Source organism: Carettochelys insculpta, chromosome 2 (assembly GCF_033958435.1).
Source record: "Carettochelys insculpta isolate YL-2023 chromosome 2, ASM3395843v1, whole genome shotgun sequence".
In the NCBI taxonomy this organism is placed as follows: Eukaryota; Metazoa; Chordata; order Testudines; family Carettochelyidae; genus Carettochelys; species Carettochelys insculpta.
In genome coordinates this window covers 23,002,209-23,146,387 of record NC_134138.1, presented here as the reverse complement: position 1 = coordinate 23,146,387, position 144,179 = coordinate 23,002,209, and the positions used below count along the sequence as shown (strand labels likewise).

Here is a 144,179-nt window from a genome sequence, read left to right as displayed (position 1 = left end):
TGGCCATGCTTCCAAACTTTTCCAGTGAGACTACTAGACCTCTTTCAGGAGTCTGATGTGTCTTGTTCACCCCAAGCTTCATGTCATTAAAAACTCGAGGTTTGGCTTCAGCCCCACATGGCAGGGATCAGATTTTGGCTCTCTGCCCTAGTCCTCTGCCTCTGGTCCCAGCCCTAGTGAACTCAGTAAAATAATTGGCCCAGAGTTTGAGAACCCCAACATAGCATACAGAACAGTATCAACAAGGCACTGTACGAAACTTTAGCTTGAAAAGACGTCACCAGTGCTTTTCACGTCACTGTTATAAAACCAGGCGTATCTCTGGGTGAGCTCACCTAGCCCCTGGAAGATTGCAATACACCACCAGGGGTACAGGCAGCCCTCATGGAGAACTGCTGCCCTATGGCACATGAGCGCTAACTGCATGGATGCTCTGGGCAGGGCTGTTTCAAGAAGCTGTGGGCCTGGGGCAATGTCCCCTCCCCCCCGGTGGCCCAGGTGTGGGGTCTGGGACAACTCCCCAGCTCTGCCTCACGCTAGCCTCTTACCCCCTCCCTGACCAACTGAGGCTGGGATGACCCGGGACAATGTGCAGCGGTGGCAGAAGGCAGCAGCAGGGGGTCTTCCCTTCCCTCACCACAGGGGCAGTGTTAGTGGCTGCCTGCTGTGCTCCACTGCATCATGCCCTCTGAGACCCAAAGACCCACTTCCCCAGGAACTGCAGAATTTGTTCACGTTAGTCTAACTGCATAGGGTTCAGCAGGCAAAGAAAGTTGTAACAACTCTAAAAAAGCTATTTCTACATGCCCCAGTGACTCTAACACCTGATATCCTGGGACTGTACAGAACCAGGAGTGAGCTCTGTGAGAATCTCTCCTTTCCTCTCGCATCAAGTTGCTATTTCTAGCTCCACAGGGTCAAGACACATCAGATCTCGCACTTCTGACAGATCCAGGACTGAATATAGCCTGTCCTGGACCTACAACCAATCACATTTGTGTTGAGGGCAGCAGGAGGGCACATCCAAACTTTAGGGAAAGAGGGAATTATAGACTCCAACCACTCTAATAGGCTGATCTTGAACAATGACATTTCTTGGAAGCTGATCAAGGAGTCAGGTTGTAGAACTGGTCCCAGGAGAAGTGGACAGGTCTTATCTGCACAAAAAGATTTCAGTTGTGCATTGATTATTGTTGTTGATTTGCAATAATGTAGCACTTAGGATCTCAGCCATGGGCCACTGTGCTAGGTGCTGTACAAACACAGAAGGAAAAGACACTGTCTGCAATCTAAGAAACAACAGATACATATATCAAAACAAAAAGCAGTCAAGTAGCACTTTAAAGAAAGGTTCCAGGACAAAGCCCACTGCCAGCTTTGTCTACATATCTTCTCTGGAAATACCATCACTGGACCTAATCAGGTTACTCACAGAATCACAGGCACTTTCTCATGCTCCTCTACTAACATCATATATGCCATCATGTGCCATCAATGCCCAGATGCTTTGTATAGTGGACAGACTTCTAACTTCCTTAGACAAAGGGTCAACGGGCACAAAACAGACATCAAAACACTCCAGATCCACAAACCAGTTAGTCAACATTTTAATGGAACGGGGCATTCTGTCAATGACCTCAAGGTATGTGTGTTACTGAACAGAAATTATTGCTCCGTTTTAGGAAGAGAAGTGGACGAACTGACATTTTTATTCAAATTTTGAACATTAACACATGGTTTAAATCGTGATGGGAACTTTCTGAGTCACTATAGGGGCTCGTCTGCATACTTGACTCAATCTAATTCTTGATCTTCCCCCCCCACCCTTCCACTCTCTGATTTGCTCACCTTGATTATCTTTTTCTGATTTGTCCTCCTTGCTTACTGTTTTTGGTTCTCTGTGTCTTAAATATTGAGTCTGTTCTGGTCTGGATATGGTCTGAAGAAGTGGGTCTGTCCCACGAAAGCTCACCTAATAAACTATTTTGCTAGTCTTTAAAGTGCTACTTGACTGCTTTTTGTTTTGATAGTGTATAGACTAGCACAGCTTCCTCTCTGTTACTATTCAACAGATACATATAGAGATTGATGGAGGGTGGGGGGAACAAGGAAACAGTGTTGCTCAACAGTGTGGGGGGGGTGGCCAACCAGGTAGAGACTAAAAGCCAAAATAGCTGTGGATAAAGTGCGAAGAGCCATTTATTATATATTTATTTTATATATCTATCTAATTGTGGCAGGGTGGGGCGAGGAGAGGAGAGGCAGGAGTAAAAACAGAGCGGAGACCGAGCTGACGATCAAAGTGGGAGCAGTTGAGGAATAGGCTGCCCATAATCAGTTAGGGCCAGCTCATCCTACTCAGGGCTACCTTTATAAGCCCTTCTCCACAGAGCGCAAGGTGAAGGTGGTTAAGGAGTGTTTGGGAGGTGAATGAGGAGAAGTAAGGAGATAGAGGAACACCAGAGACCACAAAAGAGAAAAGGAAAGGAAAGGAGCCTCAGCAACCTGGGGGTCTGGACTGCCCCAATCCAGTGGGGGTCTGAAGTTCAACCAGACACTGTGAGGAACTGGTCAGCCAGAGGAGCCAAGCAAAGGACGGGACTTGCTGCCACGGCTACCACTAGTGGAAGGAGGTACTGGAGGAATTGTCTGGGGGAAGTGGCCCAGGGAGAGGAGCTGCAAGGGTGAAGGGAGTCAGCCCTCACTGGTAAGGGCTATCCAGGGTCCCTGAGCTGGAACCTGGAATGAGTGGGTGGGGACTGGGTTCCCCCCAGACCACCCTGTGCCCCAGCAAGGGTAAGGGGGTTCATATGGTGGGGCCAGCAGACTGAACAGAGGACCTGGGGCCCAGGAATGAGACTGACTCAGGCACACTAGTCTATATGTAGACCTATTATATAATATGTGGCTCAGTGCCCTCCCCTCCCCAGAGTCAGCCTTTCTCCTCGTACACACACTCTAACTCAATGCCTGGGTCTCACCAGAGCTGCCACCATGCACTTCTCCCTCCAGGCGCTGGGGCGTGTGTGCAGAGCAGTGGCGAACAGTCTGGGATCACAGCTCCGAGGAGGAGCCACACGTCATTGAGCAAAGAGCCGCATGCAGCTCAAGAGCCACAGGTTGGCCACCCCGGTGTAGGTCATGGGCTCTGTACACCAATGACCCACAGCAATTCAAAGCAGCCTGGAGCTTCAGGCTGGTTTGAAGCATGACTGGGCCCAGGGACAGTTACCTGCTTGGCTCCCCCTTGGTGGTGGCCTGACCAGAACCACAAGATTACTCACAACTTCACTCCCAAGGAGATACTATGATACAGCAGAGGAACCAAGGTAGACAGGAAAAGACTAAATTATCTAGTTCCTGCTCTTGTGTAATTGGTTAAGAATCAAACTTCAGCAGAACTCCTGTGCCTAGTGGAAAATCTTCCCCTTGTAAGAATTGACCTGCACAGTGATATGAAGAGCCAGAGAAGGAGCTCTAAATGTCCTTACTGCATCCATATACAATGTGCACCACTAGCACTGATCTCTGTGGTGATGTCTGGCTTTACGACCACACTCTCTCGCAGGGTTTGGCATTTCTTAGGTGACAGACTACAGAGGCTTGAAAATGGGAAGGAAGCAAGCAAAAAGAGTATTTTTTTTTTTAAATGGGCCAAAGGAAAGCTCTACAACTCTTCTTGGAGGAGCGTGCTAGAGAATGTCCTCACAAAACTGCCAAAGAATAAAGAGAAGAGCTGGATGTGATTTGTACATTACACAAGAGAAATGGTACCCATGAATCACAAAATATTCTACCCTCAGTGCTCAGTGGGTGGCTATGTACTCTGTAAACTTCTTTAAGCACCCTGTGTTATGTGCCATCCAACAAATTGATCCAGCCTTGCAGTGAAGGGAAAGAGGAAGCAGAACTTAAGGGCTTTTAGTCAGTGTGGGGTTTTTTGTTTTTGTTTTGTTTTGTTTTTTTACTGGAAATATAAGTTGGACTGGGTGTGGTTTTTGTACCACATTAGTAAGTGCTTCTGCCAATGTTCCTGCATTCAAATCTCCTTTTGATCTCCTCAGAACTGCTCAGATAACAGCACTCTAGAGCAAGAACAGGCTGCACTGTCTTCCGCTCAAATATGACTAGTATGCCCTGATTAAGTCTGATTTTATGTCCCAAACCTTTAGGTGAGAAGCTCCTCATCTCCCACTGATGCTGCTTAGAATCCGGATTTTCTATTTCGCACTGCACTTTAACCTGAGACAGGTGATTTTTATATATATAACCATTCATTACTGAAGTCTTCCAATTACCTGCTAAGGCAGGTAATGTTTGTTATCCTCTGTTTTCCTATTAGAAAACTGAGGCACAGAGCAGTTATGAGCCATGGTCATAATAAGGCAGCCATGGAGCAAATGACAGAACCCAAAACTGTCATCTCTGAACCCTCTGCTCTACCTGAAATCCTTGGAAAGGCACCAGTTGGAAGCATGGAATGATATCAACATATAGAGCAAGTCATGGTAGAATTTTATATCATCCTGGCACAAGGGTAAATGACTGCGGGGTGCATAATGCACTTCGGGGAAAAATGTGGGTCTTTGTCTCTCTCTCGTGGTTGGTCCTCTTAACAAATAAGGGTCTCCTACATCCGCTTGCTGAAGAAATTACTCCTTTAGCTTGGGCAGCAGCCACCTGTGCGTATCATTAAAGGCCACTGTGCTTCAAATCCCTTTTATGACTCAGGCAGGGTCAGTTACTGAAGACACGTGCCCAGAAAGCAAGCAAACATCCATAGGACATTCCCAGGAGGCTGAGTCCCATGCCCACTGTGGCCATGTGCCCCATCAATGACCCAAGGGACAAGCAAGCCCGCACAGTGAGGGAAGATTTTTCCCTACCCTGTGGCCTGTGGTGGGGACAGTGGTGGCTGTGGCAAGTTCCATCAGGCCCCTACCCAGAGACATGGCGGGGGGGAGGGCGCGCTTGGTGCATCTTCCCCCCTACCAGGTTCCCTGGCACATGCAAGTGGCTAGCAAGTGCTGCCCAGCGAGGCAGGTGATAGGTGCCATCTGCAGGTGCTCCCGCTGGCCATGGGCACGTCGTGGGGTCAGCCATTCAGGGTTAGGCCATCATCTGTGTGGCCGGGGTTGGCCCCACTCCCCAGGGGGTACAATGCACTGTGCACCTACTGGAGGGCCCTGGAACAGGTTGGGGAATGTCCGGCCCCAGATAGTCCAGCTGGAGGAGGCAGAGGGGACCTCGAGGAACAGGGACCCTCTCGGATGATTTATCCCAGATGGGACCTCTGACTCTGGGTGTTGGTCCAGTTGGAGGATCCAGCCTAGTCTTCACCGGGCCCTGTCTCTCCCTCCATGGCAGATGGGGCCTCTGGGCTGCCATGTCCATGGGGCAGCTGGGCGGGGAGCTGTCCTCAGTTGTGAAGAGCTCCTGCAGCTCCCAGTAACAGGGCCAACTGGCTGGGCCATGCCTTGGCTGCCAGGCACTGTCCTGGGCCCACATGTACCCCAGCCTGAGCTCCTTGCCTTTACAGTGGACCTGTTTGGCAGTCTGGGCAGGGTGGCCTCAGGCAGCAAGTCAGGTGGCCAGGCGGGTGTTCCAGCAGTGGCCTGTGGTGTCCTGTAGGACCTCCTCCTCCTGTCAAAGCCCCAGGAGGTCCTGGAGCTCTGGATCTGTCCAGGCTGCCCTCTGCCGGTTTTAGCCAGTGTAGACGCGGCCTGAGAGACAAAGTTAAGTGCAAACACGTACACAAATAAGTCAAATGCAGCTTACAATCAGCCTAACTTTTTAGTGTAGAAAAGGCCTAAGTCACTGGATGTCACAAGCTTTACTAATTTCCACAGCCATCTGGCAATAGCCCTGAGACTGTGGAGCTCCAACAGGAAAGTTCTCCCCAGTTCTGCCTTTCAGCAGTCAAGGAACATATGGGAGTTCACCACAGCTGCGAGCTACAGTACTGGAGCTCTGGTCCTACAACCATAGTGTTTTTTGCCTCTTACTGCAGTAAATCCACCCTTTTGACTCAGGATCCCAAGGAATAGCGGGAGGGAGTCGGCTCCCCAGCTACGCAATTGATTTTTTTTTTGTTCCATGCATGAATAAAAAAAAAATGGGGGGGGAATTGTTTTGGATTGAACTCAACCAAATAAAAATTCCAGGTTTTTAACAAGCTGGAAAAAATAGCTTGAGATTTAACGAAATCTTTAGTTCAACATGAAACTAAACATTTAATTTAGTTTTTGGCATTATTTTACCCTTTTTAAAACAAAACTGAACAAAAATTCTAAACAAAGTCATTTTGAATTAAAAAATCTTTGTCTTTAACAAAAGCAATTTGGCAAATTCAGCATAAGTTGATGGAATATTTTGGTCTACCCAAATTTTCATTTTTCATTGAAAAATGCTTATCCAAAAATCTTCACTTGGCTCTGCACCCAGCACTCTTTCCCTTCATACTCATGCTCCAATTGGCAGGTAGATACGTTGATCATTACTGTTATCTTTATAGGTTTCTCTCCACAGCTAACAGTAAGTATGCAAGTTTGCAGTTGCATGAATCTTCTTTCTTTTGCACTGGAACAAGTCAGTGCACACTTAGGTTAACTATCATTACGTATTTTACTGCGCCCCACAGAACAGTATGAGATTCACAGACAAGTACCTCCTCAAAGGTCATCGTCTGACGTTGTTGATGTCATTGTCGGAAACAACGGACTACCAGCTACCTGCTCAAACAGCATATAATCAGATGTGGGAGGTGCTGGACAAAAGAGCTGATATCTGGCACATCTTCTTAGCAACATACCATAGAAAAATGGGAAGTCAAGCCCGTTTTGAACTGCAGGCACAAAGTCCGTACTTCGCTAGAGTTTGTCTCTGGGTAAATGTTAGCCAAGTTTAACTGAAACAAGAATGAAAATTAGAGGGTGGATTTTTTTATTGCATCCTAGGGTACTCAAGGGGCTGATAGAGGGGATATCTGAGCCTTTATCTATCATCTTTGGAAAATCATGGGAGACAGGAGAGATTCCAGAAGACTGGAAAAGGGCAAATATAGTGCCCATCTATAAAAAAGGGGAATAAGAATAACCCAGGAAACTACAGGTGAGTCAGCTTAACTTCTATGCCAGGAAAGATAATGGAGCAGGTAATTAAAGAAATCATCTGCAAGAACTTGGAAGGTGGTAAGGTGTTAGGGAACAGCCAGCATGGATTTGTAAAGAACAAATCATGTCAAACCAGTCTGATAGCTTTTTTTGATAGGATAATGAGCCCTGTGGATAGGGGAAAAGCGGTAGATGTGGTATACCTAGACTTTAGTAGAGCATTTGATATTGTCTCTCATGCTATTCTTATCAAAAAACTAGGCAAATACAATTTAGATTAGGCTACTATAAGGTGGGTGCATAACTGGCTGGATAACTGTACTCAAAGTAGTTTTTAATGGCTCTCAATCCTGCTGGAAAAGTATAAGTGGGGTTCCGCATGGGTCTGTGTTAGGACCGGTTCTGTTCAATATCTTCATCAACAATTTAGATATTGGCATAGAAAGTACGCTTATTAAGTTTGCAGATGATACCAAGTTGGGAGGGGTTGCAACTGCTTTGGAGGATAGGGTCATAATTCAAAATGATCTGGACAAATTGAAGAAATGGTCTGAGGTAAACAGGATGAAGTTTAATTACAACTAATGCAAAGTGCTCCACTTGGGAAGGAACAATCAGTTTCACACATACGGAATGGGGAGAGACTGTCTGGGAATGACTGCAGCAGAAAGGGATCTAGGGGTTATAGTGGACCACAAGCTAAATATGAGTCAACAGTGTGATGCTGTTGCAAAAAAAGCAAACATGATTCTGGGGTGCATTAACAGGTGTGTTGTGAACAAGACACGAGAAGTCATTCTTCCGCTCTACTCTGAACTGGTTAGCCCTTAGCTGGAGTATTGTGTCCAGTTCTGGGCACTGCAGTTCAAGAAAGATGTGGAGAAATTAGAGAGGGTCCAGAAAAGAGCGACAAGAATGATTAAAGGTCTAGAGAATGTGACCTATGAAGAAAGGCTGAGAGAACTGGGCTTGTTTAGTTTGGAAAAGAGAAGATTGAGGGGGGACATGATAGCAGTTTTCAGGTATCTAAAAGGGTGTCATAAGGAGGAGGGAGAAAACTTGTTCTTTTTGGACTCTGAGGATAGAACAAGAGGCAATGGACTTAAATTGCAGCAAGGGAGGTTTAGGTTGCACATTACGAAAAAGTTCCTAACTGTCAGGGTGTCAAACAGTGGGATAAATTGCCAAGGAAGGCTGTGGAATCTCCATCGCTGATGATATTTAAGAACAGGTTAGATAGATGTCTATCAGGGATGGTTTAGACAGTACTGGGTCCTGCCATTGGGGCAGGGGGCTGGACTCGATGGCCTCTTGAGGTCCCTTCCAGTCCTAGTATTCTATGATTCTAAGAGAGGACAGTTCTGTTCTGATCACATGCGCAGAAGTGACATGATTTTCAGACACATTTTTCCTTAGTATTTCCCTTCAGAAATCCAGGATAATTCATCTATGCCAGATAATGTAGTCAGTATCTGAAGGATATCTTGGTTGACTGGAACTATTTATTCCAATCCATACAGGATCAGTTCAGCCCTTATACTTCCAAATTAGACACACAAATATTCTGTGCAGTTTAGTCTGTATGTGGATCTTTGCGACGTGACTTTAGAAATGATGCTAAAAAACCCATAACACTTTGCTTAAGAGCAATGACTTGCCATGTGTCCTGGGACATATTTAACCTCTCCCTGTTGTTCACCAGTGCTCTGTGCTCCTCCTCAGAGATGGCCGCATTTAGTGGGGCTGGCTTGAGAGATGTACTTGATCTTTTGGAATAAAAGGTGTGATAGAAATGCAAATACTATGAAAGCTTCCAGTGAAACCCTTTTACTTTCCCACTGGTATGTTAATTCCATTTCTCTTGTGTTTCTGCTTTTGCTGTGAATATTGAACTGAGGAATTTCCGAGTATGGTTACTACATTTGAACTTTCAAAAAAGTATATAGTGGTGCGTGTGTGTGTGTGTGTAGTACATGAATAAAATGTGAGTTGGCAGATACTGATTCAGATACACTCCCTCTAGGGGTGTCCTCTTTCTTGAAAGTTAACCCCACAGACCGCAAGAAGAGCTATTTGAAATCTGAACCCAGATCCAAATTTCCCCAAAAGCCCCTTCCTGAATAATGGTCTGCACCAAGCCCCAAGATCTGGACAAACCTGAATACAGAGGAGAACAAGTTCTATGCAAGCTACTCCTCACTAACAATAACTACCTCTATCACTAACTTTCCACTCTCATTCCTCAGTAGTTTATAGTCAATTATGTCTGAGTGTTACTAAACACTACTTTTAAAAATGCCTTCCCAAACCAAACTGAATCCACATTTGCAGCTCTCTGCCTTTTGCAAATATTGCCTGAGTTTGTTGATGACATCTCACTCCCTGGGAATACTAACCAAATACCTGCCACCTCCAAATAAATCACTCAGAGCTCAGTCAGAAGTTAGCCAAAAGACAGTGCGGTAACATTTCAGCATTAAATAAAATACAGACAACGCTCCTGTTTAAAAAGGAGCTACTGCTTTTAAAAGCAGTACCGAGCGACTGAAACAGCCTACCCTGAGAGAGTTCTGTCACTGTGTCAGGAACTGATACAACCTCAGAATGCCACTCCAAGTCATTTCTATTACTCTGTACATATGTGCATGCACTGCCACTTCTGGTCAAAATACCTCATTTAGCTGCCCTCAGACCAGAATAAATGCCCCCAAAAAACTCTGATGTTCTGCCTGCAATTCTTCTGTGTGTGAACTTCATTTTCAACAGGGTTTGTGTTCCATCTCAAACTGTTTTGGCACATAATGAGCTTTAATTGCTACCAGCCACAGCTGCTCTTAGACTATCATTGTATTGTCTGCAACTTTGCAGTTAAAACACGTATGTTATCATAGTCATTTTCTCATTCTGTTCCATTGCAATAGGCAAGGATGGGGACAGGCAGCTCCTTGCTCTGACCTGTGGGGTTTTTTTTAAGTTCTGCATGCGAGCTATATTTAGTTTCAGTTCACTTGCAGTGTCAGGCTTCCCTGCCGTGGTCCTCTGCCTTTACCTTGGCAGTGTTACAAGAGCCAATTATGGCTTAAAAATCTGGCTGTGGAGAAGCAAAACTGCTGGATTCATTACTAAACAAGGACCTTCTGTTGTCCACCACACGTGCCCAAAAGAAGCCATTTAGGAGGCCCTTGCAGAAGCACTTTTGCTGCTCTCCTGACTGCATTATCCCCTGAAGTTCTCAAAGATCTTGGGCTTTGATTCTGCCATGGAAGCCAAGGGGACTTTTGATAACAGAGCAGAACCAAGCTCCTTCTGCATCTGTAGCCCATCAAAAAGAAATCCTGCTGTGTTAAAGGAAACAAGTGAGGAAGAATTTGTTCAAAACACAGGATGAACCTCTCTAATCTGGCACCCTCAGGACCTGACAGCTGCTGGATGAGAATTTGCCAGACCACAAGAGGCCAACATTGTCTAGCAGCATTACCAACACTTCCACTGCTTACTGGGCTCTGAGAAGACATTTAGGGGTAAATTAGAGCTATCTACTATCACAGAATACTGAGAGCCAGGACTGGTGGCTGGAAATAAACTTTGAGACCACAGGAAACTTGGACACACCCACAATATATCGTCATCCAGGTAACTAAAATCATGCCGGATTATGGATGTTGCCAGATGATGGAATTCTACCTGTATAATATGCTGAAAACACTTCCCTGCTTTCTATTATCTAAATCACACTGCACTGTCTTGGAGAGGAACTCCAGAGTCATGCATTTCAAAGCCAGGGACCTTTCTGATCATCTAGTCTGACTTCCAGTATGACAAAGGCCATAGAGCTTCCCCAAAATAACATAGGGGTATTGTATCTCTATTTCTATGTGAATGTGAGGGGCTTTTTTTCTTGGGTCTTCCATATGGGTTTATGGTAGATTTTGTGTTATATCGGTTAGCATTCAGCTTCCGGCAAATGCAGATCAGCTGACCTCTGCAAAGCAAAACATTTTCTTTTCTGACAGTGGATCTGAAGAATGTTTGTTTAAAGTCAACTATCCCGTGAATATGTTTAATTGAATTATGCATCATGTAAAGAAATATTGTCTTATTAGCAGAATATACCAAAGCAATATCCAAGAAAAACTCCTGGAGGAAATAATACAGTAAAAAGCAAACTGTCTGTGCTCTGTCTTTTTTTCTTTTTAAATAATGCGTTATGTTTCCAAGAACATAAAGGAGATATTGTCAGAGTACCAAACTTTTAGGAGGGGATTTGTAGCACTGTTTCTTCCAATAAAGTATTTTAATTTAATTTTTTTTAAAAGCTGTGCCTGTATTGGTGTAATTGCTACCTAACAGCTATTGCTTGTAATAAAAGGTTTGCTGTTCACTTGACACACAGCTTGTGTAAATGCAACTCACGTGCGAAACTCCTCCACCACTGAGCTACAGCTTAGAGCACAGAACCAAGGAGCTCTGTTCTGTAAGAGCAAAAAGTGCATCAAAGCTGCCTAACGTCAGCCTCATCGTGTTGACATTTCACTCAGTCATTTCCAGAGAGCAGAAAAATGAGAGGAGGAACAATACCTCTATCTTAGAGGTTTACACTGCTTCCCATTACCACAGACTATGTCTACATTTGCACGCGTCTTTTGAAAGAGGAATGCAAATGGGGGAAATCAAAAACGCAAATGAGGCACTGATTTACGTATCCTGTGCTTCATTTGCATAATGTCTTTTTTGGAAGTGATTCTTTTGAAAGAAAAAAACAGTGTAGACAGGGCTCTTTTGAAAATAGATGCCATCTTCAAAAGAACCCTTCTACCTATTTTGCTTCAGGAAAAGGGTTTTTTTTCGAAGATGGGGTTAATTTTCAAAAGAACCCTGTCTACACTGTTTTTTTCCTTTCAAAAGACTCTCTTCCAGAAAAGAGATTATGCAAATGAAGCATGTGATATGTAAATCAGTGCCTCATTTCCATTTTTATTTCCCTCATTTGCATTCGTCTTTTGAAAGAAAAATGAAAGTGTGGATGTAGCCATACTGTTTAGGCATCTTTAATATATTGAAGGGAGAAAGGGAGTTGGGCACCTAAATAACTTTGAAGACCCCCTCTTCTCAGGCAAGGCCTGGTCAATACGCACAGATTGCATGGATTTAACCCATCTAGTTTCTAAAATGGTGCAGTCCCCTTGGCTGGATGCATTTAAATTAGATGAGGAGTATCTTATACCAATACATCTTAATTTTGGCAACAAACTCAATAAAGCTAAATGGAGACTGGCCACGAACAAACTTGCACTGATTTAACTACATGAATTTGGAAACCAATTCAGTTAAGTTGGATTAATTTGGGTGTGAAGATAAGCTTCCCTTAGGCTTGTGCTGCCTCATTAAGTACTCCTTCCAAAATGTCCTTTATTGCCAGGGTCAGCAAACCCCGGCATAGGCTCCAAGAGTGGCACATGAGCCTATTTTCACCAGCACCGAGGGCAGGAGCTCAGCCCTGCTGTCTGTGGATTAACGAAAGACCAGCTAATGCTACAACCCACCACCTAAACAGTAAAGCTCTGCATCTTTATTTATTTATTAATGAACCTGTTGTAAGTAGGACTATTAGTGACTTTAAAAAGTATCTCCAGCGCTCAGACTGTACATAGAGGTCAAAAGGTCAAATTTCAACACTCCACCTTGGAAAGGTTGCAGATCCCTGCTTTGATGCTTCAGTCACAACAGTTGCCTGTATCTTTAAGAAAAATAGTGGTTAGGGAGTGGGATGTATATATTATTTTTCTTATACACCCTTCACTCCCTCAGTTTCCCCACTTCTGTCATTATAGACACAAGAAGTGACTACACCTATTATTGGGCGGGGGAGAACTTTTGTTTAAAATCAAAGTTTGAACATATTGGCTGTGGTTCAGTCATGGATTGGCAGGCTTTCATTGAGTAATCATCTCTTATTACTGGGACTCCTGTTCTCCCCCCCCGCCCCCACGGTTTGATTGTCTCTCAGTTTTATTGTATAAGGGACTAGCTCCAAGTTCTGCAATTGGATCCGCAGCTGTGTACTCCTGTTCACAGAATTCAGCTGAACTCTGCGCTGGTGCAGGGGCTGATGCAGCCAGCTGCTGGTAATATTGTATTTAACAACACCCGCAGTAATTTTTCCCCTATCTCTCCAGCTTCAGTTTGCCAAAGGATTAAAGGGGCTGCTCTAAAGGAATCGCGGTACATTTCACAATGCCGAGGTTTGTCAAAGGTATAACCTTCCTTTGTTGTGCCAAGTTATGACAGGAAATAGCATTGGGTCAGATTGATAAGCTTTTGTATCCACCTGTTGCACATCAACTGTTTGGGAAGGGTGTGTACCGAGCACAATAAACCAGCTTTTCCCCCCCACAGTTTTTTGTAGCAGAAATACAGGCTGAACCTCTTTAGCCTAGTACTCTCTTGTCCAGCAACATCTGTAATCCAGCGTGATTTTAGTTAGCTGGACGACCACTTATGTGTGTGGCCAAGTTTCCCGTGGTCCCATAAAGTTTGTTTCCAGCTACCAGTCCTGGCTCTGTGTTCTGTGCTGTTAATTAGCTGTAATTTACTCTTACATGTTTCCTAAGAGCCCCGTAAGCAGTAGAAGTGTTGGCAATGTGCTAGACGATATTGACCTCCCCGTGGTGCAGCAAACTCTCTCGTTCAGCACCAGTCAGGTCCCAAGGGTGCCAGACTAGAGCGATTCAACCTATATATGGCTCCTGTATAAGTGTATACAAACCATATCTCATCTATAGAAAAAGGGTCAAAAAACATGTTGAATGGACTTATGTAATATTGCTTCATTTAAAACCACCTGCTTCCCCACTGAAGAAGCTCCACACCAAAACATGGGGCACAAACTTTTTTATTTTTACGTCACAGCTGAATTGTCTCCACACACTCCCATGCCACTATACATATACAGCAGAATCAGATCATGCCAGCCAGTCAGAATGAATGTTTGCCAACCATCCTTTGGTACCTACGTACATAAAATTAGCTCCTGCTGTATCTCACTTGGGATTACATTTAATCAAAATTTGCATTACTTTTTGCAAGCTGGCATCAGAGGACTGCATGTGTATTTCAGTTTATTAATTAACAGCAGAATGGATGTGTTAACATCCACCTCCTGAGAGTTAGGTTAATAACCCACTGAGGGGTCATCCTTGCAAATGGTTTTATGGTCAGAGAGAGCTCCAGATTACTACAGGGAGTGTTTTCTTTTTTGGTGCTGAGAAAGTGGAGGTGGGAAGAGGTTACTCTACATTTCCTACATAGATTTTGAGGGTTCCCACAACCCCTCAGACATTGTACCCCTACTCCTTTGCTAAGACTATTAAGTCAGACTTGACAATCACATTAATCTTGTCCGGTCCTGGAATCTACACAATCATTGTTTGAAGAAACAAGTCTCTTTTCCACTAGTCCTGAGCGCTAACAAACCATTAACCTTTATAAACAAACATTTCTGCAATGCTTTCCAACTAAAGGGATTTTAAATCCATTTATAAGCACTGACTAAATTTCATGTCATCTCTGTCCAATGCATAAGTATTACTAGTAAGTCCATTTTAAAGCTAACTCACATAACTAAGTGGCAGAACTGAGACTAGAACCCCTAAGCCATGACTCCTTGTCATGCATCCCAGGATAGCTGGGAAAAGTAAACACCACTTTTATTTACCATCAGCTACTCACAAATGTTACAGAGCCACAGCCAAAAATCTGGGCCTATGGACATCCACTGGTGTCAAACTATTGTAAGGTCAGAATCGGACCTAACAGCACTTTCTCTTTAGTATCCCCAGTATAAAGTAGCAGTATCAAGCCATGTCTTTACACACGTAATAAGGATCTGGCACATACCTATTAACAGATCCTAAGGGTAGAATTGCAAACATATTATAAGGGACTATTAGCATCCATACATGCAACGTGCAAAACCAGGGAACTGGTTCTGTTTCTGTCTGATTTCTTTGGGGCTCTATGCCAGAATTTGTTTTCTGTAAAAGACATAGCCCCTCTCCAAATACAGAGCAAGAGAGAGCAAGATGGCTCTTAGAGGTGGCTTCAGGCCCTTATTGGGAAATTTGGTTCAGCAATAATCTTTAAGAGAGGGGACAGCTAGAGATTAGAAGCAGCAGAAAATTTTGGAATTTAATCACTTTGCTGCTAGGTTGTGCGGTTTTGGACTTTCCCCAAATAATAAGTTAGACATGAGCCTGAACCAGAAACCCAGATCTGTCCCTTCCATGTCACATGGGAGTTTGGGATATCAACCTAGATCCCATATGGCACTCTTTGTCCCTATACTAGGGCTGCCAGAGCCTTACAAAATATAAGGGTTTAGGAGATAAACTAGGACTTGAATTGGCAATGCCTGTGTCTATATATGAGCTGACTCAAAACCTGGAATACAAATACCCACTGCTGTTGGAGGATCTGGGATATGAACTTGGATCATTTCAGCAGTCCCTATATAATGGGGCTGAGACAAAACCAGAGCTACAAACAATTCTATGCTGTAAAAGGAATTTGGGATACAAAACTGAATCCATAATGGCAGGCCATTGTCCCAGTGTAATGGAGCCAACACAATGCCATGAACTGCAACAGCTCCATGTTTTTGGAGGGTAGAGATCAAATTTCATGAACTGTTTCCTATATTAAAATGGGCCAACCCGGAGTCCCAGCTCCAAACAGTCCCTAAGGTGTGAGGGAGCTGCAAATCAACAGGGTAGCTTGGACCAACTTTTATAATAGATAATGTACCAGAAGGAGAGTAGACTGGGCCAGGAGAACCTCTTATAAGGCCTGGAGTTCCAACATAGAGGCTGAAGTGTTAATTTCAGTTAGGGCTAAGGTACATTATTACTCCTCAGATATTTTACAACCCCGGTAGCTCTCAGTTCACCCATCACCAGCAGCTCTATGGGGCTGGAGTTAAAAGTCTGACTCAGGCTACGTCTACACGTGCACGCTACATCAAAATAGCTTATTTCGATGAATAACGTCTACATGTCCTCCAGGGCTGGCAACGTCGACGTTCAACTTCGACGTTGGGCAGCACCACATCAAAATAGGTGCTGTGAAGGAACGTCTACACGCCAAAGTAGCACACATCGAAATAAGGGTGCCAGGAACAGGTGCAGACAGGGTCACAGGGCGGACTCAACAGCAAGCCGCTCCCTTAAAGGGCCCCTCCCAGACACAGTTGCACTAAACAACACAAGATCCACAGAGCCGACAACTGGTTGCAGACCCTGTGCATGCAGCATGGATCCCCAGCTGCAGCAGCAGCAGCCAGAAGTCCTGGGCTAAGGGCTGCTGCACACGGTGACCATAGAGCCCCCCAGGGGCTGGAGAGAGAGCATCTCTCAACCCCTCAGCTGATGGCCGCCATGGCGGACCCCACTACTTCGATGTTGCAGGACGCGGATCGTCTACCCGTGCCCTACTTCGACGTTCAACTTTGAAGTAGGGCGCTATTCCCATCCCCTCATGGGATTAGCGACTTCGACATCTCACTGCCTCACATCGATTTCAACTTCGAAATAGCACCCAACACGTGTAGCCGTGACGAGCGCTATTTCGAAGTTGGCGCCGCTACTTCGAAGTAGCGTGCACATGTAGACGCGGCCTCAAGGAGCTGGTGGAAATACACAAATGTACTCATCAGTGAGGCTCCAGGCGTCAGAGTTTATGAGATACCAGCAAGCTCCTGTTTACAGAATTTGCCCTCAGTAAGTATAGCAAATCTTCACTACTGCACATAATTCCAGCAAGGCGTTGGAGCTCTGATGTTGATCACGGCATTTGCAATTTGTAATACAAGTAAACCTCTCTGTTCCAGCACACTAGGAACCTGACCGGTGCTGGACAAAAGAATTGCCAGATTACAAGAAGTCAATATTGTCTAGCAGCATTACCAACACTTCCATTGCTTACTGGGCCCTTAGAAGACATTTGGGGTAAATTACAACTGAATAACAGCACAGCTAAATATCAACACAACACTGAGAGCCAGGACTGGTGGCTGTAAACAAACTTCATGGGCTACGGGAAACTAGGCCACATACATGATAAGTGATGGTCTGGCTAACTAAAAACATGCCAGATTATGGATGTTGCCAGACAAGTGAGTTGCGCACTACAGAGGTTCAACCTGTACCTGCAATGTAAAGTGCAAATAGAGGGCTTCCTGAAAATCTGTCTCACAAGGTGTGTTTGCCTGTGCAACAGGCAACTGCTTCACACACACACATTCTCAACAGGCGTCAAGTGAAATACAGAAATCTCACCAAACCTCCATTTGGCCTAGCGCAGAGGAATGGGCAACCCTGGGGACACGCCACCTTCTTCAAACAGAGAACTGCAAATTGCTGTTGCCAAATATGTAAGTGATTTGCTTCATTAAGGGAAGGGAGCATCTTAAAACACTCAGCCGCATGTCCAAAGGACCTGATCCTGCACGGCTCTGAGTGTTTGTCCTGCAGCACCTTGCAGGAGCAAGTCTTAAGTGTGCAAACAGGGACTTAAGTACCCTCCATTGCTCACTCACACGCATCAACTGTGATGCACAATTTCACTAGGTCCTTCCCTTGTACATCTCAAAAAACATTCTAGTTGTGTTGCACACATGGCTGTGCGTGCACACGGTCTGAGATGCAAACTGTGCTTAGCATGCATACTGAAAAACTAGCACATTGCATCTAATTAGAGGCAATCACCTGCCAAATGCAGTCATGTGCTAGGTTACAGCTAAAACCACACGATCAGGCTATTATAGTTACAGATACACTGTGGCAAAAGGTCCTGACATGACAAGATGACAGAGAGAGAGAGAGAGAGAAAGGGAGAGGATAAAGAGGTACATATTTGTATATGCACACTGTCAATAGTTTTTACTATTGAAAGCATTATTGGGTGCGTCTACACTAGCCAGTTACTTTGAAGTAGCTGGCACAACGTCGAAATAGTATGTGTCGTGTCTACACGCACTGTGTGCTATTTTGATGTTGAAATCGACGTTAGATGGTGAGACGTCAAAATCGCTATTCCTATCTGAAGATGGGAATAGCACCCTACTTCGACGTTCAGCGTTGAAGTAGAGCGTATGTAGACGATCCGCATCCCGCAACATCAAAATAGCGGCATCCTCCATGGTGGCCATCAGCTGAGAGGTTGAGAGATGCTCTGTCCAGCCCCTGCGGGGCTCTATGGTCACCGCGTGCAGCAGCCCTTAGCCCAGGGCTTCTGGCTGCTGCTGCTGCTGCCGCTGCTGCAGCTGGGGCTCCATGCTGTGTGCACGGGGTCTGCAACCAGCTGTCGGCTCTGTGGCTCTCGTGCTGTGCAGGGCAAGTGTGTCTGGGAGGGGCCCTTTAAGGGAGCGTCTTCGGGATTTGCTGGCCCTTTATTTCAACAGGGAGCACTTGTGTGTGTGGATGTTCCACATTTCCTTCCAGGGCGTCTCCTTTCAATGTTCCCCATCGCTACTTTGACGATGAACGTTGATGGCACCAGCCCTGGAGGACGTGTAGATGATACGCATTGAAGTATCCTATTTCGATGTCCTTACTTCGAAATAGGCTACTTCGACATAGTGTGCTAGTGTAGACATAGCCATTCTGTTGAATCCCTGTGTGAGAGCCCAAGGCTTTGCAAACAGTTCACATCCTTTTACATAAACCTGCTGTAATTTCAGTTTGGCATAGTAAATAAATTAACCTTTTTAGCTGATCCCCAGTACACTGTACACGTTAACTAGACAGGGGTCAATAATGGAAACACGCTCCCAGCCAATTAAACTCAGGCGGGGGAATCTGTCCCTAGCCAATCCGGCTGTCATTTCAGTAGTGTACATTCCCCCTGCCCAACCTCCTGGTTTCTCTCTGATTTGGCTCCCAAACAGCTGTATCAAAATGACTGGCCTAGATTACATACAGAGAATGACACTGAATGTACATGGTCATTTGATAGCACTCTCAACAACAGAACAGCTGTCCATATGGTTCTAGTGAAGGTATATAATGGAAGGGTCTGAATCCCTGGCCGTTGGGATGCTGAAGTAAAGGTATTTAGAATTAAGGAAACCTTATACCTATTTTCTAGCAGGCTCTAAAAAGTGAACACTGTTCTAATGGAGAGCCTGACTTTTGGGGTAAGAGGTCATGATCACATGTGCCTTTAAGGATGCCCAAGACTTTTAGGGAAAGTAGGCCTGTGCCTTGTTGTCAGTATCTTGGCTAAATTCCAGGCACATCAATTACATCTGCCTACCTACAATTCTTCTGGTGCCATCAGCTGTATAAAGGATTTTTTACATTGTCTTACAATGCAGGAGTACTTATTTTAAAGGCTGCTTCTTTCCACCCCAAAGATGGCAATATTTTAGTGACTCATTCTTGTACGTGCATGTGTATATATAGACAGAGATGATACATGCTACTATCTTGCATTCAAATCCATGTGGATATACTCCCTGTGCCTACATGAACTCACACTGTGGTGAGTGGAATTCCATGCCTTCCTGCACGGAACAGATTCCAGGATAGGAGCTCATCTCAAGCATGCAAGCTATGTAGATGCTTCACAAACTGTGCGCAGTGTATTTTGGGGAGCTTTGGCTAAAAGTCAATCCATTAATATCAGTGATTGGTCCCGAGTCTCATCTTCTTTGCACTTGGCTTAATCAGGAGTGACTTCACTGAAGTCAATGGAGTTAAAAATCAAATGTAAATAAGATCAGGATAAAGTCCGATATTAGCTGACTTATTTGCCATTATTGCATATTTAGTACTACTGTAATATCTCTGTATACTCAATATATCTCTCTATTCAGTATGCATTTTACTGCAGACTTGCAAATCGGTGCTGGCAGTCACATTATTAATAATCACTTTGGCAGCACCTAGTCATGGGTCAGAGTCCCTCAATGCTAGGCCCCATACAAACATAAGGAAAGGAAACAGCCTCTTCTCTGAAGAACTGCTACAATCTAAGCACGAGAAGAGGGACAACAGGGAGATGCAATGGATAGGGGAAATGCCAGGGAAAAGAGAGACAATATTGGTCAGCATATGCAACAATCACAACCAGGCCCAGCCATAGGAAAAGGCAAGCAAGACAGTTGCCTTGGGTCCTGCACTTTCAAAGCCCTCTGCTCCAGCTGACAATAGTATCCACCACTCAGCAGCTGGGCCCAGCTGTCAGCATGCCACCTTGGGCCCCCCAAACTCTTTGGCTTGCCTGGTCACAACCCAGCAGCTCCCTTCCTGCAGCACACTTGCAAATCCTAATTTCTAGCATTCTTTATCCAGCTCTCTGCAAGATTTGCCCATCCATGCCCGAAACAGGAGCAACATACGCCTGGGTGCTGGTATCACCTACTAGGTCCTGAAACAAAAATCAGACTCTGTGGGCCCAGCTATGCCACTGTCTTCAGTGACAGCTATGCAACAGGACATGTGATGCCTGCCTGGTGGTGTTTTTTAAACACAGCAAGATTACACCATTGTCTTAAGAATGTTATGGAAAAACTATTGGTACTTTTGTTCACTCAGCAGGGGCAAGGTATGTAGAGCTCTACCTATCGCTTGCAAAAGGCGATAAGGACAAGGAACAGCGGTATAGATAAAGCATTTCTCTTTTTCCCGCTCTCTCACTTCCTCCTGCACAAGCTTTAAAGCCACAAAAAGTAGGTTACATGGGCTCCTCTTATCTACTTAACACAAGGTGAGAGAATGTATAATTAGTTTATTGCTTCCTGCAGCTGTACCACCTTAGGCTCTGATCTCCATCATCAAATATCATAATCTGCTGTAAGGTCAGTCAGACCTGGGCAGCCTTTGGCTGAGAGAGTTCCAAGGAAAAGTGGCACAGTGCAGGAGACAGCGCTTGGGATTTCAGAAAAGGTACTTTTCACTCAGTCAGGGGCATTCTGCTGTTGGAAGTCCCATTTCGCAGAGCTGCAAGACTGATTAGAGCTGGGCTCATAGTTCATAACAATCTGAGAAATCTAGCCCTTTTCTTGTTGGCGAAGTTGCCTGTGCACGGTCACAGGAATATGGTCATGGGTCAGAATTATTCAAGAGATGTTTTTGTGCAAATCTCTGTCAGACTGTCTGTTGCTCCCAAAGTCTTGTTTGGGAGCTGTGCTTCGCAGGCTTGCTATTCCAGCTGCCTGGATTGGGCGCCTACCTCTCTCCATGCACTGGAAGAATAAACTTGGAAAATATTAGATTTCTAGTACAAATATTTATGAATATGAATAGAAATTTGCTGTCTGCAGCCATTCCATCATATTGGCTTCAAATTCAATGTTCCAGGAGTGTTCCTGTTAGAAATATGTTAAACGTACCTGGAAAGGGAACACTACAGCAAGAGGCAACCAGTCAGAGCAAACTGGTTTAAGAGGTAACAGGTGCATTTGTGCACTATTTGTTCAAAGTCCAACTTTGACAATTACCTTCAGCCTAGAACAATTAAAATTCCCCGTAGAAATTCAAATAGAGAAATTAACCTTCAGCTTCCCCCCCACAAACTCTAGGGTAACATTGACAGTTTGGAGGCAGCCTTGTCCATTGGATATGGTAGTGGACTAGGAGTTGAGACCTGTATTCTAATCTCATGTATCCTTGAGCAAGTTACTGCACCTCAGTTTTCCTCTCCCACTCAGGTCTTGCCTATTTAGATGGTGAACGCAGGAGCAAGAAGCTGTCTCTCACTGTGCGCTTCTATGGTATCAAGCATAGGGTGGCTCCTGTGACCATAACACAAAGAACGTCTGCTACATTCCACCACAGAGGTGACTGCTTTATTGGGGGGCGGGCGGGGGGGGGGGGGTAAAGTGATTCCTTTACATAGAACCCCAAATTCTGCCCACAGTTACGTCTGAGTGTCCCCCTTAGAGTCCACAACATTGCCACAGGTGTTGTCGTCATTGCAGAGTATTAGTAATGAAAGGTGTGATTGTGTTTCTGATTGCCTTTTTTTAATGAAACTGACTTTCAAAAGCTTCAGACAAAATCATTTTCACAAAAACACCACTCTTCTCTCATAAGCACCACTTTGTTTATAAGTGATTTGCTTCATTTCCCAGCCCCCGCCCCCGCCTCCAGATCTCTGTTTGAAGGTGTTTCATGAGCATGTACCATATAAACCTTTGAGGATATTTACTAGGAGAGTCTGGTAACAATCAAGTGCCCTGTTTCTCATTATTAACTCTTCTAAACTTCTATAGACATTATTAGAACCTATTTAATGGCTCATTGCATTCTGAAGCCATTCAATTTTCCTTTTAGCCACTTCCATCTGAATATTTATCGTCACCGCTCATACAGTAAGTAACAGGAGATGAAAGCACATCCAATGAGTAGACTACCCTGTCTCCTTCCCTCTTCATAACTTCTTTTTACACCTGTTGAGCTACTTCAAGGTAAAACCAATGATGGTTGAGAGCAGAATCTGGCCATGTTTAAAGGGGTCAGTGTACATTTGGATTATCTTCTCTTTACCATGATGAAAGAGAAGATTCACAGCCATTCATTTCCTTTTCGGGAGTCTGGTTAGTAGGCTTGGAGCAGGTCTGCTGATGGGGAAGGGGGCAAAAGCGAGTAATTGTCCCAGGGCGCAGCATTTTAAAGGGGCCTGGAACTCCAACCCCCTTTAAAGTGCCAATGTGCAGAGCCAAACCCCCGTCCCACCTTGCCCGAGACCCCACGTTGGCTGTCGGCTTAACTGGCTTGGAAATTTGGAGTCACATCACTGATCTGACATGGAAAGATGATTTTCTTAAGTAGACAAATAGGCCAGCCAAGTTTTCCATTCCCTGAGGTGCACTGCTTGCAGAGATGGAAAAGTGGTTGCAACTTCCCTTCAAGCTGGGTGTTGGTAGGGGGCCAGTGCAGCCACACCACTGGGCTGGTGAAGAGGCATGATCAGGACATCTGGGAGAGGAACTGACTCATCACCCAAGCTACTATGATGCCTAAGTCATAAGTTAAAGCTGAAACCCCAAAGGCAGCAGATGGGGTGACTATGTTAGAATGGGAAGTTGGTTCTATAGATACAGCCCTGGTCCACACACGCATGTTCAGTTTCATGGTCTACTACAGCCTTCTGTGCAATTCATTCTCTTTGTGCTTCTTTCATCACTCTGTAGCTAGGGCATAATTCCTTACCTCACGGGAGCATATGAGGATATGGAGGTTGAAATGTGTGAGGTGCTGTGGTAAACCAGGGGCCTTACAGACATCTGACAGACTCTGAGATGAAACTCAGCAGTGAGCCAGGTAGAGCAACTAGGGCACAAAGATACAAACCATCCACTCCTGACATCAGCTTGAGGGAATGTGGCTCAATGTTATTTGAGTGGGAGATGGGACATTTCTAAGGGGGAAATATGTTCTATAACAGGCTTAATTTTTAAATTATGCAGAGAAGCTATTTTGTATGTGTTAGCCACTCCTGTCAGAAGCATAAAGGAGCCACTTTCGGGCTCCTCCTTCAGCTCAATCGTGGAAGACTCACGTTGCCAATATGGGCTGTAATTCCACCCAAATTCTCTTCCGAAAACTTGTGCGGGACAGGACAGGGGCAGTCATAACTGTATCTAAGTCTGACTGCACAGACACGCAGGTAAATATGTTATTAGTCCACGAATACCTCAATCATGAACACAAAGCTGGTGGGAAGGAAGGTGGAACTCAAGGTGTATATGGAGAAGTCAGAGGCTGGTACATACTAAGAAGCTGAGCGAATAGAACTGATGACCTCTGTCCCTTTTTCTCTTCATACAACACACACACACACACAAGGTGACTGCACTGCAAGAAGGTTAATGCTGCAAAGTTAAGGCTTCAAAAGATAGAAAATGACAGAATTCAGGAAGCTCCTGAGTTCAGGGCAGTGTGATGTCAGTACACACAAATAGCAAGGGACAGTCGTGGGCCCAGAATGCTTACAGTCTAGGTACATAAGCCAGACAAGGAAGTATCAGCAGCACCACTTTTATAGAGGCAAACCTGAGACACAGAGCAATAAAATTACAACCCTTCAGTGTCTCATATGGAGTCCACAGCAGAGTCAGGAAGCAAAGCTGGATCCATCTCTCACTCACGACCATTTAAATGCCACAGAAGCCAAGGGAGTTGCACCACACTGTAACTGATGAAACTATGCATCTCCAGAAACTCAAAGTTCAGTGCCATAACCACAGGATCACAGCTTTTCTCAATCTGATCAACATTAGTTAAAGCACCACCTTCTCTTTTCCTCATTCCGTTAGATTTATAGCTCCACCTTTTACTAAGGCAAAACTAACAAGAAGTCCTGCGGCAACTTATAGGCTAACAGATATTTTGGAGCGTAAGCTTTTATGGACAAAGACCCATGAAAGCTTACGCTCCAAAATATCTGTTAGTCTGTCAGGTGCCTTAGGACTTCTTGCTGTTTTCCAAGATATAGACGTACCTCTACTCTCCCTCTGATACAAAGCAAAACTGTGAGTATTCTATTTTTGTCTCAGACAAACAACTGGACGGAAGCCTAACTAGAGTACAAACGGAGGTGGGGGGCAGAGGGAAAAATCATAGGCCGAACAACTGGAAGAAATTATTGCTTTTCAGGCTGTCCCTTCGGTTAATAAACTAGATATAAAATAATGTAGCTGACAGATAAGGTTTATACAGATTATCAGTCAATCTTGATAAGAATATCATTGACTTCATTGTCTGCTGTTAAAATAGTCTTTGCTCGTTAAACCCTCCACTCTTTGTTGTGTCTATTTCTGTAGACCATGGAGTGGAACTGGACTTTTCAAGTCTCCGCTCTCCATAATGCATTTTGAAAACCGGAAAGTACAAGGCAGACAGTGTTTTTCAGAGTATGCCAGCCTTAGAGAATGTAGAGTCAGAAAACATCTCTTTTCTTTACAGCATTGATATTATTTGGGCCTAAAGGCCCCAGAAGGCCTGGCCTTAGGGAAAGGCAGTTGCCTTGGGGACCATGCCTTCAGGGTCTCGCTTTCCAATTGACTGTACCATCCACCACCCACTGGACGGGTCTTGCTGGGTTGGCTCTGCCCCCACCCAGTGCTAACGGCTGCACATACAGACAGCAAACGTCAGTCTCCCGCCTCAAAGAGCTTTCAGTCTAAAGTAAGAGAGATGAAAGTTTAGCAGGGAAGTGACTTACACAAGGTCACAGGCAAAGTTGGGAAGAGAATGCAGGCTTTCTAACTAACAGGCTGGTGTCCTGTCCACCAGACCACTGCCTCTCTGAACAGCCTCTTTTAGGGTCGCCTTGGGCAGCAGTTGCTACGTATAAGACACACCAGGCTGCCCATCATCCTCTGTATGTGTCTGTCTCATTGTGAAGGTGTCATGAAGCAATGAATCCTTATCTTGTACTCCTCAAAGAGCCTCACTCTTCCACCCTTACTCAAACAGAGTAGTACCTTGCTTTGAGTAGTCCCAGTAAAATGTAGCAAAGGAGGATATAACAAAATCCAATAGTTGGAAGTTGAAGCTAGACGAATTTGGGGAGGAAATGAGGTGTAAATTCTTAATGAGAATAATGAACTTTTGGAAAAATTTATCATGTGTTGCAGTCAGTGTTCCCCGTGAGCTGAGTGCTTGGGTAGCCACCCAGCAGAGATTCAGGTGCCACCCTGCTGATTAGCAGAGCACCAACAACATCCACAGCCAGTGGCATGTGTTTCTGCTGGTGGTACACATCCCCATTTGCTTTGGTGCACATAAAATTTATTCTGCACATGGATGAAAGAAAATAGAGGGAACCCTGGTTGCAATGGATTTTCCATCACTGACAATTTTTGAATCATGATGGGATGTTTTTCTAAAAGATCTGCTCTAGGTAATGTTTGGGGGAAGTTCTATGGCCTCTGTTAGGCAGGAATTCAGACTAGATTATCACAGTGTTTCCTTCTGGCCTTGAATCTATGGATCCATGTAAGTTAAAAAACTAAAAAAAAAAAAAGGAACAGAATTGGGCCCGATGGTAGTTGCAGATATGTATCTGCAGGCCAAACTGGTACCATACACAAATTGTTACCCTACATCCAGGTCTACATAGTAGCATCTATTCCCTTATGTGACTAAGCTCATCTACCACCTTCCATTTTTAAAGGAAACATCATACTTAAGGAAGGAAAGAGATGGACATCTGCCATCCACTCATGTTGCTCTGCTTTAAGCAGCCCGTGGCATAGAGAATTCAACCTTCACATAGCATAGGCCAGATCCTAAACATGGCCCTGACTTTGAAACACAGCAGTTCTAGACTAACAAAATAATTTATTAGGTGAGCTTTCGTGTGACAGACCCACTTCTTCAGATCATAGCCATACTAGAACAGACTCAATATTTAAGGCACAGAGAACCAAAAATAGTAATTAAGGTTGACAAATCAGAGAAATATTATCAAGGTGAGCAAATCGAGGGGCAGAAGGGGGGAAGTTTGTTTTTTTTATTTCTCCTGGTGGGTAATTCAGGTTTATGACTATTTGGTAAAGATCTTGTAGTTTTCAGTCTCTGTCAGTAGGATCAGAGGAAATGCAATTGTACCTAAGGGCTTGACTGTAAACAATGGATCTAGTTGCGTGTGCAGGATGGAAGCTAGAAGTGTGTAGGTAGGTACAGCGACCAGTGGGTTTCTGGTAGAGCATGGTGCTGATAAAGTCATCCTTGATTTGTACTATGGTGTCCAGGAAATGTCTCTCTCATATGGAGTAGGCAAGGCATAAATTGATGGTGGGGTGCAGGTTGTTGAACTCTCTGTGGAATTCTTCTAGAGTCTCCATACCATGGGTCAAAATCATAAAGATGTCATCAATGTATCCTATTGTTCTGATAGCATATAGATGAGCACGGCTATTTCTCTGCTACTATTCAACAGTTCTAGACTTTCTTAGACATCCATTGCCCCCTCCAGCAATGTTTACTTACTGAATATAGTGGATAGGGGAGGATTAAAAAAAGGGCTTTTGAACAAATTGTTTCTATTCCCTCTCCACGTTATTGCTCCAATGAGAAGTGTGCAATTGTACAAAGTCTTTCTTTCCCTCCAGTTCTCTTCAATGGCCTAAATCTACCACATCTGTGGAGAAAGCCATTGATAAGATATGGGAGAAGAACCTGATCATGCTTTAGGCAGGGGGGCTGGACTCGATGACCCCCTGAGGTCCCTTTCAGCCTTAAGTCTATGATAGAAAATAGACAAGGAACAGGTTCAAGTGAAGTAAACGACAAAACTCTCCTTGACTTAGAGGGACCATGATTTCACAGAGATTCTGTGGTGAGGCCTCTTCACGGCAAGCTCTCATGGAGGAAAGGATGGCTGCATCACAAGGGGACAGGATCTGCAGGAGCAATAACTTAACATTTCAATCCTATTGCTTTTCTTCATGACACCAAAGCACTTTGACGAGGAAGGAGTTTAAAGAAAACATGGGCTCTGATGTACATTACATCAGCTCATTAAATGCTAAATTATTGGTACATCAACTAGGTTTAGCAGTGGCTCTCTTAGCATTCGCATGAGCCCAGGTGAACTGAAACTGTACGAACCTTGTCCCTGGGAAGAGGACCATTTTTTCATTGCACTGCATTGTTTTGGGTTAGTGATGGATCTAAATTGAAATCTGGATCCTAATCTGAATACTGCAACTCTAACCCCTGACTTTCAGGCCTTTGATTCTAGCCAACTTCAACTGTACTGTTGTGTTCACTTTTGTGTACATCTTAACTGCACTATGAAAGTAGCTGATATAGAAGGCATTGTGGTCTTTAATGTTTGAGAAGGTACTGACCTGAGAAATTTGGGTGCAAAAACACGATTTTCCCCACAGTTCAAAGAAGGCTCAAGTCCAGTGTAACATTCTATGCCTATCTCTAACACACACTGCTTCTGTAATACTCAGCTGATAAGATCTCCTCCAATGCATTAACTATGAGTGTATTTTTATTGGTCCCATATAAATTAAGCCCAAGACATGAATTGATTGAAAGGTTAACTCTGTCCTGTGGGCGAAGACAGCCTGCGGGTAACATTTTTACCTAATCTCAGTGCTATTCCTAGGGGTCAGACCTCTCAGCTCATTGATAAAAATATGTCTCCAAGGCAAGTTTAAAAGAAAAGCTCTTACAGAGATAAGAAATTTTACTCACTCTAAAACATTAATTCACCCACCCAAAATTTTGGTAGATTTTTAATTTTGGGGAGTAAAAGGCACTTCAAAGTGCCTGCGCCTACCCAGCATGCCGTCACTTCGAAGTTGCTGCAGGGGAGAATTACCCTAATGAAGTGCTACATATTCATTGCAGCACTTTATTAGTAATCTCCCATAAGCCTGATTACCATGCCCCCTTCTAAATTCCAGGCAAGTGTAGACATAGCCAAGGTGTGCAGAAGTTTGTTTAATTAGCAACCATTGTCTTTAGTAAGTACCTACTATTTAAGGATGACTAAATCCAAACATCATGGCAGTCACTGAAATCAATGCAGCTTGGAAGCATGAAATATCTTTGAAAAGCAGATTACTTATTAAAATGCCTAAGTGTGTATTTAGCAGTCTAGGCACTCACACAGCTACATTTCTATATTCTCTCTTTCATGGGGAAGTCTCGTCCCTGTGACAAGATACAAATTGTGCATCATTCCTCCCACCCCATAACCTATTTTGTCATTCCATATAGCTCTTGTGCGTGTGTTTTGGAATTGTGTGAACTGTGAGGTCTAAGTCTGAATTTCCAATTATGAACCAGATCAGTTAGAATTAAAGGGTGAACCCTGGTAATTCTCCATCAGCATCACTTAATTGAAAGGACAAAATAAAAGGAAGGACTGAAGGGAGGGAAATTTTAGTCACTGAATTCCATCATTGATTCAAGAACCAAATGGAATCCTGGTTTACAATCACATTGCTCCTCCTGTAAATATCAGAACAATGGTATCAGGTATTCTCTTGAAGATCATGAAACCTGTATCCATTTATACCCTTGCTAGCCCTTTGGCATATTCTAGGAATTGCGAGGTGGGCCCCCAATAAGACTTGGAGCCAACAAAATTGGTTGGTTGCCATGATCTACTAAAACTAAATGGAATTGTCAAATGGAGAGAACAAAACTCAGAGCCTCTGCAAGTGCTTTGAGATCTACCACGTAAAAGCACCACAGGAGAGCAAGTTTTTTATTGCGAGTATCTATGACAGTGCTCAGCAACCTTTAAGCACCTTGTGGCACACTTCAGCACTTGTTATAATTTCACAGCACACCCAATATATATTACCCAATACCACCCCACCCCAAGCCAGAGACCCTCAGCCTTCCCTGCAACTCAATTCTGATGACTCACCAGAATTGCCACCACTATTATTGCCACCCACAGCCGCTGACGCCACCAACACTGCTGCCACTATGCACTTCTCCCACCAAGCAGTACGGTGCGTGCACAGAGCAGTGGACAACACTCCCCTCTCACAGCTCTGAGGCACACTAAGCACCACTTCATGGCACACCAGAGTGCCATGGCACACCTATTGAGGTGCACTGATCTGATAACACTGAAAACAAGCAGCCCAGCACAGAAGAGGTTTAATTTTTTTGTAGGGAAGTCTATTACATTGCCAAAAGGGTACTCCATCATCTATAGTAAATATTCATCTGCAAGTCTCACGCATGTGAGCTGCATAAATGATGAGAGTAGACTACAGAAATTAATGGGAAATTCAGTATGAAAAACGTCACTCCCCCAGGCTGGCATAGCTATAGCCTGTTGTCAGCATAACTGCCTTCATCTGGGGAAGTGGGGTAGCAATGCTGACAGAAATCCGTTTGCTGGGCTGTCTCCCTTTGGGTGTGTCTTCACTAGCCAGCTACTTTGAAGTAGCTGGCACAACGTCAAAATACCACGCATCGCGTCTACACGCGCTGTGTGCTATTTCGATGTTGAAATCGACGCTAGGCAGCGAGACGTCAAAATCGCTATTGCCATCCAAAGATGGGAATAGCGCCCTACTTCAACGTTCAACGTTGAAGTAGGGTGTGTGTAGACGATCCGCGTCCTGCTACACCAAAATAGCAGGGTCCTCCATAGCGGCCATCAGCTGAGGGGTTGAGAGATGCTCTGTCCAGCCCCTGCAGGGCTCTATTGCCACCACGTGCAGCAGCCCTTAGCCCAGGGCTTCTGGCTGCTGCAGCTGGGGGTCCATGCTGCGTTCACAGGGTCTGCAACTGGTTGTCAGCTCTGTGGATCTCGTGCTGTGCAGGGCAAGTGTGTCTGGGAGGGGCCCTTTAAGGGAGCAGCTTGGGGCTTTGCTGGCCCCTTATTTCGATGGGGAGCGCTTGTGTGTGTGGAAGCTCCGTATTTCCTTCCGGCGCGGCTCCTTTTGATGTTCTCCGTTGCTACTTCGACGTGGAACGTCGACGGCACCAGCCCTGAAGGACGTGTAGACGATACACGTCAAAGTAGCCTATTTCAATGTCCTTACTTCGAAATAGGCTACTTCGATGTAGTGTGCTAGTGTAGAGGTAGCCTTTGTGTTTTTGCTAATACAGCTATACCAGCAAAGGCTCTGTGGTACACATATTGACTATTTATCAACATAACCATAATCAGTTGTGGAATCAAGTCAGCACTGGACCTTGTATTACAGCTGTGGTAAAAAGCAATACTTACAATAACAAAAGGAAACATTTAAGTTTTCCCTAGCAAGACAAAAAAGAAAAGTTACAATGGACTATAAAGTCTTCATAATTCTCCTGTATATATTACCTAAAAAGTTATTGTTATGTAAAAAAGTCAGTTATTTAAAAACATTTGTGTTTGAACTGTTACTGTTTTTTTCGGAGGGCGGGGGAAACCAATGATCTTCATTTAGGAAGGATTCTTTAAAACAAGAAAATTTTGAAACAATCAATTGTAAAACAGTGTAGCTATGACCACACCACAGTGCTCTTTCAAAAGACGAGCTTCTGGAAGATATCCCCTGGAAGATCGTCTTTCGAAAGAGCATGTCTAGACACAGAAAGCAGGTCGAGCCTTCGCTCTACTCTTTCAAAAGAGCGTCCACACCCCTACAGGTGCTCTTTTTAAAGAGCAAAGCAGGAAATGCTGCAGGTGGGGGTCACATGGCTGACAAGACTTTCTGGGGGCCGCAGCCAGCCATTCCCTTAAACCCCCCCGCCAAACACCCCCTCTCTGGACATGCTGTGGCCTTCTGAGCTCCCCCTAGCAATGCAGAACCTGTGCAGGGAAGAGACAACCAGCACACCTCCTGATGGATCCCCATCAGCAACTCATGGTACAAGAGCTGCCCATCTTGGGTGCTGTGGTCAGACAGCGGTCCACAGTGGTTGCAGCTGCCCTCCACCTCCTACTGGGGACAAGCCCCCACACCAGGGCCATAGAGTCCCTCTGCCCAAGATACCACCAGCACTCACATGACACCCTTGTCCCGCGGTTGCTGACCCCGATTTAATGCTTCCTTCTTTCCTCCACCTCTGATCTTTCTGTCTCTCTCATGGACAGTTATTAACAGTGGTTATTAACAGGAGTTATTAACAGTGGTTTGTAACCTATCCTTTAAATCCACTTTGGTACCAAATGACTGGAAGACGGCCAATATAACGCCAATATTTAAAAAAGGCTCTAGAGGAGACCCTGGCAATTATAGACCGATAAGTTTAACATCAGTACCAGGCAAATTAGTAGAAACACTAGTAAAAAATAAAATTGCAAGGCACGTAGAAGAGCACGAATTGTTGGGCAAAAGTCAGCATGGTTTCTGCAGAGGGAAGTCGTGTCTAACTAATCTATTAGAATTCTTTGAAGGGGTTAATAAACATGCGGACAAGGGGCACCCAGTGGACATAATATACCTAGATTTCCAGAAAGCCTTTGACACGGTCCCACACCAAAGGCTTTTATGTAAATTAGGCGGTCATGGGATAGGAGGAAAGATCCTTTCATGGATCGGGAATTGGTTAAAAGACAGAAAACAAAGGGTGGGAATAAATGGTAAATTTTCACAATGGAGGAGGGTAACTAGTGGTGTTCCCCAGGGGTCAGTCCTGGGACCAATCCTGTTCAACTTGTTCATCAATGATCTAGAAAATGAGGTAAGCAGTGAGGTGGCAAAGTTTGCAGATGACACCAAGTTGTTCAGGACAGTCAAAACCAAAAGGGATTGTGAAGAACTACAAAAAGATCTCAGCAAACTGAGTGATTGGGCAGCAAAATGGCAAATGAAGTTTAATGTGGGTAAGTGTAAGGTAATGCATGTTGGAAAAAATAACCCAAATTACACGTACTACATGATGGGGTCAAATTTAGCTACGACAGATCAGGAAAGGGATCTTGGAGTTATAGTGGATAGTTCTCTGAAGACATCCACGCAGTGTGCAGCGGCAGTTAGTAAGGCAAATAGGATGTTAGGAATTATTAAAAAAGATATCGATAATAAGACAAAAGATATCATACTTCCCCTATATAAAACTATGGTACGCCCACATCTTGAGTACTGCGTGCAGATGTGGTCTCCTCACCTCAAAAAAGATATATTGGCGTTAGAAAAGGTTCAGAAAAGGGCGACTAAGATGATTAGGGGTTTGGAACGGGTCCCATATGGGGAGAGGCTAGAGAGACTGGGACTTTTCAGTTTGGAAAAGAGGCGATTGAGGGGCGATATGATAGAGGTATATAAAATCATGAATGGTGTGGAGAAAGTGAATATAGAAAAATTATTTACCTTTTCCCATAATACAAGAACTAGGGGACACCAAATGAAATTGATGGGTAGTAGGTTCAAAACTAATAAAAGGAAATTTTTCTTCACACAGCGCACAGTCAACCTGTGGAACTCCTTGCCCGAGGAGGCTGTGAAGGCCAGGACTCTATTAGGGTTTAAAAAAGAGCTTGATAAATTTTTGCAGGTTAGGTCCATAAATGGCTATTAGCCAGGGATAAAGTATGGTGCCCTAGCCTTCAGAACAAGGGCAGGAGATGGATGGCAGGAGATAAATCACTTGATCATTGTCTTCTGTTCTCCTTCTCTGGGGCACCTGGCATTGGCCATCGTCGGCAGATGGGATGCTGGGCTGGATGGACCTTTGGTCTGACCCAGTATGGCCATTCTTATGTTCTTATGTTCTTATGACAGAAAATTATAGCCAGTCAAACTCCACTGCCCACATGCGCTTTAGTTCAGGTAGTGACACATGCCTCTATTTCAGGAGAAATATATTGTTTCAGCAATGTGGTTCCCTAGAGGACCTTAACTATTTCTTATATTTATGCTGAATGAAAGTCAGCTGTTCTAGCTGCCAGTTTCAACCCATCCCATTGACATACTTGTAACCAAGTGCCTGGGATGCGCCACACTAAGAATACCACTCTCAGGCAATCTTCAAGAAATAGGGTCAACAACACCCCCACTCCAAATTGGTGGTTTATTCCATAATTAGATTCACCATACCAGTAACAAGCTACTGTATCACCACACCACACCGCAAAAAAGTCAAACAGCCCCTTGAGATATTTCAGCTTTTGGCTCCCATAAAGGCAACCCAATCTAATATATTGACAGGTTGCTGAAAACGTAGTTCCCTGTGTGTGAAATTCTTTCTGATTCTAAAGGATCAAATACTTAATCTAGGTCAATACATATTGCGGATCTTAACTGAATATCATGTCAATCCTTAGTAAACTAAAGATTTCTTAAGAAGACTTATAAAGGGTTATCAGGTGTTATACCATTGAACCTCAGAGATATGAACACCAGAATTATGAACTGATCAGTCAACCACATAACTCATCTGAAACTGAGTGTATGCAATCAGGAAACAGCAGAGACAGGGGAAAAAATAGCAAATACAGTACCACATTGTGTTAAATGTAAACTACTACAAATAAAGGAAAAGTGACATTTTTCTTCTATATAGTAAAATTTCAAAGCTGTATGTAGTCAATGTACAGTTGTAAGCCTTTGAAATAAAGAGATTTAAGAACATTTCATAGTTACCAACAGCCTTCATTCCTGAGAATTTCATAAATGAGGTTCTATCGCACATACAAATGATTGCAAAGTCCTTATATCAGCTTTTGTAGCATGGATGGAATAGACTGTTGCCTTGCAAGAGTCGCTCTTGTGACTTCCAAAAGACTGGAAGGTCCTTCATTCATAGTTTACAAAGCTCCTTTTAGTTGTAAATCCACATTCCATAATTAGAACAAGAAAGAAGCAAAATGGACGTTTCTGGGGCCTTTTATATCTCCTGTCGCGTGCCTGTAAATTCATTGTCCCAAACAAAGCCCACAGCCCAGATGCATGGAAAATTACTGGCCCAAAATGGAGTCCAGGGCCACATGTGCTTATCACATGCCCCCACACGTTACTGACTCACAGAGGGTGACCACTGGCTCCTTGCCATTAGAGGTATCCTCAGGAAGAGCCATCTCAACTGCATGAATTTCTTCAGTGACCCATTTTGAGATCGGAGTGTCCTTCATGGTTCTTCAACACAACCCTAGAAGTGCAAATATATGGCAATAGTCATAACTTTAAACACATAGATGATATATGGATTTAATCAAGATAATCATACTTTGCAAATCATAAGTTCTCCATTGACACCTTGCATGACATATTTCATGCAAACTTTGCTGAAATTGTATAACAATGGGAGTATCAATTATGACACTACTGATAATGGGCCATTTTCACCCTAACTGAATAAGACTTTGTCAGCTGTGGCCCTCCCTTATATTGGGACCCCCCTCTTTAAATACTCCTCTGAACTGCCCCCCCACTCATACATCAGATGAAGCGGGTCTTTACCCACGAAAGCTTATGCTCCAAAATATCTGTTAGTCTATAAGATGCCACAGGACTTTTTGTCGTTCTCAATTATAACACTGTGACTAACAATTATATGATCACGTTTGATCACATAGCACCACAGTCCTAATAGCAGCTACTTCAAAACAGTAGCAACAAGAAGGGTGGAAATGGCCCATCATCGGCAGTTAATGTGGAGTCATGAACATCAACAGAGGAGAGAACAAATCAGTTCATCAGTGGGATGTGGCCCATTGTCGGATGCTAATGTGGAGGTGTGAACATCAAGAGCAGAGAAACTGCTTTTGTAATGGGCCAACCACTCCCATTCTGAGTGGGAAGGGAGTCCAGAGGAGGATTTAAAGCACGGGTCCTAGTAAAGGGGAGGGCCAGACCTGACAAGATCTATTCAGTCAGGGTGGAAATGGTCCATTCCACACTAACTGCTGATAATGGGCCATTTCCACCCTGACTAAATAGATCTTGTGAGCTCTGGCCCTCCCCTGTACTGGGAACCCCTCTTTAAATCCTCCTCTGGAACCCCACCACCACCTCCACACTCATGCATCTGATGATGTGGGCCTTTACCCATGAAAGCTTATGCTCCAAGATATCTGTTAGTTTATAAGGTGTCACAGGACTTCTTGTTGTTTTTGAAGATACAGAATAATATGGCTACCTCTCGGACACTTCCCAACAATAGACTATCTGTCCCAAGATCTGTCTAGGTCACCTGTATTTTTATTTTATCTTAGATTAATGAAACAAAACACACAGATTTCCTTGAAAACCACTACTGTTGAAATTTGGCAAACTCTATAAGATTATGCTACTAAACACAGGATCAGAGTACTTTTAGGAACTAAAAACAGTCACATGACAAAAATGTCAGGAGCAAAAGGTAAGTAACAGTTAATAAACATTGCAGATTGCATTTTGAGATGCTGCACCTGTGTTTTCCATTATTTCATAATTTGTTACCCAAAATCCATTGACCTTTGGGCTTTCTTTTGTGCGTGTGAGAAGCAAGAGTGTTAATTATGCTTTATCTTCCTTTATTACATAACATTAGCATACAAATAGGCCATCAATAACCAATTACATTTACAATCTTCATCTCTGGAAGCAGATAACTAAGTGTGGTTACACGCGTGCACACAAACCCTTTTCAGTGGTTGAAGCATTTACATTTGAGTACAGTGTGGAAGATATAAAGCAAATGGATAAATATGGGCATAAGAAGATTGCAGAGCATTCAGGCAGGGAATTCAAAGAGGTTACTATTGTTAATCAGTGAAATTTAGTTCTAGATAAATAACTTAGTCTTCCTTATACTGCCTTGGCAATGATTGTAGAGATTTACAAAATCATTCAAAACTCACATCTATAACAATTCTGAATCGTATTTAAGTTATGTCAAATGGTCCTGACATATCTTAGCAAATCTCAGCTGGTTGCCAATGAAATAATGAATCTGCTTGCTGGCTCTGTGTGTCTGTGTATGTGGAAGAGTGTGGATGAGGAACGCTATTTCTTACAATTATCGTTGAACAATGAGATTTGTTCAGAAGATTAATAAAATAATGGAACTAATATTATTGTAAGTACAATGTGTTGCAATGGTGTCATTCTTCTGAGGCCTGGTTCAATTAGTTATGCAAAAATGTGTATTTTAGACAGTGCAATTTTATGTGCGGACACTAACTGCATAGATTTTGCAGGCATATATTTTAAACAGCATATATTTTACAGGCACAAGCTAAACCACTATAAGATCATCCACACAGGGGTCTGCACCAAATTGCCTGAATCAGTGTTTAAAACAAGTTAGACCTATGCCACTTGTGAGAGAGACAAGCTCTTAAATACTTGATATACAATCATACCCAAGCACTTGCCTACACTTGAAATGCTATCATTGCTGCACTTCAAAGCAGATACTGCCGATGATGACGGGAAGCGTTAGGCTATCACTGTACATAATCCAAGTTCAAGAGGCAATAGCTAGTTTGATGGAGAAGAAAATCAATTAACAAAATTCTGTATACGCTGGGTTGTCAGCTTAACTACATGGTTCACACCCTTGGACAATGAAGTTAAGATTTTATTTTCTAGTGTGACCAGGCTGAGGATTATATCTTCACCAGGAAACAAGCGGTGGCCTTAACTCATGTCAGCAAGGCACAATCCTAAAAGAAAACAAAAGGGTAGCCTATAATTTTTCACAAGTTAGCCCAGGCTGCCCAGGTCTTTATCTTGATCTACTAAAAACTACAAATCGCTTTGTCTTCAAAAGGATTTTACTTTGGTTTAGGTCTGAAAATTTATGTTGCAAAACAAAATCCACAGACCTGACCAAAGTAGTTACTCTAACCTGTAATATTCAGTGAAGCACTGGAATGTGTTACCTAGGGATGTGGTAGAATCTCTATCCCTAAAGGTTTTTTTAAGTCTGGCTTGACAAAGGCCTGGCTGTGATGATTTAGTTAGGGTTCATCCTGCTTTGGGCAGGTGGCTGGACTAGATGACCTCCTGAGGTCTCTTCCAGCCCTAGGAATCTATGGCTTTGTGATTCACTAGGCAAATGAAATTCTTCCATCAACTTAACTATTGCCTCTCAGGAAGGTGGATTAATTACAGAGATGGATTAACTTTCCTTCTGCCACTGTAGCAAGTCTACACTGAGGCACTATGCTTCAGCTGTGCCATTATACATTATGGCTGTGTCTACATGTGCCCCTTCGTCCAGAAGAAGCATGGTAATGAGCATGGTAATCCGGAAGATGCTAATGAGGCACGGATGTAAATATCCCACACCTCATCAGCATATGGGCATGTGATTCAGAGTCCAGAAGAAGCTCTTTCAGACTCCAAAACACACATGCAGATGCACAGCCCACGGGGATCTTCTGGAAGGAAACCCTCCTTCCAGAAGCCCCTTCTTCCCCAAAGTTTTGAGGGAAGGAGAGAAGAGGGGAGTGGTTGATGACCCTCTATTGTCTTAACAAAACGAAGTATAGGTACATTTCCCCCTTCCACTTCCTTCACTCTTATGGAAAATTCTTATAAAAAGTAATAGGAATAAAAACAGTGGGGTTCCAAACCACGTCACAATTGTAAGATGGTATCATTTTTCTTCAGACTGGTTTAAAGGTTACTCTATTCTACCAGGATTTTCTAGACAGGCAGGAGAAGGGGCAATTTTGCACTCATTTTTGTTGGTTAGGCGGCTTGAAAATGTTGACCTGACATATTTTGACATTTTTCATTGAAATAAGATGACATGAGGTGGAAGGGACCTAAGCCATCTCTCACAGCTGTTTGGAAATATTTCATTTCAAAATGGCGGCATTTTAAATTTTTTGTAAGCAGTGTTGGTCACAGGATATGACAGAGACAAGGCAAATAAGGTAACATCTTTAACTGGACCAATTCCTGTTGGTGAACAGTCGCTTGTTAGTCTGTAGCTTCACAAATAACAAGCAGTTCTGTGGTACCCCAGATACTAATAAAGGTATTAGGTCATGAGCTTTCACTGCAGGTTTTATCCACAACAGCGTATGACCTTAGCTTTAAGGTGCCGCATTACAACTTACTTCTGTTGGTGAATGGAACAAGCTTCAAAGCTACACAGAGCTCTCTTTCAGGTCTGGGAAGGGTTCTTTCAGTATCACAGCTAAATACAAGGTGGAAAAAGATTGTTAAGCATAAAGAGTTAAGCTTGCTGCAAGAGCACATGCAAGATGGAGCAGGCAATTAACCCCTCTGCTGGATGGTTTGGTGACTTATGGATTGTTGTAGGGAGACAAACCCAGCATTTACTGAGGATTTTAAAAGTCCCCCTAAGTCTCATCTTTCAGCAGTGGTCAGGTTTTCCTTTGAGAATGAGGTCTGAGAGGTCAGATATGGAATGATCATTTTGTGGAAAAAGGTCACCGTGGGCCACAGAGTCTTATTTTGAAATTGCAGTTTGAAAATATGTATTTTGTTTCAGCTATCCCCTTTGAAAAGATTGAAATTTCAGTAACACACCATCACAATATTTTTGTCTATTTAGCAGATGTTACTTCTTCTTTATCCAAAAAATCTGAACACCTCTAATTTTCCATCATCCAGTTCATATTAGCCAGACTGTTTACAATGCTGAGACTCAGAACAGTGCAAGCATATGCAAGGACAAAGCTTTAGAAGCGAATTATATTCCAAACCACTAGAGTAGCCCAAACACATTAATTACAATTGTTCTCTATTTTTAGAATTGGTGAGTGGTCTCATTTAATCATAAACTCAGACTGTAAAAGTGCAGCTGTTATTAAACTGGAGATAAGATAAGTGGTCAATTAACTAGTTGTACATTTGTAAACAAATAACTAATCATAATTCCTCTGAATTTCAAGGAACAGCAACTTCATATCAGCATGAAGAGTAATTATCCTATTGGTTTCAAACTATAGCAATATATAGCTTCAAAGTCTGCCCTATACAAAACACAGCAAGTTTCTGAAGAATGAATATTTTTAGCTTCTCTGTAAAGTCTCTCTCCATGATTTAAATTGGAAATGAAGTCTGAATCCCCGTTTTTATGCTTTGCTGTATTTCTAACATTTGATGGTCTCCCTTAACACAGTCTATGGGACTAATCAATCCATCTCTGGTTTAAGTGCATTGACTTCTCCAATACAATGGTTTGATATTGTGGATAAAAGAATTAAGAATGGAACCATGTAGATGTCAGATGAAATTTGAGACCATGGTTTTAATGCCATCCTGGCCTTATTGACAGACATTTTCAGACCTCTTCAACCGACAGTTTGCAACTGTGTTCGGGGCATTCTGAAGTGATCTTTATCACAGGAATTGAAAGACACCTGAACATTCTGGGCACACTCCCTTAGTCCTCATCTGTATATAAAACTAAGTGATCCTGACAGGATATTTTAGTTTGAGGGTTCTTTCAACACGTATTTTGTCTAGGTACTGTGAACCATATGGGGGAAGCCATCTTTGGAGTAACTGTTTGTGACAACTGCTAAACTGACAACCGTTGGAAATGCAGTTGTTTATTCACCTACTTGCAGCATAAGCAGCTGCTGTACAAAGCTTCCCTCACTATACCCCTATCAGTGCAATCTGGAGAGACCTTCACCACGAGAACCATTCAATATCCAGGCCCAGTCATGGGTTGGTGTGCTCACTGAGTTGGCCAATAAGAATGCCAACATAATTCTATGACAGTCTGTTAGCAACTGTTCTGAACTAATCAACACATTTTACAGAAGCCATCAAAAATCTACAAGTAGTTTCAATTTTGGATCAGCATTGCCCTGGACTTCACTCAGCTGATGATCTAGGGCTTGTCTTTACTAAGCAGAAGATAGACCTCGATCTTCCCCAGTTCGATGTGCTGTGCCTTCACCAGATGCATAAAAATCGATCTTTCTGAGGTCAACAGTTGACCCCTGTACTCCACACTATTGCATAGGGTATGGGAAGTTGACGCAAAAGTACAGAAGCCAGGTCTTCACTGGGGAAATAAGCTGATTCCGATACATCGATTCCAGCTTTGCAAATGCCATAGCTAGAAGTGCATATCTGAAACTGACTTATTTCCCCAGTGTAGACTTACACCTAGAAGTTAACACCAGTTACTATCCTCTAAGCTGTCCAGGCCCCACAGGTAAAGCATTTTAATAACCTCCAGAAGTATCCAATATTTTGTGTTGGTTTCCTAGTCACATGGAATTAAAGGCTAGGGCAAGATTCTCAGCTAGTGTGCATCAGGGAACTACAATGCAATTTAAACCAGTTGAGAATGTGGTTCTATTTTCTCCATGCATCTGTTATGGGCCTGATCCTGCCAACCATTACTCAAGTGCAGCCAGAACTACCTACCTGTACTGCTGAATTCAATGAGACTTCCTGTCTGACTGGAAGTTTCCATCGTAAGAATTAGGCACAGTCTAGATCTGGAGAGGGCAATTTTTGATGGGGGGGACCATTCCAAAAAGGGTCCTACTCTTCCATGGTATTAATGGAGAAGGTACAGGGTTTGAGAAAGAGGATGGGTGCAGAAGGGAGCTTGGGTTAAGGAACTGGGGTGCAGGAGGAAGTGTGGGATCAGGGAGGGACTTTGGCTGAAGGAGGGGGCTGTGATCTGGGGCAGAGAACTGGGATGCAGGAGATTTAGATTGTGATCTAAGGCAGCAGGGGTTGTGACCTGGAGCACGGGGTTGGGGTGCAAGGTCTGGGAGGCGATATGGGTGCTAGGGAGGAGGGGATAGAGGGTTTGGTTTATGTGGGTGAGGGAGGCAGGAATGGGGGGACAGAAAACTGTAGGGAGGGAGAGGCTGGCGTGCCAGAGGCAGGCTTTGGCTGGGAGATACTTACCTGGGTAACTCCCAGCCACCAGCTCAGACTGTTCTCTGCCCTTTATCCACTCAGAACAGCTTGCTGCAAGCCCAGGGAGGAGTGGGGAAAGGAGGGCAAAGGGAAGGGGAGAGAGTACTTCAAGCCCCACCTGTTCCTCAAACAGGCAAATCCCATTGGCCAGTTTCTAGCCAATAAGAGCTGAAAGACTGAGCTGGGAGTGGGAGCAACATATGAAGGCTCTCTCCCCCAGGCTTTCAGCTGATCACAGACAAACAGGGTCCCACAGCCAGCTTTTCTGAGTGGAATACAGGCTGGGAGCAGGCAGGGAGACTGAGGCACCCACTGTGCCAGCGGGCCAGATCCATCTGCTTGGCAGGCAGAATCTAGCCTGTGGGCTGTATTTCGCCCAGCCCTGGTCTAGATCAAATTGTTTATTTCAAATACAGGCAAAAATCTGCCCGTTTCCAATATGCTAGAGTTTGGGCTCATCTAAAAAACCTTTTTCCTTTTAATGAAGCTCATCAAAATCTGGTGGAGTTTTTTATATATAAAAGGGGCATTTTAACTAAATTAAGAGTGTCCCTGAGAAGTTTCCATGAGCAATATTTTTGGTTAGGGAAAGAAAATGGAATGAAAAACAAAAATGTTCCTAGTTTAGGGTTTAAAATAAAACAATTTTAAGTTTTTTGGATGTTTCCACTAGAAATGACTTTTTTTTTTTTTGCTTTCAGAAATAAAAAATTCAGGGAAATATTTCTTACTGGCTTTATCCTTTTACTCAGCTACATTACATTTAAAAGTTTGGCAAATCTATGCATTGTGTGTTATTTTTTCTTATTCAGGATCATATCAGATATGCACTGTGATAGACCACAGCCTGGAACAGGCTACAGCACCCTCCTGGAGGGTAAATGTAGCCAGCTGAGTGTGTGCATTTATGTTTCCTAGAGACTGAGGCTTATCCAGGATCAGCCAGCAGCATCAGGCTAAACCTGCACCTGCAGCCAATTCAGCACCTGTGGCTAATTTAGGCCTTTGGAACCCTTCAGAAAGGTTTTCCTTCAAGTGAGCATGGGGAAGGAGATATGGGAGAGATGAGGAAACAAGGAGCATGGAAGGAGAACTCTCAAGAAGGGAGGGCCGCTGTAACCACCTGAGGAAGGTACTGGGGAAGTGACTGGTGGAACTGACCCAGTGAAGCAGTTGCTGCATCAGGAGAGAGCAGGGAGGGAAGCCCCTCTAGCTGCAGCTGCAAAGGGTCCCTAGGCTGGAACCTGATGTGTGTGGGAGGGGTCTGGGTTCTCCCCAGACCACCCCACACCCAGGGCAGCCCTAGCGGGTAGGGAGAGACTGAGCATACCTAAGGGGTCTCCTCCACTAATGAGTGTTTTGGACTGTGCCAACAACGAGAATGGTTCAATGATGCCATGACCCAGGCCTCTGAGAAGAGAAGGCAGAGCAGGGGCATGGCGAGTCTCTGAGGCCACACCTAAAGTGCCACAAAGTCAGGATCCAAGGCGGACAAGCTTGGGCCTTTGTCACACCACACACCTAGCTCTGCTGAAGATGACAATATTGACTAAATGCTCTTTTAAAATCTTGAGTAAACATTTGAAGACGGGATATTCAGAATTCTTGAGACCTGGTGTTTTGTTCATCCAATGGTCATTTCAAACAAGTTGTTTTGTTTTGTTTTTTTTTTGCAAAACAGGAGAGAGAGTGAGATGGATAATTTTGGCTTCAATTTGCTGTTTGTTGTGTGTTTAAAAAAAATGGAATGCTGCCTACCTTCTGATGGGCATGTGGTAGCAGTGTTTTCCTTTATTATATTCATAAGAACTACCTTTTACACACAGGAATTAGAAATTTCCTAAGAAACAAAAACGAGAATAGTTATAGTAAGTGATACTATACCGTGAAGAAAACAATGTATTAAATAGGAACATATTGCTGCTGAGAAATCAGCCACCTGTATTTATTTTATAAACATATATAGCCAAATTTATTTTTGGAGTTATTCTGATAAAGTTAATGAAATTATGCCAGAGATAAAGCTGGTCTACTTGGTTATTTAAAAGGAAAAAAAAAATAAGAAAGCAACCCAATCAGGACCTTTAACTTTTTTCAGTCTACTAGCAAAGCAGCTGCTGGTAACAAATCGGGGGTGCAGGGAATCCTAAGTTGATACTCAAGAATAGATAGCATCTTACAAGGAAGGTGGAATTAAGTAAAGACCACTAATTATACAATCCTGTTATGATAAAAATGCACAGTGGTTAATTTCTCTCACTGTTAAAAATACTCCTCTTATTTCCATTTAGAATTTGTCTAGCTCTGACATCCAGCAATCGGATTCTGTTATTCCTTTCTCTGCTAGACTGAAGAACTTATTTTTATGAATTTGTACTGCACAGAGGTACAGTACAGTACTTACAGGTTAAACAAGTCAACCCCTTAACTTTCTTTTTATGAGCTAAATAGATTGAGTTCTTTGTATCCATTGCTATCAGGCAAGTTTTCTATTCCTTTAACCATTCTCATAGCTCTTCTCCAAGGCCTCTGCAATTTACCAACATCCTTCTTGACTGGTAGGCACTAGGCCCACCCACTACATCCCAGCAGTGATCACAGTGGCAGTTACAGAGTATAATAACCGCTCTGCTCCAGACCAAGATTCTCGTTTACGCATCCCAGGATCGCATTAGCACTTTTGCCCACACAGCACTCTGTGAGGTCACGTTAGCAGACTATCCACCATCATCTCCAAATTCTTCTCACAGTTATGGTTTCCCAAGATAGAGTCCAGTGTTCCCTGTAAGCTCAGCGCTTGGGCAGCTGCCTAGCAGAGATTCAGATACCACTCAGTTGATTAGCATAGCACCACAGTGGGCAGCATGTATTTCTATTGGTAGAACACATCTGCACATGCCTTGGTGCACATAAAGTTTATTCTGCCCATGGATGGAAGAAATTAGACCATTGATGGAGTCCCCCGTTTTTGTGAGTATGACCCATTTTGTTTATTAGCAGGAATATACTTTAACATGTTTTGTTTGTACCCGGCTTACAAATTTTGCGCTGAATCATGGACCAGTCTTCTTCTTCCAATTTAGGTGGAATATGCAAACTCTAGTGATTTTTTTTTTTCTTTTAGGTCATTGCTAAAAATATTAAATAACGTAGGGCCAAGAACTGATCCCTGCAGGATCCTACTAGAAAAACATCCATTTAATGACAACTCCCCTTTTACTACTATATTCTGAGAACAATCAGTTAATTTTCATCCATTTAATGTAGGTCCTCTTATTTTATATCTTTCTAGGTTTTCAACCAAAATGTTCCCTAGTGCCAAGTCAGATGCCTTACAGAGGTCTATAAATATTATATCAGCACTATCATCTCATCAAATTAACTTGTAATCTCACTAAAAAAAAATCAAGTTAGTCTGACAGTATCTAGTTTCTATAAATCCAGGTTGATTGACATTAATTACATTACCATCCTTTTAATTCTTCATTAATTGAGTTCTATATCAGCTGCTTATTATCTTGCCTACGATTTATATCAGGCTGACAAGATCTATAAATTATCCAGGTTGTCCTGTTTATGCTTTTTAGGTATTGGCACAACATTAGCTTTCTTCCAGTCTTCTGGAAATCTCCCATTGTGCCAAGACTTACTGAAAATTAGCATTAACAGTACAGCTAGCTCCTCAACCAGGTCTCTTAAAACTCTTGGATGAAAGTTGTTTCAATCAGCTTATTTGAAAAGGTCTATTGTAGCAGCTCTGGAACCCTTAGATCAGCAGGATTTGTGGCCCAACCCCGACACCTGTCCCCTAACTTGAACCTGCTGTGGCTTTCTATACCAAACTATACAGAGCAAATTTCCTTCTCATAGTGGTTCCTGCACATCTCTTTTATGTGCTATGAGGTCATTCCCCACAGCAGACCTTCAGAACACCTCCTTCACTGCACCTGCCTAACATGGACTTCTTTGTGCTGCCTGTCCACACCTCAGGAAAGTTTCACCCTGAAGGAACAATGACTGTCTCCATCTCTGCACTGACCACTCACAAACAAACCATCAGCTACCATTGCCATTGGGAATCTTTTCAGCTCCACCAGCCTCTTAGCAATGGTGGCTGCTGCACCTCACAGCAATCCTCTCAGGAATGAACAGTACAGCCCACATTAAAAAAAAAAAAAAAAAAAAAAGCAAGCAAGGAACTCCCCTTACCTTACAGCTGGGCATGGAGTATCTCTCTGAGAAGCAGCAAATCTTCCACTGTGATTGGAAAGAATCACACAGGCTCATTCTCTCTCCTGGCCACCTGAACATCTACTGTGAAGGAGGTCTCAGAATTTTCCCACTTCGTGCAAATGGCTTAAAATTAACTCTATGCTCTTTTAATTAGTCCTTATTGCCCAGTAATGGAGAGCACACACCCATGTAAGACCCAGAAGCCTTTAGAATAGTGCAATGCCTGTGTCACAGAATCAGAGGGCTGGAAGGGACCTCGGGGTCACCTAGTCCAGACTCCAGCTTCAAGCAGGATCAATCCCAACTAAGTCGTCCCAGCCAGGACCTTGTCAAGTTAGGACTTAAAAACCTCTAGGGATGGAGAATCCACCATCTCTCTAGGCAATGCATTCCAGTGCTTCACCAGTGCCTCCTGGTGAAGTAGTTTTCCCTTATATCCAACCTACTCCTCTTCTGTAACTTCAGACCACTGCTCCATGTTCTGCCATCTGACACCGCTGAGAACAGTTTCTCACCATCCTCTTTAGAGCTCCCCTTCAGGAAGCTGAAGGCTGCTATTAAATCACCCCTCATTGTTCTCTTCTGCAAACTAAATAAGCCCAGATCCCTTGGCCTCTCCTCACAGGTCATGTACTCCAGCTCCTTAATCATTTTTGTTGCCCTCTGCTGAATCTGCTCTAGAACATCCACATCCTTTTTATACTGGGGGGCCCAAAACTGTACGCAATATTCCAGATGTGGCCTCATCAGTGTTGAACAGAGAGGAACAACTTCTCTAGATCTGCTTGCAATGCTCCACCTAATGCACCCTGGTATGCCGTTAGCCTTCTTGGCTACAAGGGCACACTGTTTACTCATATCCAGCCTTTCATCCACCATAACCCCTTAGGTCCCTTTCTGCCATACTACTGCTCAGCCACTCGGTCTCCAGCTTATAACAATGCTTGGGATTCTTCCATCCCAAGTGCAGGACTCTACACTTCTCTTTGTTGAACCGCATCAGATTTCTTTTGGCCCAATCCTCCAATTTATCCAGGTCACACTGGATCCTATCTGTACCCTCCGATGTATCTATCTCTCCCCGCAGCTTTGTGTCATCTACAAACTTAATGAGGGTGCAATCCAGTCCCCCATCCTTTCTTAGTTTCACCACCACCAGTGACCAGCTAGATACAAATTTATAGGGGTTCTCTCCACTCCCAGTCACCACCTAGGAGGGTTCCATCTCTGAATAACTCTTCCTAGCTGCCCCCTCCCTGTCCTCTGCATTCACTCCCCTGCCCTAGTCTGGCTCCTCAGGCTGACAGGTGTTGCCAGTCTTCAGGCAGCCATCAGGTTTCTCCACCAGCCTCAACCTGTGCTTATTGATTACAGCTGAGGGGGCAGAGGCTAATATGCTTTTTGGCACAGAGCTGCTGCAAAGCCCCCACTGAAATCAATGGAAGTGTTGTCAATGATTCTACAGAGGCAGGGCCCGGCCTCTTTCATTTTTCAGAGCTTAGCTAGCATGGCATTACTTGTCCTGCAGCTGCAAGACAACCCCAATGTGTGATCCTGAACCCTTGGAAATGCAGTAGGGTGGGGGGAATTCACCTTCAAGCCTTTACACCAGGGGTCAGCAATCTTTCCAAAGCAGAGTGGCAAAATTTGACCTTTTGACCTCTATGTACAGTCCAAGGGCCAGTGCTACTTTTCTAGTCACTAATAGTCCTACTTACACAGCTTCCTTAACAAATAAATGAAGATGCAGAGCTTTACCCCATAGGTGGTGGTTGGTAGCATTAGCTGGTCTCTTGTTAATCCACAGGCGGCATGGCTTTCAGCAGGCTCCCAGCTGCATGGGAGCGGAGGGGCGGGGCTGAGTACCTGCCTTGCATGCTGATGGAAATCTGCTCACATGCTACTCTTGGCGCGCATGCCTGTGGTTGCTGACTCCTGCTTTACACCATGGAAGCATCACTGTTGTGTCATTCTCGTCTACCCCTACATCCCTACCCCCCAAATACAACCCAAACTAAACACCCTACCACAAGCAGAATTTTATCACAAAATGGGAAATGAACCAGAGGCTCCATGAAGTTGTTTTGGAACTTCCCTATTGCTGCTACAGTGAAAGTACTCAGATCTTCAGTAAAAAGAACTTTTCGTTTCTTATTACTCACCTGCAATGATTTTTTTTTTTTTCTGCGAGGTTGAACTATTGAGCATTATCCTTTCGACCAAACAGAAACCGGTTAGGTTGCCATTTAAATGCTATCGTCAGGGCTGGACAGCAGAGGTCTGAAATTGCGTGAAGTGTCTGATGTCACCTGTCAAAGAAGCATCAGAACACAAATCTGTTCAATTTACTTCCTGATTCGCTGTGCATATAAAGGGTAGGGGGAGTCTTTGCCCTTTGTCCAGAGCCTGACTATGAGCTTGGAAAAATGACGTGAGTGTTCAGCAAATGCCTTGCAAGGGATTCTTACAAATCTGAGCAGACGAGTCAGGTTCTCATTGGTGTATTTCCAGGCCTGCTGACCAAAGAGGGAGGCCAAGAGGGCTGTTGCATAGAGGCCCAGCATTCCAAAGCGGTCCGGAGCCCCAGCCACTGCTACTTCAGCAGTGGCCACAGCTCCAGGCCCCTTTGAAATGCCACAGCAGGGCTGCTTGTGCCTGTGCAGAGCTCTGAGGAAGCAGGCGAGGGTCGGGGGAAAGCTGGCGCCACAGTCTTAGCAGTGCTAAGGGCTGACTACAGAATCACAGGGCTGGAAGGGACCTCAGCACGTCATCTAGTCTAGCCCCCTGCTTCAAGAAGGATCAACCCCTACTAAGAAATCCCAGCCACGACCTTGTCCAGCCAGGACTTAAAAACCGCAAGGGATGGAGAATCTACCACCTCTCTAGGCAATGCATTCCAATGCTTCACCACCCGCCTGGTGAAGTAGTGTTTCCTAATATCTAACCTACACCTCTCCCTCTTCAACTTCAGACCATTGCTCCTTGTTCTGCCATCTGAAACCACTGAGAACAGTTTCTCACCCTCCTCTTTAGAGCTCCCCTTCAGAAAGCTGAAGGCTGCTATTAAATCACCTCTAAGTCTTTTCTTCTGTAAAATAAACAAGCCCAAATCCCTCAGCCTATCCTCATAGGTCTTGTGCTCCAGCCCCTCAATCATTTTTGTTGCCCTCCGCTGAGCCTGCTCCAGCAAATCCATATCCTTTTTATACTGGGGGGGCCCAAAACTGGACACAAGATTCCAGATGTGGCCTCACCAGTTGTGAATAAAGAGGAATAACTACTTCTCTAGATCTGCTCGAAATGCTCCTCCCAATGTGCCCCAGTTGCTGTTAGCCTTCTTGGCTACAAGGGCACACTGTTTACTCATATCCAGCCTTTCATCCACCATAACCCCTAGGTCCCTTTCCATCGTACTGCTGCTGAGCCAGTCGGTCCCCAGCCTGTGACAATGCCTGGGATTCTTCCGCCCCAGGTGCAGGAGTGCAGAGTTCTGCGTGCACCAGAGCAGGAAGGAGGTGCCAGAAGCAACGTAACCCCCACACTGCAGCTGCAGACCAGCTTCTCATCCCCCGCAAGCCAGAACTGCAAACTACCCTGAATTCCGCCCCTCTTCCACCCTTAACCCCGCCTCTTCCGGGTGGGGAGCCTGGCCCACACTCCCACCTTGTCCCAGGGCCCACAGTGTGTATTTCTCACTGATCGCTACCCTCCATCTTCCATTGTTCACTTACATCCTTCTTCCTTTGTGGCACCAACATGGATATCATTGGCAACCAGCCAGAATCCCCACAGTTGCATCTAAGTTGCATTTGACTGATATATAAATTTACATACAAAGCTAGTGCCCAGCCAGTGCAGGTTGTAAAGTGAAAGCTCTGTCCAACAGCCCATCATGGATCTAGCTTCAGAGGACTGTATTTTGTCTGTTTTTCGGTTTCGTACTCACTCAGAAAAGAATCACAAACTATGTCTCAGGGACTCCTGTGGATAAGGAGGGGACTAGCTAGGGATGCAGGATGGTTTCATAGCCTACAGCAATTTGTCAGTAATGAGATGCTGCCAATTTTGACAGCCAAAAGGGAGGCTGAGTTGCTGACTTGTCACTAGAGCACACAGGCAGAGTGGAGTTTTTCTTGTACGCTCTGCCTCTTTCTCCCTGATATAGGGTAGCGTCTGCTTTCCCCTCCCTGGGAGACTTAGTGGCGGACAAGGCCACGAGCTGAGGATCTGGCCCAAATTCCTTTTAAGACACAAATAGTTCTTTCTATTAATAACCCATTTGAATATAACCACTAAAAATCTGCACCAGACATTCTACAAGGGCTAGATCCCTAAGTGGCGTAAACTGGCATAGTGCCATTGATATCAAGAGAGCTACACTGACTGACACCAGCTCAGGGTCTGGCTTTAACCAGTAATTGCAACACAAAACCCTATTCAGAATTCCAGCCATTGGGGAAACATTCCTTTCTAACCACTCCACGGGTCAGAGCTGAAGGCTGCACATTTTGTGCAGCAGTGGCAGAAACAGGCATGTGTGTGGTGTGTTGTGGGTAAGAAGCTAAAATCGTGGTTGTGAGCTGCAAAGGTTGAGTAAGGACTTCTTTGATTTTGCTGCCTTTTTAGGGTTGTCTTGGTGGCATGTGCATTTGAAAATGCTTTACTGTTTTAAGTGGAGTTTTTGTTTGAGGACTGTATACCCCCACAAATCCTATCTGATTTTTAAATTGTGAAGGGGCAGCTTACATAGATGTTTGTAGCAATTATCCTTCCAGAAGCCTAGAAAAAAGCTGCAGCTGGTTTGAATTTGGAATAATCACTAAACATGAGACATGTGAAAGTTTAATTACATTTAACACAACATATCTTAGTTTGAATGTTAACTTTGCATTTCCTGCCCATTTTACACAAGCGGTGCCTTTTTTAAAATCAAACCTTCTGCTATGCCCAAACAGCTCTGAAGAAACTCGCTCTTGTCGGTAATCACCACACCACTTAAGGAGGTAATAAAATAACATGCCAATAAACTATTGCTCCATTTGCTATCTCCCTAGTTACGAGAAGGAAAATAAGGTCTGGGGGGAGTGTAAATGGTCCTAGGGCTATGACATTAGCCTAGGATTTGAGCTCAAGTCCCTGCCTGAGCACAAACTGAGAGAATGATCCTGGGCAAGGACAGGGAAGTCCCAAAGCCCAGGACTGAGCCAAAAAACCTCGACATCCAAACATCAATTTTACAGCCCTGAAGCCCAAGCCTGCATAAGTTTAAGTCAGCCCTGTGTGGTTTACTGCAATGTAGGTAGGCAAACCCAGTGCCTCAGCTCCCATCTGAACAATGGGAATGGAAGTCTTTGCCTCTTTCACAGGGTAAATACGCTGAGGCTTGTGAGGTGCTCTTTGGTAAAGGAAGGGCATATAAGTACTCTAGATAAATAGACAGAATCTGCTTCAAACAAAACACCAGATTATGTTGAAAACCCAGTGTGTTTGAACCAAAATAGTTAAAAGGACAATACAGATTATATAAACAGGCTTTCTGACTTAATTAAACTGGTTTCAAAGTCCCTACCTGTACACAACACTCAGGGTTATGTAGCTTGTTGCCAAGCAAATTACCCTTTAAATTCTCTTTAATCCATGCCGATCATGTCCCAAAGTTGATCATTACTGCAATCCTTAACTGCCTTTGTTCACTTCTATGTTCTTACAGTTCAAACACCACAGGAAGACTGGCCGCCACACAACCCTTTGGCGGGGGCGGGTGGGGGAAAAGGCGGGAATCAGAACTATGAACCACAAAGTGGACTTTGTTTCAAGGCCTTCCTAGCAATTACAGCTCACACCTATGTTTACCACCCCCCAAAAAAAACAAAAAAAAAAACTCACAAAGATGAAATTCTGATCTCCACTTTCACCAGTTTTACATTGGAACAGCTGCTCTGAATAATGTGAAGCTACTAAATTTACTCCAGAGTAAGTTAAAACAGAATCAGGCCCCCCAGAGGAAAAGAAAAATCACAGAATCATGATCGTATCATGGAACAGAACAACAGCTTGAGATAAGGGAAAATATGCAAGACAACTATTGAGTACACAACAATTGCAACGGTACACAAAGATGGGCTCAACCATGCTCTGCCGACTTGTGTGGCTTGATTTCCAGGTAATCTGGAGAGGAGAAGGATGCTGTCATTCAAAATATGCACACTCAGCATTTTTTTCATCCTTTTACAATGTGGTCCTTCTCTCAAGGAACCTGGCAGGTGCAATGGAAAGCTGCCTGGCACCAGATATAAGAGCTTGGCACCAGTGATTAGAGCCAGCTTCACTAGTAGGTTTCTCTCTTAAATGAAGCTGCTTTCCAAGGAACCGTCTCATGTCCACAGCGTTCATGTTGTAACAAAGTTTGGGTGTCAATGGCGCTGGTAGGCAGCTATGCTCATGTGGAGCATCCCTCTCTAAAGGCAAGCAAGAACGTGTGGAGTTGGTTTGTGAAACTCCCATCTAACCCCCAGACACTCACTGCCCTATTCCTCACTCCATGCCCCATCATGTGCCCCTGCCTTCTGACTGCATTCAGCTTTTATATAAGGGTAGCTGCCCACAAATGGACTTGAACCTGGGACCTCTGGAACTCACAGCTGTAGTTTGACCTAAAAGTCAGTTGGTGCTCAGCTAAGGCTGTAAAAGATTTATTTTTTTTTCTCTGTGTAAGTGGTCTGGGTGCTACTACATGGGACAGTGAACCACACCCAGTAGGTGTGGGGGTTACATATGCGCACATCAGTTGATCAGAGTTGTGCCCACATAGTAGAGCTCTTGGAGGTTTGGGTTTTTTGTTGTTTTTGTTTTGTTTTTCCCACAAAAACACAAAGTGTGTTGCTATCAGAACATTCTGGAACGGCTATTCCAGTGCCTCAGCAGAGGTATGGAGAGGCGGAGGAATATGCACATGGAGCACCACATGCAGAACATAGGTTGATGCGCGTGGGATGTCCTTCCACTTCAAGAACTGGGACAGAACAAAGGAAGACCAAACACATCTACCAGGCTAGGGAAATCTGTCTAGGTTACAAATTAACAGCTTTCACAGCTAGTGCTGGCCAGAAAATAAGAATTCCCTCTTGTGGAAAATTGCGAGGTTTCAACATATGTTTTTGTTTGTCATCTGAACAAAAACTAGGTATTTTAAAGTTTTCCATGGAGAAAACACACACACACACACACACACACACACACACACACGAGAGGACCATGCAGAATACACAGCAGCTCAGTGATTCAGGCACTGATGTCTTCCATATCCCAGCTTACTGCCCCAAGTATAGAACTGGTGGGCTGTTGAATCATCTTTCACTTTCTCCTCCCTTATCCATCCACAATTTCATTAAATAAATATTTATTGGGCCAGAGAGATTGAGAGAAGCTTTCTACAGGCCAGTAGTTAGGATTTTCTTCTGCGCTATCTACTGAGCTATTCTGAGGTCTCTCTTTCTTGTTTTAACAAGAAAATATGTTGTCAAACAATTCCCAACCAATTTAGTTATGAACTGATTACAAGAAGGTCAATGTGTTGTTAGATACTATGGTGAGCCACCACCTGAATAGGTATAAACCACATTCGTAGACAGCCATGTCAGTAACAGATTACAAACTCCATAACAATGCATGCATTGAAGTTGCAAACACCAGTGCAGCAGTAAGGCAATTTGGGTCTACACAGCGTAGACAGGGCTGAAAGCACCTCCAAGACCCAGAGCAGGTGCTCAAACAAGACCCTGTAGCATGCTTCCTATGAAATACAAACCATGCTGTCCACTTTTAAGGCATGTTAACAAGGTTAAGGGCCTGATTCTGTAGCTTTATATGGCACTCCCACTGAAGTCAACAGAAACTCCAGATATTGCAAGCAACAAAATCTAAGCCCTGAATGTCTGTTCCTTCTTCAAGTAAAATCAACCAGAATTTTTACCACGGACTTCAATGGAAGCAGAACTGGGTGCTATAATTGCTGCCTTGTTTCTATTAAAACTCTGGAGCACAGTACAGAGAATCAAACACAATAGTTAAATAAAAAAAGCCCATGAAGAAGGTTTGTGAACCCATGGGATAGTAACAGAGCCCAGATAATTGCTGGAAACAGAGCTATAGAGTAAATCCCACTGCTAAAAATAGCATTCACTTATTGCTGGTTGCTGGAAAGACTGTTGCTGTGAATGTGTTTAGAAATAACTCAGTGATCTGTCAGAATCTGGAATTGGTGGTGTGCCCACTGTATGATTATAAGACTGTAGTCAAAGACAGTAGCAGCAAGAAGTTTCTAATGAACAGAGTATGCATATAAGACTATGAAACACAGGGCCTGACTCAGAACTCAGTTACACCAATATAACTCTGGAGTAATTCCAACATCCTTCAAAGACATTCCTCCAGATCTATGTTGGCGTAAATGAGGGCAGAATGTGGCCCAAGAAATCGACAGGAATGGGAAGTGGAATAGAAAGAAGAGAGAGAGTATTTGTCTTATACTGTTTCACAATATCTTCTCAATGTAAGCAGCTGTCAAGGGTGGGAGCAGCCTGAGCGAGTTGAATCATCTGACTGAAAGTGCCACTGGTGCTCTATTTCCTGCTCCTCATTTGGGGCCTACATGAAATGACTTCAGCGGTTGTCCCAACCTCACAGAATTGCATCTATATTACAGAAGTTGCCTGTAGCATCTGTTCCACGTAGAGGATTTTTATATAAAAGCAACTACACTACCTCAACTTTCTTTTCAAGACCCATGGGCTAAGACCACACAGCCCAGGTATTTCAAGAAAACAGCTGTTATTTCTAAATAACTTTGCTGTCATCTGCACTAGGCACATGTTATTTTGAAATAAATAAGAAATAATGGATGTGTTATTTTGAAATTGGTGAACCTCATTGCAGGAGGAATAGCTCGTATTTCAAAATAGCCCTCAACGGCACCTACTTGTTTCAAAATAGATAGGTCTACACATGCCCCTCCCTTTCGGAAGAGGCATGTAAATGAAGTGGGTCAAAAATGCTAATTAGGTGTTGTATGAATATTCAGGCCCTCATTTGCATAATGTTGGCCACCTGGAGCATTGAAAGTGCTGCTCGTGAATTGCAAACTAGCCATGTAGATGGGGTTCCTTCAAAAGGAAATCCCAATTTCAAAAGCACCCCTCTTCCCAAAAACAAATAGCCAAGTGCTATTTCAAAATACATTTTGGCTGTGTCTACACTAGCCCCCTTCTTTGAAGGGGGCATGGAAATGACACGGACGGGGGAATATCAATGAGACGCTGCCATGCATATGCAGCACTCATTTGCATAATGGCAGTTGCGCAAATTTTGAAGCTTCTAACTTCAAAGTGCTGACAGGCAGTCAAGGCACAGGTGCTTCGAAATATGTGCCCATCTTCGAAACTCCCTTACTCCCAATTCATTTTGTGTAGACATGGCCATGAAGCCTACCAACTGGAAACGTTTAGATGGAGGTTTGGGGGCCTGCTGATAAGTATTTCCATGTATGCCTACTGAAGACAGTGTGAGGTAGTGGCTGGGACACTGGTGTGGGGGTCAGTAACGTGGGTTCTGTTTTGTTCCTCCCACTGCCCTGATCGTGGGTAAGTCACTTAACCTCTTAGTGTCCATTGCCATCCCATGATTTGCATCTTGTCTAGATAGAGTGTAAGTTTTCAGGGGCAGAAACTGTCTCTCTGTGCAGTTCCAGATACAGTAGGGGCCTGATCTCAGCAGATACTAGAAACACAAAAATGAATTTTTAAATTATTCAACCCCTCAGCTGTGCATGCAGCTAGCTTAAATAACCATGTGATCTTATAGCTACTACTCTAACCTGCCTTCCTTTCCTTCCTCCTGTTATTGCTCATAGGCAAACTTGTAGTGCCTTGTCTAAAATTAGATTGTAAGATCTGCTGGGCTGGGATCCTATCTTGTACAGGACACAGCGTGATGGAACAGAGTCCTGATCAGGTCCTTTTACTGCCGCTGCAAAGAAAAACTGATGCACCCAGTATAAACAAGGGAGGAGAAAAGATCCATGCTGTAGTGAATGTGCTCTTTTAATAGATGCTCTTTGAAGTGGTGCCAAGTATGTTACAACCAAATTGCCTTTTTAAACCATGGTGGGTAGTGTCAGTCCCCTGGAAGGTCATGATGCTGTGTTATTGTCAGCTGTTGATACAGTGGTATCCATTAGGTTTATAAGGCAATAATGGATGCATTTCTTTCATCTGCTTCTTCTGTTTCTAAGGAGTATCAGGTGGGGAAAGCATCCCCAGTTTCCTCCTCTGCAACATGTGAACATATCCACTCACCTGATTTGTCAGCTTTTATTGCAATTTTTTGGACCTCTGTACTTATAGATGCTAATCTGTATTGGAAATGTGATTGATCTGGTGAAATTAGTCTGTCCCATAAAAGCTCATCACCAAATAAATCATTTTGTTAGTCTTTAAAGTGCTATATTGCTGCTGTTTTTGTTTTGTTAGAATATAGACTAACACAGCTACCTTCTTTGTTACCACTCAGTTAAGAGATATGTGTATGAAGGAAATAGCAGAATATAATGCTGTTTATTGGAGTATGTTCACTGTGACCTTTATCAAGACTATGACTACAAAGATGACATGCATGAGCACTTACAAACTAATCCTTCTCCCCTGTACACACACCTCATTTATCTATTCAGATTTGGTCGATGAAAAAGTGCAGCTGGATCATGACACAATGCACTACAATCAACAATAGTTAGCATCTATCCCCACAGTGGTTGAAATACAGAAAAGCAATGCAAGTGCCCTATCACTGATGTCCTATATAACGGCTTAAAAGAGATTTTAGTAGCGCACAAGCCTTGTGTTTCACCCATTGTGTGGAAACCTCCTATAGTCAAATTAGAAACATGTGCATTACAGTCAATTTTTTCGGAAACATCATTTCCCGTACTTAGTTTCTCTCCTCTGCTGCAGGAGAGGCAAAGCTTCTGTCAGTGAAAGCTCAGTAGGCTCTGACTGCGTGAACACGTTAGCATTCTCAGAAAGAATGAAGAGGGAAAAGTAGGTTGCAGTCTTGTAGCTCAGACTCATCTCTGCACCCAAGACAGTATGAAGATTTCTCCAGCCTACAATTCCTAGTGGCACAAATCACCCCATAGTGGCCCTGCTCTCCCCTCTGCCTGAGAAACTGGCTGCACCCTCCAGGAGCATAGTGCAGCTTGCTTGCCCTCTTCCACATCAGCAAGCTGTGGGAGGGATTCCCCCTCAGGGTATCAACACCTACCCTTCATTTGGGCAATCTGACCTATAATGCCCATGTTAGATATGTTGCAGGGGCTGCCTCTGCTTTTCTAAAAGCACTGCTATAGAGAATGCATCTGACAAAGTGTGTCTTTGCCCATGAAAGCTAATTATTTATGATTACTTATTAGTACATCTCCAGCTCCATTTTTTCCCTTTCTCAAACAGCAGTTGTACAGGACTTCCCCTCCAGAAAGCTCTCCATATTCCTGCACTGAAGCCCCTGTTTCTGCGCATAAGCCAACCTCTAATATGTGTGGGTCAGGAAGAAACTTTGCCCTGTTGCAGGTGATGTTATAACTGTCTGTTGCAGCATTATTTGCCTTTTCCACTGAAACTGATAATATTGACTATTGTCAAAGACAGGATACTGCACTAGATGAAGCACAGTGCAGCAGTCCTCACTCAGTCTGGCAATTGCTATGTTCATGTTCTGTTCAGTGTGTCCATCCTCACAGTGGCCGTGTCTACACGTGCCCCAAACCTCGAAATGGCCATCCAAATGGCCATTTCGAAGTTTACTAATGAAGCGCTGAAATGCATATTCAGCGCTTCATTAGCATGCGGGCGGCAGCGGCGCTTCGAAATTGATGCGCCTTGCCGCCGCGCAGCGCGTCCAGACGGGGCTCGTTTTCGAAAGGGCCCCGCCTACTTCGAAGTCCCCTTATTCCCATGAGCTCAGGCAGAGCAGAGAGGGCTGTGTGAATCTGTAACCACCCACAAGCAGACTTGAACCTGGGACCTCTGAAGCTTAGTGTAGGAGCCTCTACAGTTTCAGCTAAAAGCCAGCCCGCAGTCTGCTAAGGCTGTAGAGGAGACTTGTTATTTCTCTGTGTAAGTGGCCTAGAAACCATAACACGGTGTGTGGGTTACAAATTGCTTTCCCCCGTTTCAGTTCAAATGGAGCCTCCAAAAGCAGGCTCCAAAGCATCAGAATGAGATTTGGTCGAAGCCATCTGTTACACAGCAAGGGAGGAGGAGGATCAAGTAATTCAATCTGCAATCTAGCACTTGGGAGCAGTGTTCTCTGTAAGATGAACACTTGGGCAGCCACCCAGGAGACATTCAGGTGCCACCCTGCTGAATAGTAGAATGTCCACAGCTACCCACAGTGGGCAATGTGTGTTTCTATTGATCACGCACATGCGTCAGTGAACATAACAAAATTTATTCCACTCATGGATAGAAAAAATTAGAGGGAACATTGCTTGTGAGACCTAAGTTCAATTGCTTGCTCTGCCTCAGTCTTTCTATGCTTCATCTGTAAATACTTCCCTGTGTGAGGCAGTATGGGGAAGCTACAGGTGTGTTCAGATACCACACTAATGAAACTGTATCAGGAACATGGATCAGGGTTTCTGAATTTCAGCAAACCTGGCTGAGTTCTGAGATGAGACCTAAAGTTCAGGGAGTTGTGCCTAGTTTCAGATCCTGTTCCAACAGCTTTGCATAGCATTCCTGCTTAGTTGTGGATTCTCTCATCAGTCAAGATTTCTGACCTAGCCATGTCAGAAGCAAAAAGAAAATGCATTCTTTGCAGTGGACTTACTTAAGAATCCCCCGGGAGAGGCTGGACACAACCCAAGAGACGGCAGTAGCTTAACCTATTTTCCACCATTACACCATGGCTATGTCTACACTAGCCAAAAATTTCGAAATTGCCACGCAAATGGCCATTTCGAAGTTTACTAATGAAGCACTGAAATACATATTCAGCGCTTCATTAGCATGCAGGTGGCTGTGGCACTTCAAAATTGATGCAGCTCGCCGCTGCGCAGCTCGTCCAGACGGGGCTCCTTTTTGAAAGGACGCCACCTTCTTCGAAGTCCCCTTATTCCCATGAGCTCATGGGAATAAGGGGACTTCGAAGTAGGCGGGGCCCTTTCGAAAAGGAGCCCCATCTGGACGCGCCGCGCGGCGGCAAAGCGCATCAATTTCGAAGTGCCGCTGCCGCCCGCATGCTAATGAAGCGCTGAATATGCATTTCAGCGCTTCATTAGTAAACTTCGAAATGGCCATTTGCATGGCCATTTCAGAGTTTTTGGCTAGTGTAGACACAGCCCATTTGTCACAAAGAGAGTCCTGCATGTAGCAAGCCTGGGAGATGAACAAGAAAACTTGCTATTCTAATGGGTATGCCTATACTTATGTGGGTGGGGAGTCAGCATGCCACAATCAATCTTCTGGGGACTGATTTTGCTACATGTGTAGAGACATGGAAAAATCGATATCTCTGGGCTCAACCATCAATCCTGGTATTCCAGGCAGATGCGTAGAGTAAGGGACATCAGCATGAGCCCAAAGATCCCTGATCTACACCGGGAAAGAAAGTCAATCCTGATATACCAATTCTCAATGTAATTCAAGTCTGATATGCTTTTAGTCATATGGTCCCTATTTAACAAATATCTAAAATATAAGTCATAAAAAAAACTATGAAATATCTCTACAGGAAATATACCATCACCTGGAATTATTCAGCATGTCTTAAGTTACTTTTCATTTAAATGGCAGTAAACACATTAAATAAAATACTGTATAAGTATTTAAATTGTGCCCCTCTCATTGGCCATGTCTACCCTAGCAAGTCCTTTCAGAAAGTCCAGCCCTTTTCCGAAAGAACAAGCAGAGTGTCTACACGCTCATTCAATCCAAAATCAAAAGAATGCAGCTCTTCTTCTGGAAGTCCTCTTCTGCTCCCGGTTCAGAAAGTGCACCTACTTTTGAAAGCTTCTTTTGGGGGGGAAAAAAAAAAAAGCAAGTCACAACACTTTTCGATCCCTGGCCCATTCTTTTGAAAGAGAAGGCGGCTGTGTGGATGCTCCCTATCGAAAGAGTGGATAGATCTTTCGATCAGCTGTTTTGTGTGTGGACACACTCTTTCGAAAGAAGTTTTTCAGAAGAGATCTTCCAGAAGAACTTCTTTCAAAAGATCACTGCAGTATAGATGCAGCCCTTGACATTCAGGTTGATCAGACAGTTTAAAAAAAAAAATCAAACAAACTGGCAAGAATCTGCATGAATGATGATCCTCTCACCATCTCTATTCACTGATGGAATAAATCCCCTCTCACAAATATGCACAAAGGAGGAAGGTAAAACATTCAATATAATTGGTGTTTATTTTTCCTGATCTTGCTTAATTTTGTCAGTACAGTCTTCTTCCCTCTCTGCCCCCACTCAGCTTTTTATTTTTCTGAGATTAAATCAGAAATGTGTCAGTTCCTCTGTTTTTGAATAATCCTCATATGCATCCAGTTAAAAGCAGTATCTATAACTCCCTGTTTAAGACATTCTTTCATTTGCCCTTCCACCTCTGCTCCAGCTTTCATTCCAGGCTCTGCCCACCCATACAACATTCTCTATTACACTCATTAATTTCTTTCTGATTCCAGTGATGCTATAGAAAAAAGTGTTTTAGGAAGGCAAACAGACAGATACCTACATAATATGAAACTCTTTTCCTGATTTCTCATTATCACTCTGACATAACACCCCCCCCAACACACACACACAATCGGAGCTTCTTGGGAGCACAGCTTCTTCTGTGCCTCTTTGGTGCCTGATGTTTTACTGGCGAATCTAGAGTTTGAGGAGTTTACACTGAAGTTTCCTTATTCTGCGATTTGGGTCATTATACCCACAAAAAAAAAACCAAAAACTGAAATGAGCTAGGCTCCAATGTGGAGTTGTATAAGCACACTGATCTAAATTAATAATCTTACTCTCGTGTTTGTGTTCCAGAATCCTGTCAGATCAAATTGTCATGTGCATTTAACACTACTGGTACTTTTATCAGCAGGAATTACATTACATTTTCTCCCTTCTAATCTCAGAAACTACAACTTCCACCTGATAAGATCAGCAAACGAAGTTTATAAGCACATAATCAGCAAGGCCTTTAGATTAGATTAGATTTAACATTATTAATTACACTGCTTTTCAGTAAGTAATTAAACTGAGAGGCTAACAAACCCAGCTCAGAAGAACACCCAGTGCAAGGCGTAACCTGCAGCAGACCAAAAGTGAACAAATATATTACTCCTTCCTTTTATGGCCAGACCCAAAACCTACAAGAGTCAATGGCATCTTTTCACTGACTTCAACAGTTTTTGCCTCATGTCCTATAACACTGATACCATGACTGAGACTTAGAAACCTCAAGTCTCTCTTGAATATGCCTCTTGTAGTTCTTCACAGTATATGATATTAAAATATGATGTGACTTAATTATTAACTGATCTAAGTTATTAACCAATCAAGATTCTTTTACTATGTTATTAACCAATTCTAGTTGCTAAAATAATACTTGGTCAGTCGTTTAGCGGTGAGAAATATATTTACCTATATTAAAAAAACTTCCCCTCTCATACTATTTAAATATTAATATACAGTATTGTAGTAAATTAAAGAGTGCATTCCTGCTACTGTAGCTCCTTTGAATAATCACTTGAATAATAATGTATCACTTCCCTGAAATAACAAGCAGTCCTGAAGCACCTTTGCCTATGTCCCAGCAGGGTTATTCCTGAATTAACTGTTCTGAATCATAGCTTATTCCGAAATAGTGCAGCTACACACAAAATACATTTCAAAATAGCACTCATCTATTTTGAAATATAGTGTCTACACATGATAAAGCCACTGGAGGTACTATGTCTTATTTTGAAATAGGCTCTATTCCCTGTCTGCACAGTCTACACATCCCTATTTTGAAATAGGCACTATTTCTCATTCAATGGGGTGCACCAATTTGGAAATAAGTAGGGTGACCAGATCTCCCTCGGCCCAATATGGGATAGGGGGAATGACCCCCCCCCCCCCCCGGCCAGCCAAAACAAGATGGATGGTCACCCTATCTGGGATGCCGGGAACTGGGCTGTAGCCCTGCCAGCGATACTCCCGGCTTCCTCCAGCTGCGGGTGGCAGCCAGCGTCGCCGCATAGTTCAGCTCCTGGCTGCCCCAGCTGGGGGAAGCCAGGCGGCTCCGGCTCCAGCTCCGGCTCCAGCTCTGACCCCACTGCGGCCACAGTTCACACAGCCCACTCACACCCTCCGCAGCTGTGGCTCCAGTGCCCCTGGCTCTGGCTCCACCTCCAGTGGCCCCACTCAATCCCTGGCCCCAGCTCCCACTCCAACTTCTGAAGCCCAGCTCAACCCCCCACAGCTCTGGCTCCAGTCCCCCCACTCCAACTACCCCCTCCCCCGGCTCAGGTTCCTGCTCCAACATCTACAGCTCAGCTCAACCCCCCGCAGCTCCAGCTGCAATCCTGGGTTTCACTCCAACCCCCGCTGCCCTAGGCCCCGGATCCAACCCCACTGAAGCCCCGGTCCGCCCCCTGCATCTCCTACTCCAACCCCCATGGCCCCGGCTCAGCTCCAGCCCCCGATGGGAGCAGCCAGGCAAGCAGCTGAGTCACCACATGGTCTTATTGCCAGCTCCCAGGTCCCCCAGGTGGGGGAAGCCAGTGAACCCTGTGAAATACAGGGCTATCAGCCCCTTTTGCAAAATAAATTGGGACGCCAGAAGACTGCCCGAAATACGGGGCTGTCCCACCAAAAATGGGACGGATGGTCACTCTAAAAATAAGGCATTCACTAGTTTGAAACTATTTCTAAATAGCAGTTGCATTGTATAGACGCTCATATAGTTATTTCGAAATAGCATTGGCTATTTTGAAATAACTTTGCTGTGTACACGTACCCTAAGGCTGTGTCTAGATTCAGTCCCACTGCCAGCAAAGAGATGCAAATAAGGGTTCGTGAAATTGCAAATGGCCGCTCATCTGCATATGCTCACAGCTCATTTGCATATTCACAGCAGAAAATAAGCAGTGTAGACGTGGTTCCACCGGTAAAAACCCCCTCTGTTGCCAGCCCCTTATCCCTGGAAAGAACATAAGGGGAAACTGGGGATCCCAGCTACGATATTGCAAACTGGGTTTTATTTTGTAATTGTGACAGTGTGATTGTGTTTTAAGGCTTGGAAAGTGTAAGTGGCAACTACTACAGGACAAATATAAGGAGATGCCAGAGATATTGTGAACCCCTATCTACATAACAATATAACAAAAATACTGTTACTTCTTTTGCCATACTTAACACATAATGTCTGATGACTTTATATGATTATGGAACATAGACTTTTGCTTTCCATGATACTGTCAGTTTCCTCTTCTCCCTCAGAAAATACAAGATGCTCCAAAGAAGTCATTAGGAGCTCAGTCTATGAAGCAAAGAGGTCAATGAAATCTAGGTTGCAGCAAGGGGGAAATCTGAGGGGAAAATATCTGAAACAGAAGAACATAGATTAGGCTTTAGGCTATGATGATTGTCCCAGTGCAGAAGAAGTTGAGCAACACGGATTAAATTATGAAAGTCCTATTACTGAAGAATTCACAGATTTAACTTAAGATAAGGAATGGAAATGTGAGGAAAGTGATGGAAAATTGTCCGGTTTTCCTGGTTGCATAACGGAAGTGATGATAATGACAAATGTGACACTTGACAAAGAAAAATCTGATTGATATGAAAAGGAGAGAAAATAAAGATTCAGCTTCATATGATGACAGACAGACAGACAGCTGTGAGAAAAAGTGCACAACAAAAACAGATCCTGCTTTATGGCCAGCCATCCTGAACTCTGCCAATATTGATCATGCAATTTGGAACAGGCTGGGGAAAAATCAAGGCTCTGACATTTCCAGTAAATGAGCAGACGCAACTCCTCTCAAAGTCACACTGCAAAAGAGCACACAGAGAAGGGTGAGAAACTCAAGTTATGTCTACACTACAAGACAAATTCGAATTTAAGACCATTAGCTCGATATTACCAGGTGACTGACTTCACCGTTAATACCATTAGCAGGATTTAGGCAGCACTAATATTGATATCATAATATCATTGAAACCGGCTGGGTATAGCGTCAAGTTCAAATTTAAAAGTTTGAATAAAGGCCGGTGTGCAAGCGCCATGTCTTACAATTGAATTTATTAGCCTCCAGAGATGTCCCGTACGTAATCCACAATGCCCCTCAGTGCTCTGCTCTGGCCACTGCTCTCCATGTGCACAGGAATTAGGTAGCAGGAAGACCATGAATTTTAATTTGGAACCAGGAAGCCTGTGGCTGTGGGGTCATGTTTGTATGAAAGGCTGAGAAATGTCTTTCTTTGCTTTCAGCACTGTAAGTGCGTCTGCCCACTACAAGTAGCCCCAACACGGCGTTTGTGGTTCTGCCTCTACCACTGCTAGCTGAGCATTTGGTAGTTTTTGATGTGCTGCCTGGTGCCAGCCACTGACTCGCCGCACCACAAGGCAGCAAGGTTGTTATGGGGGTCGTGCTTGTAGAAGAGGCCAGGAAACTTCTCAGCAGTTTACATTTGTGCTTGCCCCTACTCTGTCCCTCACAGGCACCACACAGTCGAGGTCTTTTCCATGCTCATCCACATCACTTAGCTAGCCCCCGACCCAATAAAAGGATATGCCTGTCATTTGGTGCTGACCATGCTGCCTGGCAGCACCATGTCCTGGCTTGTGCACAGTTAGGGCTCTGAGAGCAGGAAAGATTTTCAGGGGCTTGCAGCCGTTCAGGGGGACTACTTCAACTGGCCACTCACCAAAAATATTTTTGGGGCCTTTCTGCTGCCTGGTGAGACTTCTCCCTGGCAGATATGATTTTTGGGGGTTTGCAGCAGCCCCAGGGGAATTCCTCCACTGACCTCCCACAGAAACCCCGCCATGCCCCACACCCCAACAAGGACCCAGGAGGCTAACTGTCACTGTGGGGACATCTCTTTTGGCAGCTACGAATTTTGGGGCCTGGCTGTCACCCGGGGAGTAAGGTTCAAGTGGCACTCCAGCCATAGACCCTGCACCCCACAGCCTAAAAAGATTTTCAGGGACCATGTCAACTGGCCATTCAACCTCTCAAATACCAAACCACTCCACAATGGCAATGAAATTTGGCGAGCCCCATTCCTCATGTTGGCAGTGTCTGTGTAGTGAAGAGGGAAGCCAAAAATCTTTTTTCCTAGCCTTTTCTGTCTGCTTTCTTTTAACTTTGGACTCCTTCATGCAGGGAAGAGTGGGTGGAGGGCCAGTTGACAATACAGATTGTGCACATAAGCTGTATAATTGACTGGGAAGGCAAATACCCTACCATCACCAAATCTCATTTTTCAAAACCTTTACTATCTGCTCTTTGTTCATGCTTTTCATTGTCCCTGTATTATTTTCAGGGATCAGATGCAATTAAGGGAGGGGGGACAGTTGGTGAGGGGCATTTCTCAAGACACGTTACTGCTGATTTTTATAAAATATTTCACAATTCAGTCACAGATACAGTTTTAAAAAACACTTCAGTTAGAGAAGAAAGAGATTTCTGTGCATTTGGCTATCTTTCCTGGTGCACTAGTTTTTCTTCCTTCCACTGGGAAAAATGGACAGTTGTTTACCAAGAGAGGGGAATGAGGGCCATGCAATGTGGGAAGGTGATGTCAAATACCAGAAAAAATGCCCAGAATGCTATGGCGATGCAGGAAGTGTGGGACAGGTTCCCACAATGCACTGCTGCAACAGTTGATGTTTGCCGATTGAGTGTGACACCAATAAGTCAACTTTGTGAGGAGCATGTGGAGAGGTGAGAATAGTCATAGAATCATAGAACACGAGAACTGGAAGGGACCTCAAGAGGTCATTGAGTCCAGTTCCTTACCCTCTTGGCAGAGCCAAACACCATCTCTAAACCATCCCTGATAGGTGTCTATCTAACCAGCTCTTAAATATCTCCAGACATGGAGATTCCACAACCTGCCTAGGTAACTTATTCCAGTGTTTAACCACACTGACAGTTAGGAAGTTTTCCCTAATGTCTAATCTAAGCCTCCCTTGCTGCAGTTTAAGCCCAAATTCGAATTTATAAAATCCAGTGTAACAAAATTGATATTAATAAATCTGATTTTATCTCATGTGTTGATGTAGCCTGAATGACTCAAAATCAACTGACAAAGTGTTCTGATGTAGTCGTTGCAAAATATTTTACAAGAATGCCAGAGGGTTGCTTGTGCTTTGAGGATACAATTACTGCCATAACTTAGCTGATGCTCTGGATCTACACGACAAGTCATCAGGTCATTTTATAGCCTACTCCAAATCAGCTTTGTCTGTAAGCTGGGCACTTTTGTGACTGCTCAGAAGAGATTCAAATGCCTCACAACTGATTAACAGATCACTCACAGCTAAGTTTTTTTGTTTCTGTTGGTGAGGACCATTTGTATGTGCCTCTGTGCACATAAATATATTTATTTCACATATAGATGGAAAAAAATTGCACATGGATGAAAAAGCTTAGAGGGAACATTGCTCCAAACGGATGGAGGTGAAGTCCAGGTTCAGGACTGAATAAATGCACAGGCATAGAAAAACAGCATATTATTGGTGTAGAAACCCAGCTTTGGAGGAAAGTGCCTGAGCATCTGATCTCAGTAACCCTCTTCTTACAAAGAATAGTTGGACTTTCTGGGAATTGTTGAGTGAGTGCTCACTGAAAATAACAGTCACTTCTTTGGTTTGGTAGCTTTTCTTAAGAAATACTAGGGTGTCACGCATGAGTACCTACACTGAGTAGTTCATAAAGAAGTTATAGACCATTACTGCAGCGAAACAGCTCAAATGAACTGATTGAAAAGATGACATTCTGAGTAAGATTTGTTGACAATAATGGCTGTGTACAAGTAAAGGAACATTTTCTCTCTCTACCTGTAAGTCTGTGGGTGACTCTACTGGAAAAGGCCCAACAGAATTGATTATGAGTATTTGGAATGACAATAAAATAAAGCTTCAAGGCTATGACAGTGATGTTGGCATTGAGTATTTTAATTTGGAAAACTGAAAAACATATTTTCTGTCTTCAGCATCAGCTCTCAAGTGGAAGCTCCTCATGGACAATGTTCCAAATCTGACCATGAAGTCACTAAGTGACACCCTCTAAGAGAACTCCACTGACAGTGTAAAGTCAGTGCAGTACCAGTCACCGAGGTGTATGAATGAAGCCCTGAGGGAACAGGCACACTTGAATAAAGCTGGGGCTGACATCTGGCACAAGACACAAATGCTGGCAAACTACATCACTGACTTCAAATTTCTGGTCTCAGATGTGATTTGGCATAATATCCTATTCCAAGTAATTACAAACTCAGTTGATGAACATCATGATCATGACTACTTTGATGAAGAGCTGCCCTGATTTCATTGTGGCCTATTCAGATAACAGATTTGAATATGCCATTTCTGCTGCCAAAAAATGGCAGAAAACTCAAGATTTGATCCTGTCTTTAAGGAAACTCATATTCATCAGAAGAAGAGACAGTTTGTTAATGAGGCCAAAGATGAGGTGATAGAAAAACTCAGAAATAAAATTTAAGGCGGAGTTTTTTGCTCACTAATTGACAGTGTTCAAGTGTCCATCAAAGGAAGGCTGGGATAAATGAAGCACTCCAAAAACACCTGAGTTTTTTCCATGATCCTAGTAAGCTGCTAGCGGGCCGAAAAATAACTGTATGGACCTTCACTAGGTACTAACACACGAGGAATGTCCAGACATCCCTGATAAAGATCTATTTGTCAAATTGACCAACATCTGTCACATTTGCCCCCAAGGAAGCCCTATCAATCCATGTCCTCCAATTAATTCATGATACAGAACTGAAAGATTCTTTTTCTACGGGGTGGATAGCTTTAAGGATTTTGCTCATGCTGCTAGTCAGGGTTTTGAGTGCTTAGCCCAGCTTTTTGAAGCTCATCCTCATTAAAACATAACTTTGATAGATGATGGCTGATGAGACACTGACATCACTAGTTTTCTGTTGCTTTTCTCTGGACTTCCTCCAATTTGTCCACATCTTTGCTGAAATATGGCGCTTGGAACTAGGCACAACACTCCAGCTAATCAGTGCAAAATAAAGCAGGACTGTGTCTCATATCTTGCTTACAACACTCCCACTAACACAGGCCAGAATGTCTGTATGTGTTTGAGAGAGGTAGCCCTGTTAGTCTGTATCTTCAAGAACAGCAAGAAGTCCTATGGCACCTTATAGACTAACAGATATTTTGGAGCGTAATCTTTCGTGAGCAAAGACCCGCTTTGTCAGATGAAGCAGGGCTTTGCTCACAAAAGATTATGCTCCAATATATCTGTTAGTCTATACGGGTGCCACAGGACTTCTTGTTGTTCTGTATGTTTGTTTGTTTGCAACAGTGTTGACCCATATTTTCCTTATGGTGCACTATGACCCCCACATTCCTTTCCGACGGACTCTTTCTGAAGCAGCCATTTCCCATTTTGTATATGGCAAAACTGATTGTTCCTGCCTAAGTGGAATATTTTGCTTTTGTCCTTATTGAATTTCTTTCTATTTACTTCAGACCTTTTCTCCTATTTGTCCAGTTCACTTTGAATTTTAATCCTCACCTCCAAAGCACTTGCAACCCCTCCCAGCTTGGTATCATCATTAGTGAAGATATTAAACAGGAAGATTCTGAGTTTAGGAACAGAGAACCTTTCATGCTCAGGGCATCTGTATTTGACAAACAGCTCAGTGACTGAAAGCAGATGTCATCTGATGACTGATGTCCATCCTGTAGGCCTGGTGATTGTGACCTTGTTCCTTGTGGTCAGATATCAGTGTAACAAAAACATCCACCACCCAGGCAGGAAGGTCATTTCTACACTAATGAAGTGAACCTTTCCTGATAGAACATGCAGGGAATCCCCAGTAACCATGCTCAACTGGGAATCACTACCATTTTGTCACAAGTTTGCATTTATTCTTACCATAGAATTAATCTTAAACATTTAGCTGAAGCATAAAGAAGCACTTATTTTGTATCTCACAGGTGAAATACTAACATTTTGCCCCATTCAAAAGGAATTAGTCTGTTAAGAAATTTTCTTTGAAAACAAGCATTAATAGCGTGTCCAGATACACCCTACTAATTACCAACATTTCCTGTGATTACAATATTCACATGCACAAACTTCATTAAGGGTTGCATACAGAGCAGAGAGGCTCCTTAATAGATTTGACTATACATATGAACACAGAGGTGCTCCCCTTTTTCATTAATCTGGGAGTCAAGTTAAAGACATCACAAGGGATTTTGCAATACTTCCCACATGCACAGATGAAAAAAGCTGCTAATTATTCTGCTGTGAAGGCGAGACCAGCAAAGACAGGAAAATCCAGCATAAGAGGTTTACCCACACCCACAACTTTTACGAGAGGACACACTCACACACAGTCCTGTCCTAGCTGTTTCTACTATACCATTTTTTGGTTGGAGCTGAATAGGTGACTACTTTGAAAATTTGTGGGGAGAAGATATAGTTCCCTAGCACTTGAGCCATCTCCCACTTCACTGCAGTCACTAATACCAATCCTCAGATGGTGATTTCAATGGAGCTCTGATTTTATACCCGCTGAGGATCTGGCCCCAACTGACTCATATTCTATGGCTTGCAAAGGGTCACACACATCTGTGACACTATATAAATGAGAAATAAAACAACAAAATCAGAATGTCCAATGAATTACATGGTAAGAAATGTGCTCGCCTACACACACACATATGTGTACCATAAGGCCTAGATACTCCCTAGGAGTAATTGGTACTTCTAGCATGGCAGCTCAGCAGTGGTTTCCAAGACATACGTGTCATGTCCTTCAGCTTTCTCCCTCGCAGTTGGATTCCAGAGACATGAAGCTTGTTTCTGGCTGAGGGTCCTATCAGACCATCTTGGTGGACATAACAAAGGAGGCTGACTCCTAGCTGCCTGGGAAGTGCGAGTGCCACAAGTTTCTGAATATGAATTTCTTTTCTGACTTTGGCTCAACTCTAATCTGTTTGCACGTTGGTCTCTCTAAAATGATCAGCATTAATCTCTCCTTGCCACCATTGCTAGCATGGTTTAAAGGACGGAGGAGGAAAGCAGGCTGAAGAACTGGGTAGTACTGAAATAATAATCAGTTTGTTCTGACAGCAGCAGACTGTAGATTTGATTGACCTCTGAGTCTAGTTCTACATAGGTTTGCCTCGATAGCTAGCTAAACCTAGCTTACATGAGCAAAGTCAAACTATGGACACCCAGTTTAAATTAGCATAAGAATACCCACACAAAGATACTGGTTTAATTAAATCAATTTAAAGTCACATTTTTAGTTATTGCAGGACAGTTTTGTGTTCAGCAGGGCCAAACGTAATGCAGAATATTGCAGCCTACCGTTTACCAGCAGTAGATGTTCTATGTGTTACACAGTGTTCTAACCAGGATGCGGTCCCTGGTAAAGAAAGAAAGAACTGGAACTTCAGCAGTGTGGGAGCTTATTTATTTTTGTCTATAGTTACTAGTTGGTACATGCTTTGTATGAAGGCTGGGAATAAACATATTGCATTTGTAATATAAAGGGAGAGCAAATGTATTCCTGATCTGAGTTGTTTATGCTCTGAATCATGAAGATTGAAGCTTGTTGGTTCGATGATCCTGACGGCCATAAACTCTATGACTCTGTAACCATCATTATTTTTCCTACAGACCTACAGACCGACTTATCGTCTGTATTTCTATAGCTCATTTTTTTCAAAAGTAGCCACTGCCTCCATTTTTAGATGTCCATTCTGGAGTACCTGGTGTAATGTGGCTGCACTGTACGGGTGCAAAACATGCCTTTGTTTATAAGTTGCACAGAGTCACCAAATGCCAGGTCAGTGCAATTTATGCTGTAAACCTGACTCCTTACAACTGTCTTATCAACCAGTTCGAAGAGGTGATTTCCCCTTGCATCAGTTGTTGTGAGGAAAGTGGTGTAGGATTGAGTCATGCTAGCACCACAGCTTTTTGGGACTCCCGGTATGATAAGATTTGAGCTCTGGAAGGATGGCCAATCTTCTCTCCCTTTGCCTCCACTGAAACCCTGACCTCTCTTTTAATGCCTACCATATTTTAGGGTGTACCATTGCTCAGTCTGGCCCTGGGTCTCCCCCTTGCACTCCTGGGCCTTAAATACAGATAAATTCTTCCATCCCACCAGTGGGTAAATTCATCCAGACTCGCCTACCCATAAAACGGTAGCAGCCAGGGCAAAAACAAAGAGATGAGTTCAAATTTCCCCATCCCCAAGCCTTGCAGAAATCTTTTCTTTTCAGCTAATGGGCAATATTTCTTGCCTTTCCACAACTGGCATGGCATCTGACCAGCAAACATTTGTGACTCTGGGCTCATACCAGTGTCCACACAAATAGGACTCTTGCTGTGTCAGGGTCATAGATTTTAAGACCAGGAAGGACCATTGTGATCACCTTGCATGATCCTGTATAATGCAGACCATAGAATTTCACCTGGTGAGTCCTGGGCTCCTTTCTTCAGCTTGTGGCTTGTGTGAGCCTCCTTCATTTCAGTTGGACATTTGATTGCACAATGACGGCTACCTTCTATTTCCGCCCAAAGAGAAGAGTAAAGAGGGATGGAGGGAAATAGTTTTATTATTATTCTCTCTCATCCTCTACCCCTTCCCCTCAAAAAAATGATTAGAATGGAGTTCTCTTTCATTTACATCACAAACACTGGCATTTTTACGAGAGCTGCTGTAAAATGGATCATGCCGGGTGACAATTCTGTATAGGAGATGCCACAAGTCCCAATGGACTTGTGTAAAATAAAAAAATAAATAAATAAAAAAACCCACAAAGCCATAATACACATAAAACTCTAATGGGCCTTCAAAATTAACTCATCTTTTATTTAGAGGTTATTCTGCCCTTGTCTTTCTTTACTGCCCTTTATATGACTGAAAAGGGGAAGCAAGACAAAATGAGGCAATTTAGGTTACTAAGTGGGACTAAGGTTTATGGCCAAAGTTAGGCACTGGAGGAAGAATATGGTTTTTCCCTCATTAGTCACCTTCATTTAATGGGTTCCCTCCTCCCTGCTTCGCTGTCTGGTGAGAAGGCTGTTTACTAAAACAGGAAAATACAAGCATGACAGTTATAGTGGGCTGCTGAATGTGTGACAAAAACAATGCTTCATCTTTCAGTAATGGCATCCTTTGTACCATGAGAGGTAAAACTCGGGCAGGGATTCTCCTAGAAAATCTGGGGAGCCCCTTGGATCAGTGGCTGTGAAGACAGGGTGGAGGGTCTTGCAGTGCTGGTTTTTACCGTTTTCAGAGAGGTCTGTGCCGCTGATGGAAGAATTCACTCAGGGTTGTTCTTATTTATTGTGTGCATTATCACAGCATCTCAGAGTCCCAGTCCTGAACCAGGTCCCCACTGTACTAAGCAGTGTGCAGACACACAGCAAAAACACAGTGGCTGAGCCAAGAGCCTAAGGATAGTCAAATCTCAGCAGCCAGGGTGCAGTGTGTCTTAAACCCATTAAGACAAGGGAAAGACGCTATTGGTGAGGTAGTGTGGTCCAATGGGTATGCCACTAGATGTGGACTTCTGGCTCTGCCACTGACTGACTGAGTGGTCTCGAGCAACTCCTGTCACCTCCTGATGGGTTTGCCTATTCTGCAAATGAAGGTGGCATTGCAGTGCAGGTGGGCTAGCTTTACTCTAATTAGTACAGGAAGAAGTGGGAGCGTGGTAGTGGCACAGGCTTCAGCACTGGCTAGTCACCCCAGTAAAATCTGCCGAGGCCTTAGGGTACGTATACAGGTTGCGGCCTGTGCTGAGCTCCATGTTGCTGCATTTTCCCTACCGCTGTTACCTCCCTGACTAGATTAAAGCTGGGACAACTCTTCCCCCAACATCAACCAAGCATTAAACAGAGTCTGGGAGTGGCTGGCCCCTTACAAAAGCAGCTTCTCTGGTCTGGGTGTTAACGTCTCCACATTAGATTCTGACAGTGGGCCACATCCCCGCTGACATATCTGACATGTTTTTTCCTCTTTTGAGACATACTACTGATATGGGCCATTTCCACCCTGATTGAATAGACCTTGTCAGCTCTGGCCCTCCCTTTTACTGGGACCCCACTCTTTAAATACTCCTCTGAAACCTCCCCCCCAACTCATGGATCTGATGAAGCAGGTCTTTGCCCATGAAAGCTCATGCTTCAAAATATCTGTTACTCTACAAGGTACCACAGGACTTCTTGTTGTCCTCCAACACTGTAACCTCCGTTTTGCCTCCCAGGGCCTAGCCTCTGTTTTCCCTCCCTGCCTTTGTCTGTTCTGAGGCTCATGGGGGGAGGAACTGTCTGTTGCTATGTATTTGTTCAGCACCTGGGACACTGACTGTGACTGGGGCCTCTCAGTGCAATTGTAATACAAACAACAAGGATTCCAGTTGGCTCTACTAGGCTTGAATCAGGTCACATACCCTGTTGACTAGTCTGATATTAAAAAGCACTGACTGAAAAAGAGAAGCCATTGATTTTAAATTATTTATTACTAATTATTTATGATTACTTATCAGTACATCTCCAGCTCCATTTTTTCCCCTTCTCAAACAGCAGTTGTACAGGACTTCCCCTCCAGAAAGCTCTCCATATTCCTGCACTGAAGCCCCTGTTTCTGCGCATAAGCCAACCTCTAATATGTGTGGGTCAGGAAGAAACTTTGCCCTGTTGCAGGTGATGTTATAACTGTCTATTAAAGCATTATTTGCCTTTTCCACTGAAACTGATAATATTGGCTATTGTCAAAAACAGGATACTGCACTAGATGAAGCACAGTGCAGCAGTCCTCACTCAGTCTGGCAATTGCTATGTTCATGTTCTGTTCAGTGTGTCCATCCTCACAGTATCTCCTCTGTCAACCCCATAAAAACTGTCGATAATGGGCCACATCCACCCTGACTGAATAGACGTTGTCAGCTCTGTCTCTCCCATTTACGGAGACCCCCTCTTTAAATCCTCCTCTGAAACCTGTGTCTGACGAAGAGGGTCTTTGCCCACGAAAGCTAATGCTCCAAAATATCTGTTAGTCTATAAGGTGCCACAGGACTTCTTGTTTTTGAAGATATGGACTAACTCAGCTAACTCTCTGATACACCTCTGTCAATGTTATCACTGACTTTTCCCTCACATTGGGCCAGATTGTGAAAGCCCTAGTCAAAATGATGGGGCAAGTAATCCCCACTGACTCCTGTCTCTTTAATGGCTGAACCATAATTTCAGATCTAAACACCCTCCCCTAAGTTTTGGGAAAGCTCAGTTACAACTTGAAAACAAAAAAGCAGCCCAGTCTTTGTTAAAAACTAACAAAATAATGTATTAGGTGATGAGCTTTCATGGGATAGACCCACTTCTTCAGATCATAGCCATACCAAAACAGACTCAATATTTAAGGCACAGAGAACCAAAAATAGTAATCAAGGTTGACACATCAGAAAAATTATTATCAAGGTGAGCAAACTGGAGAGCAGATGGGCAGAAGGGTGGGGGGAAGTCAAGAATTAGATAAAGCAAAGTATGTAAAAGAGTCCTTATAATGACACAGATAATACCCATCCCGGTTCAAACCAGGTGTTAACGTGTCAAATATGAATATAAAAGAGAATTCCACAGCCTCTCTTTCCAAACAGCTGTTAAAGTTCCTTTTCAGTGAAACACAGACTTTCAGGTCATTAACAGAATGGCCCACTCCATTAAAGTGCTGGCTGACAGGTTCGTGAATCAGGAGTGTTTTTATGTCTGTTTTATGGCCATTAACTCTTTGTCTAAGAGCGTTTGAAGTCTGTCCAACATACAAAGCATCTGGGCATTGTTGGCACATATATGATGTTAGTTGAGGAACATGAGAATGTGCCCATGATTCTGTGAATAATGTGGTTAGGTCCAGTGATGGTATCTCCAGAATAGATATGTGGACGAAGCGGACAGGGAGCTGCAGACAGGGGAGTTTTAAGAGGGAGTTTGACAGAGGGAGTCTGGCAGAAGGGAGGCCTACGATGGTCAGGAAGACCCGCAACACCTGTGCCACCACTTCTGCTGTCTCCTCCACCTGTGCCTGTAGCCAGACAGACTGCCTTACCATGGATGCCTCTACCCAGACCCTGGTGTGGCCTTGCAAGGACTGTGCCTTGCAAGTCCCAGTTACAGATATCCAGGCTGGGGGGACCATTCAGTGTGATAGGTGCCTGCTGGTAGAATCTCTCAGGCAGCAGGTGGGAGAGTTACAGGAGATGGTGTCCAGGTTGAGGAGTATCCGAATCCATGAGCAGTTCCTAGATAGTATTCATCTGGGGTCTGCTGAGGTGACTGTCCCAGTGTACAGGAAGGCTGATAAATCACTGGTGGAGAAAGAGGTAGACCAGGGTGGGCACTGGCAGCTGGTTACTTCTGGCAGCAGGCAGTGTTCCACCCCTGCACAGAACCCTCCCACTGTGGTACTGGAAAACCGTTATGCTGTACTTGCTACAGGAGATGAGTTGCCCAGTGCAGAAGAGGAGAAGGCTCGTAACCCCGAGGCTGAGAAGTCTCCTGCCACCACTGCAAGAAGGAAACGCAGAGTAGTGGTGGTCGGAGACTCTCTTTTGAGGGGGATGGAGGCACCCATCTGTCGCCCTGACATTTCATCTCGGGAGGTATGCTGCCTGCCTGGGGCCCGTATCCGAGATGTTACAGAGGCATTCTCGAGGATTGTCCGACCCTCAGACTACTATCCCATGCTTCTCATCCATGTGGGCACTAATGATACTGTGAGGTGTAATGCTGAGCAGGTCAAGAGTGACTACAGGGCTCTGTGGGCATGGGTGAAGGGGTTTGGGGTGCAGGTGGTATTCTCTTCAATCCTTCCTGGTGCGGGTAGGGGCCTGGGCAGAGACAGGTGCATCCTAGAGGTGAATGCCTGGCTGCATGGATGGTGTCGCCGGGAAGGCTTCGGTTTCTTCGACCACGGGATGCTATTTCAGGAAGGACTGCTAGGCAGAGATGGCGTTCACCTTTCGAGGAGGGGAAAGACCATATTCGGACACAGACTTGCTAACCTGGTGAGGAGGGCTTTAAACTAGGTTTGCCGGGGACAGGGGAGCAAAGCCCGCAGGTAAGTGGAGAACATGGAAACCTGGGAGATGGGTCGGAAGTAGGAGGGAGCATGGGCAACAATGTCAGAGTAAAAAGAGGGCCAGGAAAAAACTGGGGACAAAGTTCAAATCAATATCTAAGATGCCTATATACCAATGCAAGAAGTATGGGTAATAAGCAGGAAGAACTGGAAGTGCTAATAAATAAATACAACTATGATATCATTGGCATCACAGAAACTTGGTGGGATAATACACATGATTGGAATGTTGGTATTGAAGGCTACAGCCTGGTTAGGAAAGACAGACAGGGAAAAAAGGGGGTACGTGTTGCCTTATATATAAAAAAATGTACACACTTGGACTGAGGTGGAGATGGACATAGGAGATGGACGTGTTGAGAGTCTGTGGGTTAGTTTAAGAGGGGTAAAAAACAAGGGTGATGTCCTGTTAGGAGTCTACTACAGGCCACCTAACCAGGTGGAAGAGGTGGATGATGCTTTTTTTAAACAACTAACAAAATCATCCAGAGCCCAGGATTTGGTGGTGATGGGGGACTTTAACTATCCAGATATATGCTGGGACACTAATACAGCGGGGCACAGACTATCCAATAAGTTCTTAGACTGCATTGGAGACAATTTTTTATTCCAAAAAGTTGAAAAAGCCACCAGGGGAGAAACTGTTCTGGATTTGATTTTAACAAATAAGGAAGACTTGGTCGAGAATTTGAATGTGGGAGGCTGCTTGGGTGAAAGTGATCATGAAATCATAGAATTCACAATTCTAAGGACTGGTAGGAGGGATAACAGCAAAATAGAGATGATGGATTTCAGGAAGGTAGATTTTGGTAAACTCAGAGAGCTGGTAGGTAAGATCCCATGGGAGGAAAAACTGAGGGGAAAAACAACTGAGGAGAGTTGGTAGTTTTTCAAAGAGACATTATTAAGGGCCCAAAAACAAGCTATTCCCCTATGTAGGAAAGATAGTAAATATGGTCAAAGACCGCCTTGGCTTAACAAGGAGATCCTGCATGATCTCAAAATAAAAAAGGAATCCTATAAAAATGGAAACTAGGACAAATTACAAAGAATGAACATAGGCAAATAACACAGGAATGCTGGAGTAAAATTAGAAAGGCTAAGGCACAAAATGAGCTCCAACTAGCTACAGGCATAAAGGGTAACAAGAAGGCCTTTTACAAATATATTAGAAACAAGAGGAAGACCAAGGAGAGGGTAGGGCCATTGCTCAGTGAGGAGGGAGAAACAGTAATGGGGAACTTGGAAATGGCAGAGATGCTTAATGACTTCTTTGTTTCAGTCTTCACAGAGAAGTCTGAAGGAATGCCTGACATAGTGAATGCTGGTGGAAAAGGGGTAGAGTTAGTTTTTGAAATAAAAAAAGAACAAGTTAAAAACCATTTGGAAAAATTAGATGTCTGCAAGTCACCAGGGCCTGATGAAATGCATCCTAGAATCCTCAAGGAGCTGATAGAAGAGGTAGCTGAGCCGTTACCTCTCATTTTTGGAAAATCATGAGAGACAGGAGAGATTCCAGAAGACTGGAAGAGGGCAAATATAGTGCCCATCTACAAAAAGGGGAACACGAACAACCCAGGAAATTACAGGCCAGTCAGCTTAACTTCTGTGCCAGCAAAGGTAATGGAGCAGGTAGTTAAGGAAGTCATCTGCAAGCACTTGGAAGGTAGTAAAGTGATAGGGAACAGCCAGCACAGTTTTGTAAAAAACAAATCATGTCAAACCAACCCGATAGCTCTTTTTGACATGATAACGAGACTCGTAGATAAGGGAGAAGCAGTGGATGTGGTATACCTAGACTTTAGTAAAGCATTTGATACGGTCTCGCATAATATTCTTATTGACAAACTAGGCAAGTCCAACTTAAATGGGGCTGCAATAAGGTGGGTGCATAACTGGCTGGCTAATCGTACCCAGAGAGTAGTTGTTAATGGTGCTCAATCCTGCTGGAAAAGTGTAACAAGTGGGGTTCCGCAGGAGTCTGTTTTGGGACTAGTTCTGTTGAATATCTTCATTAATTATTTGGATATTGGCATAGAAAGTACGCTTATTAAGTTTGCAGATGATACCAAGCTGGGAGGGGTTGCAACTACCTTGGAGGATAGGGTCATAATTCAGAATCATCTAGATAAATTGGAGAAATGGTCTGAAGTAAACAGGATGAAGTTTAATAAAGATAAATGTAAGGTGTTGCACTTAGGAAGGAATGATCTGTTTCATACATACAGAATGGGAAAAGACTGTCTAGGAAGGAGTACAGCAGAAAGGGATCTAGGGGTTCTAGTAGATCACAAGTTAAATATGAGTCAATGCTGTTGCAAAAAAAGCAAACATGATTCTGGGATGCATTAGCAGGTGTGTTGTGAACAAGACACGAGAAATCATTCTTCCGCTCTACTCTGCGCTGGTTAGGCCTCAGCTGGAATATTGTGTCCAGTTCTGGGCACCCCAATTCAAGAAAGATGTGGAGAAATTAGAGAAGGTCCAGAGAAGAGCAACTAGAATGACAAAAGGTCTGGAGAACATGACTTATGAAGAAAGGCTGAAAGAATTGGGCTTGTTTAGCTTGGAAAAGAGAAGATTGAGGGGGGACATGATAGCGGTTTTCAGATATCTTAAAGGGTGTCATAAGGAGGAGGGAGAAAACTTGTTCTTCTTGGCCTCTGAGGAGAGAACAAGAGGCAAGGGAAGTTTAGGTTGGACATTAGGAAAAAGTTCCTAACTGTCAGGGTGGTCAAGTACTGGAATAAGTTGCCAAGGGAGGTTGTAGAATCTCCCTCGCTGGAGATATTTAAGAACAGATTAGATAGATGTCTATCAGGGATGGTGTAGATAGTGGTCGGTCCTGCTGTCGGGGCAGGGGACTGGACTTGATGGCCTCTCGAGGCCCCTTCCAGTCCTAGTGTTCTATGATTCTATGAAAGTTGGCAACGGGCCTTGTTGCAAGGAAAAGCTCCAGGAGTGGTGTTCCTGCAGTATAGGCTGTGGCTGCTGGTGAGAATCCTCATAAGGTTGAGAGGTTGTCTGTAGGAGAGAATAAGCCTGTCACCTAGGGCCTTCTGGAGTGTGGCATCCTGATTAAAGATAGGTTGTCGGTCTTTAATAATGCATTGCAGTGGTTTGAGTTGGGGGCTCTAGGTAATGACCAGTGGTGTTCTGTTCTTGGCTTTTTTGGGCTATCTGGCCCTGTCAATTTGGGGGTTTTTTTATTTCTCCTGGTAGGTAATTCAGGTTTATGAATATTTGGTAGAGATCTTGTAGTTTTTGGTCTCTGTCAGTAGGATCAGAGCCAGTTCAGTTACAACGTGGATCCAAACTCTGAGGCTTGACTCCATGTCTACTTCATATGCAAAATGGTGTGTCCCACAGGCTCAAGCTAAATTACCAATATAATGCTCAGCTACACACAGAAATTACAAAATTAACCAAAATGGTTTCCAAATTGATTAATTAATTGGCACAATGTGTGGACTTTCTTAAATCGGTTTAGAAGCCACTGAGATTAGACTTAATTTGATAACTGATCCAGTAACACATTTGGATCCAGGATCCAAATGAAGCTGTATAGGTAGCCACAAACTAATTTTACTAAATTTCCAGATCTGAAGAAGTGGGTCTGTCCCACAAAAGCTCATCACCTAATAGACTGTTAATCTTTAAAGTGCTGCAGGACTGCTCTTTTGCTTTATTGTTTTGTGAAGGTACAAACTAAAACGGCTACCTCTCTGTAATTTTACTGTGTCCACACAAGGGTGTGACACCAATTTAACTAAATCATTGTAGAAATCAATTTACTTAAAGCAGAGTAATTTCTGCGTGTAGCATAGTGCTTGCTCATGCAGAGTTTGTACCACCTTATCCTTATGTTATCACATAAACACTTTAATGATGCCTGCATGCAAAGGACAGAGATAAGGGTGATACAGAAAAGGAGGGAGGGAAACAGCATGAGTGATAAGAAGGAGGTGATGGGAGAAACCTTATCTCTGAATTTCCAAACTTGGGTAAGAAGAGCTGACTAGAATGATCAGAGGCATGGAAATGTTGCACACAAGGAGAGATTGAAAAGATTAGGACTGTTTTATTAACAGAGTATATGCACAAGAGGGGACATGAAGACATACAAAATAAGGAATGATATACAGAAGGTAAATCAGACCCTTCTATTGCCATGCCTCCTAATACAAACCACAGAGCCAGTCAACAAAAATGAAAGGCAACAAATTCCAAACCGACAAAAGGAAATGCTTACAACATAAGGCAGGATAAAGCTGTAAAATTCATTGCCACTTAGCATCACTCACATCAAGAGATTAGCAGGATCCAAGAAAGTATTAGAGATGTTTCTAGATAATGAAAGCATCCAGTTACAGTGAGAGGATAAGGAAAATTTAAGGGAACAGACCACTGTGGGTTAGGAAGCAACATCTTCTATTGGTGCAGTTCCTCAAAGCTATATAAGCTGAGTAGAACTTGGGCTGCTAAGTAAAGGTGACCACACGTCCTCATTTTAAAGGGACAGTCCTGTATTTAAGCCTGGCTACAGCTGTCCTGACTTGTTCTTTAAAATGGGCAACTTGGCCCATATTCTCTCTCTCCCTCCCAGCAACACTGGCAGGTCCTACTGCTGGTCGGATCCTTGCTCGCCAGCTGCCCATTTGTTTGCAGTGAGTGGGAAGGTCCAGTGACTAACAATGGTGAAGGGAGTGCAAGGCTGGTGGTCCTGGAAAGCTGCAGTGTGTGCAGCTGGCCACTCCACCTGCAAATCTGTGAGTGCAGTCCCTGCTGCGTGCCAGCTCTTGGCCAGCAGGCTCCATGCCTATCCCTATTTCCAGCCAGCAGTGGCTGCTTCCTGCGATGGCTGGTGTGCGTGGACAGGAGGTGGCCAGTTATGTGTCACCTCTGCTGCCACCACTTGGCCTTTTACATGCTTCACTGTCCTCTCCCTGCTATGCCCATTCATGGCATTCATCCTCCACCCCTCCCAGCATCCTTAGGGCTTAACCCCTTCCTGTTTGTGCTGTGAGCAGGGGACAGGAGGTGACTGGGTTATGTCGGAGGATAGCAGCTGCTTGGAGGTGTCAGCTGCCTTTCTACACTGTGCAGGAAGGAAGGAACAAGCTGCTTCTACCCACAAGGGAGTTGGGGGAGCAGAGAAGAGACAATCTCTGCAAAGACACAGGACAGGCCATTCCTACCCCAACCCTTATCCTCACCCCCGTCAGCTGGTAGCAGCTTCCATCCCTTTCCTCCTCGCCACACTCTGGTGTAAACCTCAACATAACTCTGGGGAGGGAAACCTGTGATCTTGCAGGCCCTGCACATTGCCTTGAGAAGATGCAGGTTCCAAGCTCCAGGAGAGGTGGGTCCATCCCAGGGGGGCCAACCTGGCATGGAGGGTGGAGAGCACTGGGCAGGGAGGGTTGGGGCAGGTCAGCCAGATACCCCATCCCCATGTGAGAAAGTCATATGGAAGAGCATGTGGGGCTCATCTCTCCCCAAACAAACCTTAAAGATAAAAAGGTAAATTAAAAGACTCCAGCTATGCAGTATTTCTTTTTAACACAAGCTTAGTCAACTTGATGTTAATTTGAACATTTGTTCTGCGTAGTTCTGATTGCTTGTCTTTGAACTCACTCAAATATGAATTTTACTATGTGCTCGTATTCGGTATAGGAAAAGATGGTCACTTTATGCTGAATATTCCTGAGGGTCTGCACTTTTAGTCTTAGCTGAACTTTTACGTGTTTCTTGCACCTTCCTCAGCAGCAGCTGACATGAATCACTGTCCAAGGCAGGACACTAGATTAGCTGGACAACTGATCTGATATGGCAATTCCTGCTTCTATATTTCAACTATGAAACTAGTAGCTGTTAATATATTTGTTTGACTGAAATCTTATTTTATTCATATTGGTTAGCTAATCATCCCAGCCTGCAGCCTTCCCATACAGAGGTGCAAATTCACAGACAGAGTTAGCCTTTATGATACTGAGTGTCACACACCTATCGTTTAGGTTCATAAACTCCCACACAAGGAACGGGGAACATTTAGTCCCCTTTGAGTGTGATACGCAAACATCAGGATGCTTTGCAGAGAGCCACCTAAGCTCACCGATTGGAGATGCCTGCCAGAGGAGTGTGTGTTAAGGCCCACCCCTTTCTCAGAAACCAGTGTCTAAATCCAGGGTGCACAGAGGCATTTAGCACTGCATGGGATTCTCAGCTGCAAGCCCTCACTTGCCATCAGGCATTCACATTGTCAGCAAGAAATTGTAAAGAGGGAGGAGATGAGGCAGTGCTCTGTCATAACTCGTAACCCAGTGCTTAGTTACCCATTTGTGATGACAGAAACTTAAGTTCAAGTCCCTCCTCCATCTGATGAGGAGACAGTCTGAGAAACACAGAGCTGCTGCTTTTCAGATGAATGCTCCAACGAGTGGGCTAGGGGACATTCTGGTGCAGGGCTCCAGTAGTGTCTCCTGCTTGAAGCTGTGGCACTCAAGAAAAATATTGGAGCAGGGGCTCCCACATCATAGACAAGTATCTTAGCCAATGGGCTAAAAGTTCCAAGGGAGGTCCTCATCTTCACCCCCTCCCCCAGAGACTCTATCTGGTAGACATCTCTCTCCGGATTGAGCCCTGAACACAATTTAGGTGAACAAACACCTACCCTCCTCCAGGCTTCAAATTGCTCTGGAGCTTAGGTGGGAGCATGGCATGAGAATCAACAACTTGAGGTTTGCGAATTATATGGTTATCCCCAAGGAAGATGAAGAGAAGATAGCAAGAACAGTTCAGGTGCTAAATGAGGCAGGGAAGCAATACAGACTGATTATGAACATCAATAAAACAAAAACAATGGTACTTGGAGATAAGGAAATAGGAAGGGAGATCAGTGTATAAGGGATTGAACTAGAGAATGTAGAGAAGTTCACTTATTTAGGGAGCAACATAACGTAAGAAGAAAATATCAACTAGAATAGTAAAAGCAAGATTGAGTTTGAAGGCAATGGATAAGATCTGGAAAAGCAAAGTGATTAGTTTAGGAATGAAGCTGAGCATCTTGAAACCACGTGTATTCAACAGTATGTTGTATGGATGCGAGACATGGGCAATAATGAAAGATTCAAAGAGAAGAATATTGGCGTTTGAGAGGAGCTGTTATAGAAAGATCCTGAGACTAGGATGGATACAGAAGGTCACCAACGAGGAAGTATCTAGGAAGACACAGCTCAGAGAGAACCTAGTACAGAAGGTTATATAATGCAAGTTGCAGCTATTTGGGCATATCTGCAGAATGAACGACGAACAAAAAATCAAGACCCTGGCATTCAGCATAATGGACAGTTTGAACAGGAGAGGCAGACTCCACATGGAATGGGGTAGGTGAGATAGTAGATTGATGTGGAGCTAATCTGCAGAAACTAAGCCACTTCACAACGGACAGGAAAAGAAGGAAGGAAATAGTGAGGGAGGCGTCGGACACCAATGGGCGCAGAACCCATGGTTGTTGATGCCGATTAGGTGGGAACGAGGAACCTAGGGCACCTAAAGCGAGGTCGAAGTATGCTTGCTTGCAAGCAGAAATAGAGGTCCTTTCCAGGGAATGTTTACTGCAAAAATGTAGGCACTGGGTGAGTTCAGATACCTTTGGGATTTGAGTGGGAGGTTTGTGCTTCGCTGCAATACCAAAATTGTGCCTTAGGCACCTAAAACAGGGACTTAGGGAACCTAAGAGCTTTTGTACATTCAGGACAAAATCACTTAATCTGCTAGTCTTTATTTTTTAAAAATGTGGGTTTGGTTGATCAGATTTGGTTTTGTTACCCTTATCCATTTCTGACAATCACAATGATTGTATCATAGAAAGTGTGATGATGTGCCATTATCACTGGCAAGCAGGCACAGCCGAGAGAAGATGCAGTCACTGCTCTGATTCATTCACACATCTTTCTGCCCCAAGTTTGACCCTGGGTATAAATACAGCAAACATGATGGGACATAAAAGGAACTGCTGTCCTGCTGACCCAGTTTTCATAGATAGCTGTGTACATAATTATTTGGCCACCTGCTGCTACTAAACGCATCCGACATTCAGGTTAACATTATCCAAATGGTTTGCTTATGATGCAGCAGAACAGCAAATATGTTGTTAGGGTTATCCAGTGACCATTAGTGTAGGGTTGCCAATGGCTCCTGGTTACAAGGGGGAATCCCTTATTTCTTCATCTCTGTACAACAAGATCAGGAGTTGCTGAATGCTGTGAGATGCAGCAGTAAATATCCCTGGCAAACGTAGGTGAGTACTGCTTGTTATTATTAATGATATTATTGGGTGGATGGGTAGGGCAAGGCTGATAAGAAAACAAAATGCTAGCAACCCTAATTAAGGGGCACCAAAGAGCTTAAGAGACGAACAATTAAACTGAGGCTGAATTCACAGCCAGTTTACACCAATAGAGCACTGATGATTTTGCTAGAGCTGTTCTGGAGATTAGTAACTGGCACTGAGCTTTCTCACGGGACAAGAAGCACCTGGAGATGCTGGATGGAAATCTGGCTAATGGCACAGATGAACTGATTCCCAATGCAGGCAAGGCCTCAGGCACTCATGGCTTGGTTCTGTATTTTCCTCCATCTATCAGCAACAGGAGTGGAACAGGAAGCAATTCTCTATGGACTTCTTCCCTCTGGCAGCGTAATTGCCTGGTGAAATACAAGAGCCTCTCACCAAATCCCATGAATACGCAGGTACTTTTGAGACTCCATAATTCATATGGGTCTGGCCTTGACCTGGAAGATGGAATGAAATCTTTAAGAAAAGCACAGATGAACTTAATTAGTTAGTTTGTTACAGAGGCACCATCTTCCCATTCCTTGGGGATAGTTAAAGCCTGTCTAAAGAAACGACTGCCCGCAAAACCCTTGCACTCAGATATCAGATAGGAAGGCAATTGGGAGCAATAGCATTTTCACTACATGAGAAAGGCAGAGTGAAGACTTTACAGTATATTCACCTTTGTAAGGTTCCACTGGGGTACCATCGGTCAGAGCTGCTCTACAGGTACTTGCATCTGTTTAATTAAACCAGATTAGTTAGATCAGTGTAAATCTTCCTCCCCACCACTCTAGAGCTTAGCTGAGGGGCAGAAAAGCTTCCCCAGGCCAGCGCTGTCTGGGGTTTTGGCACATGTAGGGATTGGCTCCTCCTGGCTAGTGCTCCAGGCCGCAGGGTCTTAAGAGTTCCCTGGGTACCAGCCCAGCCAGATGCATTAGGGGAAAGAAGGAGCCTGCCAGCCTGGCTGTTGGTGAGCTGCATGATATGACCAGGAGCTAGTTCTTCACCCAGCGCCAGGAGCAGGATGCACCCTGGCAGGTGGATTATGGAAGAGCAGCGAGACTATGAGAGCGGGGGGCAGAGGGTGACTGGGCACTGCAGAGAGAGGACAGTGAGAGAGGAAGCATGTAAAAGGCCAAGAGGTGGGCAACAGAGGTGACACACAACTAGCCACCTCCTGTCTACATCACTAGCCACTGCATGCAGCAGCCCTACAGGCTAGAAACAGGGATGGGCGTGGAGCCTGCTGGCCAAGACCTGGCACAACACAGGGACTGCACTCACAGATCTGCAGGGGGAGCGGTGGATGCGCCCATTGCAGCTTTGCTGGACCATCAGTCTTGTACACCCAAACCCATTGTCAGCCACTGGACTGTCCCACTCACTGTAGATGTCTGGGTGGCAAGGATCCGGCCAGCAGTTGGACCCACCAGTACTGAGGGAAAGAGGGAAACAGAAAATATGGGACAATTTGCCCAGTTTTAAGAAAAAAATCAGGACCACTGCAAGAAGGCTTAAATACAGGACTGTCCCTTTAAAATTGGGAAATCTGGTCACCCTACAAATAGGCCTGTGATTGCAGGGGGTGGGGGACAGGTCTTTGTGGCCCTCTGCTGGAGTGCCTGTGGTCCTATTACACCCCTTCACATGAAAGCAGCAGCAAAGTCGGGGCATCCTAGCCTGCTCAGAACAGGTGCACTGAAGCAGCCAATCAGAGCCCAGCAGGTTCACATACAAGGAGTGTAGGACCTTAACAGGTCAGTGCTTGCATGGGGCCAGAAGAGAACTCTGGCCAACAGAGCAGAAAGGTCCATATTTGCTAAACCAAGCAGTGAGGGAACCTGAGAGCTCGAGCCCGCAGGTAACATGCGGAGTTCCAGAGATAAGGTCCTAAGAGTGCAGCTGCTAACAGCGCGTGGATGGTGTTTACAGAGTCTTGGTGGATGGAATAGTGGGTGTGTCTGGGTTTCACCACTGGCAGAATGGCCTAAGGCCTAAGTAGTGGATAAGGCCCTTTTTGGAGTCTAAATGAAAGACTGGATTGAAAGGGCCCAGAGGTGGAGTTCGTGACACGGTGAAGGCAAAGAGCTGAGTAACTCTTTGCTATCCTAGAAGGGATCCATGTTTGATGTGTGACTTGGTTGGAAGGCTAGGAGGCAAACTACAGGGGGAAAATTGCAGTACCACCCCGCACGGCTGCTCTAAGGCACTCAAGAGTGTGAACATAAGAACGGCCAGACTGAGTCAGACCAAAGGTCCATCAAGACCAGTATCCTGTCCATCAAGAAAGTGGCCAACATCAGGTGCCCCAGAGGGAGTGAACCGAACAGGTGACCATCAAGTGCTCTCTCTTTCCTGTCATCCATCTCCAGCTTCTGACAAACAGAGGTTAGGGGCACCATTCCTACCCACCCTGGCTAATAACCATTAATGGACCTAACCTCCATGAATTTATCTAGCCCTTTCTTAAACCCTGCTACAATCGTCACCTTCACAGCTTCCTCTGGCAAGGAGTTCCTCAGGTTGACTATGCGCTATGTGTGTGCTGCCTTGTCACAGGATGTTCTGAAAATGACAACATATCACAATGCAACATTCTGAAAATGTTGGAGTGGGATGTCCTGGCATTGTTCAAATGCTTCAGTTCATTTTCTGCTTAAGTGGCATTTCATCAGAATTAACTTTTGATTTGACAAAAATGATGGGGAAGGAGGATTGTTGGGGGGGAAAAAAAAAAAAAACAAAAAACACTGTTAAGTGAAATATTCTGACCCAGCTCCATTTGTGCCCCATAGAAGTGCCCAGACAAAGGGGTTCTAAGTGATCAGTTCAACTTCCTCATGCAGACAAGACCAAAAATGGGATCTTGCTGAGTCTTTCCTGCAACCTGGAACCATGTGGCAATGTGGCCAGATGGCAGTGCAGTTGGGCCTTTGTTTGACATGTGCCACCTTACTTTAAAATTCAAATGGCTCCTATTCACAGTGGCTATGTCTACTCTAGCCAAAAACTTCAAAATGGCCATGCAAATGGCCATTTCAAAGTTTACTAATGAAGCGCTGAAATACCTATTCAGCGCTTCATTAGCATGCGGCGGCTGCAGCACTTCGAAATGGACGCGGCTCGCCGCTGCGCGGCTCGTCCACACAGGGCTCCTTTTCTAAAGGACCCCGGCTACTTCGAAGTCCCCTTATTCCTATGAGCAGATGGGAGTAAAGGGATTTCGAAGTAGGCGGGGTCCTTTTGAATAGGTATTTCAGCGCTTCATTAGTAAACTTCGAAATGGCCATTTGCACGGCCATTTCGAAGTTTTTGGCTAGTGTAGACACAGCCAGTGTGTGGAGGTGAATGGCAGAGCTGAGGCTGGGATGATTTCCCACCTCTGCTTTTGCAAGAAGACAATAAACCAAGAGCAGCAACAAAGGTGGGAAAAAGTACCCAAGAAGTTACTTGAATAAAAGTGCAGCTGCTTTCACTTCTGGATACTTGAGTACAATCAAGATGTGATATGTGCATGCATGTACTTTTACTCAAGTTTTCCAGAGGGACACCGGTGACTTGTACTTAAGTTCATTTAACCGCCTCCCTCCACCCCCCGCCATGCCCAAGGTAGAACATGCTCCTTGTATAACGTGCAGTGGTTGTCCAATGCTACTGTACACATGGGAAACCTGGAGAATGCACAAATGTCACTTGAAGGCCCTTGAACAATATCATCAATGCTGCCTCGGGAGAATCCTAAATATCTCTTGGGAGGATAGGCGCACAAAACACTAACGTCCTGGACGAGTCAAATACGACCAGCATTGAAGCCACTATCATTCATCATCAACTTCGTTGGACTGGGCACGTGTTTCAGATGGCTGATCAGTGCCTCCCAAAATGGATTCTGTTTTCCGAGCTGGAGGCCAGCAGAAGTGATATAAGGACATGCTGAAGAAACACATGAAAAAGTGCAGCATCAACGTTGATGCTTAGGAGAACCCTGCCCAAGACCATTCCCAGTGGAGAACAGCAATCTGTGAGGGGGTGGTGCAATTTGAGAGGTCCCGTGGCAGTGCAGATGAGGAAAGGGTGAGGAGAAGAAGAAAACAGCAGCAAAACAGAGCCCTGTGCCCTCCAACAGCTACCAACACCTGCCCCTTCTGTAACAAGACCTGTGGCTTCAGAATCGGGCTGATCAGCCATCCGCAGGCTCTCAAATAGGAAGGTGACATGAAGACATCCTACTCGTTATCAAGAGGCTTCCAAGATGTGGTGCTGCAGCCTTGCTTTGATGTAGGACTCTTAAGCCAGGTCACACCAGTTATCCTAGCAGCATTTCTCTAGCCAATCCCCTCTCACCAGGCAACCCACATACTTCTCTCTCCCCCCAGGAAGCCACCTGTACACAAGCCTTGCAGTTCACTTCTTTGCAGACTGCAGACAACTTTGTATTCACAACTGGGGAAGCTTTTCTTTGGCATGCAATCTGGAAAATGCCAGAATGTGGTTAGTCTGTGCTTCCCCCTTCTCACTGCTTCACTGTAGTTATTAGGTGACTTTGGGAACATATTAAAGAGGGGCTTCAACCATGAAGTCCTTAGCCGAGTGTCCACAGTAGTGGTTCAAAGGCTGTGTCTACACTGCTTGCTTTTCCCCCCCACAACAATACTTCACTGATTTTGACCATGGGACACTGCATAAAGTTGAAAAATTGTGTTCACGGAGCCACAGCATTGTGAAAGGGAGAGTTCTCATTTACAGCCACTGTTGACATCCGGAGCATTGCAAGAGGAGCCTTCACTTGAGCCAATGATAGCTGTGTTTTGCTCACATGCACTCATTTCCAACCTTGAGAGCAGGGGTTGACAAAAGTCATTCACAGAGCCAGGGTTATTATTTCGAGGGAAAAGCCCTCTTACCTTGACTTTTCATGCACAACAGTGTGAACGCTCCACGTTTTGCAGTTTTGGGATAAAACAAGTGTTTTTTTCTGGAAAAAAAGAAAAAACATTAGTGTAAAACCCACAAGCCCAAAGAGTGCATCTGTGAAAAAGGTAGTCTTTCCTAATCTGCACAAGGCTGGAGCAAGTCAGTAATTGTACTAATGCATGGAAATGAAAAAAATCACTCTGATGGCCCTCTGCTTGACTTCTTGACTTGATCTGTGCATTTTTTGTCTATGCACTGTCTGTATTGGTTGCGTAGCATATTGTCTGTGTTTAACAAATAATGATGAATAGTAACAGGTATAAAAATAATATCATGGTCTTACACTTTCCATTTGGAACCACTGTGAGAAAATACACTCTACAAAATATGCTTAGACCAAATATCATTAAATCATTTTCTGCTTACTTTGAGGGATAGCTAGGGCAAGGAAAGCTGTTAAAGTCATAATCCTGAGAGCAAATAACTATATTTTTGCTGTTGAAAGAGCAGAGTGCATTTTATACACAAGTAGCTATTAGGACATTATATATTTGGGCTTGCATATATACTTATATAAGCTACTAATCACTTGAGCATTTAGTCTGATCTTTAAAAAAGAGCTGAGCACCAACAACTTCCGTACCAACTTCACTCCCTCACTGAAGGGTGGATTTTTCTACCTAAATAATTAAATTGGTACAACTGTTAGTGAGAACCCAGCAACAGTGGTATAGATGGGATTAAGCATCCATACTTAAAAGGCTTATACTGTTTACAGGGGGTCCTTGTTATAAGTCCAGGTTACATTCTTAAATAATGCAACTCATAGTGAAATGACTTATAAAGGGGAATTAATATCCATAAGGAATAATTTAATTAATTAGTTTGAGATATGCTCCCAACACATACTGTTTACATGTGTGGTACAGATAATGTACCTATAACTCACAAAACACAATGAATAGAAATGGAACATAAATAAAATAAATAAGATAAACAAATAATAGAAAAAGATAAGCCAGCTCCCCATCAGCTCCCCGCCAGTCACTACTGGCTCCCCATCAGCTGCCTGCCAGCCTCCATCAGTTCATTTCCAGGGCCCCTGCACTACAGCACCTGCTGCCTATCCACCACAGAGCTCTGCTAAGTTCCTGGCTTTTGGTCCCTCAGCCCCTAAATGATGCAAGTGAGTATCAGTGCAACTTACAGTGAATCTGCTTTCCTGAATTACTTAACAACACATATGTGAAATGACTTATAGCAAAGTGATTTATAACGCAGACCCCCTGTATCGATACCAGTGTCACTGAAGTGGTACAAGTTGTATGCAGGCAAGCCCTAACTGAAGGCAGCAGAAGGTGGAAGCACTTAATACTTCTGAAAAGCAAGACAATGTGGTCCAGTTTAAGTAACTTGATTTCTGTTCCTGATTCTGCCAGTGATCAGCTGTTATGATCTTTAACCATTTAACTAACCTGTCTCCCCTTTCTGTTTCTGTCTTGTATATTTCACAAGCAAGCTCTTTGGGGAATGGACTGTCCCTTGGTACATGTCTGTGCAGCACCTAGCATGATGAGACTGCTACATGCTAATCACAGAGCTCTGGGACAGGAAGAAACCTCTAGAGGTCATCAGTTCCAGCCCCCTGCCCTGAACAACAGGTGTTTGCCTAACTAGCTCTTAAAAATGACGGATAATGGGGATTCTGAAACCTCCCTTGGAAGTGCCACTATCCTCATTAAGTATCAGAGGGGTAGCCATGTTAGTCTGGATCTGTAACAGCAACGAAGGGTCCTGTGGCACCTTACAGACTAACAGAAAAATGTTCTGAGCATGAGCTTTCGTGAGCACAGACTCACTTCATCAGATGCACATCGGATGAAGTGAGTCTGTGCTCACGAAAGCTCATGCTCAAAACTTTTCTGTTAGTCTATAAGGTGCCACAGGACCCTTCGTTGCCATCCTCATTAAAAATGCTGTTTCTATTATCTACTCTAAAATCTCCCTTGCTGCAGATTAAACCCATTGTTTTGTGTTCTAACTCCAGTGCCCATGAAGAAGAATTGATCACGGTAATCTTTGGACCAGCCCTTAAAATATTTGAAGTCTGTTATCAGTGACCCTCAGTCTTTTGTCTAATATAACACAAATGGTAAGAACAGAAATTTTAGCTCATTAACTATTTCTTCCTTCCACCCCAGCCCTGGGCGTCAATATTGTTCTTATCCTGTAGATGCAAAAAAAAGCCCTGCCCTCTCCCAATGAGGTGATAAGTGTGAAGAAAAGAGACTCTCTTAATAGGTGGCAGAAGGGAAAAGTGCTGTTAGGTTTATCCTGGGAATGCCTTATTTGCCAATTGTTTCTTAAACTTTATAAACAGGTGTGTTTATAAAGGACCCCTGTTAACAGAGCTTTCAGCCACTGATGAAGTTAACTGAAGAAATTACTCCCTTATATCTAACAGCACAGACAAAGATTGCACAAGCTGATTCTTCTCCTTGTGAGCCCCTTACTACTGTGCAAGAGAGTTTTGCCATTTGTTCTTTGACTGGGAGCAGGACAAGAGCGGCTAAATACAGCAAAGGGCTCATTTGCACTGCAAACAATTTTTTGTTATCATTATTTATTGTACCATGTAACGGGGTCAGGCCAGCAGACCCCAGATGAAAGGGTCCTATTGGCCACAAGATCCCCTCCACAAGGGGGGATCCACCAAAAAGCATGGACCCCAAATTATTTTAGGGGACAAACTAAACAACAGGGACAAGCGTGGAAGTCATAGGGTCAAAGCAAGGGAGACAGATGGGGGACCTGAGCAGAGAGCCCCAGAGAGCACATACTGCTCCTTGAAGGTGTTGAGGGAGCCAGTGGATGCTGTCCAGAGGAACTCTGCCTGGAGGCATGAATGGAGCAATTAATGGAAGTAGGCCCCACATCACAGTCCCTGCCCTCAGCCAGCCTCCTCTCCAGGATCTTGTAATAGCCACATCGGTTGTGGCCAGGAACAGGCTGATGAGGAGGTCCTGTGACTTTGTGGGGCCAAAAACGGCAGGGAAACTAGCTGCTGGCATGGCTGAGTACAGTCCTGCAGTGTAAACATGGCTGAGCAGTATTCCCAAACTACCATAATTCTCCCATTATTGTTTGCATTATGGCTGTGCTGAGAGGCCCTAACCAAGATCACTATGTTATTGTCATATGAGACAAGCCACACTACACAGGCAGGCCAGACACAAGACAGGAAGGGAAATGGCAGCTCAGGGAGTGGAGTGACTTGTGCAAAGTCACCCAAGTTCAGACCCAGGATTAGCACCCATAAGAATGGTCCAGGGACCAATGCCAGATTGTTCCAAAGAAACAAACAGAACAGGCAAGCAAATGCTCCATCCCCCACTATCCACCCCCTGCTTCTGGAAATCCGGGTCCAGGGGCACCCAGAGAATAGGGTTGCCAGACATCCTGCAATGCGCGGGACAGTCCTGAATTTCACTGACAAGTCCCTCCTGACATTTTTGCATAAATAGGGGATGCAGGACTCATCAGGGAAATTCCCTGTCTTCAGCAAGGGACCCTGCAACTGGAGCTTCATGCCGCAGCCAACTCACAACTATGAGGCTACAGGGTCCCCCATGACCCTGGGCCGGGGATCCCATGGCTGTGGCTCCCAGCTGTGAGGCTGTGGGATTCCCCACAGCCCCGGGCCAGGGATCCTGGGGCTGTAGTTGATGGTGGGGCTCCGTGCCACAGCTGGCTCCCACGGTGGTGCCCCTCCGGTTCCTGTTTTTGGAAAACTTACATTGAAGAGGCAGCCCCAGCTGGGGAATCCTGTTTCTGGGGCTGCTGGTCCCACAGAAGTTCTCCAGAAATCTGGCAATCCTACCAGGGAAGGAGGTTGTGTCCCTGACCATCTTGGCTAATAGCCCTTTGTGGGCCTAGCCTCCAGGAATTTTCTTGGTTTATTTTTGAATCCTGTTATATATTTGGCCTTGAACATCCCTTGGCAAAGAGTTCCACAGGCTGACTGTACTAGGTGAATGTCTTCCATTTGTTTGTTTGAAAAGCTGCTACCTATTAATTTCATGGGGTGACCCCTAGTTCTTGTGCAAAAGGAAGGAGCAAATAACATTTCCTTTTTCCAGTTTTTTCACATCAGTTGTGATTTTATAACCCCCTCATGGCTATGTGTGCACTACTGACAGTATAGCTGCATAGCCTTGCCAGAACAGCTGTGCTGGTGTCAGATCTCTTGAGCAGCCGCCCCATGCCAACTACCACCTATCCTTCTTGAGAGGGGGCAACCAGGATGGTGTGGAATATTCAGGGTAAGGGAAGACCATGGGTTTATAGAGGTAGTGGGATATTTTCTGCCTTATTATCTATCCATTTCCTGATGGTTTCTAACACTTCGTTAATCTTTTCAACTGCTGTTGCATGTTGAGTGGATGTTAGCCATTCACTGAGGCCTGGTCTACACTAGACAGGTAAGCTGATTGTAGATACGCAGTTCTTGCTACAGCAGTTGTGTAGCTAAAATCGACTTATCTGGCGTCTTTGCAGGGGGAGGTCAACGGGAGAAAATCTCCCATCGACCTCCCTTACTGTTCGCAATATCGAGGCATACAGGAGTTGACTGCCGACCCCAGATAGTTCAATTTTACGTATCCCTACCAGGCATGTGAAATCAAACTGCAGAAGATCCTGACCAGGTTGATCTTCCACATAGTCTAGACATACCCTTAGGCTTTCTGAATCACACACCCATGCCCTGCCCACTGCCAGCCTGGTAGAGAGCAAGTCTACAGCACAGCATAGATATGTGTGGCTAAGACACAGTTTGGGTCTGTCTATGCTTAAAGCCCAAACAGAGTTTTAACGAAGTCCCAAGATAATTGTGTTGTAAGTATATCCAGAACACATTTGTTTTAACTGCATGGGCCTGAAATTTCCCACTGTGTAAACTGTAGGACTGTAACAAGGAGTCCTGTTATAGACTAAAAGATATTTTAGAGCATAAGCTTTTGTGAGCAAAGACCCAATTCGTCAGGAATGTAGGCAATGCTATATTGGATCAGACCAGTATCTCATCTATGGCAGACACCTATTCTTTCTGTTACTATCTTAGATGATTCAGAAAAAGGTGAAACTCCCTCTCCTTTAAAATATGCTTATTTAATTATGAAATCCTAAACCATCAGGAAGAGGGGACTTTCCTGCACTGCCTTAGGCAATGAAGTAAGAAGATTCAAATCCATTACAAATTGTATCCTGGCCAGTATATCTTCTGTTGTTATTATTCATTCAAAATACCTCCTTGCTCTCTGAGTTGTACTGAGCCATTTGTTTTTATAACCACCTGCAAGGGGGAGTTCCATCAGTTAATAAACAGGTTTTCTTTGTGGGGTGTTTTTTTTTTTTTTTAAAAAAAAAAAGCATTTCGTGCAACGTTTAGTATCATTTTGGCTAAGTAGGTCTGAATCATAGTTATGCTGAACATGATATCTTTGGCAGCTCTTATGGCTGAACTATCTTCAGCTAACACCATGTTCAAACATGATTCAATTTTGTAATCTTAAGCAGGCCAAAGAAGACATGATAGCAGAAATAGAGTCTACTACAGAGACCAACATGAAAAGTCACTAGAAACAGATTCCTTAGTTACTACCTAGGATCTCACTTCTCTTAGGCCAGGTCTACACTAGGGAGGGGAAAAAACAGTTTAAGATAATGCAACTCCAACTACAAATAATGCAGAGCTGGAGTCAACACACCTGAAATCAATTTTTGCTGCCATCCCCACAGTGGGAGGTCAATGGGAGAAACTCACCAGTCAGCTTCCTTTATTCCTCGCAACTGCAAGAAGACCAGAGGTCTACAGCAGTGCCCTGATCATTGAATTTAGCACGACCACACTTGGTGCACTAAGTCGGAGCCTGGAAGATTGGCCACCAGCATGTCAATCTTCCTGTAAGTATAGACATACCCCAAGCTTACCTTTCTTCCTGTTTCCCACTAATTGTCCAGTATGCTTTTCTGGAATTGGCCTTTCAAATTTGGTAGAGGCAAGCAGCTGTTGTCATTAAGCATCCATTTTGCAACTAATGCTGTTCAGTGCATCTTGCTCTTGTCTGGCTAGTGAGTACTGTTCCTTCATGTTATGCTTGTAAGTAGTTCCGTCTGAGCCTGTTGGAGATGACACATTCTCACCCGGGATGTGGAAACTAAGGGTAAGTCTATACTAGGAAAATAGTTTGATTTCACTTATGCACTTCTCACTACAGCATTTGCATAGCTAGAATCGACTTACTTCCCTAGTGAGATCCGAGCCTCTTTAGTCTTGCAACAACATCCCTTACTCAATGCCATAGCGTGGAGTACAGGGGTTGATGGCTAAGCCCAAAAAGGTCAATTTTGCCATGACATCACCAGACACACAAAGCTGAGCTCCAGAAGATCGACTGCAGCACATCGATCTTCTGGTAAATATAGACAAGGCCTAAGGCATATAGAGGCACTAATTTGCCTCAGGACAAGAAGACAAGTCATAACAATGGTAGAACTAAGTTTAGAACCCAAAAGTCCTGTTTCTAGACCCCCTATTCTACCAGCTCACACACTCCTGCTCTCAGGAATCATATAGTACATTCAGGTACTCCTTAAACAGCAGCTTCCCATTTAGGGCCATTGAAACTATGATGGCCAGTGTTCTTGGCTATACAGCAAACCCTATGGTGTTAGTGATGAAAGTGTTCTTCCATTGAAACAGACCAGACCTACTCCAAAAAACATTCATACTGCAGTAATACTTTCTAAGCATCTAACCACTTCCATCTGGGAATCTCCAAAGACTTCACACACCCTCATGAATTATGGGTCAGAATATCCCATTGCAGACAAGGCCCAGATTGTCAGGAGTCTTTCACTAGCCCTTGAGGCAACTAAGGACATGCCTTGATTTTTTGTAGGACTGAGGCCTAATACCAGATAATTCCTGTGCAAGATGCCCTAGCTGAGAAACTTTAGGGTGTCATTTCCATAAGTGTCAAGAATCTATACCTGATGGCAGTGATGGGTGAGCACCTCCGTAAGTCAGGACCTAAGTGTCAAGTTCCAGACCCAAAACCCAGAGTCTCCATAGTCGGTGGCTCCTTTTGAAAACTGGGCTGCTGCCTACTTGCTAGTGTCCTGGCAAATGAAGTAAGACATGATGTAAAATTGTGTATTTGCCTAGGAATGACTCCAAAGGTGGGTTTTGTATAAAATGACAGCGATCTCACTTTAGAATAGTTATCTGTTCTTGGCTTCTTGAACCTTTTTTGCTTAGAACAGAAAATATCTTTAAACGTGGCACGTGGATAGAACCAACTTACAAATCCGTGTTCTATTTCTGAGGCCTTTTCTTCACTTGCCCCAATCGTAGCCATCAACATACATGAAACATTGAGACACAAAACTGCAAGAGACCTCATTGGTCACTAAGGTCAGTAGCCTGCTATCCTAGACAGGCCTGTTACATTCCCAAGCACTGCTTTCAAATTAACTGTTTTTCCAATAGAGTAACACATGGTGTGGAGAGGCCACAGCCACTGTTTAAATATAACTATCTCAAGCCTGAAGCCAGGTTAAATTCCACCAGTGCAAATGGCAGCCTTTCTTAGCTACTCTAGGGATTTTCAGTGGTACAGTGGACTGTTAACCCAACCCCTGTTAGGTACTCTCACGCAGAGATGCAGTTTTAGTGCAGCCATACACCCACTCCACAAAACACTGACCTTCAAATATTGAGAACAAAGGTCTGACCTTCTCCCTTACGCATGGAATTCTTTCCTCCAGAGCACACTGAAAAGTCTGTAAGTAAAAGTCACAACTCTTCCATGCAGGACACCACTTTAGAGAAGGCTAGTGTATTCTTGCTAATATGCCACCACAATGTTATGCAAGACCTTATGATTAAAATCTAGAGCTCTAGTCCCTTATATTTACATCACTATTAGCATAGCTTAAGTGTATTAAAGGAGTTAATCAACTTGTGTTGTGCTGCTTTGGCAATCCAAAAGTGACTAATAAGATTCAGGGAAAGCAGTGCCCTCTGAAATGCATGACAAGCCTTTCAAAGTTGAGGGCTCTTTTACCTCATCTCCTCAGGAAAATGTTGAATAAAGTAATAGTATCTTTTAAAAGAGCTTTGAACTTCTCTTTTTGCTATGCATGCAAACCAGTGCAGTTTTCCTTTAACCCAACCCTTCAAGAAGCAGTCTCTAGTCAAACAATACCAAAAGCAAAACAAAAAGCAGTCAAGTAGCACTTCAAAGACTAGCAAAATGGTTTATTAGGTGAGCTTTCGTGGGACAGACCCACTTCTTCAGACCATAGCCAGACCAGAACAGACTCAATATTTGAAAATATTTAAGTGCTTTAAATATTTAACATTTAAAGTGCTACTTGACTGCTTTTTGTTTTGATAGTGTACAGACTAGCACGGCTTCCTCTTTGTTACTATTCAATACCAAAAGCAGTGATACTAACTCATCCCCATCCCCTTCATTAACTTCCATCAGGTGTTAATGTCGTTAAGGGTGCGATTCAAAACCCACTGAAAGCCGTAAAAGTCTTTTGATTTGCTTCCATATGTTTTAAATTACATGACAGGTAATAGATTTTTAAAAAATAATTAAATGGATATTATCAGGCTGGGGCCTAGACTTCATGACCTCTAGAGACCCCTTCCAGTTCTATGACATAGGTAGTCAGTATTGAGATTTTTACTCCACAAGTCTAATGTGATCTAACAGAATTGCTTCCACACACAAATACAAAAATTCAGAGAATTTATGTAAACAGTCCTCTAAATGTTAATGTTAATGCATACAATCCCCTAAAATTTTACAGACCTACCTAACAATTTGCTATTGCAAGAGAGTAAAACTGATTGAAAAGAAGCAAAATTTACTGATTATTTTCTAGACAAATGCAACAAGTAGAGAGTATAACTCTTGAAAAGCCAATTAGATTTTTAAAACCCTATTACTTTCAGCATTCAAAGCTGTATCAAGGGGAGAGGTGAGCCTTTTTAATTACTTTTTAACCAGCAGTGGATTTTAATATTCCTTTCAAGGATAGCCAGCTGCAGAAATGGATTACATACTAAAACCACCTTCAGAATAAACCTTTTAAAATGATTTTAAGATCTTGTCGCTGAGGACATGATACACACACACCAGCCAGCTTTAAAAGCAAAACACAAAGTGGGATCAAGCTTTCATGTTACATTTATTTTTAAATACTCATGTGAATACACTCTTAAGGCCTAGCCCTGCAGACAACTGCAGAGAATAGACACCCTACACCTGGAGTGAAAGTCAGCTCCATTGAAGTCAAAGTTGCAAAATACTGATCAGTGGTGCCAGAAACTCACCTGGTGACTTCAGTGGATTCCAGATACATTCGAATTCTTTTTGATTGGGCAACTGCATCTAAAGGGAATGTGTTATTTAGCATTTCTCACTCTAGCCCGTTGTTTGCTCTTGATTTGTTTGGTTCCTTTCTCTCATTATCTATTAGAGTAAATGGATTGAGTCTCTGTTTAGAAAAGATTATAGGACAGGGGATCAAGAGAAGCCTTGGCAACATAAGAACCAGCAACATTTACTGTACATGCTTTTTGGACACAGCCCTCAGTATTAGGGAGAATAAAGTAAATAAATTATACCAACTGTTACATAAACTGACCCCCCACAACATGATTATGGGTAGGGATATTAGCAAGGTGATAAGAAACTCAGCCAATGCTTCCAAAAGCAGCCAATGTTTCACATTCAGTACCTTAAAATTAATATTATTCTTGTTTGCAATATTAGCATAGTTTAGATGAATGAAACTTTTGCAGTAAGTATTCACAGTTAATATTATCTCTTTCTGCTCTGGCTCTAGACTAGCATATTGAAGGCCTGTAAGTCACCCTGATGTTCATTGGTGCAGCAGCTAGACTCACAGTGATGATGGTATCAAAACAAAAAGGCAGTCCAGTGGCACTTTAAAGACTAATAACATAATTTATAAGGTGGTGAGCTTTAGTGGGACAGAGAAGTGGGTCTGTCCCATAAAAGCTCACCACCTAATAAATTATTTTGTTAGTTTTTCAAGTGCTACTGGATTGGCTTTTTGTTTTGACAGAATATAAACTAACACAACTGTCTCTCTGTTATTATTCAGTAATGATGGTAGAAGCTGTTGTGTAGATGTAATTAAGGCATGTTACCACCATATTCTACAAGCCTACTCTGAGCACTCTGGTGTACTGAGGTTCCTATTTTGTGCACACAAGTGAATCATTTTCTCACAGACTTGTATTTGTTCCTCTTCAGTGAATGCAACTGCCTATTTATCTGTACATATTCCACTCATTCCTGCAAGAGCTGAAGCGGTTGGGGAAATGTTACTAATTTAGTAAACATTCTGTGGTTTAAAGAGACACTGAGTATTTCATAACCTCCTGTTGTTAAAGAAACACCAAAACTGAAAAAACTTGAGAAACAGGTTTGTTTGCTTTTTTGCTTTGTGCATTTGGTAGAGAGTAAAACTGTTTCTCCTGTATAATCATTTAGTGCTTGATTCTGCATCTCGACCTGCTACTGAATCTGAGTTGAAAGGTGACTACAGAGAGCAAAATAGTTTACACTTTTACTCACACATTCCTAGCAATGGTAGCTTTTGCCACCTTCACCTGGTTTTTTTCCTCCCAAAAGTTTCAACTGTCTCTGCTTATCTGTGTAAATTCCATGCAAGTCATTGGCTCAGTTCTCTTCCTATCTGGTATTTGGTGTTAAGATCTCCATACAAAAGGCATCACCTCTGTAACAGAATGCCTGTGTGCTTATTCTTCCAATCTAACAGCTATTCTGTCAATAGTTTTTCTACTGAAGATTTATATTTATCTTTCTGTTATCTTGCCCCAGGTCATTCACAACATGGAAGGATCTAGGATAGAGTAGCCAAGTGTATCCAAGCTAATGTTGTCCTGAAATGGGTGCACTAACAGAGAGATTTACATTTATTATCTGCAGGTGACTTGACTAGAATACTTTGGAAAATATTTTATTTACAGCTGTGTTGCTTTGACTTCATTCTTCCTTCTTTGGCTATTTTTTGACTCATGGGAAGATAGGGTGTTTGCTAGTTAGAGATTCATCTGCTCATCTTCCTTACTGCTCACTTCAAGTCATAATGATCTGTGATACTGGTATTAATTGTTCAATTCTAATGATGTCACATCATAGCAGGATTCTATGATTCTCAATTCTGTCTATAGCAGGGGAATTTTCTGAAAAATTTCTGATGTTACCAGTGCTGGTTCCACTCAACTGGGAGCCCTAGCACAGATGGAGCACTTTGTATTTATCTTATTGTGTTGGGTACACTATTACTTTAGGCTTATTCCGAGCAGGAGTAAATGCAATGGTCCTTGAAATGGGTCCTTAAAATCAGTGGGGCCAGAATTAAGGATTATGGTGGATGAAAGGCTGGATATGAGTCCACAGTGTGCCCTTGTAGCCAAGAAGGCTAATGGCATATTGGGGTACATTCGGAGGAGTATTGCAAGCAAATCTAGAAAAGTTGTTGTTCCTCACTATTCAGCACTGGTGAGGCCACATCTGGAGTATTGCATCCAGTTTTGAGCCACCCAGTATAGAAAGGATGTGGATGTGCTGGAGCAGATTCAGTGGAGGGCAACAAAAATGATTAAGGGGCTGGAGCACATGGCCTATGAGGATAGGCTGAGGGAGTCAGCGTTATTTAGTTTGCAGAAGAGAAGACTGAACCGTGATTTAATAGCAGCTTTCAACTTCATGAAGGGGAGCTCTAAAGAGGATGGAGAGAAACTTTCTTACTGGTGACAGACAGCAGAACAAGGAGCAATGGTCTGAAATTACAGAAGGAGAGTAGATTGGATATCACGAAAAACTACTTGGCTAGGAAAGTGGTGAAGCACTGAAATGCGTTGCCTAGAGGGGTGGTGGAATCTCCATCCCTAGAGGTTTTTAAGTCCCAGCTTGACAAGGTCCTGGCTGGGATGACTTAGTTGGGGTTGATCCTGCTTGAAGCAGGGGGCTGAACTAGATGACCTCCTGAGGTCCCTTCCACCCCTAGGATTCTATGATTTTAGGATTCTGTGTTGTAATGCTGATTGGGTGGAGTTTAATGTGTATAAAGTGGGTCTACACACAGACTTTACCGTTTTAACTAAAGGGGTATGTGGTTTTTAAAATGATTGGGTGGAATTTATGCAAACCAGTGTGAACACACATCAATTTAAAACTGATTATAACAACTAAGCTTGTGCCTGCACAGTTTGCCTGTATGGTAGTTCAAACCTGCCAACCCACCCCATTGTGTATAGTTAAATTGATTTAAGACACTCAAACTTATTTATTTAAGTGCTGATCCACCCTTCATATCTTACTGAAAAGCTCCTCTTCCAACACAACAAAAACTAAACCACAACAAGCCAACTTCATACTGATATAACTGTATCTCCTGATTTTAATGCAAAGTCTAAACTGAGTGCAAGCTAACTTACACTAAGGTGACTTAAGACATCCTTAAACCCATGTAGAAATGCCCTTGAATCAGTTTATCATCTGTTCACTAAAGGAACTGATTTAAATCCAGTTATTCACATAACATTTGTAAGCACTTTGCCTCTTCTTTTCGTAAGCTGTTCTACATTCCATTAAATCATGAGGTTTTCCTTACATTCACTCTGTTTTCTTTTTCACTTTTCATCCCAGTTATATGAACCCATTCTATTACCATTAAAAATTATTTTCCCTTCTTGAAGTGAAATCCTGGGCCCACTGAATTCTCAATTGACCTCCATTGACTTCAGTTGGGCCAAGATTTTGCCCTTGGTGTTTATCTTCTAATACAACAAGAAGTCCTGGAGCACCTTGTAGACTGACATATTTTGGAGCTTAAGCTTTCGTGGGCAAAGACCCACTTCGTTAGATGCATGGTCTTTGCCCATGAAAGCTTATACTCTAAAATATCTGTTAGTCTGTGAGGTTCCACAGCAGGACTTATTGTTTTTTAAGATACAGACTAAAGTGGCCAATTGGACACTAATCTTCTAATAGTGATAAATGTTACGATTACAAAGATTTACTACTCCTGGTGGTTGTTTTTAGCCAAGCTTCACACAGCTATCTGTTTTAATCTTTCTCCATAAATCAGTCTCCTCTATTAATAGGCCATAGACAGGAAACATCTCCAACAAAATGTTGCCCAAAGTTTCTCATGGGACAGAGGTGGTTCTCTACCCATGCTTAGAGCCACGTGTATAGGAGTGTTTGTATACGGGATATTTATGAACTGATAGGATAGTAGAAGCTAGTCTGAAGGAGCCAAAAATAGTGGTGGTTGATGATACCTGAAGGCGTGAAAACAAACCTATGGTGGAAAAACAGTATCAATCTCAAGGTAAAGATCAAAAGCTATGTGACTCAGAATAGATCCCCATCCTGTTTTGAGAAGCCTCCACTAGTCCGTCCATCCCTCCCTTCATTGTGGTCTGGAGTTACAAAGAGACGGAGCAGTAATACAGAGCCTCAGCTGTTATCATTAAATCAGTACCAAGTGCGTGATTCACACCTTCTCCACCGCTTGCCTCCTCGCTCTTTTGTAGTCAGTTCGCCTGGTAATTTCTTGTCCAGTAGAGGGCGCAATTACATTACGCGAACAGACCTTCACAGTTACTAACAGGGCTGGGGGCGCAGCGAGGAGGCGTGAAAACCCTTGGCAGGCAAAACCAGTAGGGTTGCGAGAGTGAATCCCTGGCTAAAAATTTGCATTTAATACAGCGAACCAGAGGTTTCTGATTTTTTGCAAGCTATTTAGCAGTTACGCGTCACGCTGCGAACTTAACTGCTGCCATACCTGTTCGTTAACATGCACTTTCCCTCCAGTTGCTTCCCTGAGGTTCCTCTGGGGGTGCACTGGAGGGTGAAGGGAAGTTTGCTCAGAAGACACACCCCGGCTTGGACGCGGTGCGGCTGACCCTTTGAAGCCAGCCGCATTGTAGAGTGGTGTAAATCACTGTCAAGGATTGGGTTTGTCTCTCCTTGGCTGGGTTTTAAAAGGGTCAGATGCCAGCGAGGTTAATGCACACAAGAGACAAAACAGGCGAGAAAGAGTTTAACTAGGGGACAACGAGGCGTACCAGGGAAACGGGGCGGAGTGGGGGTGGTAAGTGGGAACGGCGTGTTAGAAATCCCTGGGGGCTGGGAGGGGATCAGGAGTAAAGAAAGGAGCTGAGAGCAGGCAAGGATTGTTGTGTGGTAGAGAAAGGAAAGAGTTAACGGGTTTCCCTCCCTCCCTTCACCTGGCTGAGCTGCCCAGCCCTGGGACAAGGGCAGCTTGCGCCTGGGTCTTTTTCTCCCTTTGCATTGGCAAGGGCTAAGTTTTCTCGCCAGCGTCTGTCCCTGGGGAGGAGCCAGCTAGTTTCTTAACCCCCTCCCCGTTATTTGTGAGGTGGGGGAGATTAGAGAGGACACGGGAGGGGGGCGATTGGACCAGCTACTGGGGGAAGTGAAACCCGTTCTCTCTAGCCCTCTGGCTGTTTGCTCTGTCTAGGAGTAACCCACTCAACCCTCCCCAGCCGGTCGCCCCCTTCCGCCTTGCAGGCAGGAGCTCGAGCACGTGCTAGGGGGAGCTGGGCGGCACATGCCCCCGCGGGGCGGCTAGCAAGTCGCTGTTTTCCTTGTGTTTACGCCAGCGAGGTGCACTGCGGTGCTGCGCCACACGCCTGGCCAAAGGGCGACTCCGTCCCAAATCGTCCGCCCTTTGTTTAGCAAGGTGAGGGCACTGCAGGAGCGGGGCTTTGCCTCGCAGATGGAAGCGGCGGGGGGAGACTTAATGCCGGCTTGCAAAATGAAAAATCGCTGCAAGCGACCGCTGGCAGCGGTGCAGCTGTGTCGTCCCCCCAGCCCCGCTCTGTGTTTCTGATGCACGCGTAGACAGGCGGGGGGGGAAATGTCCGCTGGCAGGAGCCTTGGAAATACCGTGATCACGTTAATTCATCTTACTATGTTTACTTCCGTTTTTCTGTCCTCTCGTAGCGCCCGTCACGGTATTAGCCGCATTCTCTCCCCCCCCCCCCCGCGCCATACACTTTCCCCGCCAGCAGCCTGGCTGCCCCGCCTCCTGCGGATGCATTACAAACAACGCAAAAAAAAATAGTCCTCAATGTGTAAATCCCACCTACTAGCAGCCCGGGGCGGTCACGAGGGGCGGCCACGAGGGGCGGCAGCTGCTGGAGACCTACACCCCCGCCCCTAGTCCCCAGCTGGCTCGCTTTGCTGGCTGGGGCTTGTTACTGCTTTGGCGGGAAAGGCGGATGGATCCGAGCGGCTGCTATAAAAGCAGCCGTGGAGGGTGCGTAGTTGTTTTTTTTGCAGAGGCGAGAGGGAGGGTGACGGGCTCGTGTAGTAGCTGCAGCCACCGTCGTCGCCTGTTTGAGCGCCCCCTCCCTCCCTGCCTGCCTGCTCGCCCGCCCGCCGGCTGGCGATTTAAAGCTGCGCGAGCGAGCTCCCTCCTGCCCCCGGACACGGCGGTTCTGCCTTGGACTTACAATTCCCGGCGCGCGGGGCCGGCGCTGCCCCCTCCGGCTCTCGTGGGATCCCTACTGTGGGGCTACAGCTAGTTCCTTCTCCCGTCACTTTGTTTTTTCCTTGCACTGTTTTAATCGGCCCCTCGCTGCATTTCCCAGCCGGTGCCTCGGAGGACCCGGTGAGTTTGCACAGAGGGTTTGCCGGTTCCCTGGTTAGAGGAGGCCAGGCTGCCCCCTCCAAAGCGCAGAGCTCCGGGGTGGCTTAAGGGGACGCGAGTGGACACAATGACACAAGATACGACGGCTGCAGCCGGGGCAGGCTGTGCCCCCAGCGCGCACTTGGCCAGCCTGACGCAGCGCACCGGGGACTTTAAATCGGGCTCCTCCCGGTGTCTCCCCTTGGCGGCCGAGGTGGGGGGGTTGGGACCCCGGGCACCACTGTCTGTCCCTTTCAGGGGGGTGAGGATCGGGCTAGTTGAGGGGGTGGGAGGTGGCGGCCCTGGAAGCGGCTCCGAGGATTCGGTCCGGTTCTTGGCCGCTTGGGAAGTGGGGAGGGTGGTCGGCAGAGGGGTCCCCGGCCGGGTGGGCTGATTCCCCGGTGCCGGCCCGACCAGCTAGTTAGGGGGGGGCGTACCAGAAGCCGGCTCCCGATCAAGGGACTGAGAGGAGCCGGCCAGGACCTGGGGAGGAGAAGGGGCGGTGGCGCTGAATATGCCGGGCAGCCCTTCCCGCGGGTGGGTGGGGGCAGCTGTTTTCGCGCTCTGTTAAGATGGTGCCGACTCTAAGGAGGCGCTGCGGGGCAGGGCGGATCGCTCTCTTGCTCCCCGTTTGCACCGGAGCGAACTGGGGTGCGGGCTGGCTGTGGCACAGTTTGTAGCAGCCCACTCTCGCTCCGCTGGGAGAGGGAGTGTGGCGGGGTTAAGGGTGCCACAACCCCTCCCCAAACTGCGTGAGTGGGGAGGGGTGGGCTGTCTAGTGTTGGCACCAGACGATGAGGTGCTGGGGAGGGGGGGGGCTGTTGATCCCTTTGTGCACGGCGTTTCCCCGCGGCGCCCTGACCCGTGTGGGTCTTTCCCTCCCCCCGGCCCTTAGGCATAGCCGCCGCGATGCCGCTGACCTCGACCCTGCCCAGCAAGAACTACGATTACGACTACGACTCGGTGCAGCCCTACTTCTACTTCGAGGAGGAGGAGGAGAACTTCTACCTGGCGGCGCAGCAGCGGGACAGCGAGCTCCAGCCGCCCGCCCCCTCCGAGGACATCTGGAAGAAGTTCGAGCTGCTGCCCACGCCGCCCCTCTCGCCCAGCCACCGCTCCAGCCTGGCCGCCGCCTACTTCCCCTCCACCGCCGACCAGCTGGAGATGGTGACTGAGCTGTTGGGGGGGGACATGGTGAACCAGAGCTTCATCTGCGACCCTGAAGATGAGTCCTTCGTCAAGTCCATCATCATCCAGGACTGCATGTGGAGTGGCTTCTCCGCCGCCGCCAAGCTGGAGAAGGTGGTGTCAGAGAAGCTGGCCTCCTACCAAGCGGCCCGCAAGCAGGGGGGCTCCGGCTCCCGCCTCTGCCCGCAGCCGCCGCCCTCGCAGCGGCCCAGCCTGGCTCCCTCTCCCGCCTCCGCCAGTACCTACCTGTACGATCTGGGCGCAGCCGCCTCCGACTGCATAGACCCCTCCGTGGTGTTCCCCTACCCGTTCAGCGAGAGATCGGCGAAGTCCGGCTGCCCTGACTCCAGCCCGGCTCCCCTGCTGGCCGATGTCAGCCCGCCCATCACCAGCAGCGACTCGGGTGAGTATCCACCCGCCTTTTTGGGGAGGCAGGGATCTCTCTGTGCCATCGGCTTAGGGCCAGTTCCCTTCAGGTCTGCCAGGGAAGCCACCGGGGACTTCCCCTGCCTGGCCCTTTAGGGCTCCAGCTTCCTAGTCAGATAACTTATCTAGCAAGGTTTGCTGCCCTGTGGTAAGTGCTCAGTGTTACCATCTCTCCCTGTGCCATCCGGGTGGGCTGTTGTCCCCCCACCCAGATATAACCCTTCAATTGGCATTAGAGGAACTGCCCTACATAGCAATCTTCCTTGGATTTGTTGCCTTATAATTTGCTCAGTGGGAATGCTTGGGAGATTTAAAACCTTCTACTAAGGCTTGGACAGTGGATAGAGCAGTTACACAGCTGGTTTTTTACTGAAACTCCTCCCACCCGCAAGATTTCAGTCACCCTATTGCATGTGCTTTTTAAATGCCACGTTAGCAAGGCATGCTGAGAAGCTCCAGCCAAATTAAATTTCCTGGGAAACTAGCCCATTGGGGTGTAGGGAGAAGGAGGAAGTGTTAATCTTCATAACAGGAGCTGAGTCATTTCCCCCAAAATCAGCCTTATCCAACTGAATCTGCTCTCTAGTGACAGTGGTTGGGTGGGAAAGAGTTAACCCCAGGGAGTGTGTGTAATCTGGGAGGTGTTCGTGAAAGTAGCTGAAGAGAGTAAATGGGTCAGGGAAAGTGTTTGAAAGGTACATAAGAGTGCCTTTTAAAACGGCTTGAGACAAACCCATTTATAGTCAGGGACTGAGTAAGTCTGCAGACAGTTTATAGCTTTTTTTTTGTTCATCCATTACTCATGAATATTGAAGGAGTTTCTAAAGGTATTTCTAAAATATACAAATGTTAAACTTTGCTTTGGGGTGTGGTCAAAGACACTAAATATTTAAGCATGGCTTTTATGGTTGGTGGCAGGGAGGGGGAAAAGAGGGGTTGTGCTGTAACATCGGCTGTCAACATTTAACTTTCCCACTGTCTTTTCAGAATTAGATAGCAAAAGTTACCTGGAAGACAGTTTGGTGGTTTGGGATATAGAGTTTATTCTTTTAACAGTACTGTTGCATGTTGGATTTCTTGGAGGAAACAATTTTTAAGGGGACTTGAAGGTTGTAGAAGCAGCTTATGAAAGGTCCTTTTTTTTTTTTTTTTTTTTTTTTTTTTTTAAAAAAAAAAAAAAAAAAAAAAAAAAGCAAGGCAGGCCTCCTTATTGTCCAGTATGCCTCAAGGAACATACGTTGTCTTTTTTTTTTTTTTTTTTTTTTTTTTAAATGTGTTTATACAAGTTGACTCATGTGGGTTGGCTTTTTTTCCTCCAGAAGAACCAGAGGAAGATGAGGAAGAAATTGATGTAGTGACAACAAGTGAATCAGAATCAATAACACAACCAACAGAAGAGCACAGTAAGCCACACCACAGCCCGCTTGTTCTGAAGAGGTATCATGTCCCCATCCATCAACACAACTATGCTGCTCCTCCCTCCACCAAGCTTGAGTATCCCACAGCAAAAAGGCTGAAGCTGGACAGTGGCAGAGGTCTCAAACAGACCAGTAGAACCCGAAAGTGGTCCAGTCCCCGCACATCGGACACAGAAGAAAATGACAAGAGGCGAACGCACAATGTTTCGGAGCGTCAACGGAGAAATGAGCTGAAGTTGAGTTTTTTTGCTTTGCGTGACCAAATACCTGAGGTAGCCAACAATGAAAAGGCACCCAAAGTTGTCATCCTTAAGAAAGCCACAGAGTATGTTCTTTCTATTCAAACAGAGGAACGCAGACTGGTTGCAGAGAAAGAAGAGTTGAGGAAGCAGCTAGATCTGTTGAAACACAAACTGGATCAGCTAAGGAACACTTCTGCATAGATGAGAATAATCTAATGCAGACTGAATAAAAACACATTAATGTTTCTAATCTTCGTGAACTATGGCAGTTCATGAAGTATGGAACTATTGCAATTGCATGCTTTGCAAAATAACTTGAGACTACACAACCTTGGCTGAAACTTGGAAAGGTTTAGCCATAACCTCAAAACTGCCTCATAATTAATACTTTGGGCATAAGGACAGATTCTTTATGCTTGGGGATAAAGTTTTGAATTTTGTTCTTTGAAAATTTTTTTGTATTTAAGTTCATTTTTCTTAAAACAGTTCCAAAAAGTTATCCCCAAATTGCTGTATATAGTTACACACTTTATTGCTATGTACATAAGTTTAATAAAATGTTTATTAATGTTGCACATTTTTCTATACTCAGCAGTTGTGGCAACTGGATTTATACTTGTTTTGAACTTCTGTGCCAGAGCATTTCACAATTTTGTGGGTTTTATTTAAATATGTTCTTTTAAAAATTGGTTTTATTTTTAGAGAAATAAATATTTAGTTAAATGTTGTGTAGAGACTTTGTTTTTTTTGTTTGTTTGTTTGTTTTCCTTTTACTGCCATTATACAGCTCTTGGATTCTGTATCCTTGTAATCATACCAGTACTCTGAGGTAAAGCAAAGGGTGAACTATGTAAGAAAAGAATAACTGAATTTTATAGTCATAACAGGTGTTTGGGGAAGCAACTTTCAAGTTGTGAATCCATTGACAAAGTGGGTAAAAAGCACAGTTCTACACATTGCCTCTGCAAGTACCTAGGGTACTGTTTTTGTGGGGGGGTGTGGGGTGTTTTTTTAATTAGGGTTGTTCTGGCCTGATAGTCCACCTGTTGCCCTCTTCAGTATATCAAAGATGAGTTATGAGGGCAATGGGAGCATGCACTGTGCTCACCTTTTCCAGGGGGAACTAAACTGAGAATCTTCCTTCCCACTTCAAATTCTGCAGCAGCACTTTTCCACAGGCAGAAAAGTTCACATTACTGTAATAAATCCAGCTCCCCCTAAGTAGCTCAACTGAAGCTATTGACCGAATGCTCAAGTCATTTTAACTGTGCCAGGAAGGGGTGCGGGTTTGTCATAGCTTAAGTGGTAGAGCAGAGCCCGTAACTTGCCTAGTGTGAACTGGGCCTGTATGGATTTTTTTTTTTTTAAATGGTGCATTTTTCATTGGGTGATAAGGAGCAGAATTCATTGTTCTCCAACTAGCTGTGTAATCTTAGAGTAGGACTGGAAGGTGTTAGTATGAATAGAATACTTACACGATCACAGCTAGTGGTAGAAACACAAGTCAAAATGTAGGCATACAACATACTAAAAATTAAATGACTAGTTTTTGTCTACTTCAGATGTTCTGGTTTTGAAAAGAACATTTGTTACTGCACTTGGCTAGTGTATTAGCCAATGTGTGCAAATGAAGTGGGGTGGGGAATCAAACTCTTGCAAGAACAAAAACTAAGTGTACTGACATAATCAAACTACACTGCCAGTTCTGTCTTCATTTACTGACTCTACAAATTACAGTGAAGTAAGAAAACACTCATTTCTTAACTGCAGATTAAATCTGACCTAATGCTTTTATGCTAGCATATGGCTGTGGCTACTAAAATAAGGAGTTAACTCAAAACTATTGGTTTTTGTATTAGCCTCAGAGACAGTTTCCATATATGTAACAAAGTCAAACAGCTTCTGTAAACAAGGTCCTCAAACTTTTCAGGGTTGTACACGTAGCTTGGAGCTCGGAGCATGGAAATGGCTTACTGGGAACATGCCTAGTGTAAAGAGGCCACAGTTGGGGCTAGGAGCAGCATCAGCTAAAGCTAGAGATGAGGTGGAAGTGGGCCAAAGCAGGGCTGAGGGGTGCTCTCTCCTCACTGGGCTCTGGTCTTGCTGTGACTCCCAAATGTTCCTCTGTGTTCCATACGTGAAGCATGCCCCTGCTTTAAAGTAGCTTTTACCACTACCTTTGTGCTGAAGCAGCCTGACTCAATCCAAGAGCAAATGGATGGGGGGATATTTTTAATGAAAGCTGGTCTGTGATAATCCTGTATTTAAGAACAGGGCATTTCAAAAGCATTGGTCTGAAATTGTCAGTGCTTGCACGCTGTACAGATGTAGCCTCTGTTGGTTCCATGATGTTCAGCAGAATTTGGCCTGATAAAAGGGATCTCATCACCACCCAACCTAGTTTTCCAATTTACAGTGTGAACACTTGTAAGAAGACTTTAACACCCCTGTAACAAATAAGCTGTTTGCTGAATATTAGAGCAAATAACCTCAGTTAGACAAGATACCTCACATATCTCCCATCCTTTTCATATAGCCACCACCTTCAAGTAGTAACCAAAAAGAAGAGATGATGTTTTGTGCTTTTCTGGGTTCTGGATGGGCAGATCTTATTTCATTTTGATGCTGCCATAAATACTAATATTGGAAAAGTAAACAAGTTCTTTGTCCTGAAGGTTTTACAATAGAAGTTCTAATAGAGCATGTGGAAGTTAGGTGCCCCTATTCCATTGAATTTCTAGTGTTGGGTACTTAGGATCCAAAATGGCCCACAGTAACTTTTTTTAGGATGTGATGCGAGCAAATTAGAAACTGGTTAAAAGACTATGAAATGAAAATCGCACTGTTCCATCGTGTCAGAACTGTAAGTAGGGTGCTTTCTACTGTGAACCTCTGTGCAGTTTCTACATTCATAAACCTCTCCTTGGGGAAAGTAGCTTAATTAACTTTAAAACAGTATGTAATTAATAGCCATTTTCTCTCCTTTTCTACCCTGCATTACATCTGGGTTTCAGGTATAATTTGCACAGCATCTGTTCAACAATTTCAAAGTGCTTTTCAAATCAGTTGTTAGCCTCCCCATGCTACACAAATGGATGCACACGAGGCACATATTCAGCCAGCAGAGAAGTGGCAAAACTGTAGATTTTGGCCCCACAACACCTTCACTAGTAACATTCTTTTTATTGCTGTGTTCCCGTTAATAATATCAAAACACAGAGACTAGCTAGCAAAGCACCTTTTACATACAGCCTTCCTAAAGCCACGGAAAATATTTGGGAGATAGAGGTCCTTGCTTTAGCTACAGACATGAAGGTTCCCAATCTTTTTAATTAATTGGAATTTTTCCCTTTTCCTTGTTTTCTGTACTAATGTTCACCAAGGCCATGTGCTCACCCACTGCCAGAACAGTAAAACTGATCTTCACCATGTACTACATCAAACTTTTGATCTGCTTTAGGAGATCCCAGGGGTTTATGGGTGTTTCCATGTTTTAAATTGATTGCATCTGAATGCCATAGCAAAAAGTGTGTTAAAATAGTGCCTTGGGTCAGGAAAGAATTTCAAGTTGTCGTAAAATCATTGCTGCAGCGAAGAGGAGGTTCTTTCCACTTCTGTAGATAATGTGACAGGTTGGGAATTGATGAGATATCCCAAAGGAGTTTCTGGGATGGATTCAGTTAGTGAAGCACAAGAATCACAGAATCATTGGGTTAGAAGGAATTGAAAGGGTCATCCAGTCTGACCCCCTGCCAAGATGCAGGATGAACACTGTATATAGAGAAGTCCGTTTTAGTTTCTGCTGCTGGTTTTGGAACAATAAAGGTTGATAAGCATGTAAAAGAAGGCAATGGGTCTTGACATGTAGTAAGCTTTCACGCTGTTTTACAAAACAATGTTTAAAATACAAGCAGCATTTATATTTCCATCTCTCTGCTCTTCACATTCTACCTGAGCATTCAAACATTATCTGTCACAACAGCGTGAAGCAAATTTGGTAAATAAAACTAGGTGGGAATGAGAAACAATATTAATAGTGCAATCAATTTGCCTCCATTACACACTTTGATAATTAAAAGGTAACAATATGGGTCATTAATATTCCATTACCCCTTCTTCCACTAGCATATTTCTTCTGTCCAGCCAGCTAATTATAAATATGTACCATGAGACAGACACATGGTTAGAATTCTCAAAATCACTGAGCAATGACCTAATTCAGTGCCCCTGAAAGTCACTGCCAGTTCACTATTGTCTTTCACTGAAGCAGAGCTGGGGCAATGCTGAGCACTTTTGAAAAATCTAATTGTGTATGTACATACAGGTCACTCACCAACCAGCAGAGCAGCCACTTGCATGGCAGACCATAGTGGCCAATAACATTTCATGACAGTTTGGGCAATGGACGCGAAGAATAAAGTGTCCAAATTTACATTAAACTGAGAATTTTAGGTAGGAAGAATGGCATGGAATTACCATAGGATATTGAAGCTAACTCCCCGCTTTACTGAAAGTGCCATAGGATTTTTAATTGCCATGTGTATCCAGACCTTAGGTTATATAACTCACCAGAAACACATCACCTCCAGCTGCTCTGTGCCTCTTAGAGCCATGCTGCAGCAATGGGTCAAAATGATTCAGAAAGAAAAGCCCCACCCACTGAAACAGCTCCACTGGCTTTCTCTTCAAAGTTTGCTCACAGACCAGGCCTCAGCCTGCTTACCTCAAGAGATACGGCAAAACCAGAAAATGAGTTTGTCGAGCTGCAGGCTTTGGTAATGTACTCATGTGAAGAAAATGTAAGTATTTTGTCATTGAAGTATAATGACTGATTGAAAAGGCACAATGTGAAAAGGGTCAGGGTTATCTATTTTTCATCCAGCTGACAACATGGATTGGGTGAAACTTTGGCCAGAGTTTACCAATGCTGCTTCTGATATGGAGTCACTACTGCATGCTGACAAAGTCTTTTTCACACTTCCACACAGGAGCCAAGCAGTGGGGCCCACAGCCTCTGTGGGCCTGGGGACAAGATGGGCGGGGGAAGGGGGCTGGCTCCCTGCCCTCAGAAGAGGTGGGAACAAATGCAGAAAGGGCAGGGCAGTCAGCCCTGGGGCCCAGCTCCCTCAGAGCCACACCTGGAGCAGAGGCACAGCACTGCTGGGACATTTCAAAGGGGCCCAGATCTCTCTTACTGCAGCAGCAGTGGTGGCCAAAGCTCCAGGCCCCTTTGAAATGCTGGGCCCTGGGACCACTGACCCTTTTGCTCCCCTCACACACACACCTTGGTCAGCAAGCCTGCAGCCAAGCACACAACCTCTTCAGTGTACCCAGCTTCTGTCCTGCTGGGAAGTCAGACTGATGCCAAGTTAATGTCAGTGGCAAAATGAAGATGTATCCAACTTCGCAATTAGATGCTCTGTTTGAATGGTGGGTGTGGAGTGATCCGTTGCCACCTTTTGGGAGCTCAGACCTGTCATCCTAAAGTTATTTATTTGTAGCTATCAAATTGTTCTTGCTTTAGATCACTCTTTGTATTCGAGAAACCAAACAGCAGCTCATAAATGTGTATTGCTTGTTGCCAATGTTCCTCTGAATAGGCTAGAACCTGTATCATCCAAATTTAATGACAAAACTACCACTGATTTCAGTGACTAAGGAGCAGACTTTTTATCTTACAGCCACTGCTTTGAACTGTATACACACACTGTAAACTTCTCTCTTTTTTCTATTCAGATCTGGGAGAAAGTTAGCTCATGAAGTATGGTATTTTTGACATTTTGTCCATATGATTTTCAGTGCAAACCCTTCTCAGCTTCCATTTTGTTTTTGATTCACCTTTCTCCACCCCCGTCATTTTACTCATGATTTTAGTCACTGTTTAGTCATGGTAGCTTTTTTGGTCCTCTTACTTTATTTTAGTTTAATTTGGGGTACACTAATCTTGGCTGCCAAGCCCTGATAGAGATATCCTCTTTAACAAATCTTATCCTAATGCATATCTCTATCCAAACTATGTGCTCCTCTGCCCCATGGGCTTTCCCTCGGTGCTTTAATGGAAAAACTCCTCCATGATCTTTTCAGTTTTACATGCCAGCAGCCTGATGGTGACCATCCTGCCAATATAGGCTTCCTTTCCCAAAAGGCTCCTTGCTTCCTACTCAGCATAAATCCCTCCTCCAACCAACGTGAAAGATACCTAAATTTCAGACAGGTATTGTCGTACAACATCATGGGGTGTAGGGCAGCAGGTTAGGATGTGGCGGGGCGGGACAGGGAAGGGGGTTGGGTGTAGGGATTTGGGGAGGGCTTGGGACAGGGTGTTGGAGATGTAGGAGGACTCAGCACAGGGGCTTGGGGTATGGGGCTCAGGGCAGGAGGTTGGATGGGGGATTGCAGGAGTCAGAGCAGGGGGTCAGAAGATGTTGGGGAGCTCAGGGTAGGGGTTTGAGGGCAGAGGGAGCAGGTTGGGGCTGGGACAGTCTCTGTCATGGTCAATTACCCCGCCCCATGCTGCTCCTGTTCCCAGACCAAATAGGAGCTGTGGCTGTGGGGCAGTGCCTGCAGGCAAGGCAGCCCACAAAGAACCCCAGCTCCTTGCTCCCCACAAGGGACCACAACCTGCAGAGACAGCATGTACCTCTGCTGCATAAAGCCAGCATGGGGCCAGCAGGACAAGCTGGGACCCCCATATCGTAGCAGGAGCCTGACAGGGAGCATGCACATCTCCACCTGCAATAAACCCAGCTGGCCACTTTCTTACTGGTACTGCATACTGGGACACCCCAGCCTACTTTCGCCTTTGCCTCCAGCTACCATAATTTCATCCATGCACTGAGACCCTGCAACTCTTCCTGTCTAGCTGCTCATGTGCATGGACATAGAAGCACTTCAGAAAATGCTACCAAGGAAGTCCCAAACTTTAATCTTTCACACAGCAGCATAAATTTGGCCTCTAAGACCTCTTTCCTACATTCTTCTATGTCAAAGGTACCTACCTACTTGTCCCATGACCACCAGCTCTGCTCCAGCAACGGTGGGCAAGAGCGTTTTCTCACAAAACCAAGTACAATCTCTAGCCAAAGCATCATTGTTCCAATTATATGGAATTATGATTTCCTTGTAGGATCAAAAAGAAAAGAAGGCTCAGGCACTAAGACCGAAGAGGTTTTAAAATATAAGCTGTAAAAATGGAGCAATCTGACTGGATAACAAAGCTTCTCAAGCAGTGAAATTAGTACAGAACAATTCCCTGCGTGGAATTAATTAACCCCATTGGCATCCTTTGTGTTAATATACCCATGATGAAAGAGGACAGAAACAGGAGGTAATAAAATAATCTACAGGTATTACATGTTATACAGCCACTGTGAAGGCCGGGAGGTTGAATAACCAAAGCCTCTCTGAACAGTGACAGAGAGATAGCCATGTTAGTCTGTTTTCTATCAAAACAAAAAAGCAATCATGTAGCACTTGAAAGACTAACAAAATAATTTATTAGGTGACAGGCTTTCGTGGCACAGACCCTCTCCTAAGTGGGTCTGTCCCATGAAAGCTTATCACCTAATAAATTATTTTGTCAGTCTTTCACATGCTACGTGACTGCTTTTTTTCAAAGCCACTCTGTTACTAGAAGCTCTTTCACTGAATGGAGGCTGAAGAGAGAGAGTTGTGGGATGTGTTACTCTGACTTGGTTTACATCTAAAACTGAAAAATATCATGCTCTGTGTGTGTGTGGTTAGGGCAATCTAATCCCTACTGTGGATGCCACTGGCCAGAGAGAAGGATTCTTGTGTTGACATAGTTACCACCTTTCAGAGAGGTGGATTTACTACTGTGATGAAAAACCCATTCTGTTCCTGTAACAAGTGTCTTCACTAGAGCCGCCTAGCTGCAGTGTTGTAGATGTTCTGCTAAAGCACTTTTATTGTGTGTTTAGCCTCAGTCCAAGGCCCCAGATAAATCCTGCAATAATATCTCTGCGGGAGACACCTGAGTCTATGCAAGTATCACTGTGACCCACGCACCTACTGAGTGAGGTTCACTGGTTTACACAGTGGCACTTAGACCCCTTACAGAGAGGACAATTGTGTCTCCTCTCCAGCCTCAGCTGACAGCCAGCTGGCTCCTGCACTGAGGTCCATGGTTCAGCTCTGCCCGTTGGCATTACACCAGTTATACCATAGCCACCCCTTCTTTTGCAGCGTGGATTACTCAGTGGGGCTACAGGCATGCACAAGGATCTGGTTTTGCGGCTCCAATTGCAGGAGCACGATCTATACGTCTTCCTCAGTCACTCCATTTCCCATTTTCCTGTCTCCTTTTCCCTGGATGTTTCTAGTCTTTATAGTTTTCATTGATATTTATCCCATAGATATGTAGTAGAAAAGATCCAGTATAGTGCATATGTATATTTATACATGCAACCTGACTGTTCCAAATCAAGGATGCCTAGCAAGCACTCATTTGGGAAACAACTCTGTAGGTATTTCAGGTCAGAAAATGAGACAGGACAACACACTAGACAAGGGTTCTGCAACCTGCAGCTCCGGAGCCACATGCGGCTCTTTTGTGTGGCTCCCGATGCTATAATTGCAAAGTAAAAAATAAAACCCTCCTGATTATTTTTGATAAACAGTGAATATCTAAAAGCCCAAAAGTGAACAACTCATATCTAGCTAGCAAACGATATGTGATCTTGAAATGTTGGATACCTCCTCCTACCATCCCGCAGAGAGAGAGAGGTTCAGGAGTGAAAGTGAGGAAGACAGTGATACAAACACACACGTAAAGTGTGAGGAAATAGAATATGTAACGAGTTTGTGAACATACTGCAGTAAATGTATTTCATTCCAAATCATCGTGTGCACTGTTCTTAAAATAGGGGTTACAAAAAGTAAGGCTTGACATTATTTATTAAGGACTGTCTCATATTCACATGCACTGTGGCTCTTCAATTATTGGTTTTTTTTACTGAATTGGAAAAAATGGCTCTTCTTGCTATTTTGGTTGCTGACCCCTGCACTAGATAATATGGAGAAGAGTTGAAGGGGTAGGAATATATGAGAGATCTTTTCTATGACTTTTACTTCATTATTTCACATTTTTTATAATTTTTCTGCCAGTGATTTCCTTTTGTTTTCCCTTCAGTGAGTGACCCGGTCCCAGCCCGCTCCCCTCCCTCCAAGCAGGCTCAGGAGAGTGGAGCAGAATGGGCTGGGGGTGGGTCACCCCACTTCCCACCATCATAGTGTACCTGAGCAACCAGCCTGGGAGATGGCATGGTGAAGCTGGGTAACTCCTCTTCCCATGGCTCCTGCTGCTGCAGTGAGAATGGGAGAGCCCAACCTCTACTGCTGCCTTGCGCTAGGCCCCTTGGTAAACTACCAGGTCAGGTTACTTGGGGGAGGGAGCTTCAGAGAAGGGGTGGCATGGGGGCAGGAGAGGGTGGGACAAGGGTGGGAAGAGGGAAGAGGTGGCGTGTTGTGGACCGGGGGGGAGCTTGTTGATAGGGGTGGAGTGGTGTGGAGCAGGAGTTGGAAGGTGAGGCAGGGCTTGGGGATGAAGTGGGGTTGTCCTGGAAACCCACTGCCCAGGAATGGCTCTGGTATTGGAATCAGTCCTGTGCAACATATTCATAAATGGTCTGGAAAAAGGGGCAGACAGCGAGGTGACAAAATTTGCAGATGATACAAAACTACTCAAGACAGTTAAGTTCCAGCAGACTGCAAAGAGTTACAAGAGGATCTCACAAGTCTGGGCCACTGGGCAACACAGTGGCAGATGAAGTTCAATGCTGATAAATGCAAAGTAATGCACAATGAAAAATATAATCCCAACTACAGATTTAAATTGATAGCATCCAAACTAGTTCTTACCACTCAGCTGAGAGATCTTGGAGTCATTGGAAAATTCTCTGAAAATATCCACTCAGTGTGCAGCAGCAGTTTTAAAAAATCAAACAAAATGTTGGTATTAATTAAAAAAGGCTAGATAAGAATTCAGAAAATATCATACTGCATGTACATAAATCCAAGATAGTTCCACATCTTGAGTATGCCATGCATATATGGTCACTCCATCTCAAAGAAGTTATATTGGAACTAGAAAATGTTCAGAAAAGGCCAGCAAAAATGAGTAGGGATATAGAATGGCTAAAAAAAGAGGAGAGATTAATAAGATTGGGACTCTTTCGCTTGAAGTATATCTAAAATCATGACTGGCGTGAAGAAAGAAAATAAAGAGATTTTATTCACTCCTCATAATACAAGAACTAGGGGTCACCAAATGAAGTTAATAGGAAGTTGATTTAAAACAAACTAAAGGCAGTTTGTTTATTTTTCATGGAATGCACTGCCAATCTGTGGAACTCCATACCAGATGATGTAGTGAAGGCCAAGACTGTAACAAGCTTCATAAAGAACTAGATAAGTTTACGGAAGAAAGGTCCATCAGTAGCTATTAGCCAAGATGTGTGTGGACAGTGTCCTGGCCCCTGTTTGCCAGAAGCTGGGAAAGGGCAAGAGGGGATGGATAGGGTGGCCAGATGTCCCATTAAAATTGGGACTGTCCCAATATTTAACCCTTTGTCCCATGTCCTGACCAATGTACGATCAGGACACTATGGCTACGTCTACACGTGAAGCCAACATCGAAATAGGCTATTTCGATGAATAACGTCTACACGTCCTCCAGGGCTGGCAACGTCGATGTTCAACTTCGACGTTGCGCGGCACCACATCGAAATAGGCGCTGCGAGGGTACGTCTACACGCCAAAGTAGCACACATCGAAATAAGGGTGCCAGGCACAGCTGCAAACAGGGTCACAGGGTGGACTCAACAGCAAGCCGCTCCCTTAACGGGCCCCTCCCAGACACAGTTGCACTAAACAACACAAGATCCACAGAGCCGACAACTGGTTGCAGACCCTGTGCCTGCAGCATGGATCCCCAGCTGCGGCAGTAGCAGCCAGAAGCCCTGGGCTAAGGGCTGCTGCCCACGGTGACCATAGAGCCCCGCAGGGGCTGGAGAGAGAGCATCTCTCAACCCCCCAGCTGATGGCCGCCATGGAGGACCCAGCAATTTCGACGTTGCGGGACACGGATCGTCTACACGGTCCCTACTTCGACGTTGAACGTCGAAGTAGGGCGCTATTCCGATCCCCTCATGAGGTTAGCGACTTCGACGTCTCACCACCTAACGTCGAAGTTAACTTCGAAATAGCGCCCGACGCATGTAGCCGCGACGGGCGCTATTTCGAAGTTAGTGCCGCTACTTCGAAGTAGCGTGCACGTGTAGACACAGCTTATTTGTCCTGATTTTTAAGTGAGGAGATGAGCAGCAGACAGAGGGGATGAGGAGACGAATGGCAAAGTGAGCAGTGGATGGGCAGTGAGGTGAGTGGCAAGCCAGCAATGGGTAGGGTGGTGAGAAGGTGAGTAATAAGGTTGGTGGTGGAGCTGAGAAGGTGAATGGTGAGCCAGCAGTGGGTGGGTGCTACCAGGTGAGGAGGTCAGCAGCAAGCTAGTGGCAGGTGAGGGAGAGAGGATGAGGAGGTTAGCGAGCCAGCGGTATGGCGGGGCAGGGTAAGGAGGCGAGCAGCAAGCTAGCAGCAGGTCTGAGTATGGTGAGGGGTGAGGGGCGAGCCAGCAGCAGGTGTGGGGAGGTTTAAGGAGGTGAGAGGTGAGCCAACAGTGGGAATGCAGGAAGTGGTAAGGAAGTGAGCAGTGAGCCAGCCGCAAGGGGATGAGGAGGTAAGCAGCAAGCCAGCAGTGGGAAGGGGGATGAGGAGGTGAGTGGCAGCCCATTGGCAGGTGCAGCGGGGCAGATGAGGATATGAGCAGTGAGCCAGCCACAGGGGATGGTGAAGTGGTTTGCAGTGAGCCAGCAGTAGGTGGGCCGGTGGGTCCTGACAGGGGAAGGAAGAGGCAGGCAGGGGTCTCACTGTGGGCAGGGCGGGCCTGGCAGGGGAGTAAGGAGTTGAGCAGCGGGTGGGGGACTTAGGAGAGATGCAGCAAGTCATCAGAGAGTCAGGAGGGATGCGGGGAGGTGAGTGGAGCGGAATCTGGGGCTTGATCAGGGCAGAGCTGACAGCAGCCCAGTGTGTCCCGATATTTTACCATTGTGATCTGGTCCCCCTAGGGATGGCTCACTTGATGGTTATCTATTCTAGTCATTCCCTGGGGGTGCCTGGCACTGGCATCAGAAGCCAGGATACTGGGTTATGTGGATCTTTGGTCTGACCCTGTGTCGCCATTCTCACAAAGAATCCAGAGCTGGACCGTGCAAGACGATGAAGTGCAGTCATCCTTTTAACTAACAGGACCCTGCATTGCTGCCCTACAGTTAAACCCCAGCGTTGGAAGAGCAAAAGCAGTGTTTATTGCCAAATATTAGTCTTCTGCTGTAATCAACTCCATTTTGTTCACTACCAAGGAACAAAAATTAACATCAGTGGCTAATTGTATTTATTCCTCCTGTATTGACTGTCAACACTGAAATTCATAGTGGATTCAAAGACATGAAATAATATGTTGATAAACCAGATAGTTTTATAATATTAATTCAGCCTTGCAAAATTCCTCATCTAAGGAGAGTAATGTTTTTCTCTGAGCACAAGTAAATTCCTATTAGGTTTTTTCATTATCATTAATCATTATGTTAAAGACTGAGATAATGTTATTGTATTGTGCCTAGATGGTACATTTTCAAGGCTGTTTTGAAAGACTGTAATAAATATCTTATGAAAGGATTGTGAAAGGAAGTTGACAGGACAATTATTTGTTTATCCAAGGCATTGTGATTAAATTTCCTTCTGTGTAAAATTAGAATGTTATCAAAAACATTTTTCCCTATATGCTTTTGGGAAAAACTAAGAACTTTCACAGATCTTTCCAGATTAAATGGAATTTTTCTCTGTCTTATAAGAGTATTTGTATTTATCCACACCATACATTTTACTACAGTATTTGTGCATTTGATTAGAGATGAAATTACCTATTTCACTTCTGCTGTCATAAATCTATATCTCAATATTGTGCATGACATTGTCTTACTCCTGCAAAATAACAAATCAGCAAATATGCCCCAAAGCTTGATACAATTGCACTATGGCCTGACCCACGGCAATAGCAAAATAATGATGGGCTAGTTGACTTCATTGGGATTCTGTGCAGGTTCAAGGTATGATGATGGAAAGCAGTTTGAAGCATCATGCCTTGGGAGGCTTTTTATTATTCTTGTTATTATTATTATCTTCTTCTCAGATCACCCCCTACTTTCATTGATGTCAAGGCCCAGACTCCCATTCATTTCCTTGCAAACAGAATGGAGACCTAAATATTAGCTCTCTTTATCTCAGTTAATGATTTAATCACAATTACAGGTTGAACCTCTCTCATCTGGCACCGTCAGGATCTGACCAGTGCCAAAAGAGCGAATTTGCCAAACTACAGGAGGTCAATATTGTCTAGCAACATTACCAACATTTCCACTGGTTAATGAATTCTTAGAAGACATTTAGGGCAAATTACAGCTTAACAACAGCACAGAACACTGAGGCTACATCTACACTACAGCAGTCTGTCAACAGAAGTCAGAAGATATCTTCCAACAAAACTACTGACAACAGATCACAGCCCAATTGCCAAGCAGATGGCAAAAGCGGTCCACTCTGTTGACAGAGAGCAGCTGGACTGCCAAGAAACTCTCTCAACAAACTGGCCAACCGGAAGCACAGCAGACAGGGCTGCCTGGTGCCCCAGAAGCCCTGTCTGTCTGCAGAGGGCCCCCGCTCCTGCCCCCACAGGCATCGACACTGGCTTTCTGTTGACTGATTTTGTTGAGAAAGGTGTTCTGCCTCCTAGAGGAACGTCAGAATGCCGCCAACAGAAGTGCCACATTCTGTTGCTTTACAGTTGACAGAATGTATTGACTTGTGGAGCATCCACATTATATTGTAGACAGCATGCCAGTTTTGTCGACAAAACTCTCTAGTGTAGACATAGCCTGAGAGCCAGAACAGGTGGGTGAAAACAAATTTTATGGGACCGTGGGAAACTTGGCCACACCAATGATAAGAGGTTGTCCGGCTAACTAAAATCATGCCGGATTACAGATGTTGGACTAGAGTGTGACTGACTAGAGGGGTCAAACCTGTATTTTGTTAGGTTTTTTTCCATTCCTAGCTCTGTCAGTCTTTGATTTCTGTAATTTGCTCACCCAGAGTTCTCACTCTCTAATATAAATGCACATGTGCATCTGATGAAGTGAGTCTGTGCTCACGAAAGCTCATGCTCAAAACTTTTCTGTTAGTCTATAAGGTGCCACAGGACCCTTCATTGTTGTTACAGATCCAGACTAACACAGCTACCCCTCCGATACTCTCTTATATGTTTTGCTCTTAGTAAAGTATCTTACAGTTTGTGATTTTGCTTCAAAGAAATCCTTCCACTGAAATCAGGTGCACAGCTCCCATTGTCTTCAATGGGTTTAAGGCATATAAACTAAAATTTGCAATCTTTATTTAAAATTTTATCTTCACTTTACCTTAATTAATTTATTTTTGATAGCATTAGGTAGACTACCAAATTCATTTAGCACTCCAGAATGTGTCTCCTCCTCAGCTCTCAGTGGGGCCTTTTTTTAACTTTGCAAACATCCTAACTCTGCCTCTTTCCACTACCAACTCTTCTTTTTAATCTCCTTACAGAAGGAAGACTTACTAGATGAATGTGTAAGGCCTGTAATTTGCAGTCAGATTTAGAGGAGCAGTATAGTCCCTTCTAGCCTAAACATCTCTGAAATTTCCTAACTGATTTTAAAACCAGCTCAGCTAAAGCAATTTGAAAACTGGTTTGAACTGTATCATGGTCACACTTTAAAGAAGTTTAAGGCAGCCTGAGGTATTTTTACTGAACGGGTTTCAAGACCACTTTGGGATGGATATAGTCCTAAAGTAAGGCTTTGGCTGCACTGTGGATTTGCTCTGGTTGTAGCCATCAATAGCCAGGCAATTATACCATAGCAATGGTGCAAAATCCTAGCACAGGCTGGCAAAGGCACTTGAATCCACAACTTGTACCACTGCAACTGCCTTGAAATGGGCTGCACTGGTGCATATATTTTTCCTGTCTACACAAAGAGTTTGCAGTGGGACAGCTGCATTAATAGGTGACCATTAGTGATGCTTCCCATAGTGCAGACAACAGCTGAGATCTTGGTCTAGACACAAAAGTTGTGCCATTTACTGAACAAAACTGGTACATAATTAGAGCAGTATAACCCATCTAGCGTAAGCAAAGCCGTATTGGTCTGAAAATGCTGACAAGTATAATTTATTCTCATAAAAGAAAGGGAATAAATGATACTGTTACACACTTATACTAATATTACTATGTCCACAACAAGGGTTGTACCCATGTAACTATAAAGATAAAACAAATCCCTAACCACTGTACTGTATAAAAATTGTATTTTGAACATAGCTAAGATAAAAATGGTGCTGCTGGAAGTGGGCTTTTTTTGTTTGTTTATTTGTTTTTATGTTTAAATAAAAAATGGCTCCATACTCAAAAGTGCTGAGCACATGCATTTCCCATTATCTTAACGGGATTTAGAGCAGCTCAGCACTTTTTCTTAGTAAGCCAAAAAAAGCTTCTTCTTTAGCTTTCTTAGCTAAGGCCACATCTACATTACCTGATCGACCCACTGAAGGTTCATCTTCTGGGGTTTGGTTTTGTGTATCTAGTAGGGATGTGCAAAATCAACCCATCGGGGTCAAAAGAAACTCTTCTGTCAACCTTCCTCAGTGAGGACAGTCAACTAAGTTGATTTCAGATAAGTTGATTCTAGCTACACAATTGCCATAGCTAGAATTGTGTATCTGAAATTGACTTATTTTGCTAGTATAGACCTGACCTGAGATGATAAGGAGTTCATTCTGAAAATATCTGTATTCATGGGAATGGATAGCTCTAGAGATTATTTTAAAAAATGTACTATCCGCCACCAATGTTTCTTCTAATTTATTCCATCCATGAGTGCAATACATTTTTATGTGCTTTGAGGCATGTGAAAATGTACGCCACCAATAGGGAAAAAAAAAAGAAAAGCCTAGCTGTGGGCACTCTACTAATCATCTGGGCAGCATTTGAATCTCTCCTGAGCAGCCACACAATTGCCTAGCTTAGAGGGAACATTGCCTGCCATTTTTCCAGGTATATTAACATTTCTGGGCTGCCCACCTGTTCTGTGTAGAATTTTCAAAAGCTCTCAGATTTCTGTGGGAGCAGAGTTAGGCCAATGCTCAGTGCTTTTGAAACTCCCAAGCTATTGACTCCTGTGTTGCTGAAATGTGACTCATACCCTAAACCCATATTCTGATCTGATTTGTCTCATCTCCATTCCTTTGTACGCATCACCATCATTTGGCACAAACAGTGATAAACGGAAAAGCAGCATGACTTTAACACTGCAGTCTGAGAACAGAAATTAAACAGTCTATCTAGATTCTGAGCACAGAAAGTGGATGCCAGAGAGAAGGCAATTAATAATGCATAACGTCCGGGAGGTGTCAGGTATCTGGAATTCTGTTATATTCATAATAAGTTCTCCTTTACAAAGCACCTTTTTTCTTACACATTACTTTTGGGATGATGCTATTCAGCATGACATCAAAAACAGCTTTCTTCCTTGCATCTTTTTGCAGAGCAGGCTACAGTTTGCTTGGATGTTTGGTTCAAAACGAGATGTTGATATTAACAAAGACTAATGATCAACATGAATACACCAGCTGCCTAGTGCTGGATGCTCAACAGAAATCCTAGCAAACCTTAACACAAATGTATGGTGTGTTGGTTTTAGAATTAAAAGCTGTCTGTGGAATCATTTGCTGAAAAAAATGCACCGAGAGTTTCCACTGAAGAGGCTAATTAGTAGTCTAGTCAAGTATCTGTATAACCATGTCTATCATGGAAATTTGTAATCAACATACTGTTTAAATCACAGATCACTGCACACTCATTTCTGGCAAATCTAATTAGATCTGATGGGAAGAATGTGCTTGTATTTTTAGAATTCGCAGCTCTCATCTCATTACTTGTTTTTCTGTTTTGATCCATTTAACGGTGATTAGGGTTATGACTCATGATACAGTTTGAGACATCAGGTACAATTATCTGAGTAGTCCTGTCTTTAGTCCAATGCTGAGAATAGGAAACCAAGAGGGGCGGGGGCCAAGACTCCTGGAGGTCTGATTCTCAGCTACACTAGTTTTATATTTATCTATTCCTGATTTTGCCACCGACTTGCCACTTGACCTGGGACAGACCCTTTACACCTCTGTGAACTGGATAGAATGATACTTGCCATCTTTGTAAGAACTCATTAGTGACTGTTCTAATTTATAATGATTGCAAAGTGTTTCAGACACTTGCAAGTTTCAGAGGAGCAGCTGTGGTAGCCTGTTTCAGCAAAAACAACAAAGTGCATCTGACAAAGTGAATTTCAGTCCACAAAAGCTTATATCCAACTAGAATTTGAAAACAAGGTGATTTGTGTGTTCAAAACACTACATTAGTTGTTACCATTTATTATCTTATGGGGAAGCAGAACCAATATTTATATTTTGAGTAAGTGCTGTGAATATGTTTTTTAGTATTATTCGTTAAGTTGTATAAGTAGAGCACTTAGCAACCCCAGTCATGAGTCAGGACCCCACGGCGCAAGAGGCTGTACCAACCCAGAATAAAATGGTAGTCCCTGCACCAAAGTGCTTACAATCTAAGAGATGGAGACAGACAGATGGGGGACTACAAGGAACAATGTTACTGTATTGGACAGAGCAATAAACAGTGGTCTCAGCCAGAGACAACTAGTGTGGGGGTTCCTGGGGGTCATGTGTCCCTACCCCACTCTTTCTTCACCCCTGCTGCACTCCACCTACATCCACCTCTTCCTGTGGATGCCCCACACTGCCTCCAGTTGGTGTGGGGGCAGTTCCCCTTACCCCAAATGGTGTGGCCTGAGGGCAGTGTGACCTTCCTAGCTCATGCTACTCTTGGACCGTACCACTCTCAGGGGAGAACGGCCCCCATGCCCACCAGAAGTGGCGTGGAGCTGACAACGAGTGGGGGGGGGCAAGATTGGGGGAGGTTCAAGTATGTCCCCCATGAACCTCCCACGCATTGCCTCTGGTCTCAGTACACCAGCAGCCTACTCACAGTCAAGTGTTTTGTAGGCCTCATACAAAAGGACAATTTTAAGGACGGCTTTGAAGGAGGAAAAGGAGCTAGTTATGTGGAGGCTGATGAGGGGCAGTGTGGCAGAGAGCCTGAAGGTGCTCGTTTGGAAGTGGTCAACGCCAGCTGACGTCATAGACCAATCAGCGACAGGAGCAGACCTTCCAATACCGAGTGAGACAGTAATAAGTTGTGAATGACATCGAAAGGGAAGGCAAGTCATTTATGTTTGATGGGAAAGAGAAGAGGAGCCAGTGGAAGGGTGCGAAGAGAGGGGTGACTTGGTTAATTAAAGCAAGTGGGTAGGAAAATGATCTTTGCAGCTGTAACCTGCACACCTATGTGTGGTTAACTGTCCCATGTAGTGGTACCTAGACCACTTACACAGAGAAAGCATGTGGCCTCTACAGCCTGAGCTGAGATCCAGCTGGTGCTCTAGAGGTCCTGAATTTGAACCTGCCTGAAGGGCAGTTACACAGCAGCATGCTGAACTGATCCTTTATTACATAAATCTAAACCCAGAGTTGTGAGTTCAATCCTTGAGGGGGTCATTTAGGGATCTGGAGCAAATACATTTAAAAAAAAATCAGTCAGGGAGGATGATGGGTTTTGCTGTGGGTGCAGGAAACCCTTCGACCTCTGAAGTTCCCTTCCAGTTCTAAGAGATAGGTACATCTCCATATTTATTTCCCTTCTTTTTAAATGGAATGGTTGAAGTATACACATGTAGACTTGAGCAGGGTATAACCCCACCCCCCAACCCCAGAGCAAAACAGAAAACGGGAGATAAACTGTGAGAGTTGTCACCTATGTCTGGATGTGCTGCTGGGGCAGCATCACAAAGACCTGCCTTTGCTCCAGGCTTGTGACAAACCTAGGAGTTGACTCAATATCACAAGACTGTGATGGCAGTTCAAAGGCAGTCAGCATTATTCTCTTGGGAAAAGTAATTCACAGGAAAGTTAGATGTTTGTTCCAGACACTGAGATTAGATTAAATGAACGCTCATACAGAGAGAGGGCATGGGGACACTGCAATGGTTTATTGCCAAACTGGCCAGCCCAACCGGTTTATGATATTTAATGCAATCGCAGACACAAAAGTATGAATGACAAATTCACCCCTTCTATCTTTGTGATTTAGGAACAGGAATGGCAGGATCCCTTCTGACACCAATGAAAGGAGCGGTGAAGCTTCTCCGTTGTTCCCAGAGGTTTCATGCTCTGATATAATCTAGGCCAGTGGTTCCCAAACTTTTCAGCATCATGCCCCCCTGTTGATTTTTGAGAAACTCTTACACCCCCCACCTCTTCTTTGCCATCATCCAACCCCCCTTTAACGAAAAATTCAATTTGTAATCTAAAATAAACACAGAAACTTGATATAAAAGTGTTATTTAAAATTAAAAACAAGCACAAATAGCTTTTCTTGGCCCCAGCTGGCCAGCTACCTAAGCCCCATGCCAGCCACCAGAGTTGACTGCGACAACCACATGCCCTCCTGAGACCTGCACTGCCAGAGCCGCCTGCCCGAGCCCTGCGCACCTGGGGCGAACCACCCACCTGCCAGACACCTGGGCCAGCTGCCTGCCTGCCCGCCGGCTGTCTGAGCCCTGTGCTGCCAGGACCAGCTGCCCACCCACCAGCCGTCAGCCCCAGCTGTGGGCCAGCTGCTCACCTGCCATCCCGAGCCATCCGAGCTCCATGCTGCTGTGGCAGCCACCTTCCTGCCAGCCCAAGCCGCCCAAGCCCTGCGCTGCTGGGGCCAACCACCAGCCAGAGCCGTCTAAACCCTGTGATGCTGGGGCCAGCTGCCCAAGCACCGCGAGTCCCATTAGCTGGCCGGCTGCCCCAGTCTCGCAAGCCCTGCGAGCCGCCCGCCCAAGCCCCTCCCATCCCACAAAGCCAGGCACCACCAGCCCCCATTCCCCTCCCCTGAGCCAGGCATCCCCAGCCTCCCATCTAATCCCATCCTCCTCTTCCTGCCCCTGCAACCCACACTCACTCATCTTTGCAAGTGGCAGCTAGCTCCGTGTGGGTCTTCGCCAGCTGCCTGCTTCTTATAGCGGCTGCACAAGGTCACTCACATGAAATGGCAGGGGCTGAGAGCCAGAAGCAAGGGCCATCTCTTTCTTTAGAAATTTTCTTTCTTGGAATTTCTTTACACCCCCCAGTTTGGGAAACAGTGATCTAGGCTTATTGCCTACAATTAATCAAGTACCGTCTCCGCCACATGGGATTCCTAGGAGTCTAAGTGACAGGATGTCAGAAAACAACGCTGCTCTATCTGAGGCCACAGTGTTCAACCTGCTTTTAATATGTCATCTTCTTTGTAGGGCGCAAAGAACCAGATTTCTGTTCCTCACTGCTGAGTCATAACTCCTATTACTTCTCAGTTATTTCCTCATGGACAATCCCTCCAGTATCTTAGATTAGGACAGGGATGGGCACCAGGAATAGTGGGTGGGCTGCATGAGTGGTCCTCCTTCAGCCCAGTGAGTCACAGCATCCCATGGGCCACTGGGGTTTTGCCTGCTGCCCCATGGCTCCCCCTGTGCATCCCCCTCCCCTACATGCCTCTCACACAACAGGGAACTGGAGCCCCACACTTACCTGCTCCTCCTACTGCCTCCCAGAGCTGGAACACTGCTAAGAGCATGTGTTCCAGCCCTGGGAGGGAGCGAAAGGGACACAAATCAAGTGATTCATGCTGCTCCAAAAGTACTCGGAAGACACTGTGGGAGGTTTAGAAGGTGTGGGGCCTCTGTGCCCCAGTGTGCAGGAGATGCACAAGGGGAGGAGGGCAGCCAGGGGTGTGAAGGCTGCAAGTAGAGCCCCCAGTAGTCTGCATGTAGGCCACAGGTTGCCCACCACTGGGTTAGGATCTCAGATTCAGTGTTTGAGGTACAGCCCTGATTATCATGGGGTTACACTGAACCTAGTATATTCCGATGGAAAATTCTTCTCTCCCAGCCAAGGTTCTCTCTTTTCCTGCCTTTCCAACCCCTGTGGGCAACTCCCCCTTCTTTCCCCTCTTGAAGGCTCACAGCCTGTAATCAGTTTTTCTTTCTCACCTTGTCTCTCCATGGGACAATCTCTCTCTAAGAACCTAGTTCTCCTATCAAATCAAAAAGCAGTCAAGTAGCACTTTAAAGACTAGCAAAATAGTTTATTAGGTGAGCTTTCATGGGACAGACCCACTTCTTCAGACCATAGCCAGACCAGAACAGACTCAATATTTAAGACACAGAGAACCAAAAACAGTAAGCAAGGAGGACAAATCAGAACAAGATAATCAAAGTGAGCAAATGAGAGAATGGAGGGGTGCGGGGGGAGGTCAAGAATTAGATTAAGCCATGTATGCAGACGAGCCCCTATAGTGACTCAGAAAGTTCCGGTCCCGGTTTAAACCATGTGTTAATGTGCCGAATTTGAATATAAAAGCCAGCTCCGCCCGTTTCTCTTTGAAGAACAGTGCGAAAGTTCTTTTTCAGTAACACACATACCTTTAGGTCATTAATAGAATGCCCCATTCCATTAAAATGTTGACTAACTGGTTTGTGGATCTGGAGTGTTTTGATGTCTGTTTTGTGCCCATTAACCTTTTGTCTCAGGGAGTCAGAAGTCTGTCCAATATATAAAGCATCTAGGCATAGTTGGCACATGACGGCATATATGATGTTAGTAGAGGAGCATGAGAAAGTGCCCGTGATTCTGTGAGTAACCTGGTTAGGTCCAGTGATGGTATTTCCAGAGAAAATATGTGGACAAAGCTGGCAGCGGGCTTTGTTGCAGGGAAAGGTTCCAGGACTGGTATTCCTGGGGTATAGACTGTGGCTGTTAGTGAGGATCCTCATAAGGTTGGGAGGTTGTCTGTAGGAGAGAACAGGCATGTCACCCAGGGCCTTCTGGAGTGTGGCATCCTGATTAAGGATAGGTTGTCAGTCTTTAATAATTCATTGCAGTGGTCTGAGTTGGGAGCTGTAGGTGATGACCAGTGGTGTTCTGTTCTTGGCTTTTTTGGGCCAATCTTGGAGTAGCTGGTCTCTGGGTATTCGTCTGGCCCTGTCGATTTGTTTTTTTACTTCTCCTGGTGGGTAATTCAGGTTTATGAATATTTGGTAAAGATCTTGTAGTTTTTGGTCTCTGTCAGTTGGATCAGAGCAAATGCGATTATATCTAAGAGCTTGACTGTAAACAATGGATCTAGTTATGTGTGCAGGATGGAAGCTAGAAGGGTGTAGGTAAGTATAGTGATCAGTAGGTTTTTGGTACAGTGCGGTACTGATCAGGCCATCCTTGATTAGTACTGTAGTGTCCAGGAAATGTATCTCTTGCATGTTGTAATCGAGGCATAAGTTGATGGTGGTGTGTAGATTGTTAAAGTCTCTGTGGAATTCTTCTACAGAATCTGTACCATGGGTCCAAATCATAAAGATGTCATCAATGTATCTTAAGCAGAGGAGGGGTAATAGGGGATGAGAGCCGAGGAATCATTGTTCCAGGTCAGCCATAAATATATTAGCATATTGTGGTGCCATGCGGGTGCCCATAGCAGTTCCACTAATCTGGAGGTATAAATTGTCCCCAAATTGGAAATGATTGTGTGTGAGAACAAAGTTACAGAGGTCAGACACCAGATTGGCTGTGGTGGCATCAGGGATGGTATTCCTGATTGCTTGTAATCCATCTTTATGTGGAATATTAGTGTACAGAGCCTCTACATCCGTTGTGGCAAGGATGGCATTAACAGGAACTTTTCCAATGTCTTGTAATTTCCTAGTTCTCCTGTTCTCATGTGCTTCAGTGGAAGATGAATTCCATACTGCATGTCCCTGGTTCTGACTGTGCTTACCCTTCTGGGACAAAGTGGGAGGAGCCCAGAGCTAACCCAGCATTTAGTCACTAAGATAGTAACCGGGAATATTTGCTGAGAGTTAACTGGTAGATGCATGCTCAATGGCTTAATTAGGTTGGAGGCTGATGAGCTAATGAAAGCAGTCAACCCCTCAGCTGGGAGCAGTTAAGGGATATATATTCTCAGGGCTTGTCTTCACTTCTGCTAAGATTGACCCGGTCAAGTTTGATTTCTTTACTACATGCGCAAAATCGATCCTTCTGGGGTCAGCAGTTGACCCCTGTACTCCTTGCTATCAAGAGGAGTAAAAGAGGTAGAGGGGAGAAATGCTCCTGTCAGCTTTCCCTAGTGAAGGCAGTCCAGTAAGTTGATTTTTGATACGTTGATTCTAGCTATGCAATTTCCATAGAATTTCAAATCTGAAATTGACTTACTTTCCTAGTATAGACCAAGTCTTAGGGTGAGAAGATCTGCTCCTTCCTGGAACACTGGCTAAGGTGAAGTCTATGTCTACTCATAAATTGCTGCATAAGGCTGAAGTCTGGGGGAGACCTAATAAGGAACACACTGGTGCTTATAAAGTTGGAAAGCATCCAGCCTGCTTGAGGAAGTTCTAGGGAGTCTTGTTTCACCCTCGTCTTGAACTGCAGCCTGCAACTCATCTCAATAGGCTTCAACGCATATCAGCAGCCCCCATCTCTCTGCTTGTCCTGCCCTGCCCAGCTAGAACAGCTAATGCTGCTAAAGTGGTGTCCTCACTTGCAAAATCTCTTCATGCGCTTCCTCTTGTCTGCTATGTCATAGTCAAGCTCTTTGTCCTCTTCTCTGAGACGCGGCATCGCTTTGAAGGGGGTAGGTGACACCTTTCAGAGCAATAGGGCCAGCTCTCCGCAGACTCAGGCAGACACCACTGCTGTAGGGCATGTGTTTGATATTAACTTCACACCTCTGAGGGCTATATTTTTACATGAAGCTGAGGTTTTGAAGACTAGCCAACCACAGCTGCTGCAAGAGGCAGGTGGTGGTCTTCCCCTCTCCCCACAGCAGAGAGAGCTTTGAGGAGCAGAAGAGTAGTTTCTTAAGAGGAGAAGGAAGCAGCAAAAGCCCAGCAGCTTAGGCCCTCTCTGTTCCTTCTTCTCCATGTGAACAATAGTTTGGCTCCGCTCTAGTGCAGGCACCCAAGATTGGGAAGGACACTCATGCTCCCTCAGAGCTGCCCTCTCCTTGCGCTGACTGTAAGCCTGGGGGAATGTCATGAACCCCTGCAGCTGGCTTCCCTCTAGGCATGGGGGTGGGTGATGATTTCCACAGTTGCAGGAGCAGAGTAGGGTTACCATGTATCTCAGACTGGACACCATTGCCGGGCACGGCATTTGGTTGGGAAAGCTGGCATCCTTAGAGGTGAGCTGGGAGGGAAGGGTTGTAGCACTGTGGTATAGCTGGGTGAGCAGAATTGGTGGGGTGAGGGGTTGGGGCAGTATGCTCTGGGGTGGGGGTTAAAAGGTCATGAGACAATTCAAAAGCATTATATTTTAAAAAAAAATCTCATGAGCTCTGGATTTTTGTGGTGGCCTGATCTAACTTTGACTCTCTTACATCAAGTCTCAGAGGGGTCGCTTACAGAATCACAGAATCATAGGCCTAGAAGGGACCTCAGGAGGTCATCTAGTCCAGCCCCCTGCTTCAAGCAGGATCAACACCCACTAAGTCATCCCAGCCAGGACCTTGTCAAGCGGGGACTTAAAAACCTTCAGGGGGGAGAATCCACCACCTCTCTCGGCAACACAGTCCAGTGCCTCACCACCCTCCTGGTGAAATAGTTTTTCCCAATATCTAACCTACACCTCTCCCTCTTCAACTTCTGACCATTACTACTTGTTCTGCCATCTGACATCACTGAGAACAGTTTTTCACCCTCCTCATTAGAGCTCCCCTTCAGGAAGTTGAAGGCTGCTATTAAATCACCTCTAAGTCTTCTCTTCTGTAAACTAAAGAAGCCCAAATCCCTCAGCCTATTTTCATAGATCTTGTGCTCCAACCCCTTAATCATTTTTGTTGCCCTCTGCTGAACCTGCTCCAGCAAATCCACATCCTTTTTATACTGGGGGGTCCAAAACTGGACATAATATTACAGATGTGGCCTCACCAGTGTCGAACAGAGAAGAACAACTTCTCTAGATCTGCTCGTAATGTTCCACCTAATGCACCCTAGTATGCTGTTAGCCTTCTTGGCTACAAGGGCACACTGTTTACTCATATCCAGCCTTTCATCCACCACAACCCCTAGGTCCCTTTCCATCGTACTGCTGCTGAGCCAGTTGGTTCCCAGCCTATAACAATGTTTGGGATTCTTCCGCCCCAGGTGCAGGACTCTACACTTCTCCTTGTTGAATCTCATCAGATTTCTTTTGTCCCAGTCCTCCAATTTATCCAGGTCCCTCTGGATTCTGTCTCTACCCTCTCTCTACCTCCTACCTCTCCCCCTAGTTTTGTGTCATCTCCAAACTTGCTGAGGGTGCAATCCAGTCCCTCATCCAGGTCATTAATAAAGATGTTGAATAACACCGGCCCCAGAACCGAGCCTTGTGGCATTCCGCCTGAAACTGACCGCAGTCGAGATATTGAGCCATTGACCACTACCTGTTGGGCCTGACCATCAAGCCACTTTTCTATCCATGTAATAGTCCAAGGATCCAATCCATATTTCCTTAACTTATGGACAAGAATGTTGTGGGAGACAGTATCAAAAGCTTTGCTGAAATCAAGGTATATCACATCCACTGACTTCCTCATGTCCACAGAGCTTGTTACCTCATCTTAGAAGCTGATCAGATTGGTCAGGCAGGACTTGCCCCTGGCAAATGCATGTTGGCTACTTCTGATCACTTTCCCCTCTTCCAAGTGCTCCAAAATGGATTCCTTGAGGATTCCCTCCATTATTTTCCCAGGGATTGAGGTAAGGCTGACAGGTCTATAGTTCCCTGGATAGTCCTTCTTTCCTTTTTTAAAGATGGACACTGCGTTTGCCTGTTTCCAGTCATCCAGTATCTCCCCTGATCTCCAAGAGTCTTCAAAGATAATGGCCAAAGTTTCAGCAATGACCTCTGCCAATTCCTTCCGTACTCTCGGGTGCCTTAAATCCAGACTCATGGATTTGTGTACATCTAGTTTTTCTAGATCGCTCAGAACTTGTTCCTTCCCCACAGATGGCTGCTCTCCACCTTCTCATATTTCATTGTCTAGGACCGTCATGTGGAAGTTGACTTTGTCCGTGAAGACTGAGGCCAAAAAAGCATTGAGTACTTCAGCTTTTCCTGCATCATCTGTCACTAGGTTACCTCCCTCATCCAGTAACAGCTCCACACCTTCTCTGATAACCCGTTTATTGTTAACATGCGTGTAGAAACCCTTCTTGTTACTCTTCACATCCCTTGCCAGCTTCAGTTCCAATTGTGCTTTTGCTTTCCTGATTACTGCCCGGCATTCTCCAGCCGTATGTTTATACTCCTCCTTAGTCAACTGTCCACGTTTCCATTTTTTGTATGCATCCTTTTTGAATTTAAGCTGACTAAGGATTTCCCTGTAAAGCCAAGCTGCTTGCCTACCATGTTTGCATTTCTTATTATGCAGCGGGATGGTTTGTTCCTGTGCCTTCAGTAAGACTTCTTTAAAATACGGCCAGTTCTCTTGAACTCTTTTCCCCTTCATCTTCCTTTCCCAAGGGATCCTGCTCATCTGTTCTCTCAGGGAGTTGAAGTCTGCTGTCCTGAAACAAAGGGTCTCTATGTTATTGCTCACTTTTCTTCCTTTTATCTGGATCCTGAAATCTACAATCTCATGGTCGCTGCAGCCCAGGTTTCCTCCCACTTCTATTTCTCCTACTAGCTCTTCCATGTTTGTGAGCAGCAGGTCAAGTTGCACACAGCCCCTGGTCAGTTCCTTCAGTACTTGTACTAAAAAGTTATCCCCAACATTCTCCAAAAACTTCCTGGATTGTCTGTGTGCTGATGTATTGGTCTTCCAACAAATGTCTGGATGATTAAAGTCTCCCCTGAGAACCAGGGCCTGTGATTTGGAAGCTGCACTTAGCTGTCTGAAGAAAGCCTCATCTATCTCATCTGCCTGATACGGCGGTCTAGAGCAGACACCAACTACAACATCACCTCTGTTACTTCCACCTCTAAGCTTAACCCAAAGACACTCAACTGGATTTTCTTCTTCCTCATACTGGAGCTCTAAGCAATCATACTGCTCCCTCCCACAGAGCGCAAATCCTCCTCCTTTTCTCCCGTCTGTTCTTCCTAAACAGTTTATAACCCTCCATGACTGTGCTCCAGTTATGCAAATTGTCCCATCAAGTCTCCGTTATTCCAACCATCTCATACTTCTTTGACTGTGCCAGGACCTTTAACTGTTCCTGTTTGTTCCCTAGGCTTCTGGCATTAGTGTACAAGCATCTTAGAGGAGGGGCCGATTGGCCCACTTTCTCCTCTTCACCCAGGAAACCCACTTGATTGTTCCCTCCTCCTTCCCCACTTACCTCAGGGCTTGTGTCACCTTCCCCCAACGAACCTAGGTTAAAGCCCTCCTCGCTAGGTTTGGAAGCCTGCTCAAAAAGATGCTCTTTCCTGTCTTCGTTAGGTGGATCCCATCTCTTCTGAGCAATCCATGTTCACGAAAGAGAATCCCATGGTCAAAGAAACCAAATCCTTCCCTGCTAGACCACCTGTGCAACCACGTGTTTACTTCTGTGATTCGACGATCCCTACGTGAATCCCTTCCTTCCACAGGGAGGATAGATGAGAACACCACTTGCGCACTGTATTCCTTGATCTTCCTTCCTAGGGTTACATAATCCGCCATGATCCCTTCAAAGCTGCTCTTAGCGGTATCATTGGTTCCTACATGGAGAAGTAAGAAAGAGTAATAGTCTACAAGTTTAACAGTTTTTGGCGGGGACTCTGTATTGTCCCGGATTCTAGCTCCAGGCAAGCAGCAAACTTGCTGGGATTCTAAGTCCAGATGGCAGATGGATGACTCCCTCCCTCTTAGGAGGGAGTCCCCGAACACCACCACCCGTATTTTTCTCCTAGCGGTGGTGGTCATAGAACTCCCATCCCTAGGACTGCGCATCCCATGCCTTAGAAACTGTGAGGACTCTTTCAGATCCAATCCCTGTGAGGTATCAGCCCCAATTGTCTCCACTGTATCACCTGTGGAGAGAGGCTGAAAGCAGTTACTTAACTCCACTGGAATTGGAGAGACCTGAACTGGTTTTCTCCTCCTGGAGGTAACATGCTTACATCTCTTACATCAACTTACACATGCTTAGTGATGTTTAATTCATAGATCCATAGAACACCAGAACTGGAAGGGACCTCAAGAGGTCATCGAGTCCAGTTCCCTGCCCTCTCGGCAGGACCAAGCACTGTCTAGACTATTCCCATTCTATGGAATCATAGAATTAACACCATCTTATCCTGCCTATCAACTTGGAATGTCAATGGATGTTCAGGACTTCATCAAAGTCACCCTGAGAATGAATCTGGGGTGGGTGTTAGCAATGTAAAATCCTGGTTAATTAGTAAATCAGTGAGACACTAGACTTAGCTGGTTAATGATTAAACGGGTGGGGAAGAGTGGCTGAGAAGGCCACTCCTGGGCTGGGCGGGTCTGCAGATGGGCTGGAGCTTCCATGGCCATGCTGGAGCACACTCCGCCCACAGCAGCACCACAGGCAGGGGTCCTCTAACCTGGCCAGACCAGTCCTGGTCTGCAGCAGCCCCTACCAATTAACTATAACCAGTAAGCATCATTTGTTTAGGGCGAGGCTTACTATTTAACCCAGCTAAACGTTCACATCCCTAGTGGGTGGCCATGATTTTGGAGATGATTTTCTTTGATTATGTCAAATGAAAGCTGCTTTCCAAAGTCTCCCTGCAGCAAAGGCAGGCAAGCAAGCAAACGGGTCTCTATGTTTAGTTTTATAGTAACAGAGAGGAAGCCGTGCTAGTCTATACACTATCAAAACAAAAAGCAGTCAAGTAGCACTTTAAAGACTAGCAAAATAGTTTAGTAGGTGAGCTTTCGTGGGACAGACCCACTCTGTCCCACAAAAGCTCACTTAATAAACTATTTTGCTAGTCTTTAAAGTGCTACTTAACTGCTTTTTGTTTTGATATGTTTAGTTTTGTTCTTGAGGCTTTATCATCTGAAGCAAATTGCAAATGTGTGTCTCCTTCCATCCCAGCCCTACTGCCCTATGGTTAAGGCTGTCTTAATGCTCACTTCCACAAGTCTGTAGAGCTGTGAAAAACTACATTGTTTTGGGCTTTTTGACACAGTGCTTGTTCTCTCGCTCGTTCGTTTGTGCTCATGGGGTATTTTTCATTCCTCTGAAATATGGCAAGAAATGAGTAGAGAGAGGGAGACAGGTGACTGAGAGGGAAGGCACTAGAAATCCCCTTTTCACTGCATTTTGTTATGCTAGAGACCCAGGGAGTTGTGCTCTTCTCCAGCTGCCAGGAGTTACAAAGCTGATCCACAGCACCCACTGGCAGCACCAAGGCAGTATAGAGGTTTTATTCCACCCGTCTCCCAGCCCCTAGGGTAGAGAAGTTTCTGGGGAAAGGCCTAGCTGGAATGTTCTTGCTGTTTATTTTCTTTAGCTGCCTAAATGGCCCGTTTGTGTTAAGATCTGATAAAAGCCCATTGAATGCAATGGGAGCATTTCCATGGGTTGGGATTGGGCCTGGAGAGCAGTTTACTGGTGACCCGAGAGGGATTTAAAACCTAGGCAAGAAGTCTCCAGCCAGCACCAGAATCTGGGTTCAGAGCAAAGGTGAAAATAAGCCAGTATGCCCTGGTGTGGCACACCAGTAAGAGAGTGGCCAGCTGGGCTTTGGATGCTGGTGGCAACCATACACAGGGATGGTCCTTGTGCCAGTGCCGGGTATGGGCTAATTCATCCTCCTGTTCTGCCCCCACCCACCACAGGAGCCCAAACCACTCCCACCACATGCACCCCCATGCTGGATAGCTGAGGGTGGGAGGCAGAGGCCCCAGCCTAGGTGGGTCTGAGCCAGCACATTCCAATGCCCACAGCCCTTGTGTGGCACAGCAATTGGGCAGCACAGTCACTGCTGCCCCACCGAGCCACAGGGACACGGTGGCCACATGTCTAGCTCTGAATCCCACTCCATGCCCTGCTCAGAGACCCCCCCTGCAATCTTCTGCCCTGAGATCCCCCCACTCCCAACCTCCTGCATCCCCCACCCACTGTCCTGAGCCCCCACTCCCAACCCCCTGCCCTGACTCCTGCACATCAAATATCCCCATCTCCAGCCCACCCCAGGAGCCCAAACCCCTCACCCCATGCGCCCCCAGCCCCCAATCCCTGACCTAAGCTCCCCACACTCCACCCCTCACTTGAACTGCTTGTAGATATACTGTAATCACCCCCCTCCCACCCACTGCTCTGCCTTGAGGCTCCCCCCCACAGGGGGTGGAATATGACAGTATCTGCAAGAAATTTGTTACTTCCATCCCGGTTCAGAGTCACCTTTCCCTCCCTCTACAGGCACAGCTGGCCAGATCCGAGAATCTCCTCCTGGAACTTGAGATCTAACTTGATGAAGAAAATAGAGGCATAGGCACATCCGACTATGAAAGCAGTGCTATAACCCCTATGTGTGTCTAATGCCTGCACCGTGCTTCAGTGAAGCTGTAGCAACATAGATCTGACAATTAAGACTTTTCTTATATATATGTATATATAAATTTTAACAGGTTTATAAATCCCAGCTGTGTAAATATCAGAGACAACACAATAGTAACTAGTATAATAAGCTTTAGTGTAATGAAACATGATATGGTAATATAATAATCAGATCTCTCTGTTTAACAGGATGTTACCGTGTTACAGAGTGTGTATCTTTAAACGTGCCATTTCTAGCAATTTTATTAAATTGAGTGAAATCTTTAATTACACATATGCAACAAATCAAGCTCATGTATCAACTAACTCTTGGATTTTTCAAGATGCAGACAAATTTCATACCATAGCAGTGAATTTTTGCAGTAGAACTGGTCCAGCACATGCAGGAGATCACATGATGTGGTTTTGGAACACAAAAACCAAAAGTTTCAGAAATATCTGCAAAGAAACCTACCTGTGCCTACCATCTTGGATGCAGCAAAAAAACAGATTTTCTTTAAATCTTATATTCTTGCATAGTTTCAGAAGCTAAAATAGGAAAAGACAGAGCTGAAGATATCTAATATGTCTAAATAATTTTTAAGTCACCAGGGCCTGATGAAATGCATCTTAGAATAGTCCATGAGCTGACTGAGGAGATATCTGAGCCATTAGCTATTACATTTGAAAAGTCAGTAATGACAGGAGAGATTCCAGAAGACTGCAAAATGGTATAATGCCCTCTACAAAAAAGAAATAAGGGCAATTCAGGGAATTATACTTAACTTCAGCAGTAGCAGTAGGCATCCTTCAGTCTGCATAGACTATGGATCGCACCCTTTGAAGTTTCAACTGAGGACTTCATTTACAGCGTCTATTGTGACTATGAAGACCCACATGAGAGTGACAGTCCTTGCTGCATCTCTTGCAGATGTGGTGGGTGTCTGGCAAGTCCTTATTGTGCTTTCTGAACGCTCGCTTCTCCTCTGCTAGCTGTCTGATCCTCATCTCGCGCTTCTGAAGGCCCTTGTGTAACCCCTGCCTCCATCTGCTGCGGTTGTCTGCTAGTTCTTCCCAGTTGTCCAGCTCGATGTCTACCTCTCTGAGGTCTCTCTTGCACACATCTTTGTAGCGCAACTTGGGGGTGTCCGGGAGGTCTTTTGCCAGAGGCTAGCTCACCATACAGGATGTCTTTTGGAATCCTTCCATCATTCATCCTGTGGACGTGGCCAAGCCAGCGGAGCCGACGCTGCCTGAAGAGGGTGTGCATGGTTGGGATTCCAGCAAGGCCGAAAGCTAAGTCTAAGGTGCGGGAAGTCCTCGTCAGAGACATGCTGTTCGCAGACAATGCTGCTGTAGTGTCTCACACAGAAGACCAGCTTCAAAAACTGCTGGATCAGTTCTCCAAAGCATGCAAGGACTTTGGGCTTACCATCAGCCTAAAGAAGAGAAACATATTTGGTCAGGATGTTGCTGAATCCCCATCAATCAGCATTGACAACTATACGTTAGAGGTCGTCCACGAGTTCGTTTACCTCGGGTCCACCATCACTGACACCCTGTCGTTGGACACTGAGCTAAATAGGAGGATCGGAAAAGCGGCCACAACTCTGTCCAGATTCAGCAAGAGAGTGTGGAATAACAACAAGCTGCACACTCACACCAAAATGCAAATCTACAGAGCCTGCATCCTCAGCACCCTCCTTTATGGCAGCGAGACTTGGACCCTGTATGCCCGCCAGGAAAAGAGGCTGAACGTCTTCCACTTGCGCTGCTTCAGGCGCATCCTTGGAATATCATGGAAGGACAGAGTGACCAACACCGCCATCCTCGAGCAAGCTGGAATCCCAACTTAACTTCAGTACCAGGAAATATAATGGAGCAAATAATTAAGGTTTCAATTTGCAAATACCTAGAAGATAATAAATAATAGTCAACATGGATTTGCAAGAACAAATCATGTAAAACCAATCTGATAACTTTCTTTGACAGGATAACAAGCCTTGTGGATAAGGGGGAAGAGGTAGAGGTGGTACACCTAGATTTTACTAAGACATTTGATACAGTCCTGCATGACTTTATCACTAACAAACTAATGAAACGCAACCTAGATGAGTTACTATAAGGCGGATGCCCAACTGGTTGCGTAACCATTCACAGAGAGTAGTTATCAATGGGTCATAGTCATGCTGGAAAGGCATAACGGTGGGGTTGCTCTGGGATCAGTTTTGGGACCAGTTCTGTTCAATATCTTCATCAACGATTGAGCCAATGGCATAGCGTGTTTGCTTATAAAGTTTGTGGATGACAGCAGGTGGGGAGGAGTTGAAAGTGGAGGATAGGGTTATAATTCAAAATGATTTAGACAAACAGGAGAAATGATCTGAGGTAAACAGGATGAAATTCAATAAGAACAAAAGCAGAGTACTCCACACACGTTGCTCATATACAAAATTGGGAATGACTGTCTGGGAAGGTAGTCTCAGAGGGTATTAGTCTGATGTTTCACAATCAGTCCTGCAGCACCTTCAAGACTAACAAATGTTTTAGGTCATGAACTTTGGTGGGTAAGACCTACTTCTTCAGGCGATTGTAGTAGAAAATTAGAATCTAGGGTTTATGTAGTGGGAGAGGGCAGGGAGGAAGGAATACAGCATAAAGGGATCTAGATTTCATGGTGGATGACAAGCTAAATATGAGTCAACTGTGTGACACTGTTGTAACGAAAGCAAACATCATTTGGAGATGTATCAACAGGGACATTGAAAGCAAGGCTGAGAAATAATTCTTCCACTATACTCTGCATTAATTAGGCCTCAGCCAGAGTATTGTGTCCAGTTCTGGATGCCCCAGCTCTTACAAAATCCCTATCCCCCTGACCTGAGCCAGGCACCACCAGCCTCCCATATAACCCCATCCTGCTCCTCCTCACCCCCACCAACCAACACTCAGTCACCTTTGCTGGAGGCAGCTAGCTCCACGATGATCTTTGCCAGTTGTCTACTTTTAAGTGGTTGACCTGGTGCAGTCGCTATAAAAAGCAGACAACTGGCGAAGATCCACGTGGAGCTAGCTGCCTCCTGCAAAGGTGACTGAGTGTAGGTTGTGGGGAGAGGAGGAGGAGGATGGGGTTATATGGGAGGCTGGAGGTGCCTGGCTCAGGTCAGGAGGATAGGGATGGCGTGAGAGCTGGGAACTGGTGGTGCCTGGCTTTGTGGGAGGGGAGAGGCTGGAGTGGGCAGCTTGCAGGGCTTGGGTGGCTGGCCAGCTTGCAGGACTCACTGGGCTTATGTGGTTGGCCCTGGAATCGCAGGGCTCAGCTGGCTCGGGCTGGTGGCTGGCCCCAGCAGTGCAGGGCTCGGGAGGCTCAGGCTGGTGGGTGGGTGGATAGGCGGGTGGCCTGCCCTGGCAGTGTGGGGCTGGAGCAGCTGGCTGGATGGTCCTGACAGCGCGGGGCTTGGCTGGCTGGCATCTGGCTGGCCCTGGTGGGCAGGTGGCTGGCCCCTCTGGCACAGGGCTCGGGCAGGCAGCTCTGGCAGTGCAGTTCCAGGCGGGCGGGCAGCTTGTGTGAGCAACTCTGGCGGCTGGCATGGGGCTCAGGCAGCTGGCCTCCTGGGGCTGCACCAGGAACCCACAAGGGACCAAGAAAAATTGTTGGTGCTTCTTCCTAATTTTAAATAAAATTTTTATATCAAGTTAGTGGGTTTATTTTAAATTACATTTTGAAGTTTTTGTTAAAAGCAGGTTGGATGATGGTAAAGAAGAGGTGGGGAAGCATGAGGGTTTCTCAAAAATCAAAAGGGGGGCATGACACCAAAAAGTTTGGGAACCACTGATCGAGGTCTACATCGGGATCAGCAACCTTTCTAAGGTGGAGTGCTGACATTTGACCCTTTGACCTCTGTGTACAGGCCCCGGTGCTGGTGGTACTTTTTAAGGTCACTAATAGTCCTGCTTAAAACAGCTTCATTAATAAATCAATGATCATGCAGAGCTTTACCGTTTAGGTGGTGCTTGGCAGCATTAGCTGCTCTTTTGTTAATCCGCAGGCAGCATGGCTTTGAGCATGGTCCCGGTTGCATGGAGGAAGAGGAGTAGGGTTGAATTCCCCCCTCCTGCCTTGATGAAGATTGGCTTGTGTGTTACTGTTGGCACCCCTGCTGGGTGTTGCTGATCCCTGGTCTAGACAGTGCGTGGTCCTGTCAGGAATGCAGGGGCCTGGATTTGATGACCTTTCTTGATATTCCCACCAGTTCTATATTCCTATGATATATGATGTGTCAGTATAGCTCCTATTCTGAAGGATAAGAACACCTAGCTCTACCGTCTATTCAGGCATTAGAAGTTAGGGATTTTGGACCAGAATTTGATGGGACCCAACATGCCCTAGGTGCTGGATGCGGGTTTTCATGCTGCTCCTGCTTTGGGATACTCCCGAATGAGAGGTTTGCTCCTGCAGGGAGAGCGGCTGAGGCTGTTGTCTGCCTTCATGGTACATATTGGCGCTACAAGCCGACAGGTCCCTTAGCTCCAGCTCCGGCCGTTGTCTCTGGTTCCCTTGCACGTCCCCTGCGCTGGAGGCGGAGGCAGCAATCAGGCCGCTCCGCCTCAGGCTGCAGCCTCCCGGGCAGGATCAGCTGCTGGGGGTAGTGACGTCACGCAGTCTCTTGCCCGCACAACGTTCTATTGAGGCGAGCGCTGAGCGCGTGCTCCTGCGAGCACATGGACAGCAGGCTGAGCTGCTTGCTGCTAAGCGGCCGCGCTCGGGAGCCTCTTTTGCAGCACCCTGGAATGGATTTTATAGCGGGGAACAGCCTGAAATTGCTTGTAAGTTTGCACTAGTTTGGATTTTGTTGGGGTTGCTTCTTGCAATCGCGGGAGAAATACGCAGTGAGTTGCTAAGGTTGAAATAAATGGGGGGTTGGGGGAGGGGAGGATGTTTGTTTTGTTTTTTGTTTTGTTTTAACTACATACTTAAATTGATCGGACTTTTCAGTTGCTAGGCTGTTTGCTGGTTTCATGCGGTCATC

The 144,179-nt window shown here is 44.7% G+C and overlaps 1 protein-coding gene and 2 long non-coding RNA genes across 15 annotated transcripts in view; 2 read left to right on the top strand and 1 right to left on the bottom strand.

The window, feature by feature from the left end:
- Positions 1 to 33,326: 33,326 nt before the first annotated feature.
- LOC142008427 (uncharacterized) lies at positions 33,327 to 89,348 on the bottom strand. Of its 2 annotated transcripts, XR_012644139.1 has the most exons (7): positions 89,274 to 89,348; positions 85,654 to 85,804; positions 85,049 to 85,105; positions 47,793 to 47,939; positions 43,156 to 43,237; positions 38,595 to 38,674; positions 33,327 to 34,687 (listed from the first exon to the last, which is right to left on the bottom strand). It is a non-coding gene; the product is annotated as an uncharacterized LOC142008427 (long non-coding RNA). The 2 variants fall into 2 exon arrangements; XR_012644140.1 differs by lacking the exon at positions 47,793 to 47,939.
- Positions 89,349 to 104,750: 15,402 nt separating this feature from the next.
- Positions 104,751 to 109,083, top strand: MYC (MYC proto-oncogene, bHLH transcription factor). Its single transcript, XM_074985617.1, has 3 exons — positions 104,751 to 105,063; positions 105,977 to 106,672; positions 108,015 to 109,083. The coding sequence occupies exons 2-3, from the start codon at positions 105,991 to 105,993 to the stop codon at positions 108,554 to 108,556; spliced, it is 1,224 nt and encodes a 407-aa protein (XP_074841718.1). The 5' UTR covers positions 104,751 to 105,063; positions 105,977 to 105,990; the 3' UTR covers positions 108,557 to 109,083.
- Positions 109,084 to 143,847: 34,764 nt separating this feature from the next.
- The window catches only part of LOC142009119 (uncharacterized), a 267,936-nt gene continuing 267,604 nt past the window's right edge, over positions 143,848 to 144,179 (top strand). For 9 of the 12 annotated variants that reach the window (XR_012644350.1, XR_012644339.1, XR_012644342.1 and 6 more), the window contains exon 1: positions 143,873 to 143,976. This is a non-coding gene — a long non-coding RNA (uncharacterized LOC142009119). Of the gene's footprint in view, positions 143,977 to 144,179 lie in introns of all 12 variants that reach the window. The other 3 variants (XR_012644346.1, XR_012644340.1, XR_012644345.1) reach the window with 3 other exon arrangements.

What these genes read in the sequence shown, in the direction of transcription:
- MYC (XM_074985617.1), top strand. Translation starts at nt 105,991, where the DNA reads ATGCCGCTGACCTCGACCCTGCCCAGCAAGAACTACGATTACGACTAC. An exon ending in CATCACCAGCAGCGACTCGG is followed by an intron (nt 106,673 to 108,014) that starts GTGAGTATCCAC and finishes TTTTTCCTCCAG; the next exon opens with AAGAACCAGAGGAAGATGAG.